We start from the raw sequence: 121,896 nt of genomic DNA, 5'->3' as shown, positions 1-121,896 counted from the left end.
GCGGGCACACAGCGCCGAGTGGGCGCGGCCACGCGGTTAGTGGGCGTGTCCTCCCGTCCCCCCGCCGCGGACGGGGCCGCGCTGCTGTCGGCAGCCGGATCGCGATCGCGGTGTTGCGGCCGCTCTCATTGGCGCGCCGGGACAAAGTGTCCGTAGCGGCGTGGAGCGGAGCGGAGTTGGGCGCCGCGGGGCGGCGGGGGGAGGAGGAGGAGGAGGAGAAGACGGGGGGGGCGGCAGCGGCGCGGAAGATGAACCGGAGCTTCAACAAATCTCAGACTCTGCGGTATCTGGAATGCAGCGCGGTGGAAGTGAAGAGTAAGGTGAGCGCGGCCTCGCCGTACGGCCCGGGGTGCTGAGGGCGGGTACTCGAGGGCTCCGTTCCCGGCGGTGCGGGCGGGCGCGAGGGGCCCCGTGCCCGTGGCCGCCGCTCGATCTTTTGTTTCGCCGCCGGCCGCTCTCTCGGCGGGGCAGCGCGGGGAGCTGCACGGGCTCCTCGGCTCCTCAGTGCCACTGAAATAAATGATGCGGGGTTACTGATGTCCGTCCTGCTCCCACAGCCGGGCTTGAGCTGCTCCCGGGTTGGGATGCGGCCCCTGCGCTCATGGCGAGTTGTGGTCCTGTTCTGTGAGTGCTGAGTGGTGCTCGAAACACATAAGCTCCGGTCTGGAGTACTGGCTGTTGGTAAGAATGGATGTGTGCACTCTTCCTTCAACTTAACGTATCCATTGCCTTAATAACAGCTTTAAAAGAGTCCTATAATAAAGGCTCGGAGCCTTGTTTACAGCTGCAGCGGTCCATAGGGTCCTGCACCCTGCCCTGTGTAGGTGCAGGGCGTTAGGGGGCTGTGAGCACACACTGTGTGGGCAGTGAGAAGGAGCTACTTGGTGCTCACTCCTGCTGTGCATAGAGCCCATGGGGTCCCTCTTACAGCACTGTCCTGTGGTAGGGATAGAGCCAGCAAGAAGCTCTGGTCGGTGCTGCTACATGAGGGGCTGTGCAGGACTAGACTCCAACTGCTGTTGGGAGCACCTACGTACTTACTTGCCTCTGTTTTGCAAGCACGAGGCCTGCCCCAGCCTGCCAGAAAACCAGAAAGTTGAGTCTGCGTACTGTTGGTTGGTGCCTGTCGGGCCTTGGCTGGGTGCTGCTGGGCACCATGTTGCAGCCACCAGCTGGGGGGCTTCATAGGGCTGGGGTGGGCTTTGTGGTGGAGGGGCCCAGTGGAAGCACTGCCTTGGAGCGGGGCATTCCTTTCCTTGTGGGTTGAGTCAGACCTGGAGGAGCTGTGGGGAGTCGTACAGGCTGCAAGCTTGACTTTTAAAATTCTATTTATTTATTTATTTAGCCTATGGTGTGATAGCCAGGTGATTTCCTGCCTACACCCAGCTAAGTGTGTAATGCGTTAGGCCGCCATGTGGAAATGGCTTCCGCTGTGCATCAGGCCAGCTTTTTTTCTCTGGGCAGATGGAAGGTGCTTTAGAAGTCTCCTGGTCACTGAGTTGCAGTAGGTCCCGAAGGGGAGGAGGGAATATGAGCCCTGTGCATGTGTCTGCTCTCAAACATGGCAGTAACTGTAATTGCAATTGCAGAGTCTTGTGCTTTAGGGAGCCGTCTTCCTTCAGGCCTGTCCTGCCCCCATCTCCGCCCCTGAAGCCGGCCTTATAATCAAAGCACTTGCAAGCTTATTGCTGGGTGGGAGAGGAAGGAGAAACCTGCTTAGAAATTGGCACATGTCAAAGGAAAATAATAATTGAATTGTAATTATGTCTTCTCCCTTTTCTCTTCTCGAGTGTTTCTCAACAGTGTAAATTAGAAGCTCAGTTGTTATCTAGGTGTTGTCCCTGTCGCTCAAAATAAATGTTTCAGCCTTTTTAGACAGGATCTGAAGCCACTTTATCTTGCAGGCCTGAAAGAGCCGTGTATTCTCCTATGTCTCATACTTGCCCAGTCTGGTGACAAGTGGTGTGGCTGCTCCCTTTGAAGAAATCACCTCTAATCTCTAAAAAAAGGTTTCCAGATGACTCTTTCTCTCCCATTTACCAAGATTTCCAGAGCAAACAACGCGTGGGGATTCTTGTTTTATTAAGAATCCTTCCTGTTGGCACTAGATCACAAACCTATTCTTCTAGTCTTCGTTTTTCTCTAGCTTTACTGAGAGGTTGAAGGCCCCTCTCTTTGTGAATGTAAACCTATAGAAGAACCAGGACTTATAAAATAGGAATTCCTGCATTAATACTGAGACTTCCTCTTTAATTACAGCTCTGTGTAGTCCATCTTCTTTCACCCTCCTCCAATTGAAAAATTGCTTTATTTTCTCTAAGTTGTATATACTGATAAGAATTCTTTTTCAGGTTTTAAAACACACTCTTAGATGCCAGAAAAGAAATAATCCTTTACAAAAGCCATCTTGTTTAGCTGCTGTTGAGAACTCTGATCAGTAGTTGAGGACTATGGAAGTACAGCTGCCTGACTCAGGTGCTGGTTTGGATGCTTGGTGCTAGTCCTTGACACTGCTGCCATGTTAATAGTGTCGTGTTTTCTTGTACTACAAACTGATAGACAAATGAACAACGTGACTAACATCCTCCTACTGTAAACAAGCCCGTTAAGATAAACATACTAGTTAACCATAACTGTATTTCCTTTGCTCTCTTCTCCCACCTAATTTCTGCTTTGTTCCAGTGAATGTTGGTGTTCAGCCGAAAACCCTGTATGTTTAAAAAGGTTTGTGTTTTTAAGTAGTACTTTAGTTTCTTCCAAGTTAGGTTCGTATTTATCGTACCTAGAATGCAATGAAAACAAGTGCTGCGAAAAATCCTATGACCAGGTGTTTGAACTGCTGGTTTTGAGCTTCGAAACGTTGAAGAGAACTGTCCTGCTGCCTTGTGTTATGGTATTTCCCATACTCTCCTGTGCTTCAATCCACCTCCAGGTTCTCACCCCTGCTTTTGTGGTCACTTTTATCCTAGGGACTTAGGAATTCCTGATCTGCTTGAAATTCCATCCAACAAGTCTGTCTTATGGAGTCGCCTTCTAGATTTCAGTCTCGCCACACTGAAACTGTCCTAAAGGCCACAGAACAACGGACCTTTAATTTGCTGGGATTGCTCTTTAATGTTGAAAAGCTGTTTACAGCCAGAGTCAGAAAGGAATGTCTCCTGTTGGAGGCTAATATACCTCGTGGAGGCTCTGTCTGGCAGCCTGCAGGACCAGCCACCTCTAAGGAGCTCTTTGGGGCTGCAATTAATAGTGCTTTCCTCAGTAGTGCCTTATCATGCCTTTGTGTGCGCTTAAAGTGAAACACTCTACTAAAGATTGATTGCTTGCCCCTAATTACATTTACAATGCAGCCAGAAGTTAAGGATGAAATGTACCTTCTGAGACATTCCCTCCCTGGAAGTGAAGGCAAGGTCTCCCAGCAGCATTTAGTGCCGTTCCCATTGGAAATTCCTGCAGTTAATTGAGGCAGGGATGTCTGGGGCAGGGTGTGGTGTACCAGCCCCAGGCCATCCAGCCTGGGGCCATCCTACTGCTTCCCTGTCAGGTCTGGTAAGGTGTGCCTGTGTGTCAGGTTGCTTCTCTGCTGCTGCTGGTGGCTGTGGAGAGCTCTGGCAAAAACTAAAAGGGTCTTAAATGCGTTTGCTACCAGCCAGAGCCCTTACTGGTTACGTTACTTAGAAAATGGTGGGAAAGTAGTTTGCTCTGGCTGGAGACCTGCACTAGTGCATGGGCTGCCTGTCTGCCTGCAGGCTTGTGTGCTGCTGGCTGTGTGTAATACCGGGTCTCCTGACTCAGTGCTGCTTTGTCCTGTGGATGGCAAGGGGCCAGCTGCTCCTTTTCTCCTTGTGTTGATGGTGGCATGCCATGGATGTGTGATTCCCGTGCTGTATTAGTGCTAAGGCTTGGCAGTGCGTATTGTGCAGTGCTCTTGAAAACACAAGACCAGTTTGCTCCACATCCTTTGCAAGCAAGATTCCTGAAACTAGGAGACTGGAATTGATTCCCTTCTGAAGGGGGAGAACAGCCATGTAAGGCAAATATTTCTTTCTTTTAAGGTGTTTGTTGTGAACAGCCGCTGCATGAAGTAGGGACAGCACTGTGGGATTGAAGATATTTATCATGAGCTGAAGCAGAGAGGGTGGTTATGCTGGTGACCCTAATTGAGAAAGCCACTGGAGCAGAGGGGGGGACGGGTGATAAAGAGTGTGACTTCAAAGGAACAGGCTGGGAAAAAATATCTTCTGTTGTATGGTGATGTGGAAAATGGTACTTCAAAAAGCCACTGAAAAGCACAGACCAGTAGTCAAGCAAGAGTCTAACTGTGCAGATGTGTGAGTGGTGTTTGTGGGTTTCAGATACTGGCCCGAAAAGATCTGAAGGTAGCTAACATCTATCTGTGGCTCCTCCATGAAGGGTGGTACAGAAGATACAGGTGCTAGGGGGAAGCTGTGTAAGGTTCTTGTGTTCAGTGATGAAGAATTTAGGTGAGGAATGGAAAAGAGTGAGCACAGTGTGGCTCAATTTGAGGCATATGGCAGAAGGCAAGATGAGAACTTGTTGCAGAGAGCATCTGCTTGGTTGGTGGCATCTTGCTGCTAGAGATGGCTGTGGTGAGATGGAGAGCAGTGCCAGAGAGTGTTGAGTGAGTCGGGGAAGACATGGCTGTAGGAGAACTGGGAAGACATAAGGATGACAGTGGAGCTCAAGGCTCAGTTGAAGCCACCCGGTACAAAACCATTTACTTTTTGTCTTCCCTCCTTCTCACTGATAAAGCAGCCCTGGTCAGGTCATCTTCATTTTGAAAATCTCATGGGTAAGCAGAAATTACAGCGTATGCATAGATGGGAGTGTTTGTTTTTCTTTCTGTCCCTGATACTTCATGGGAGATGTAGGTGGTTAGTGTAATTCATGTTTATTGCTAAATGTCACTCTCTGATGTTCTCTTATTACAATAGCTTAAACTCAAAGCTAGCAATAAGCCAGAGGGATGGGACCTCATAAGCATAGCACTTTCTCTTATAACCCCATAACGTTTTTGAAACTTACCTATTCTACAATAAATGAGAAGGTCACTTAGGCTTGCAGAAAACTCCTGTTTTGTTTCACAAAATAGCAGCCCTCTGAGGAAACAGGCCTCAAAATCCTGCTCCTTTCTGCCCTCACAGCTGCACCCCACCCTTCTTAAGAGCAGTTTTTAAAGAAGAACTTGATTGCTATTGCTGAGCCTGTGTAAATGTTGGTCATCTGGCTGTGAATTTCTTCTTTACCGTAACTTTCATCAGAACGCCTTTTTTTCCCCTATTCTTGTAATTATTTTTCTTGGCCTCTGTTTTTGTTCAAGGCTCCTGCATACTGCATGGCATTTATTTTGGATGCTTTTGGTCATCTAGTTGCAGATAGCAAGTACAGTGGCTGGCAGATACTTGGGAAGAACTTGGGCCAGAGTGTATTCTTTGTCAAGCTAAATTTACAATTCTTTCTAGGTTTTTCTTATCCCTTCCCCCCCCTCCCCGACATAATTAGCTCTGTTAGACTAAATTCATTTAAGTTCCCTTGGGCTCCCCTGCCCTCTGACTCTTGCAGTGGTAGATGCTGTATTTGCATTAGATAAAAAGGTCAGAATCATTTACTTCATTATAGAAAACTAATCTGCTTGTTAAAACTGTTAGTTTGTCAAACAGTGTAATACAGTATTGTTCTGGCAGAGACTGCGCTAGCAAACACAAGTCCTTGTGTGTCTTTCATTGGAGTGATAGACTAAAGATGAACTTTGTTTGTCGCTTAGAAAAGCAGATACCCATCGTGACAGTCTTTGAAAAGCCCTCGCCCTCAGAATCTGAAGTTTCTGGAGGATACGCTGTGGGTGTTATCTTGAAATCCTGGCTGAATACAATGCAGAGCGCCCGGTCTCCAAGCTGTGCGGTACTGCAAAACCTATTATTACTGTGATACTCTCTATCAGCCTCATTAGGGATGATGAATGAGCGGTCAGTGCTGAAGCATTTTTTCCCTCTTCTGAAAGGGCCCGCTGACAATGGTTGCTGCCTGTGCATGTGCCCGGGGTATATTAATCAGCTAAGCTACAACTGCAGCAGCGCTAGCCTATAAACAGCAAAACATCATCTGCGTTTCCGCTTAAATCCCTTTTGAAGGGACTTCCTTCCCCTCTGCAGAGTTGCCTTCCAGCTCCCTTGCCTTGAAGGGCTGCTTCGTGCAGAGATGTGAAATCTCATACGCTGGTTTATTGCTGTCATTATCCTACGTGAGGGAAGTTGACTCTTGGCTCTCTCAAGGCTGAACGAGTTGATTTGGCTATGCAGTGTTAGTATCAGCCCTCAGTGCTCCAGGACTGCAGTAGGATCCCCATGCTGTGCTGATACCTTATGTTGCCTTCCACGGATACTTCATGCACCTCAAAACATGTCTCCTGCAGGGCCTAGGCCAGGAAGCCTAGTCTCCTCGCTGATGGCCACCACTCCTGTAGCAGCCTAAGCTCAGCCTGGGGTTGTAATTGCTGTCCTTGCTTCTTTTCTCCTTTCCCATGTCACTTTTCCACTGAACACGCTGTCCTAGCACTGGGCACATCAGGACCCACAGGTTCACCAGGACAGGCATCAGGGTGTTTGTAGGGTGGGGTAAGTGAGCACCATGCCTGCTTGTGGGGCTCAGCAAGTGGGCCTGCTCAGTAACTGGATATTTACTGGGACTGGTACCCAAGGGAAGTTGCTTTGGCTAAAGGGGTGCTGTGTTCAGGTGTGCTGAGGAGCACAGTTCTAAACAGGACCTATAAATGATCTCATTGCTGCCTCTTGAGCTTACTCTGTAAGTGCTGAACTTGTCAGCTAAATGTGAGTTCATTTCTTTTGTACCTAAAGGAAAACTTTTAGATACCGTTCAAATGAAGATGTTGACTTTCATATCGACATATTTTAAGCATAAAGAGTAAGCTGTCACTTGGATATTTCTTCATAGAGGAGCAGGGGGTGGAGGACAAAGAGAGACTGTTTTTCTTCCATTGGAACCAGCTGTGGTTTGTTTGGCTTTTGTGCATTATGATGGACACCCTGAATTGAAATCCAAACTGGAACTAGCAGTTAATATTACAAACAAGCAGCTTAATTTGACTAAACGAGTTTTCAGATGATCACAACTAGTCTTTGATGCTGAAGAGTGGGATTTTCATAACTGCGGAAGTAATTTGAGAACATGCTCACACCCAAAAGCTAGCGGGGCTGTTTTGTATTTCTCCCCCCCCCCTCGAATAAATATGGTTCTGGTGATGATTCATGCTTTTGTTAGCCTCAGCAAAAGACTGGCTTGCATGTATAAGTTGGTTTAACGACTGAGGGCCTCTGCTTTGAGAAAGAACTTACAAAAAGCTCTCAATTTTCTTTGATCTTTTTTTTTTTTTTTTTTGGCTGTTTTTATTCCTTTTGTCTGTGGTCTCTTGCCTGGCATTGACTGGCTTCACAAATGAGAACTTCCATGAGATCCCAGTCACAGCCTTAGTCCTGGATTTACACTAACATGTTTTCAGGAATGAGCGTGATGAAGAGGTTCAGTTGATAAACAGTAGTATTAAACGATCTGTTAGGGAAAGAAACATACCAGACAGCTGACTTATTGGTTTAGCTAGATGCCTGATTTTTCACGCCATTCATTTCCAAGACTGGAGGATCTGATAGTTTCCTCCTGTTGTTAATAGCATACTTGCTTTCTGATATCAGAAGTAAGGCTATTTCAAGTCATTTCTACAATCACTTTTTGACTTAAAAGAACTTCATGCATTTAAAACACAGTAAACTGTTTTGTGCCAAACCATCTCTCCTGCATTTTAAATTATTTTAAGTCAATTGTAAAGCTTCAAAACTAGAAACTGATGGAGTGACAGAAAAATGAAACCTGTAGAAACTCACTTGAAGGACTCTGCTAATTCTATATGGATGCCAGGAAGTATTGGGAGCATGTGGAGTCAGTGTAATTTCCTAATAGCAGGCTGTGTGCTTGCATACTGCACTAAGAAGTATTGTGGTTGGGATCCCAGTGGTATCGACGGAAAGCATGTAAAGAATTTTTATTAATGTTGTTTGAATAGTTGAGGGACTTCATTTGAAAGCAGTAGAGTGAGCACTTCTGCTTCAGAGAAGCGTGGTTCTATGGATGTTTGAGATCATGATGATAATGATGGCTCTACAGAGTGGAATCTTGCTAATGTAATGAAAACTTGGTATGTATTTTCAGGTATTAAGGTGGCATGTGAAAGCATACCTATTGTCAAGCAGGGTGGTGTTTGGTAGCTGTGGCTATATACTAATAGGAGGGATTAATAGTGTGTTTGTAGACCTGAAAGCACTGATATATAGGAGAGGTGATAAGACACTGTGTTTAAGTGTCAAGCTAAAACATTGTGCTTTGGTGGTGTTTGAAAGTAGATATTCTTTGTTTTCTCTTGCAGTTTGGGGCAGAGTTCAGAAGGTTCTCCCTGGACCGCTACAAGCCAGGAAAGTTTGAAGACTTCTATAAACTAATTCTTCATATTCATCACATAGCCAACCTGGAAGTGATGATTGGATATGCTGATGTGCATGGAGACCTTCTCCCTATTAATAATGATGACAACTTTTTCAAGGCTGTTTCAAGTGCTCATCCGCTGCTCAGGGTTTTTATACAAAGACAAGGTAAGATGCGATTCTCATTTCAGTGCTGGGCTAAGATGGCCTTCATTTAAAGGCTAGGGTGATGTAAGAGGAGCTTAGGATCTCCTCTTGGGGTCACAAGCTGTTCTTTCAGGTGCTTTGTTCTGATGTACAGAAATAGTTTGGTGTTGGGGAGAGTAGAGGTATGGCATCTGGGTGTCACTCCAAGGCCCTTCTTTTCCAAGGGGGACGTGCCTCATGCTGCCTGTGCTCTGTTATCACTGGAGCATGCCAACAGTGCTGCCCTGCCTGATTGTGGACAGGGGATTGTAGTGTTGTACTACTGCAACGCATTTAGAAATCCTGGTCTAGTGGTTACTGACCCTGCCCGTGGCAGGGGGTTTGAAAATAGACGATCATTCTGGTCCTTTTCAACCCAGACCATTCAGTGATTCATCATGATAGTAACATCATGCTCAAGTATTTAAGCCTGGGTAGTGTATAAATTCAAAGATATTTAGTTATTGGGTTGGGGGGAGGGGGGGGAAGTTATGTTGCAAATGAAGTCTTGTTTGACTCTGATCTGCAGGCAGACAGCTGATCTCCCTTCTGAACTTGTGTAAATTACTGTTGTTTTGGCTTTTTTTCCCCTTATTTTTAAATCAAGCAAGCGTTGGGCAAAATGACTTCAGGTTTTAGTGGCTCTGTGTTATTCTTGTAAAGCTTTTATTGGATATAACTGAAACTATTCCCTAAATTCCCCCCAAAGGCTGTGTTTGATAGTTGCTTCAGACAAGGTGTCTTCCCACAGAACTCATTAAATCCCACAGGAACCTGATGCCATGTTCACACTGCCTCCACAGTGTTTTCAGACACACTGATTTCTAGCACAGGGTCAGGAATTAAACTCATGTCACTATCAGAGTCAGAAATGGGACTTCATCTGTGACTTGGAACACTCTTCTTGGCGCTGGACTCTCCGCTGCTTGGGTTTTGTACTGACTAGGATTTGGCAAGAGGCTCCAGCCTGTTCACTGATAGGAGCTGATTTAGTGTGTGATTTAATTTGGTGTCTTCAGATACAGAGATCTCTGTGTCCCTCCCCATTCAGAGCGTGTTATCTGCCTCCTTTTTAGATCTAAACCTAGACAAGTTTTGTTTGTTTATGTGTCTGTTGTATGAGTGGGAATGTCTATGCGAGAGGACTTGACTTGCTGTCTCTCTCATACAGGAAATGCCAAGTTAGATGACAAACCCTCTGATATCTCCTTCCTGCAATGCTTGTTAGGGCTTGAATGTTCATGGTGGGTCAGGTCATAAGAAATTGCTTGCATGACTTTGTCATGCCTGCTTCAGTTCAAGTTTATTCATGTGTCTCTGGATCAATCCCGTTCAAAATGAGGCTGTTCTCACTTTATGCAGACAGCTGGAAGTTGAGTATCCTTAGCTGTGCTGAGAGAGGAGTTGAAGCAGGACTGCTGATCACACAAGGAGGCTAATGAAAGAAAACTTAGCTGGGTGTGGGAAAGGTGCTCTCTCCTGTTATTCAGTAGGAGATAATATACAATTGGTGAAGGTTTTTGACTTCTTAGTGGAAAAATGCAGCATTTCCTTTTTTTTAAGCTTTTTAAAAACTTATTATTCAGTGGAAAGAATTACACGGACTCAAAAAGGAAGCTTATATAAGAGGAAAGACAAATCAGTGCCTCTCTGCATGCGGCAATGCTTGAAAGCTTTCCCAATGAGCATTCTCCTGCGCTCCCTCTAAAGCCAAAATGAATTCTGGTCTGTCCCTTTGATTAATGGCACCTTTTAATATGGGACTCCTGTGGTTAACGCTTGAGACGCATACTTATCCAAGGTGGTTTGGAAGCATCCACTTTTCCTTTTATGGGAAACAACCTTGAGAAATTGTTCCCTTCAGAAATAACAGGGATTCCTGAAATCTTGTTTCTCTTCCTCCTTTTCTCCATCAGACCTCCCGCCTCCTGCTTTCCCTGAAGCATTGCTGGCCCTTCTGCTGGAGAGCTGTGCTGGGGAACAATGTGCTTAGGCACCTTTCCCAGAGAGCAGGAAACCATTGTGCCATCCAGGGGAATGTGGTGTGTCTGCAGTGCTTCGGCTCACACCCTAAACTCTGGCTGCGGAGGTGGGAAATTAAGTTGACAAGGATGCCAGTAAAATATGAAGCCAGTTCTCTTCTGTGACTTTGATGGAGTCTGCAGAGCACAGACTCTTATACTGCTGGGTCACAGATCGCTGTCTGTTGGTGGGAGAAATCCCAGGAGGTGGCTGCCAAAGGCTGTTCCTGTAGTGTTATGGAGTAGAGGGACTTGGGGGAAATGGTTTTAAGTTGAAAGAGGGAAGATTTAGGTTGAATGTTAGGGGGAAGTTCTTCACTAAGAGAGTGGTTAGGCCCTGGAACAGGCTGCCCAGGGAGGTTGTGGGTGCCCCGTCCTTGGAGGTGTTCAAGACCAGGTTGGACGGGGCCCTGTGCAACCTGATCTAGTATATGTGTATGTTTGGTGGCCCTGCCAGGCAGGGGGGTTGGAACTACATGATCCTTGAGGTCCCTTCCAACCCGGGTCATTCTGTGATTCTGTGGGGGGCAGAAGCATGTAGGCATGGAATGAGTGAATAGTTGAGCTTCAAGTCTTTCTGTAGTAGAGTGGACTGTTTATCAACTGCTTGATCAGTCATTCTGTCTATTTTCCCAGATTATAGCTGGGTTATCCCTTCTCTTGTCAAGTCAATTAAATCATGTTAAATGAGTTTTAACTGTTTGTTAGCAGAGTGACAAAGCAGATGGCTTAGTCTTTGCATAAAAAACAAGCAACAATTTCCTAGCTCTTTTTGATTGCCTTGTTTATATTTTCTTCTGAATCTGAGCTTTGTCTTGCACTCCTTTAATTCAAAAACGCTTTCCCAGCTTGTCCCCAGAGACAAGCCACATAGATGGATTCTCACATGTCAGATCGATGCCTAGGTGTGAGATAGGCATTTTATTCTGTGTCCTCTGTGTCTCCAGAGACCCAAAGTTTTCAGGATCATAGCAGCTGTTCCCTCTTCCAGGCAGAGGATGTCAGTGCTTGTTAGCCGGCCTTTTTACTAAGAACTGGATTGCAATTCCCAGTGTGCCTGCAACAATTACTCTGGATGCTTTTGGGGGTCTTCAAGCCACAAGGACATCTGTTGGTTAGATCTGAGTGAGCTCAGCTCAGAGTGATCCATCTGCTGAAAATGCGTTGCTCTTCCCTCCAAATTACAGTGCAGATAAAAATCCTAATTAGACAACCAGACTATAAAAAGAAAAGCCAGTTTTTCTATGACTTGCTTTCCCAGGCTACGGTATGGGCTGTGTCCTCAGCTGCTGTCAACTGATATGGCTCTTGACTTCGTTAGCACAATAGCAATTTATATCATCAGCTGATGCTTCCAGCCCAAGAATTTATTTACTCGGCTGTGACTGATATCAGACATACCCAGAACTCCATGGAAGATGCCTGTTGTTGGAGGAAAGGATGGATATACCAAAGGCTCTAGAACAATGCAAGGAATTATGGATGTGTTTGACTTTAATCCACAATAACTGAACTTAAGTACTTGAGCCAAAACGTGTGTGAATGAAGAGCTTATCTGAAGATATGGTTGTTCATCATTTTGTCAAGACCTGATTTGGTCTGTGTCTGTCATAAACTACAGCTCTGGAGAGGTGCAGTCTTCTGAATGCTTCATAAGCTGCAAGTTCAAACAGAAACAACTGAAACAACTGAAAGGGATTGGTATTACATAGTGTGAATGCATTGCGTTTCTCCTTGTATGATTAAATGGAATGACAATACTGTCAGTTCTTGTTTGTAATGCCTGTCTCCCAGAGTCAGCGTGTGTGCAAACTAGGCTGTTCTCAAGGTCTTTAAATAGAATGGAATAATCAGGAATATAGTGTCTCTCATTATAAACCTGCTTTGAGACAGCTCCTTGAGTGGGACATAAGGATATTAGTGAAGGTCTGTGAGATAAGAGATTCCAGGATTTGCCCGTTTTTGTTTGGATATATCAAATATGGTGTGCTTAACCTAATAAGGTTAGAAATTGCTGAGAAGTATTGCAGGATGAAGATGCTGATCGCCCTGCACGTACTCTGCAACGTTATTTTTTCCCCAAGCAGAAGAGGTAGGTGCCAGTGTGGTGCTAATGAACAACAGGCTTAGTGTATGGAGTGATATTTGATACTAATTCTGGTTGAGCATGCTGTTGTAATTCCAGGCTGGCTTCTGGGAGAAGTGAGGGAGACTGATGATGACCAGACTTTCACTTCCTACTAGTCTATAGGATTGCATGGGCAGTAACATAAGAACTACTGCAATTAAAGTAGCAAAGCAGGTGAGAGGGCTGTAAGCAGCTTGTCCTCAGCTTGATCCCAGACTGAGGTCACATTAACTATTGTTTGTTGGGAATGTTTTGGTTTGTCCCCATCACTGATTGAGGTGCACCCTGATGATGGTTTGAGGTTTTAGACCTCTGCTTTCTTTGCCTGAGTTTATGTAAGCATCACTGTTGTTCTGAGTTGGTAGTACAGGCATAGAAGTATCTCTCTTGGCAGAGCAGTTCTCAAAGAATACCTGACGAAGTTGGAGTTTGGAGAGGAAAGAAAACAAAACCCAAGCTTGTTTAAATGTTGAGGCAGTCTTGAGATGTGTGGAGTGTCAGCAGGAACTGAAAATGTAGCTGTTGTATGAGTACAGCTGCTGATTGTATGAATCAGCAAGTGTACTGCTACAGCTCTTAAGCAACTTCCGTAAAAACAACAGCAAACTAATGAATGTTGGGGATCTTCATCAAGCCTAAGGCACGCTACAGATAAAATGTACAGTCTTTCTATTAATTGAGTTATTGAAACTTCCTAAAAGTTTGAATGGTTTTCTACAGATGGAAGGCAGCTGAAGTTTTGACCTGTCAGATGCTGGATCGGCATGTCTGTATGTTATACCGAATATTGGACTCCCTACAGGCACACAAAAGAAACAGAAAAAGCCTTAAGAAGCCAAAGAACTTTCTAACAGAGCAACTAACCCTAAGACACTCTATAAAGCTAACCAGAACAGGGCATAACATAATAGTTAATGCCACAAACAAACTGCAGCTGTTAATTGAGGTGGCCTGAAGCAAGAGAAGGCTGATGTCTTGTAGTACCTTTGTTTTGTATTTTGCAGACATCAAACCTGATAGTGTGCAAAAAGCTATTAAGTATCATCTTCAGAAAGTCACAGTGCAGTGCCTGTCCTTCTGCACTTGTATTTTAATAGTCTGCTATGGTAACAGTAAACCAGTACATTGAACACCACAACTTGATTTTCCTCTAAGTGTGGCCAGAGCTGCAGTCTACCATCAGTTTTCACTTAAAACTTAATCCAAAATCAGCAGTGAGAAAATTGCGTTTACCAGGCAGGCTTTTGGACCTGGTGTTGAAAATAGCTTGTTTTAACCAATTTGGAAGATGCTGTTTTTCCTGAGCAGCAGTGACCAATGTGGCTGAACTGCATTGCTGTGCAGCGCAGAGTCTCTTCTTGATGTGCAGATGTAGTTCATAACTCCACAGTTTATTTACCTGCTGAAGTTCTGCTTTTCTTAAAGAACCGACATCTGTGTTTAGCTTTCTTCTTTCATAAAATCATAGCAATCACAGTTTTAAAATGAAAAATGCACTAATGGGAATCATGCCCGGGTCTGACTGAAAAACTGATGGTGTGTTGTTTTATTGTCTTTCATACTCTAAGCAGATAATCCTCAGGAATGGTGATCGGCTGTCTAACCACATGTGTTAAACGTGAGAACTGGCTTTGAGGCAGCAACTAAAGCCTATTTTCAGCTATCTATAATCTTCAGCGCTCTGCTGAGACTTCTAGAGGGAGCGTTTAAGAGTTGAAGCCTCAAGCAGATTTTGGTTCTTCAGTAACCTTCCTGTTTATTTTACAATGCAGGCGCTGACTTTATCATCTCAGAATGTTGTGCTTTGGAAAAAGAGCGATACGATTTTACAGCTCTCAATAAAGGCATCTGGTATGTTAAATAATAAAGCAGGTAGCAGTGCGTGTTGAGGCCATGAGGCATTAGTGCAGGCAGGGCAGGACCGTGGCAGTTTTACACTGACTTATGTTGCTGTGAAACATGAACTTCATAGGAGGAAGCACTAGTTTGCTTTCAGCCTTTGGGAATGGACAGCACTGTTGTATTGAAAAAGGAGGAAAAGCATCTTGCCTGAGCTTTTGACAAAATTAGGGGATGGTGGCAGATCATGCTAATATAATAGGAATTGCTGCTAGGCTTCAATTAAATCCTTTCATGATTTTCTTTAGAAACATCTCTCTGTTTGAGCTGGAGGGGTCTTTGAATTCTTGTCAAGCCAAGTGATCTTTGTCCCATTCAAGTTCTTTGATATCTGAAGATAAGTTAAAATGCAGCTGTTTGTTCCAGCGAAGTCTGGCAACAAATTACTGTAGCTTCTTTGCTCCACCTTTCATGTGCAAATGATGAGACTGGGTAACCTTTCAACTACTTTATTAAGCATCCTTGAAAACATTGTTTTATCTAGCTCATCAGACATAAACACCAAACAGCCTTGGATTTTGTTGTTGGCATGGTTAATGATACCTGCTGGCTGAGCAGAGCCAGCAAGATTTCTTTTCTCCTTGAAAACTTCACATTTAGAATATGAAGATTCTTTTTTTTTCCCCATCTCCAGTTAATTAAATTGCAGCTCAAATAGCTGGTAAGCAAGAATTTTAGGTGTTAGGAAAGTGCCTAGAAATTGTATTGCTTACAAATTGGGTTTCTGGAGTAAATCTGAAACTTGTTTAAACAACACTGAGTGCTGTATAAATATTAGTGGCTGTAGTGTATGCTAGGGATGGAGACAAAGCCTTGTGAAAACACTGCTGCTCTATAATTGGCTGAATAGACTTATGGTGCTTTTGTGTTAAAGCTATGTAGGATTTGCTTTTGGCTTCAAAATACAGAAACTTTTGAAGAAAATTATTAATAATTGAAGTTTAACTGATTAAATTTTTAAACTGAAGTTTAATTGCTACAGGTAATGCTTCTTAAATTGCACCTAGCTGGCACCAGCGCCACAGATTCAGCTGAATTGAGGCTAAAGGAGCATCATGCAGCCTTCAGTGGGAACCCCTCTTCAGCTCCTTGCTTGGCTTTCACTGATGACCCATATGTGACAGTGTAAACAACTGTTAATGCCAAATCGTGTCCACGATAAGACAGCCTCTGTTGAGAATTATTCCTTGTTTTCTTCCATGTTTTGACCACTGTAACAGGTGGCCCAACCTTATTAAAACTGGAGAGGAAGGTTTGTCAGATGATCCACTGGTGCTGAGGTCTGTGTGAGGGAATTTTCCACTATTTATATTTCCTTACCTTAACAGTCAAAACACGAGATTCAGTTTCCTGTGCATGGCTCAGGTTTTTTCCTGTTCTGCAGAGCTGTCATTTCCTCTCTTGATGGAAAGAAGTACAATGTGCAGATAATGAAATGCACCTGATGATCTCTTCTTGACACGTGTTCTGGATTTTACCTCAAGAGACCTTGCAAGCTCAAAGAGGCTTTCATGTGGTGAGGGAGGATAGATACCCAGTACAAATGCACGCATGAACTCAGTGTTCAGGCCTTCGGGAGCTGCCTTTCTGCTGATTCTCTTAAGTACTCTAAAGGGCTTATGACAAGTTAATGGGTGCACTCTTGCACTGAAAGCAAGTGAGCGATGCTTGATGCTTCTGTTAGCTGGAGTAGGCGCTGAAAAAGTAGCTCAAATGACTGAAGATGTAACTCAAAAAGCCATAACACAGACAATATTTGTTTTTAAAAGTGAAAGCTCCTCTTTTGACTTATGCTTGCATTGTTGGGATTGCACACTCTGGATTTAAATGTGAGCATCAGCTTTAATACTGCATAAGCACTCATGATGTTTTCCAGTTCTGAGGGTGAAAGTGGTTTGGGGGCAGCTGAAAGCCTCTTTCTTGATCCTGCTTCTAATGATGATCTGCTCAAGTCTTGTTTTTTCCTCCGTGCTATGTTTAGAGTAACGAAGAACCCTCTGGGAATATTAAGGAAACTATTAACCTAGAAAACTTCACTGTTGTTCTTGCTCTTCTGTCCCCAGAGATACACTGACACTAAGTAACTTCTAGAAACTTTGCTTGTAGAATGTTCACACCACTCATCTCCTTCCTTCTCCCCCCTTCATTTTCCCACGTTTTTCTGTCTTACTGATTTCTCCCCTCTGTGGTTTTTTATTTCTTTCAGCTTTCTGCTCCTTGTGATAGGTTTTGAGTTATTATGCAAGGCGGGAGTTTGGGTGAAAGCATGCAGCTGCTGGTGCCTACTTGATTGCAAGTGTTGGAAGGAAGCTTAGGGAGCATTCAGTAGAGGTGGAGTAGCAGTGACAGAGCAGGTAAGGAAATAATTAACGAGGAAAAAATGCTTGCAATTAATAGAATCACAGAGTCATTAGGGTTGGAAAGGACCACTAAGGTCATATACCTCACCGATGGTAATTGGTTTGTTTGCTTTGTTAGTCAAGTTTTAAGTGAGCTGGTGTGAGTAAAGGGATGAAAACATAATGTTTTAAACCAGAAATCTCTTAAGGTTTCAGAAGGAGTTCTTCCCCAAACTGTGAGAGTCTGAATGGACGCTTCATAATAGATCCCACAGGTGAGTTCGCAGAAGTGTGTCTTTGTCACTAGGAACAAAGGAAAAGCTGAGTTCTCAAAGCTGTTTCTTCATCTGTTGGGTTGTTTCATGTGGGAGTTACTTTTCCATGTGGATAACCACGTCTCCTTTCATCAGGCCGCTGTACCTGAAAGGTTGTGTCCTAAGGGTTCCCCCTAGATAACAACTGAAGCACAAACAGCACTGATGATCTGCTTGTGAGCTTTATGTTTGTGAAGGCATTTGAGCTAATTCTGATCTTGGTTTTTGCTAGGTCTGGTTGACACCTCTGCTTGGGTAAATAGGCCAAGCCCATAGCTGTGTCAGACTTTATTTTAGTTGAAGGTGCCTTTGTGGCCTCTTCGAGGTGTCTGACCCTGTACTGGGCCATGGCAAAAAACCCTTAAATGCACAAAAAACCCCACATCCACCCTCTTGTGCTTTCCTACTGTGCCATAGCATGCTTCTTATGCACACTTGTTTTTCACTTTATGGGGGATGTACAGTGTTATGAAGAAATGTGATAGCGGGTGCTTAATACAGATTCTGTTTCAGAGGCTATAGCCATGGATTGCTGTACGGTGGGTGATCTGTTGTACCTGAGCTGTTGAGCACTCAGAGGTGAGGGAGCTGCTGTTGGGGTGGTGTTTAAGCTCATCTCAGGCATAGCATGTCCAGAGGGGTCAGAGAGGAGGCTGGGAGCTCTGGGAGAAGCTGCTGGCTGGATATCCTTTGTGGCTTTCCATCTGCTGCTGAGGGCAGACTGGTTTGGCAGCACCTCAAAACCCACCTCCCCTCATTGAATTGTTCCCAGAAGCATCTGGCTACGGAAGCCAGCTCATGGGTTGCAGATCACAGGAAACAGCTTGCCGCAACAAAAGTGTCTTCCTTTGCTCGGATGACCCTCAGTAATGGTACACCTGCATTGTCTCTGGAAACTGTGATAATGTTGGCAAGCAAGAGAGGGGATGTTGCTGGTGTGTGCAAAGCCCTGTCTTACATCAGGCTTCCATGAGCATCAAACCCCAGGCAATACGGAGAGGTGGTGTTTGAGCATCTCTGCAGCTAACTTGCAAGTCCTGCCTCTGGATGACTGGAGTAAAGCTGGATGTTTCCCCAAGTGTGTGGGTTGTTTCTTTGTTGTTGCTGCTTTTATTTTTTTTTCATTGCTATACCTCACTTGGTGAGTGGTGCCTGTGTCCCACACCCTTCCTCTCACCAGTTGCATCCTGAGTTCCCAGAGCCACGTTGCCTCACAAGGAAGTGCTACAGCATGCTGTGGGTACCTTTCTGCCCTGATGAGTGTCTTACGATGTGTGGGTAGCATGCTTGAGTCCTGTTGGTCTGGTTTATGGGTGTGTGTGCTTATCTTGGAAGATCGGAGTCCCTAGCTCCATCTGTCTTGGGAGATGTTATTGCCTCTTTCAGCCTTTCCATCAGTTCCATGCTAATGAGAGAGGTGAAAGAGCCGTGAAGACGGTGCTTCTATATCTGCAGCAGCTGAGAGGAAATGTTTCCTTGCTAGCATAAACCTGGTTAGCTAACTTGTGCACCAGCAGGCACTGTATGGAACCCTTCTGTGGTGGCTTTCTTGTAAGTGATATGTATGGATTAGTTCCAGCAAACCAGATCACCCTTGCATACAGGCCTCTTGACACTTTAAGGGCTGTCTGTGTTGACAGTGCATGCTGCTGGAAAGCTGCTTGTACACAGAAATAACAAAGGGGAAGTGACATCCCAGCTGAGGAAGGACTCACTGCTGCGAGAATTGCTGTCAGAGGTATTTCTGGGGGTGCAGTGATCCCAAGGTCCATACAGACAGCTTCCTGCACTCTCAAATCTGCATGGTGCACAGTGGCTATGTAATAGTCTCACATCTCTTTTGTGTAGTGAGGCTGTGTCAGCTCATGCAGACATAAGTGGCTCATGCAGCTGACTATATTCATGTGTTGTGCTCGGTGGTTGCAAAGTCTGTTGGTCAGATTTTGCTTCCTGCCTTCTCATGGGGACATGGCACCTGGCTGACAGCATATATGACGCTTCAGGACTTTTTATCTATGTCAATAGTATGAAGAATACTGGCACTTGGAAGGAGCAGAATGGCTGTGTGTGGTATCTACCTACACATGCAGTGTTTATCTGAGTCTGGGCATCAACTCTTCACATGCTTGGATATCAGTAAACTGACTTAGGAAACTCAGGGACATGCTGCATGTCTAGCTTTATTATCTTAGCAGAAGATGTGTGTCAGGATACTACAGGAGTTGTCCACATTTAAAACAGTCTAAGAAAAGCTACTTTGAACAACGTCATGGTTTAGTTGAAGAAAGGAGCTGAGTTCTGGGGGTGTTGGCTTATGTCCCTTCATTATCTCTGTGAAGCAGGTGAGATAGCAGCTCTTTAAGCAACAACTCTGGTCTTAAGCAAGCATTTCACAACAGTTACTTGACTCATGAGCAGGTGGGAATAGCAGCCTAGATCCATTTTACTTGTGTGGAAAAGGCTTCCTAGGTGAGACCTTACGAAGGCTTAACACAGTTCACTGGATCGCCATTAGTCTGTATTTTCTCTGGTGGCTGAGATGTAGTGGGGTGGTAAATTGGTTAAGCTCGGGGTTTGGGGTTCTCTCCTAAACTGCCCTGCGTGGTTCTGTGGTCCTTCTTCAGAAAGAGGATAAAGAAACCTTATATTGGAGTGATGCCACCGTGTCTGCTGGATCATGACCATGAAAACTGCTAAAGGGGGGGGATCTGTGCTAAATAACAAGTGTTGTATGCCAATGGTTATTTTGGGTGGTTTCAATTACAATCCTCCTTTCTTTGACAACCGCACTGGTGTTTGTGTAAATGGATGCTGAGTTGAGACAGCAAAGCCACCGAGTACCTGAGCCAAATCTGAAGAATAGCGGAGACACGTTTGCAGCAATGAGCCTGTTCTCTGCTCTTCCAGCCCGTGACCCTGAGAGCCACTTCCTTGTGTAAACATGGATGTAAGCAGTCAGGATATTTTTGTTTAGGAGCAATATCAGGAGGGTTAGCTGGGAAGAGGCAGCGCAGAAGATGGAGCAGTGGTTAGGCTTTTGAGCCTTTGTCTCAGTGGGAAAGTATGAATGCATTTAATAGTGTGTTTGACTGGCTGGGACCCAGCCCTGACCGCAGCGCCTGCTGATGCTGCAGGGATTGCTTTGGCTTTTAGCGTATGGATGAAGGAAAAGCATTTTTAGGAGTTTATTAGTAGGCTTAGAAGAGCAACTCTTTTTCTGTCCTTCACTCTTATCCTTTTTTTTCCTCCTGTCCTCTTTCAGCAAGACTCAGTGTTTAAGACATCTTATGAATGAATGGCAGAAAGTCTTCGACTTCTGTTTTGATGGGAAGCCAGGAGTGACTAACATTCCTTAATCTGATTTTATTGCACATTCTTGTCCTGGATATGTTTTCTCTTTCGCCCAATCAAAAGAAGAAAACAATCCCTGGTGCAAGTGGCTTCTAAGCTCTGTCTTCCTGTAGCTCCACATGTGGCTCTCTGTATCCACTTGGGAACTGACTTTGTGCATTGTTTTGTTTTTATGCAAAAGCTCTGTTTCCAGATTGTGACTTGAATAAAAGCAGGAGGGAGTTCAGATGCTGAAGTCAGTGATGCCAGCTGTGGCAGACAGCAGATAATGGCTGTTCTGCTTTGTACATCCATTAGCATTCTAGAAATACCTGGCTTGGCTGTTTCCTGATTAGGGAATCTTTAGGCGAATGCTTGGTTTGCTGTGTTGTTGTTTTTTTTCTTTGCTTTTTTTTCCCCCCCACAAAGTATTCAGAACTTCTCAAGAAAAAAAATGCGGAATGCCTTTCTGTGTCTATAACTGTGACATCCTTTCATTGGCACGTGTTACTGACCCCTGTTTGCTGGGGACCTCTCTGCATGCCGTTAGAACATTTGGCACAGATCCCCATCTGCACCCCCATTCAGTCCCATTTCTGCCTCTTCCTTTAACTGACAGACATAGGAGATGGCTTTGACCGCAGTTGAGAGCATTGAAAATTGTTCCAAGGAGACGGCAGCCTTACGAAATGTGATCAAAGCCTGCGGGTGTCACTGAAATACGAGCGTTGTTCTTGATGCTTGTTTGTAGCTTGTTAAGTAAGTCTTGCGTGAATGTACAGTTTCATTTCATAGGCAGATGGCTTGTAGGTAAAATAACTTCTCCGTGTGCTCTTCTAAAGTGAAACGCTGCTTCCTTCCTTCCCCCCCACCCCCTAAAGAAAAGTTTAAAGTCTTCAGCTATTAGTAGTGCTCAATCCCACCAAAGACAACATGCATCCTGTTTGTTTAATAAATAATCAGCTAGCTTTGAGTTTGTTTCTTAATTTTTGCTTCATTTAGTCTGAGTGCTTGAGGGTGCATGGATGGGAGCATGGCCTCAGGAATGGAGACTTTCAAGGAAACATTCAAGGAGTTAGGTTAGGCCCTGGAACAGGCTGCCCAGGGAGGTTGTGGATGCCCCGTCCTTGGAGGTGTTCAAGACCAGGTTGGACAGGGCCCTGGGCAACCTGATCTAGTAAATGTGTATGTTTGGTGGCCCTGCCAGGCAGGGGGGTTGGAACTACATGATCCTTGAGGTCCCTTCCAACCCGGGTCATTCTGTGATTCTGTGTGAGTAGCGGATGGAAGTAGCAGGGGATATTTCCTTCAGCTGGGCTCTGGGAGACAGCACTGTGGCACATGTTGCTTGCAGCTTCAAAGAACAAAGCAGTGATTCCCAAAAAAGCATGCTATAGTTAGCTGTAGCTAGCAGTTAGGTAAACTTCAGCTACTTTATTTAGCTTTGGAAACGCTGGCCACTTCTATTTGCAAAGACCTTGTTTCTAAAGCCTGTGGTTGGCTGCTGAGGTGCTCTTGCACGTCTTCTCGTTTTCCTAGTTACTGAGGAAAATCCTTGACCTGAAAACACGAGTGGAGTATCTGCAGGCTTAGCTACACAGATACTGGTCCAGGCAATTGCCTTTTGGCTCCCTCTGTGTCTCTTGGCAGGATATGAACCACTTTTGCTCCAGAAGCCACATAGTTGGGTTAGCGCAGTGCCAAGCTTGGATTCCTGTGCCTCGTGTCTGGAGCAGGGGTGGGTGCGTCTGCAATGGATGGGGCAGCAGTGCCCTTGGCATCGGTGCTCCAGGAGTAAATCAACAGAGCTGTGTGTGTAAATATATATTCTTGATTTTTCTTTTCCCACGCTGTGCCCTTTTTAGGAGGAGGGAGTGGAAGTGGGTATATACATGTGGCTAGCATCAGATGTTCACTACACTGTAAGCAAATACTCCTCTGCACTACACCTGGAGTTCTCTAGCATATGTTCTGGGAACGGTTCTTCGTTGGTACTAGTACAGGTATCCTTGGACTATAAGGGGTTGTAAGGTGACAGCTAGCAAACACATGCCCTCCAGGGTCAGGTTTTCCTTTAAAACTTCACACGGAGTCTACCACCAAACCTTACAGGAAGGAAGAAAATAGTGGTTTCCAAAGGCTAACCTCAGGCCTCCAGTGGTGAGTCATGACTGGGGACTAGAAAGAAGGATGGCCTTGCTAGAAATTTGGTGCCTCTATGGGAAGAGGAAGGCTGAAGGAGGATTCTGCTTGAGGGCAGGGAAGCCAGCTCTCCTAGAAGCCTTGTTAGTATTGTTTTCTTAGCTTGATTTCAGTCCATGTATGCATGTAGCTTCTTGAACCACCTCGTGACTGTGACATGGGTAGTTCAGAAGAGCATCAGTGATTGGGTTGATGGAGGGGAGAAGATGAAATGCCTACTGTGTTGAGACAAAAGATAACAAACCTTTGAAAAGTAAAAGTTGGGGTGTTTTTTTGGGGGGGGGGATTTCATTTTTGAGAGAGAGAGAGGGAGCTTTTCTACTAATAACCCAGCTTTCTGCAACAGAGTAGTTCTCTGCCTGGCCAAGTCTTTCAAATCATTGTTACACTAAGTCTCATAAGGCTGAATTACAGCATGCATGCTAATAAGAATTTATTGTTTTTGTGCCCTTGAAATGAACAAAAACACTCCCACTCGGTATTTTCAATCTGGAGGAAAGCACACAGTTCTCCTTGTGCATTGCTCTCCCCTCTGCCAGCCACTCTTCTGTGCTATGAGGAGTGCTGCAGATCTGCTCGTGCTGTCATTTGTGCAGCCTGTTTCCCCTTGCTGCCAAGCGTAGCCTGTGCCTGTCTTCATGCTTGCAAAGGTGGGTCTTAAGAAAACTGGGGAGGGCATGCACTTGGGAGGGAAGAGGTGTATGGTCCTGTATTAAGCTGAGGCAGCAGCTGGAAGAGTTGGGAGTGTTTTGATTAATCCTCCCAGCTCTTAGAGGCATATAAAAGGGAGAGGAGGAGGAGGAGGAATTTACATTCCCTGCCAAAGCTTCCCACAAGTTGCAATCCCTTTTTAAAAGGGAGTTTACCATAAAGGGCCAAATTGTTCTTTGAGACCCAGCAAAGCATCCAGCTTTTCTTGTCCTGTGTCCCCATGGTCAGGTGGAAGCTGGCAGAAAGCTCTACTTTCTGGGGGAAGCTCCATGTTTTGGGAGCATGGTGGCTGAGCAGCCTTATGCCTTCATGTTTGACTGGGAAGCCGCCTCAGCTGAACCCCTGGTGCCAGCAGCCTCACAGCAGTTCCTGCTTCCCGGCCACCTACTCCTTCTCTCCAGGCTATCCCTATGGTGATGGCCTTCTCCATGCAGGGCCTTCCTCTAGAAGTGCCACTCTGCTACCCAGAGGCTCGAGTCCTGGGAGTTGGACTCGATGATCTCTAAGGTCCCTTCCAACCCGCACGAGACTATTACTATTACTCTTCACTGCTCGCAGGCTGAGCCTCTGCATACTCCATTTAACAAACAGGGAGGCCACTTAAAAAGCATCTCTAGAAGCCAGTGTTCAAGTCAGGAGTCTTGTCCAATGTTGTCAGTGATAGAGAACAGCTTAAAAAAATAATAAAAAAAAGATTTTTCCACGTAACAAATGATTGGCAAATTGGAAAATGCAAGGAAATTTGTGCAGTGCTATTGCATTTCAATTATGATGTTCCAGATGCAGTTCCCATTGCCATCCCTGTAACTATTTGCAGCCTCAGCATTGAAAATGCTTGGATTTATTTATTTAGTTTTAATTGGAAGAGAGGAGAGCATATTCCTACTTCCCCTTCTACCCACTCTTGTTTGAAATTCCATGAGGTGGGAGAGGAGGGTGCATTTTTGACCTTATTAAATAATCAATATTTAAAAGCTACCCACAATTATGGGTACAGCATCCTAAATGGCTTGCATTTCACACATGTTTATCATACATATTGTGTGCTTTCCCTTCTTGGCCAGCTTGGGAAGCAATTCAATTAACCAGTCACTAATTGTCTGTGTCCGTGTGGTTTGGGATGCACAGACATTCCTGACACAGCAGAGAGCAATACATTAAAAGCTTGCTCGTCATCTTGTCTGGCAGCTCCAAGGTGGATGGATGTGACCGTGTTCCTTCAACCCTTGGCAGTGTTGGTGGCATGGTGCAGTCTCCCCCAGGGCTTTTTGCTGCTGAATTCTTAATTTCCTTTATTTTCCTCTTCGTGGGGATCGTGCTGCTTGGAGAGGTTGTTGGCCACTCTCTGCTTTGTTCAGGTCTTGTGGAGTAGCTGAGTTTGGAGGAAAGCATCTGTGGTGGCTGGACTGGTTTGTGCACTGATGATGGCTTAATCTTCTGACTGTGTGATGTGTCTGAGACTAGGTCTGTTGGAGACACACCTGAGTAACTTTGGTTGTGGAGATTATTAAAGAAAAATGTTCCCCCTCTAGTTATAATAAAACTTCTGTCATCCATTTCCTGAGTCCCAGCATAAAGGTAATTTGACTGAACTATCATGTTACACTTCTTTTGATTTTCATTTCTCCCTTGCTGCTTGACCAGCACTTTGTGCCAGTGTTGCTGGATCAGGTTAAGTTCAGAAGACCTCATTTTGCTGCCCCTATTTCAGGGAAGGAAACAGGGTGCTGTTCCATCCTAGAAGAGGAAATCCTCTTTGGGTCGAAGCATAAAAATTTTATTCCATTAAATGAGCAACTTTATAGCATGAAAGGGCTCTGGTGCCTTGAACCTGCTCGGTTTCTGACTCTGAGTTGTCTGGCCTACGTAATATTAACTTCTTAAAATGCTCCCTGCTAGACATTGGAAGCTGCAGTTCCCCTCATTGGTCTTTGGCTCTAAATCAGTGATGATAAGGCTTAAGGAATTTGCAGCAGGCTCAACTTCACTAAGCAGGGGAGACTTCGCCAACATATTATGAATCTCTGTGTTTAGAATTAATTTAATCAGAAATTCAGGTTGCTTTGCATTACAACCTTGTAGCCATCTGCATTGGGTTGTACCTAATTTTATAGCATATGATTCTAAACTCCTACTTTTAAAGAAGCACTTCCTGGTTGTTGCCTACATCTTCAAGCCTGTGGGATCTGGCGTCAGACCTTGTTTGTGTTCACTTATGGGGATGGAAAGGAAAGGTGTGCAGCTCATCCTGCTTAACAGCATCCCTTTCTGCTTCTGAGCCAGAGGTTTTTGCATGTGGCCTTGGGTGCAAAATCGTGTTGCAGCAGGTTGGATGGAAGGATTAGAGAGAGCCAACTGTTAGCATGAAGGCTGCTTACTGTCTGTGACGTGGTGTGAAATCAATTGGATAAGTACAGCTCTCGTGTCTTACCAGGAACTTTTTTTTCCCCTTAACTATTTTAATCACTGTGGGAAATCCAGAATCAAACTTGTCTTTTTAAATTATTTTCTCAAAACTGAGGCTAAAATCTTGGGGTTTCTTGGTTTTCTTTCTTGGTGGGGATATCCATGGGATAGGTGAAGATGCAGCCTTGACAGATGCAGTGAGTGGGCTTCTCCCCTGTTGTGTCTTGACTGGAGCTATTAAAGGACTTTTAAGATCCCTCTTTGGATGGCATTTCAGTTTGTCTGGGTCCTTTTAGACTACACATCTAATATTGAGTTTTTCAGGGTAACTCGTTCCTAAGTTGTGTACGCTCCATAAGCAAAGTATTTTTACATCCTGAATATGAATAAAATGAGCTCAAATGGGCTGATGCCAAGGTGTGACTGTGGTAGAGGCAGTGACTAAGGTGGAAAAGGAATGGGTCATTAGTGTGTGGGCTGTCTTTAAAAGAGCATATTGTTTTGAAAAGTTCTTGCATTGTGCACACAGTGGTGTGTTTGTCTTGGTTGGCAGTTACCACTGATTTTGTTCTGAGATAAGTGACCACTAGCTGAGCTGTCAGGTAAATAACTCCATGGCTGCGCAGCCCAGGCTGAGCACCTAGCAGAGAACCACCACCACAAACCCGTGGCTGAATGTTTCGTAACTTCTGTGTTTCAAAACTGCCATAGAACAATCACAGTGGGGTTTTTCCTTTCCAAAATGTCAAGACAATAGACAGCTTCTTCTAAAGAAGAAAGAAATGGAGGAGGAAGGCACTAATTGCCCTTTAAAAACAAAATCCCTATCTTGCTGGGCTGCTTCTGGTCTAAACTTGAAACGTTAGATGAATCTTTGAAGCAGCGCAAGAATCTCCACATGGTTTTCCTCTCTCCACCCAGCACGTGCCTGGGTTTCCCACTCACTAAAGGGACCAAACCTGGCTCAGGGATGAGCTAAAAACCTTGTTTGTTGCTGACAGGAGCGGTGAGATGGATTCCAAAGTGGGGAGTCAAGGGGAGCAGAGCAGCTCACTAACCTGCCTTCTCCACCTCCAAAGCAAATAAGGCTTGGATTTTTATTTGGCCACGACCAAGTTTTGTTTAGCTTTTTAATGAAAACATAAGCTTTATTGACTTTTTAATGGGGTCTACGAAGGCCCTTCCTGTTACATTCTGTTATTGCGTCCTTCTCCCAGCCTATCAGAAAATTCTTGCAAGTGGAGTTTAATAATGAATTCTTGGTTTTGTAGCAATGGGGAGGAGGTCAGGCTCTAGTAAACGAGATCCCTCAAGTAATCTATCACCAGTGTTCATCTCTGTTTCAATTGGCTGTACAATGGCTCTTGCCCCACAGCAAAGGGGGCAGCTGCTTTGCCCGCTGGCAGGAGTTGACCAGTTCATCCTGGCCTTCCTAACAAGGAGAGCAACTTTCACTTATCTTACAAGTATGAGGAGGAGAAAAATCTTTGTTTTTCTTATTTCTGGTTGCACTGAATGTGCCTTTGCAGCCTGAACAGGTTTGGGTACCTGAAGTGACTGGAATCCTGACCCTGCTGTAGGACTTGGTTACATCCTGGATGCTCCTTTGAGCAGCTGTTTGCTGGGACCTTGCTTGCTTGCGGGTCTGACTTAGAGCAGCAGATATTTCCACTGCTTTCCCTCTGACATTAATGCTACTTGAGTTTGCAGGCTTTGGCTACCACCTTGCAGCGTTACATGGATCTCCTCAACATGTTCAGTCAAGCTGTGACTTCCATAGGTGTGTGTACAGCTATGTAGTGGTCTTCAGAAGCAATTGTAGTTTCTTTGTTGGCAAGAAGCAAGCTGACTGTGGCAACTTTCACTGGGAGACAGACTTATATGGGAAAGCTGACTTCTTCCCCCTTCCCCATGGAGTAAGGGGCTTCCTGAGAGCCTCCAGAGAACCATCCCCTCTGACCTGCATGTATGTGTAGCTGTGTGTCACATTCCACTTGTGCCTGGAGTGGCAGCAGGTCCTTTATTGCTGGGGATCTACAGGAAAGTGTTTGGATGGAAGCTGTTACTGACTTCTGAAAACTGAGGGTTGCATGAGCCCTACTCCTTTACCAGGTGTTGTTTGTACAGTATTTTCACCTCGGCTGTGGGAGGGTTGACTGGGTGAGGGGTGGTAATGCTGACCTTGGTGTACTTGGAACTGCTTAAACAGTGTGTTGGAGTCTTTCGTGCCTGGGTATGGTATGCCAGGGAATATCGGGAAAGCCAAAGGGAGGGAACAGATGATAAGGCCTGGCTGTTTTTGTTTACTCCCTTCTCCCTCCTCCATCTCCAGGAAAGGTTGTAAGCAGACACAGTAAAGGACTTCATTACCTTCCATTAAGTCCTGCGAAAGTGAAAGATGAAGTTGTAAATATAACTGAGACTTCTTCTGCGTTGTTATTCTTTATCTATTTGCCATTGCCTCTGTTCATTCACTTTCAAGCTCCAACTTGCCAAGATGCACATGCCCATTCTTATTCTTCTTGTAAACTCCTGTCTGAAATAATGGGATGGCACCTCCAAAATGCATCCTCTTGCAGGCAGATGCATTGAGAACCCCAAAAATAGAAGCTGGGAAAGCTCATAAGATGGCAGAGGCCTGGCTGAACCAGTCCGAAGATTTGGCTCCTGTTGAGAGAGCTGTGTAACGTTGAGTTGTATGGATGGGTGAAACTGTGGAAAGGAAAGGAAGAAGCTGAAGACTTGTTTTTGGCATGAGAATGAATGAATGTGAATTGACCAGAATTGGTAGTAGGGAAATGGTGTTTTGGTGAGGGCAGAGCAGTTTGGGCCAGAAATAAAAGCTGGATTGCGTACTCATGGAGTAACGTGGCTGCAGGAGGTGGGTCAGTCTGGTGGTGCTGACTCAGGAAACGCCTGTTGGGAATCCTAAGTCATCACCATATTTGTTGCGTGACAACATTTGAGAAATTGAGAGACTTCTGTAGTGAGTGCTTGTAGCCCTTGGCTACAAGGATGGTGGGGGAGGAGTGAAATGGCTGGTTTATGCTGATCAGCCAGCTGGTAATAAAGCGTACCTTCAATTTTTCAAATGATACGAAAGAATTTTTAAGTGGGTTGAAGCCAGACTTGAACGGGCATGTTTTGAGGCTGAGCGTTGGGTACACTTGTGCTACAATACCTTATAGTGGAGGTAGGGTGGAAGATCTTCTGTCTTAACTACCTAAACAAGCTTAGGCTAGAGTACATTTTTGTAAGATGTTTTTTTTTTGTGTTTTTTTCAGGATCAAGTCTGTAACCTAGTGTTAGAAGGCTTGCTTTCGTTCTTAGGAAATAAGTCAATCTCTTACTCTGGACTGTTACAGTTGCTGATAAAGGAAATCTAAATGTGCATGGTAAAACAATGTGGTAGTTCAGCGTATCTGTAAGCTTCTGATTCTTGGTCTCCTGTCCACAGAAGGATGGCACTGTCAATTTTACAATTTGGGCTGGGTTGTGGGACTTGTAAATCTACTGGAGGCTCAGTGTGTCCCAAACATAGAGTTAGCACTCTTGGCTCTGCTGTCTTCTATGCGTATCAGTCCTTCCTGAATCAGAGCCTGTTCAAATCATCCTTTTGATTCTTGTCTTTTAGATCTTTTTCTTCAGGGGCTCAGTAGTGTGCGTGAGCAATTGATAAGTCAAATGTCTCCAGTTGCAGAACTGCTTCTACCTCCTCTGCTCTGGAGACTGCAGTGTGGTTTTGGGCTAGCCCTGTTCATGTTCAGACACCTCTGAACGTGTCTGTCAGGTGTGCTGTCATTCCTCTCCCTCCCTCCTGTTTTGCTTGGTAACTGCATGAGATCATCTTTTACCAGCACCACCCCCCTTATGCCTCCTCCCAACTGCGTAGACTTATGAAGTTTTTTTTTTTTGCTCAGTGGTTTCATTTCTTGCTGCCTTTGAAAGACCTCTGCTGAGTGCAGCACTGATGCTGAGCCAGTCTTCTGTCTCTGTGGAGTCTATGGATTATATATATTATATTATATTATTTATCTCTATATGTTTATGAACCCCTGAGGTACTGTACCTAAAGGTAAAAAGGAAGATAGCTTGAAGAGTTTGGGCCTTTCTGGTTACCTCAACTCATCATCTGGGAGCAGAGATACTTAAGTGTTACTTGGAAGTAAATACCTCTAATGTTTAAGAAGCTGATGGTGGGAGTAGGAATCCTTAAGTCTGGTGAGGTACATGACATTGTGGAGTCTCACCATAGTCATTGGGCTCAAATCGCAGTCTAATGCAATTCTTCTATGAATCCAAGTGCTGTAGTTGAAATCTGGATTAATCTAAGTCCTGCAAATTGCTGAATTAATTAGACAAACTGGTAACATCAGAAGAGATCAGGCCCTGATACTGAAGGCTTGACCACAAATGTCATCATTCACTGTTATGACAAAAAATTGATAAATCTCTGAAATAGAAGATTTATTTTTTTGCAACTTGACAATGCATCAAACTTACCTTTTAAACTATGAAACTCAAGGAGCGGCTCTGCTGGCTTCAGTGCACTGTGATGTGTGACAGCTGATGTGGCCCTGTAACTCAAGTTGCAGCAAACAGATGCCTTCCAAACTAGGTCTTGTTTTATATTTGAAGTTGAAAACTGAAGCTGATTTTTATTTATTTACTTATGGGAGAAATTAAGATTTTGGTGTCAGATAATAGTCAGAAAATCCTATCCCAACCTATCTTTGGCAGAAGGAAAGATGATACAAATCAAGTAGCAGTTTGTGTCTAGGTAATGTAAATGGTGAACTTGATCTGCTTCCTAGAATCTGCACTAAGAAAAGCACTTCTCAGACTGACAGAGAGAAATCAGACTGACTGAGAAATCTTACTCAAGGCTATTTAGAGAGGTTCTCTCAGTTTTCAGCAATGCTTTCAACTCCTTCCTCACTGGAAAAGTGAATTTCAGCTTCCCTCAATGCAGGTCACAGTGCACCTCTACTGCATTATGATCTGCTGTTCTTGTTTTCTTCTTTCCCAGGCCAACTTTATAGGACCATGCAGACTTCAACTCTTCTAGTGCTTCTTTTTAATACACATAGCCATCAGACTAGCTTTGTCAGTTTTTCCCCTCTTTTTCCTGTGCATCTTGATTCTTTTTCCCCTTTGTACTACTCTGACTCAGTGTCCGTGATGGTCTTTGGTTTTGTGTGTACAGTACACACTGGGCAGCCTTCTATGTATCTGCTGTGAAGTCCATAATCTTTGAGTAGAGATCTATGAGTTTGACATCTAAGAGCAAGCTGTTCTTGCATCTGGTTTTCTGGAAGACTTTTGTTTAAGTAGCCACAGGTTTAGTGGGATCAGCAGATGCTTTTTGCTCCCTCCACAGGAGCACTTAACACTGCTTTCATCTGCTGGCACGTCACCATGACTCTGCTGGCCTCTGTCAGTGATGCTGACCAGGACAGTGCTTTAAGCTCCTGTCAGAACCTCCTAGGACAAACAAGGCTGTTCTTTATCTGTTCTCATTCCAAATATCATGCTGTCAGATGCAAACCTTTTCTTTCTTCAGGCAGAAACGTGACTAGGTTGTCCAAGTGAACTGGGTACTGTCCCCTCTCTAGGTCCCTCTGCTCATATTGAGGTAACTGGCTTTCATATCTCTGCAGATGGGGCTCGCAGTGTCTCTAGTTAGAGCAGAGCCTGTGCAGTAATGATCTGCATGGATACTTGAGGTTACATCTGTGAGTGCTAAATCCACAGGGCTGCTTCTCTTTCACCCTAAGCTAGAAGGCTGTGAGCAGTCATATATTTAGCAGATGTCCTGAAGCAAGTTGCTGTTCAGCAGCAGTAGAAGCAGAGCACATCATGCAGTCAACAGTTTTACTGTTAAAGCATTTTTTTCAGTGCAGTGGTGTTCATATGGCTTACCAGCCCTCTGATGTTAGCCATGTGGCCTGGCTTCAAGTCTCTGCAGAGCTTTTCATTGTCTGTGCCATCACGTGTGTGTATGTAGAAGTATGTTTATTTTCCTAGAAGGAGCTTGATGAGAGCAAAGATTCTTCACTGTCCTTTTGATCCTGTGCTCCTCTGGGATTGCAGAAGAAGTTTAAAAGGTTTATTCTAAAGCCAGGGCAGACGGGCAGGGTTTTTGTTAATGATCCTTCAAGTGTTTCTTCTTGGCTCCCTTATCTCCAAAGCAGAAGTTGTGACTTTATTTCCTGTCTGCTTCCCTCAATAGGTGCTTCAGATGTAGTGCCCATATTGTCAGATGATAACATCCACGAGATTGTTGATTACTGTAAAGGTATACAAAATACTAATAGTTGATATAGAGCAATCCCGTGTTTGACCTTATTCAGCAAGGCCTCATTTGACTTGAACAGAACCTTTTCCAAAGTTACATCTGCATAACTGGGCTCTCAAGCAAAAGGCTCAGACTGTTGAACTATGGTGCTTTAAAATGGTGTTAGTAATTTTGAGACAGAACTGGCTGGGTTTGGCCTTGAAACTTCTTGTTTAGCACAGAGAACAGAAAAAGAATTGCCTGATAGTGTGTTTGATATCCCACAGTTAAAGGTGAAGATGGAAGTAGTTTTGTTAATATTGGTCTGTGGAGCTGCTGGTAGCCTTACCATTATTTTGTTAACCTGATGAATCCCAAACTTGTAAACTACCACAGAGTAAGGCACAAAGCCATAGTCATTGACCTGCAGGAACAAGCAATGATTTCCAGTTGCTCAGAGGCTCTCAGAGAGGATTTTAGTTGGCCACAAAAGCCACTAGCTGTGCTGGGGAAAGATAAAGCAGTGGGTTTAAATTGCTATAACAGTCCTGAGATCAAGCTAGGGTCGTGCAGTGGCACAGTAGTGTCAGGGACTGACTTTAGCCACAAAGACTATCTGGAAGAATTGGTAAGAAGTCTACCCAAATTCAAGCTTCAGTACACCAGGTAACTGGATGTATGAAGCTGCCAGGTTTTTTGCATGTTCAAAAGGCATTTGAAAGCCAAATTTGTAGTGCATAGCATGGAGATGCATGACTGAATTTCTCATGGATAGAACCTGTCCTTCAACAAAGCTACCAACAGTCTGGATGCGGTCCTTGTAATTCATGTCTCTTTTGCCGCCCTTCCTTTGAACTTAAGAATATCAGTAGCTTTCTACTGCTGTGTTTTAAGTGTGTTTTCACTTGTGCTTTTCTACCCATGAGAAGGGTTGGAACACCTCCCTTGCAAGGGGGGGAGAGCTGGGACTCTTCAACCTGGAGAAGGTTCTGGGGATACTTGCAAGCGGACTTTCGGTTTCTAAAGGGGGGCTGTAGGAAAGAAGCGGACAGACTCCTTAGCAGGGGCTGTTGTGATAGAACAAGAGGAAATGGTTTCAAACTAAAAGAGGGGAGATTTAGATGGGACATAAGGAATAAGTTTTTAACGAGAAGAGTGGTAAGGTGCTGGTGTAGGTTTCCCAGAGAGGTGGTGGATCCCCGTCTCTGTAGATATCCAAGACAAGGCTGGATCAGGCACCAAGCATGAATAAGATGGATAGCTGGCTAAGTATCTGGTTCCGCAGCTGGTTCAGCCATCCATAGTCCTGTCTTTTATTGGTGTTTTCTTTTTTTTTCCTCAACCTTTGTGTGTTGTGTGGAGCCAGCTTCTAAAGTGCTGCTTGTATTGGTATTATCAGCAATAATAGAATGCTGTAGGCTAATAAGCAAACTTTTATTGGACAAGTTAGTCTCTTGTCAGGACAATGGGCTGCGGTTCAGTTGGCAAAGATCAGGTAAGGTCCATGAGGAGCTGCGTTGTTAAATGGTTCAGACTGAGCCTGTTGGGTGGGTTTGTCAAAGCTTTGTTATCTGGATGAAATGGCAGCTGATGAGCAAACAGAATTAAAATCTGGTGGGTGGGGGTGTGTGTGTGTGTGTTTGTTGCAGCTCTCTAATGAGCCAATTACTGTTCTGAAAGCTTTACAGTCCTTGCATGTGAGAGGTGTGGTGGCAGTGTGAGTAGATGCGATGGTCTCTCTTGCTCAGTATCAGAACCTGCATAGCAGTTGGAACCCCAGCATGACATTTATGAGTGCAGTAGCATACATGTTTCTGTATGGGTGTCCACTGAGAGGACTGGACCACATCTTCCTTCTAGTCTCAATTCCTACCCTATACAAATGTTGAGCAACATCTTCCTGCCTGCCCCATTCTTCTCCCATTAGTTGCTACTCAGCTTCTGCAGTGGTTCTTAATGAACAAACTTCAGGTTGGTCTTCTAGATAAATGCGTGTTAGTGACTCAAAAGTTGGTGTGGTGTTTCAGGTGTTAGTTTTTAATTGGAAGTTCCCTCCCAGGTAAGTTGTCAGGTCTCAAAGTAAACAGGAATTCATCCATTTTCTCCACCCTGCTGACAGCATGACTTCCTCTGATGGAAATTACCTGAAGCGTGCAATCCAGCATGTTTCTGTTTTCTTGTTTTGTTTTGTTTTCCACATCAGAGATGTTGACAGGATCTGACATAGCCTGTACATTTTAGAGCTGGAGTCTCATGAGCAGAATGTGACAGCACATGGGATGCAACAACAGTCCTCTGGAGATGTGAAGATTGGAAAAAATAACAGATGTTGGAGGAAGGAAGAAGGCTGATACAGGCCTTTTCTTTTACATTATCAGTAGCGTTTCCTACTGCAGCAGTTGATTAAATCATAGAATCCTTAGAATTGGAAGAGACCATTAAAGACCATCTACTCCAGCTCCGTGCAATGAACAGGGACACCTACAGCCACATCAGGTTACCCAGGGCCTGATACAGCCTTGCCATGGATGTCTAATAATTGTGGTTGGTGAAGTGTATGGTGACAACTGGAATATCTGCATGGGCAAATGATACAATCTACAATAAGTGGAAATGCCAGTAGGGATGATATCCGTGTGCTGCCCTGTGCACTAACACCTTAAAAATGAGAACTTCAAATGACGCTTAAGATAACTGTTGGGATGGGAGCAAACACATAATGATGTCTTCTTTCCAAAGATGTATTTTCTATCTGCTAAGAAAAAATGACTTTTTCAGTGACTGACAATGCAGATACCTGGTGTTTTATTAACATTAAATGAGGTTCTTGCAAGGCTTTCATTTTGTATTTTGGGGTTTTGCAGTGTTACAAATATAAGCTGTTGTTATTTCTGCCATTTAACCATCATCATTTGATAGGACACAGACTGTGTGCTGTGAAGGAGAAGGATAAAACATGAGGATAGGAGCGTCTTAGTGAAAATGTTCTACTTTATTTTAATGGATACCTGAGACATCTATAAAATCCAGGGGAGAAAGGGAAGATTATGTGCTGATGGTTATCTTCTTCCATTTGAGGCCCTAAGGAAAGCATCCCAGAAACTTTGAATAATAGAATCCAAAAGGTTTGAAAGGATACTTACGTAGTTTTAAAGCTGTCTGCAGGCAGACTACTTAAGATGGGGAGAAAGAGACAAGCTGTTCCTCCTGCTTTCTGAATGAATGTAGTAGAAAGGGTTTGCGTCCTCGTTTTTTGCAAGGCACTTGCTTGAAAGACGTGCAGTTGTTGCATGTGATCCTTGCTTATACAAACGTCCAGCTTTCATCCTTTTTGAAGTATTTTTGGTAATGAAGGTAGTTTGCATAACTCTGGAAAGTATAGATTGACTGGGAATAATAGATCTGTTAGAAGCAGGGGGAGAGGGAAAGCAGCTTAAGGACCTTGCTCAATTAATACACTCGTTCTCAAGTGGCTGGTGTTCTCGGTATTATTCCCAGTGCTTCTTAGCCAGCCTTTTGTCTGACATTTGTCCTATCTCTGCTGTTTCCTAAGTCTGATTCTGCGCTGCTTCCATTAGTGTCTGCTTCAAGGGTGGAGTTAATGCACTCTATTAGCCATTCTGGAAAGTAAACTTCTAGCTCAAAATGTGAGTAAGGCATATTAGGGTTTTCCTTTGAAGTGGACTAAGGAAGGCTTCTTTAAGTGTGCTGTATTCTCTTAGCACTTCTCATCAAACGGGCAGCAAATAAGCCAATTGCTAGAGGTTATGCATTAAAGGGATATGTTGAAAGTCCTTTGCTCTCTGTTCTTAGCTTTAGCTAGTGAGGAGTTGTCATCTGGCACAGCATTAAACATCTCGCCTGTCACATAAGCAGTTCTCTTTTATTATTCACCATTCCATTTATCAGTGTCTCCCTCAAAACTTAGTTTGGTTTGGGTTTTGACCAGTACTGAGAAGGAGTTGGGGTGTTCCTCTTGCGTGAGGTTCCTATCCCACACGTGCCCCATACCACCACACCTTGCTCCTGTTTGTGAAGGATCTCTCAGGCCAACTCTTCCCCACTTCCCTCCTGATGCACAGAGTCCAAGGTGGCAGCCACCTCACCTTGTCCCTGAACACTTACCTGTTGTCTGAGTCTCCTTCTGCAGAGACCTTGCAGGGTTGAGGCGTGGACAATAATATTCTCATTACTGTGTGTGATCCTAACATCTTGTGTTCTTCTTCAGCTGTTGGGGGAGGCTTTTGAAGATGTCTTCAGGTATATTAACTTGTAAATGGTTTCTGAATTGGAGGCTTTATGACTTCTGAATTGGGGATTTGCTGTTGGCCATACTTAACTAGAAGTACCAAGACACAAACTTGTTTCAGCTGGTAAATATAGCTGCTGCCTCACCAGTTGGTGACATTATTTCCTTCTGGATATTCCCTGTTGCCTTGCAAACCGCTGCCAAAGTATATAGAGTGACTCACTTCTTGTAGTGCTTCCAGGATGGAAGCTCTTTAAATCTGAGCTTGGAGATGACAATAGGGATGTTTTTGCCTTCTTGCTCAGTTTGGCATTTGTCTGTGTTGAGGTGATCCCAAAGGTGACACATCCATCTTTTGTAACACTCTAGGTAGCAGCTAGAATCATTTCTTCAGGGCTCTCTCGTGGTGAGGGAACTTCCATTGGAGGGTTCAGCAGTTTTGGGGAGGACTTTGTAGCGCTCCCACAGAAAGCTCCCATTGTGAAGAAGCTCAGGCTGACGCTGCACGACGCAACCAGTCTCCTACGCAGCGTTCTCCCACAGCCTTCCAAGCCAGCTATGCCGTGCTTGCGCCCTGCGAGGCAGCGGTGAGAGTGCTGGGAGCTGTTGACTGACATTATTACATAGTTCGGCATCTCCTCCTCTCTTCCTGTGGGCTGCGTAGCACAAGAGCAGGACTTTTTAATTAAGGCGGTGATCTGAAGCTCACTAAAGAGCAGAGCTCAGCTAAAACTGCTTCCTCAGTTGTTTGGGCAAGCAGCTGATGTGAAATCTGGCATGTTTACTTTATGTCGGCCTTTGACTGATCTGACATGAGAGGTATAAAAACAAATAGCACAGTGGTGCTTACCTAGGAGAAATGTATGCTACAAGCCAGACCCCTACTTTTGTGGACTGGCTTTTTGATATCCATAATGCCTGGCTGCTCCTCAGTGCCTCATCACTCTTTGAGTGCATTTTGGTTTACTCTGAAGATCAGGATTTTCTAGATTTCTTTCTTGCCCAGACAAGCAGGTGATTCATAGCCACAGCCTTATAGCCTTATTCTGTTTCCCCATTCTCAAACTTCCAGCATTGTATTTGTGTATTAAAAGATGGAGACTAAAGGATCAGGATTATTCCTTTCAGCTTAAGCTATCATTCGATTTGCTGTGGCCAAGAGCCTGACTCCTGTAAAACGATACGGACAAAGCCAGATGAGTTCCCTTGAGTAGTTTGTGTGTTGATCTGGATGTTAAAATACATCCTCCTAGAATGAAAAACTGGAGCAGTGCAGATGATAAGCATGATCTGGATGGGTAAAGGTAAAAGAAGCCCAGTTACCTCTTTCCTACTTCTGCCCCCCTCACTCTCCTCCTGTTGCTTGTGCAGCACCCTGTGCAAACATGGTGTTATCTGCTGAGCCAAGGGGTAGGTGTCATTAACTTTGAAACCTGTTAAGCCTGTCTCCTAGTGCTCTATCTGCTCTGAATGGGAGGAACCGCTCAGATGGTTTTGGTTTGTGCAGGAGGTGTCTGAGAGTCTTGTACAAAACAGGACATGGGGAAATGGTTTTAAGTTAAAAGAGGGAAGATTTAGGTTGGATGTTAGGGGGAAGTTCTTCACTAGGAGAGTGGTTAGGCCCTGGAACAGGCTGCCCAGGGAGGTTGTGGATGCCCCGTCCTTGGAGGTGTTCAAGGCCAGGTTGGACGGGGCCCTGGGCAACCTGATCTAGTAAATGTGTGTGTTTGGTGGCCCTGCCAGGCAGGGGGGTTGGAACTACATGATCCTTGAGGTCCCTTCCAACCCGGGTCATTCTGTGTGATTCTGTGAAAATGCAATGGTTCAGCATTACACATTTCTGGCTGTCGTTTTTCCAACGTTTGTTGGGCTGAAAATTTGCCCAGTGCAAATACTGGTTCCTAGTGGTGATCAACACAGTGCAGCCACAAAACATTGCAGTGCTGGTGGGCTTTCAAATAAGCTGCTTCATTTAGCCAGCATGCTAATAAATGCATGTGGAATACAGCACAACTTAGTGCTGAGTGTTCGTATTTCTTCTCCGCTGCCTACCCTGGAGCCTCTTAGCAAAAACATACATTGATAGCATTAACCTGTGAGCCAGTGTTTTTGTTGTATGTAACCCTTTGTCTTCATGTAACTATTTACCTCCACTTTCTATGTCCCTGGAACTGTTTCTTCCTGAAGATGGGATGCATCATCAAATAAAAATTGCCTTGGTCACCATTTGGCTCCTGCTGTGGGAATTTATTATGGATTTAGTAATAACTGCCTGATCTTACTATTAAAGGGTTTGCCAATTCCTGATGCTGTCTAGCAATATAAGAGAATGAGGCAAGGAAACACTTGAAAAGGAACACTAGGCTCTTGTCTAAAGAAAGCGAAGGGGTTGTAGTCACTTTTGTTCTGATCAGGGGGTGAGGATGTGAGCTGTCCTTCTGTGGTTGTATCCCAGAAGGAGGCTGAAGGCAGAGGAAGTTGTGGGGATTAGAGGTGAGAAGTGGTGAGCTGAAGTTAATAGGAGCAGTTCGGTGTCTCTTGGCAAGGACGCAGCTCGTATTGAAGCCTGTCCGAATCAGTTTGTTGCATTGGAGAATACTTCTGTTGAAAGCATTCTTGGAAGCAAGCTATGCACTGTAATGAAAATAAGATCTAACATACTGCATCTGTTCTTTCCTGCCTTTGAACGGTACAAATCCCTCCTCCTTCCTTAGAGCTGCTGGGCTTTGCGTAACCTCTGATGTTGTTCTCCAGGTTTTTAGCTTAACCAGTGGAATGAGAGCAGAGTCTCTTGTGATCAGCACATCTTTATTTTTAGCCCTTCAGGATCCACCGATTAGAAGTGCTCCTTGTGATTTGACTTCTCGTGCAGGAAGCCTTTACTATAGGGTGACTCTTCTGGAATTTACAGCGCCCTAAATCACTTTGTGTGTGCTGAAGAGCTGCGTGTCTGGTCTGGCCGCAGCTCAGTTTGTTTCTGGCATGGGAAAAGCCAGCATAGCCTGTGGCCTTCACCTGAAGGAGGGATCAGGCTGTGAATGCCGTATCCTCTTTTAGGTACATGACTGGCACCCCCACCCTAATGATATAATTTAGCAAGCAAGCATGGCAATGACTCAATGTTATCTCCTGTGTAACAGGAAAACTGAGGTTGTGAAGGGAATTCCCAGCGTCAGGAATAACGGATGCTATACCAAGAATGGCGCTGGCAATCTCTGCTCTGTTTGTAGCAACGGGATGATAGCGCTGCCAGCACAGAGTGGTGTTGGTGCTTCCACGCAAAGGCAGATCGTGAGAAACTTGCTGCTGCTGGCATGGCTGCACTCCCATTCAGAAAACTTGCTTGGCTAGAAGCAGGAGCTCTGTGCTGCAGTGTGTGGTATGGCATTGCTGATGGAATGCGAGGAATAACCTGTGCTCCCTGGGAGGTGTATCGATGCTAGCAGCTGCCAGCACTGATGTTTGTTAAGGAGACAGAGTACTCGCAGGAGGCCCAGGGCTTGGTTTGGTAACTAGACAAAATGCTTTTTTACATCTGAACCGGTAAATGTCAACTTCGTTTGCCGTGTTTCATGTTGTGTTCTGATATCATGGAGCCTGATCTAATCCTTTAATTTCTGAACAATCGCTTCCTGTCTGCCACTCCCTTGTTTGTGTCATGTGCTCATAGGGAGAAACCCTGTTTTAAGGAAAAAAGTGAGGCAGCCACTAGTTTACCACACCTAAATAATGATGGGGCGTCTCAAAAACTCCTTAAAGGGAGAAGCCAAATTTGTACTACTTAGAAAACATCTGTGTACTTGTGTCGTTTTTTATTCTACTTGCTTCAGTGTTACCAAACAGCACTTGATATTCTAAATGAAAAGCTTCTAAGTTGGGATAGTGGTGGCCTGAGGGCCATACCCCTCAAGCACACCAGTGCTGCTAATACCTGCTGACGCTGGGGCAATTGAGCAACACTCTGTTCTACCTTGCTTTGCAAGAGCCCTCTCTGGTGTGAATCTGCCCGAGCTGCAGCCTTTAGTTAGTTTGCCTACACAGTTGGGCTATGTTTCTCCTCCATGTTAAAAACCAGACTACAAAACATGTTTACAGCTCTTTGCTTCATACCAGCAGTACTTCGAGGTGCCCCAGAGGCAAGGCCGGGAGGGCATTGCCTTGGAGGCCCAAGCTGGGCAGGCAGGGAGCACGCAGCCTGTTGACTGACCTGCAGGGTGTTCAGAGGTCGTGACTCGACAGGCAAGTGCTGTAATAAATGTCTTGTGCCACACTTGTTTTCAAACCTTTTTAATTCCACGATAAGAGGCAGAATCTGGATTGTGTTTACGATCTGCCGACTTGGAGGCAGGAACCAGCAGAGTGCTTTGTAAAGCAACGTACGTGCTTTTTCTGCCTCCCCTCCAGTACTGAGTGTATGTGGTATTAACGCATCCTGACAGTTAAGCTATAAAAACATGATGGTGTCCTTTTGCTTCTTTTTTAGGGAGAGTCCTAGAAGAACTTAAACTGAAAACTTACCCTTCTCTGATAAAATGAGGTAGTGACTTTTTAGGCTCATTCAGGACAATGAGTGTAGAAGAGAGGGCCATTTTTTTCCTTCAAGTCTTAAATCTTCATGAAGTATCAGTTTCTCTCCACAGTTTGGATAGTGATTTGTTTTTTATTTCCAGTTATTTTTTATGGGAATTCAGAAGTATAAGAAGAAGGTGCTTCCTAGCATGCCTGTCTGTACTAGCTTGGGATGAATAAGGTGTTAGTCAGCAAAAGAATGCATGAGAAAGACACTGTTTTCTATACTGCAGTAATTCTTCTTGATAGTACCCTTGTATTTCACAGATCTGATGCTTGCAACAGTTGAATGACCACACTGCTGTGGTTGTGAGCTGTTTCAGTCTTTTAAAAGGGGCTTGTTCTGGCAATATTGTGGGGTTTTGTCTTTTTTGTCTACTTCATCTTAGGTAGGCAAGAGTCATAGTGGGAAGGAGATGAAACCCACTGAACTTAGTAGCTGAGCCACAGCCACCAGGAAGGTCTGTAGATACACTGCCTCCAAAGGTGATGTCCCCAGATCCAAACAGGAAAACAAGTTAAATGTGCTGCAGAAACTTGATTAGCTGTTACCTGCATACAGGAATAATAGACCATGCTGTCTGTTTTGCCTGGAGCCATGGAAAGAGTATGACTCTGGAATGAATAGAGCACTATGGCAGGTGGCAGAAAGCAGCGGGAGGGAGAGCCTAAGAGCACGCTACATCTGGTTTCCCTTGGGCAAGCTGCAGGATGACACTGGTCCCGTCTGCCCAGTGTCTCTCCTCTGCTGCCTGTTCAGCAGAGCCCAGAGGTGGTCTTCACTGATGGTGAAGCTATTCCTGAAATTAGGACAAGGTTGTGTTTATTAGGGTCTGTGTCTTCAGTGTGGTACTCTGACCAGGTTCAGTATTGCAGCTCCTCATTGGACCTACAGACTGCCTTTATGCTCCCTACCATGGTGCCTTTCCAAGCTTCATTTGGTAGAAGTTACTTTAGCTTGGCCTCTTCATGTTTGCTTGGTTGTATTTTGCTTTGCGTTGGCTGTAGGCATTTTATTATGGAAATAAAATATATTTCCTTTGCCAATGTATGGGGTGCAGGTAGTCAACAACAACAACGGCCTGATCTTCTAATGGAACGGAAGAGGTCCCAAGTCTTCGTTGCAGGTCAGAAAATGAGCTAAATAAAAATGATTAAGCCAAAACTCAAAACCTGCGGCTTTCAATTGCTGCAATATTGTATCCTTGGCATAATGTGGTTTGTGCAAGGAAGCAAGGGGAGAAGGGTCATTGTGCATGAAAATTAAATAGGAAGAGGACCTTGATAATCTTTTTCCTTTAAATGAAGATTGTCATTGCAGTGTTGCCCTAGGGAGAGAAAAAACCCAAACAAAATCCATTCTGGTAGAGATAAATGTGTTATCTAGGGAAAACGTACCTCAGATACAATGACAGCGGACTTGGCAAAACAACTGAAGAGCCTCCCAAACAAGCAAGAGGCCACAACTTCACTATAAAACACGGAATTTGAGAGCTGCTTTTTGGCCAGCTAAGGGGAGCTGTGTGAGGTGAGGATCGCTTTGGGCCTGGATGCTTGCTTTTATTTGGTAGCATCCTCTTCCTCCTGAAGCCTTGTGTATCACAGGACAAACTTGCAGGTCAAGCAAGAGCTACTGCTTCTTTGGAGCAGCACAGCTATTCCAACATAAAAAAGGGAGGAGGGAAGAGGTTCAGCAAGGGAACAGTGGCCTCTGATGACAAGTAGAGAGAAGTGCAGGAGGCTGCTTATTAAATTCCAGAGTGACTGTCCCCATCCTTGATGCAAGTAGCCTTGAAATATATCTGTTATGCATGTCTGCCACTGCAAAGAGAAGCCTGGACCTAATGCAATTATACTTTGGCTTGCTGTAACATGTGAGGCTAAGGAACAAAATAATGTTCACTGTCTTGAAAGAGAGCAGAATATTTTGAGTTGATAAACGTGTCGAGAGTAGAGACATGCATTTGTATTCCTTTGATTTTAATCCTAATCAGATAATGAGTGCTTACTAGATAGGGAGGTGTCTAAGTGGGAATTTACCTTTTTAATATTGAATCACTGTAGGAGGTTGCCTCTCAAAGAACAGCATGTTTAATAGGGTTTGGGTTAGAGTAGGGTGGTGTTCTCAGATTTTATTTCTCACTTACTTGGTGAAATTTGTTTACAAAAATGTCACTGTGTTTACAGCTTATAAAAAGTGGGGAAAAAATCGTTTTGGAAACAAATGAATTGAGATTTAATATAGTGGAAAATAACCTGCTCTCATGTTAGTTTGAACTTGTCCTGTTTGGTCTTGGTGCTTCCAAAGCCCCACTGAATGTCATACCTAAGCTATAATGTTTAGCTAGTCTTCCAAAGGCTGATGAGGTTGTATCACAAGCAACTGATGTGGCAATGTGATGGAAGAAAGGAGTTAAGCTTGTCTGTGTCTGCGCACCTGAGTGTTACTTGACCTTCTCATGGAGCTCAACCTTCTGTGTTTGTGTTGGATCGGTATTCTGGACGTTGCTGGCAGCAGATAGATGATTTTAATATTCCTGTAATGTGGAATGCTACGTTAGCATTTAGATAGCCTTATTTTTTCCCCATTAAATGCTCCTTGATGAGTGATATTGGTACAGGACACCTGCCTCCCTGAGCCATAGTTCATTTCATATCTGTTTCCTCTTTAAATCCCTTTGCATGTGGTCAGTGTGCAGGTCACTAGTGAGAGACTGCCAGCTTATTTGTTGTCTGATTGCTTTCACAAACATGGCAGACTTTGGTCTTTCTGAGAAAATAGATACCGAATACAACTCATATAAAGAACAGACAGCGTCTATAGCAGGGATATGGAAAGGTAGAAGGGTTAACTATGACATGTTCCCTTGAAATAGTTTTATGACTGCTGCAAATTTGAATGTTCGGTAATAGAGATCTGTTGGATTGAGGGGTTACCCTTCACTATTAATGACTCATTGGCCTGCTTCCCAAGCTGCCTGAAGTGCTGCTCTCCGTAGTGGAAGTAATTTTGTCTTTGAAGTACTTTCCAGAGCTGTCAACTAATGTTCCACAGTTCCCAGAGGAAATAATAAGCCATGAGTGTATGTACACTGAAAAAACTGAGTCTGAAGTGAACTGTTCCTATAGGAGCCTGGCAGTCTGCTTCTCTGTGGAATTCAGCTTGTTTATACAATCTTATCTGGCTAAGCTTTGGTATTTCATCTGGCAGGCAGCTCCTATGAAAAGCAGCTGTCCAAGCAGTGGGAGTGGTGCTCCTGGTGGCTTTTTCAGAAGGTCTATAATTTCTTCCTTCATGTAAATTAAAGAAATACAATACTCTTTTGGCTACAACCAGATGCACTAAGCAATTTTCTTACCCTTATAAATAGCTCTGTAAGTATGCTGTGTTGTGATGTACTCTGTGACTTCGGAATAGGATTCATGATGGCAACCAGGAAGGTATGATATATTCAGTAAGTCGTGGGTTGACGACAGAATTGTTGAAGGAGTAAATACCTCAAAGGTGTGGGCATCTGTAATTTTGTAGATGTGTTTTGAAAGCAATTCTTGTAGTAAAATATCCATACTTGAAGGCAAAAACCTAAAATATCCATACTTGAAAGCAAAAATCTCCTTTATTGGTTTTACTACTGCTGGACAAGTGGAGGTAGTTCCACCAATTGAAGCGAGAAAACACTGGCATAAAGAAAATTTACCACAAGGGTATTTCTATATGAAGAGAGCTGTAGCACACATACTCCCTAGCAGAAAGGTTCCAATGGACAAGTAGGTAGTGACAACTATTTCAAAGAAAGGAGGTGGAGGAAAATAAATAAATAAATAAAAATGACACAAACATTACCAGGAAGGATGCAGCCATCCAAGTACTTAATGTTTTACGTAAGTCACTGCCGGATAGCATAAATGTTCTGGAAAGTGTAGTTTCTGTGAAGGATTGGTGCAGTAACATTCAATGCCTACAGAAAACTTTAATGGAGGTTTTCAGGGGGCTGTCCTTACATGTAGGGCAGAACTGGAGAGCTGGTGGTTCCTTTCCCAGCTGTGGTGGATTTTTTTCTTTCTGTAGAAAAATGTGAACAAGATAATTTGCTTCCTATTGAAGATAATGGGCCCGAGTAAAATTGAGATCTAAGCCTTCCAGAGTTCAGTGGTTATGCACGATTATCCGGTTCACAGCATATCTGTGTCTGAAACTGCACTGTATTTTGTACAGGAGAATGTTCAGTGTGGTCTGTCACGTTGTAAAGAATGGAGGCCGTACTCGGCACCTAAAAGTTAATTCTCCTTCTGTCATCTGTGCATCACATTTCACTCTGACCACATTTAAGACATAGAAAAACATGACACCTTGTAAAATACAAGACATTAAGTATTGCTTGGATGTGCCACTTGATGGCACTTGTCCTGCCAGTATGCATACAGATTTATGTAGACTTCATTCTGCAAAAGGAGGACTTGATATTGCAGCAGGAGAGACGTGAAATACAAGCTCTGTCTGGTTTATATACTGCGTACTTGTCTTCCTTGGGATCAGGATCCAGGCACAGTCAGTTTTGTTAGCTAAGACTACATTCTTGTTTGGAATCCTGCATGGTGAAGAAATTCAAAACCTAGTAACTGACCTTCTTTCAAAGTGTGTTGTTGTAAATTATGCAATGATAGATAGTTTTCTTTCTGGTCTGACACACACCACCTGAACGGTTCATAACTGGAAAGGGGTAACAGGCCACTGTTTGACCACCCTGTAGCTGCTAAAAGGTGGTGATGTTGGCTGACTTCTCCCAGTTCTGGTGAGGAAGGAAATTTTACTTGAGGTTGACTTTCTGCTGCCCCAGCAACAACTGATGTTAAACCTTCCATATGGATCATTGACTTTATTCCTGCTGCCAAAGTAGAAGCTTGGAGTAGCGTGGGAAGCTGTTTTGTTCTAGCAGGTCGTCTTGAATACCAGCAATGCAATAATCCCCATATTGTCAGGGAATTTGTATTTCATACTTGTATTTCTTCTAGAAAATAGTTAATTGTGTGGTGTTCTTTTTTTTCCTTAAAAACTCTCCAAATGAAATCCCTTTCTCCAGCCTGCAAGAGGTTTTAACAGTTTTACCTATTAAAGTTGGGTCGTTCTCAGATGCGATCCCATTGAGGATCAGAATCAAAAACTGATGCCTGATACTGTCATAAAAACAAACCCAGTCAACAGGGCACTGACTTCATTTTTTTAACCGTTTCCAGCCCTGAAATACTTGCATTTTAAAAATGGTCAATAATCCAACACAGCGTATCCTGTGTAGCTTGTCATCTCCCCTTCTGCCTGGTTCATGTTTGGAGGAAAATGCATTTTTGTGGCAAACTGGGCTCTTTCTTATTAGTGGAGGTGGTTGTTTGGAAGTTGCTCAGAGGTCAGGAATGCTGGCAGCCATCTAAGGAGACAGATTAGTGTGCTCAGCACAGGCAAGGAGGTCATAAAAGCAAAGTAAGGACTTTTTTTTGTTATTACCTTCTTTGTTCAGCCAAAAGAAGCTACTTCAGACGTGTCCCACCTGTACGTGTCAGATGGGCCATTGTGCTTCTCTGCTTTACCTGTGATGTTAATACTCAATTGGGACAAGCTTGAATGTTGTAAGAATTATGTCTAGGTTGTTCTCGCTATTTTAAGGGGAAGAAAACTCTTGACAGGAAATCATCTGATCTGGTAAAATGCTTGCAAGCCAGTCTTATTCAGTCTTAGTAATCATATACAGAGAGGCAGAGAAAAGCTACCTGGGTGCTGTCAGCAGAGAGAGGGATGACTGGGGCATGTGTTTCATTTTACCTGCAGTGCAGTGAACTGCAGTGACCAGACTGATCTTCTGAGTCTTAATGACATGCAGCTTTTGGTTTGAGTTTAGATATCCACTGGTACAAAAGACAGTCTCAAGCACAAACTTGTATGTAATTTTAACTTTGCCATCTTAAAATGAAAGTCTGGCTTAAAGTTTGCCTTGGTTTTCTAGGTGCTGCGCTATGTTTCAAGAGAGAAGGGGATTCAGATTTAGAACTGAAGTTCTAAATAGTTTTCATAGCTTTTATGCAGGAACTTGTCAGTGGATTGTGAGAGTGGGTAGGGCACAGTGTTGGAGGTTGTAGTGTTGAATTGAAAGAAATCTTATGTGGGCCCTTACTTCTTAAGAAGAAAGAGGCTTGTTGCTAGCCTTCAAAATCAATCATCCATACAGCTTAATCAGAGCTCCACCTCTAGCTGAATGCAGATGGCTATCCTGTTGGTGGGGGAGTAGGACTAATGCCTGGCTTTGGGTGGCTCTTCCATTTGAAAGAATTGGTACTCTGAATGCCCACAGAGATGAGGACTTGTCCTCCTCATGCAGTCATTGTCTGGGCAAGGAGTGCACTTCTGAGAAGCTGAGAGCTTTTCCTGTCTCGCTGATCCTAAGGACTCCCAGTACGTTGTGCTTTTACTGGTATGTGAACTCTTTATGGGACCACAGCTGGGCATATGCAGTTGGCAGAGCTCTGAACAACCTTAGAGCAGATGCGAGTGGTGAGCTTGATGCTGAGGACTGCAAACTCATCCAATAAGCCTTTCATTCAGAATGACCTTCTATAGACCTTGAGATGTCTTCAGTGTTGATACAGCCAATGCAGATAAGTCACAGGAGTATGCAGGGATGGTCCTTCTGCAGTCTTTAAATTATGTTTCCAGCCCAAAGGACTACTGTAGGATCAGAGAATGATTTAGGCCAAAGGAACCTTGGGTGACTGGCTAATCTAACACCCCGCTCAAAGCAGGCTGGGTTATCGGGTTGCAGTCTAGCACTTGTATTGTTCTTTTAGAATTGTGTAACCTCATGCCACTTAGATCAGTCAGTGATATGCCTTGAAAGCTGACTTGAAAATGAGACTTTGCAAGAAATAAAAACATGATTAAAAGCTTGTTTTCCTAGCATGCTTTTTTCAACCTTTATTGGCTAGGGATATTATTTTGCTTTCTCAAGCGTTGTTATGCAGGGTTAACTTACAAGAGCAAAAGCATCACCACACTTCTGTAAACTAATTGTCCTTCTGTATTCTACTGCTCGTCTTCAACAATAAACTGAAAGTCTGTTGGTTTTTATCTGAATAGTGTTAGCGTGTTTAAACCCCTGGTGAAATGCTTTTCCAGCTACGATGTGCTTCATGTTTAAAATATGCACAGTATTTTTAATGTGAACTGCAATGGCACATTTTTTTTTACACTAGATAATTACGCTAGATAAAAACAAAGGTTAGGGTAAGCAGGAGAATTCGATTTCTTCCATATTATTAGGAGTACAGCTTCATCGAACCAGAGTTAGGAGAAAACACTCCCTGCAGTTCGAATAATTTTGTGTTTGGTAACAGTGGTGCGTTTTATCTTTCAGATGAAGTGGACTACAGTAATTTTGGGACCAACACGCTGTCAAGGAAGAAGAAGGCTCTGGTGACGCTCCGCAATGACAACCTCCGCCGGCGTCCTCACATTAATATTAGCATGCCTCACGACTTTAGGCCTGTGTCTTCCATAATCGATGTGGACATTCTTCCTGAAACGCACAGGAGAGTGAGGCTGTATCGACACGGGTGTGAGAAACCTTTAGGATTTTACATACGCGATGGCACCAGCGTAAGGGTTACTCCTCACGGACTGGAAAAAGTACCTGGTATCTTCATCTCTCGTATGGTTCCCGGAGGCTTAGCGGAGAGCACGGGCTTGTTGGCTGTAAATGATGAAGTCTTGGAAGTTAACGGCATTGAAGTAGCAGGAAAAAGCCTTGATCAAGTTACAGACATGATGATTGCAAACAGCCGTAACCTTATTATCACGGTCAAGCCAGCGAACCAGAGGAACAATATTATTCGGAGCAGTAGGATGTCTGGCAGCTCTGGCCAGTCTACAGACAGCACCGCTAGTCACCACAGCTTGCCTACATCCCACGTACTGCAGAACTTCCACCCTGATGAAATGGAGAGTGACGAAGAGGCTGACATTGTCATCGAGGGCGGTCTGGAGCCACAACACATTCCCAAACTGCACAGCCTTACTTCCAGTAGCCTCTCTCGAATCAATGGCAGCAGCCTTAGCCACAGACTTCAAAGGGACCTGGTGCTCAACAACAACTCTGGCCGAGAAAGCAACGGCAGCATCCACAAATTACTCAGTTCCTTAAAAACTGATCCCCGACACAGCCTGGTTATTCCCCGGGGAGGAATTGAGGAGGATGGGACGGTCATTACACTTTAGTAGCAATTCCTCCAACTCTTTTCAGTCTTAAGTGCCAATGGGGTCAACTGACTCTTAGAACTTGTTATGCACAAAACAGAGCTGATACTCTCATAGACCTCACAGGTGCAGAACGTTGTTGCTGTCTAGGAAACGTGGCATCTGGAGTTAGGCAGAAAACTTGTCACGCACTGCAGAATTGTCCAGGAGAATGCCAGAGTGTAAAAGCTGGTTTATATCTCAGTCCTAAAGTGAGAAGGCAAATTAGTTGTAGTTTGTATAAATCTAAGGAGTTTTACAAGTTACCACTGGCAGCGCTACATGCTTGGGTTTGAATGCATGGGTGGATGTATTTATACACGCATGTATATGAATTAGGTTTTAATAGTAATAACAGATGTCTATTTGAAGTGGAATCTGTTTTTCCTCTAATACAAGTTTTAAAAGAGCTCTTCTCGATAGCATTACATACAGACCTTCCGCTGATTTGTTTATACCACATATGCAGTGTTATGTCTAAACCAGACAAGCCCTGTAAAAGTGGTTTCCTGCCCTGGTGGTAACAATGGTAGGGAGATGCTGCAAATACATTTCCCAAATGAAAAAAATATATGTGTTTTTTTAAAGCGTAGGGAGGGGAGGTTAGAGGATGATGTTATTGCTTTGAGATCAGCACCACCTGCTGGACAGAGGCAGGTCTGCCCACGACACGGATTTATGCTGTACGGGAGAACAAAATCCTAACAACGAGAGCTTAAAGCTGTTCATTATGTGTAAAACGTCTTACTTTTGATATTTATTAGATAATACCTCTTTTCCAAATTTTCTCATCATCTCTGCTTTTTCAGTATCGAGGTTCATGTGAATTCTAGGGATACATTACGTGCGAGAAGGCGAAAAGAAATGGAAGAGTGGCTAGGACTGTCTCCTTCCCCACCAAGATAGGCTCTTGCTGTATGTTTAGGGCAGCCTAAATCCTCAAGGTCCTTCCTTACAAAAGTTTGGCCAATTTCTGTACAAAGGAGGGATGCTGACTGTCAAACCTTAGAATAGTTCTATTGTTTTTGAACTCTTCTGGTAATTATAAAGCTTTATGTCTACACTTCTAGAAACTTAAAGTATGCTGGATGTTGGCGATGGCCAGACAACCCTACTGGATGCTAGTTAAGGGGTAACCAGTGACTGCTGGGTCGGTAATTGTTCACTTCAGAAATGCCATGAATTGATGGAAGTGGTCAAATCTAAAGTATTTTGTTACATCTCAATCAGCGTAAGGAGCAAAATATGTTTTGCAATGTATTTTTCTACTTTTAGCTTGTCATTCTCTTTTTGTTTTTAACTTTGTAGTACATTAAAGGTGTTTTGTTTTTTTTATATGGTGGAATAGACATTTCTTAAATATTGTATGAATATGGAAATTCAGAAGTCTTGGTTTGGAAACAAAAGAAAATACTACATTCCATTTTGGAATCTGTAATGACTGGACAGAGGATACGTGGACTAATTAATTATTGCTAATTTAGAATGCCTGTGGAACAACCGGTCTTCTGCTCATTGTAAAGTATGTTTGGGACATTGAACTTAGTATGTTTCTTTTAGGTTTGCTTTAAAAGTTTATTTTAAAACATCTCTTTAATTGAACCTCTTCTAGGTGTCACAGCAGTTATAGAGCTATACTTGTTTTTTCCCAGCACGGTAAGAATAGCACATTGATCCTATGTCTTAAATACATGTTTGTACTTTACCAAAGGTTTTCATTAAAAATAATAATAATAAAAATCTGATTATATTGGTGCAGTAAAAAACCGAATGGCTGGATATGCTTCAGTCAGTCAGACCATCTTATCAGGAGGGTTTTGTTACGCCTTCTTTGAATAAGCTGTTTTGCCTGGCTGAAGGCTACTCATTTTGCCTTATCTAACTGATGGAATTGTGACCTGTCTGCAATAAAACGTGCACTAAGCTTGCTTCTTCGCTATATCCTTTCCCTTATCCTGAAGGACAGGAGTGCGGTACTGAGGTAGGAGTGTCACACTTGATGAAAGAAGGCGTATCTTTTGGGTATCTTTCTGACAACTCTTCAGTGACATAACCAGTTCAGGGCTGCCTCTTGCAGAACCAGCATTCCTTCCCACATCTTCCCATCCTTGCCCTTTATAAACGGGTACTGTTAGGCCTGTGTGGAGCTGACACTACCGGGGCCCGCCCCCGATGGCCGCGGGGCGGGGCGTGAGGCCCGGCCCCATCCATCCATCCACCCATCGCAGCGGCACGGCGCCTGCGCTGCCTCCATTGCTCACATGATGGAGGCGCCGCCTGACAGGGGGCCGGGCGGCGGTATGGCGGCTGCGGGGCCCGAAGAGGGGGGTGAGCGCTCCGCTGGGGACAGCGGGAACGTCTCTCAGAGCCACAGCAACGCATCGGGGCTGGGGGGGCAGGAGGATGACGAGGGGGACGCGCTGGATGCGTCGCTCAGCGCCACCGCCGCCGCCTATAGCACGTACCTGCTGGTGGAGCGTAGCGCCTACAGCGAGCAGGTGAGCGGCGCGGGCAGGCGAAGTGCCCCTGCGTTGTGCACAACCATCTGCGCTTGGAGGTTGTGAATCCTGAAAGCATTTAAACGCGTTTTGCAGGTGGAAAGCTTAGAGAAGAGCCTGGAAGAGCTGCTGACGAGAGTGGATGAGTTTGTGGGGATGCTGGACATGGTACGTGGGTAGCACCGAGCATTATCCAACTTACTGCTTTTAACCTTGGGGGTTGGGTTTGTTTGTGTTTCTTTTTCCCGAGTATTTTTAATCCCTTTGTTGTAATCCGCTTAATGAAAGCACAGTTGTAGTTTCACAAGTGAAATCCAGTATTTAACACTTTGCTCCACTCATCAGTTTCCGTATTATCTCTTCAATACGCCCTCTATAGATTCGAAGCGATTCATCCCAAGTTATCAACGAGAGCATACCTGAAATTTACACCAAAGCCACAGAGATGAGGCAGGTATACAGGAGGATCGACAAGCTGGAGGTACGTGATTGGCATCCTCTGCCTATGTTCCCGTTCTCAAAAGGTCCCCCCTGTGTCGGTCATAATATAATGGGGATTGAAACTATGTGATCTTTGTGGTCCTTTTCAACCCAGGCCACTCTATGATGCTATGAAATCTAAATGAGTTTCTTGAAAAGTAGATAGGAAGGTTCAGACTGATTGTTTCATTAGACGTGACCTGTTTTTGCAGTCTTGAGTATCTCATGAGTGATTTGTGGCGATAAATTGGACTTGCGGATGGAAGGGAAATAGAGCATGACTGGTTTTCTACTTTTTGTTTTACTAATGATACTTTTTTTCACTGCTCTTGTGTAATACAAATCCTCTTTTAATGTATTAGTGAAAAACTTGCCTTGCTTTGTTCTTCTTTCTCTTCTCCTCCCGTAGGCTTTTGTGAAGATGGTTGCAAACCACGTGGCAGGAATGGAAGAACGGGTTGTAAAGGCAGAAACAGACCTTGGAGCTTTTCCAAGCACCTTCAAGAAAATCTTGCACACGATCAGCATACCATCCTTCCGTAACGTAAGTATGCTTCAGCTCTCCTGAGTCTGGCTTAGTTTCTCTGCTTATCAGTGGTCGCCTGGAATAATGAATAGTAAGTTTGTTACACATAGAAATGAATTTCAACATCTGCCTCGTCTGTTTTATTGATTCATTTGCAGAGTTCTCAGTCTTAATCCAAAAATGACCAAAAAAACCTCACAAGTTCTGACAAGGTTTTGAGTTATGCTCCGGAGTAAGTTTGAGTATACGTAGAAGGGAACGTGAAGGGCCCAATAAGAACGTATAATGAGCGAGCCTGTATTGAAGCATCCATGATCTCTGACAGTATGAAAAGCAGATAGAAAGACCCTATTATGAACACCTTAAACTTCTTGTCACTGTCTGTTATAATGTACCGTATACCATGTTTAAGTGCATCTCTCTGCACCTTGTCAGCACCCAGTCTTTCCTTTATCCTTTCCTATATTCATCCCATATTGGCTCAAGTCTCTATCTCAGTGAGAATGTTGAAACAAAGTTGGTTTGTTCAGAGGCAGAGGGAGATGTGACTGCTGAAGTATTATTTGTTACATATTGTAGCTATGTGTGGCAGCAAAAAAAAAAACACCATAGAGCTAAGAAGAACATTGTCTTGGTAAGACTTGGTTCAGGAAAGCTGCTCTTATGCTGCTAGTCGTTAACTTCCAGCTCCCTTGTTTTCTTCAGTGTTTAAGATCATTAATAATCACACTCATGAATGAATGAAAATGCATGTAGAGATTTCTCCCTGTGCCTTAAAACTCACGCTATATTTCAACCCTTTTGAAAAGAATGTTGTACCAATGTCATGGTTTTCAATGTAGCTCTTGGTACACCTTTTCCTGGAAAAAACTAAAGTCAGGTCCCCTTACTCTCTTCCCATCTAAGTGTGTCTGTTTCTTTACACGAAGGGTATGTTTTGTATTTCATAAGCTGAGTATCTGTAATCTCACATTCAGATTTTGCCCCAAGTTCATCCCTTGTGAATACCAGGCAATGTAAAGTACGGTACTGTAAGACTTCTAATGTCACTAAGGATGTAGACGCTCTCAAAAGGTGACGTAAGGATGGCAAAACAGAGTTCATTTCAGGGAAATCGGTGGCACTGTGAAATTAAATGCATTTTAAATATAGGCCATATGTTGAAAATGTAGCCTGGCTCTGTGTTGCAATGCAGCATTATTTACATCACAGAATCACAGAATCATAGGGTTGGAAGGGACCTCTAGAAATCATCAAGTCCAACCACCCTGCCAAAGCAGGTTCCCTACACCACGTCGCACAGGTAGGCGTCCAGGCGGGTCTTGAATATCTCCAGATTTACATACAAGAAGGCTGACAGAATGGTTAGTAGTGGTCCTTGCTGTGGTCTGCTTGAGCTGTTTGTTATAGCTAAACAACCCAGAATTACAGTAATTACGTGATGTATAGAGAATATTTAAAATGAATGTGTACACTTTTCCTGAAAAGCAGCATAACAGCTCTTTCCCGGTTCACTACTGTATTATTTTAACAGTAGTTCGTAGTATGTATATTCTAATACATGCTTGATGAAGAAGCTCAGCAGGAGCAGTGAACCTGAAAGAAACATATGCTAGGTTTGTTTCTGTAAAGAGGGCTGTTTTAACTAAATAAGTGAGAATACAGGCTAAGGTTAACTCGATGGAAGCAGCTGAGGAGAAGTCAGAAAGCTGGATAAGGAAAGGTAAAGGTTTGTGGAGCAAAAGGAAGGAGGTTAGCATAACTTGACCATTTCCCATTTGGCTCCTGCAAAGGCTGGTGTGTTTCACGCTTTTCAAGACTGAGTTTGTTTAGGTGTTAAAAGGGCAAAAGTCAAAGTAACATGAAGAATGAGTCAGATCCATCTGAGCTGCAATTTAAAGTTCACCCGAGTGAGGGAATATGGCTTGAAAACTCCTTTTGTTTTCTGTTTTAGTTCTGTAGGTTTTCTTTTGAAACTTGAATTTTTTATGTAAGCAAAAACTCAACTTTTATCTGGTTTGCAGAAATCGTCTTCCTCACGACAGCAGACTGCCTATGAGCCTCCTGTCCTCTTCAAGACTGAAGACTATTTTCCATGTCCTAATGAAGCACCTTATTGACAGTTTTGGTTTTGGAGTTGGTGTGAATCAGCCAGAACAGGACAAGCCAAGTAAACAAAAGAAATGACAGCCTCAAAATAGCTGCATTTCTAAGTATTATTAATGGCATATTGCCGTTAAGATTGCCACTGTCTTCCTACAGGCAGCGTTTTCAGGTTCTCTTTTTGGGTGTGTTATTTGAAAAGTCTTCCAAAAACACAGTGTATATTTTCAGTTTATAATGAGGAAGGAACTTTAAAAACTTCCTGCATTAGGGTTTGGGGCTTGTTTTTGTTGTTGTTCTTTTTGTGTTTTTTTTTTTTTAAAGAGAAATAATAGGAAACATACTTTTATACTGCATCTCTTTTAACACTTAAATCAGGGCTGCTGTGCCACGAGGCTGTTACTTTTGTTTGTTCTTTTTTTATTTAAACATACTGGAGTGAAAGAAAAGCTCTATGCATAAAATCATGGTAAGCTTTGGAACTTGATCCCTGCAGCCCGTGTGGAGAATTACACCACCTCAGGATGTGCAGGTGGCCAGAGGAGGACTAGGAAGATTGGTGAGGAGTCGAGGACGTGACTTGGCTTGGGCAGTGTAGTCCAAGCTCATGATGTGAACATCCTGCCCTTCCTGATGGCCATCAGGTCATTGTGACCAGAGCTTCTGATTATTGCAACGTGTTATCATGTGATGTATAACCAGGTGGGCATGGTGTATATTTAATCTGCTGTCAGAAAGAAAAGGGATGTAAGTTGAGGTAGAGCCATCTTTGGGCTGAGCCTGTATTGAATGCTTCACCTGACTGAATGCTATTCCTTCTCACACTTCTGTGCAGTGACTGAGACTGTCTTTGCTGCCTGGAATGTGAATAAATTATCAATAAACGATTGGCTTATATAACACCTGAAGTATTGCGTTTCACCTCACAGTATTGAACTGCTTGGTTACTTCTGAGAACCTTTTTGCCTACAGCTTCCTGTAATATCTAGCACTTGTTATTCCTCTTGAAATTCAATTTTACTGCTATTTTATTGCTGTAAGAACTCACTGCAAATAGACAGAATTCAGAGGAATAAGTCATACATCAGGGAAACTACAATATGCTTATTGGTTTTGTGTTGCAAGCAAAGAGAAAGGTAAGTAATTGTAGAGTGAGGGTTGTATGTTAATAGATACAGCTTTCAAAACCATACAGCCTTGTCTCCCAGCAGCAGCTGAGACCAGATTCTGAGTCTGAACATCTGAGATGCTGTTTCCTAAAAATTGTGAAGCTTGTGAAGTCCAAATCATTAGGCTCCAAAAGTAGTTTTAATGCAAGACTATTACCTGAAATTAAACAGAGGGAGTCTAAAACATGCAATCCCGTATCACAGGCATTTAACTCTTTGAAGAGGAGCCCCCCTACTTCTGTTCCCACGCCCTCCTTGCTTTTGACAGGACCTATGTATTAAACTGTTCAGATATTCCGCAGTAGCAACAGTTGCATTTTCAAGAAGTGCTGTATGTTTGAGCATACGCCTAGATAATGAAGGCTAATCAGTCCTTCTGAGTGAAATCTAATGAAAAGGCATGCCTGTGTATGTTGTGTAACCATGTAAGGATACAGCCAGATATACAAATGGACTTAAAACAAGTTGATCTTGACCACAGTTTAGAAAGTTTATGGAGCTTTCATAATACTAACTGGAACCACATGTTCACTCTGCTAAAGTGAGCTGCTAAGTGCTACCTTGGCTGTCTCCTTGTTCCCACTGAGTCTCACCAAGCAGGAATAGCATAAAAAAAACACCAACCCAGGATTATATTTGCATAATGCAAAAGACATGTTTATATATAATAAAAGCTGTATTTACATGAGAGGTAGGATGGACTGAATCTTAGATCTCCTTGTTTTCCATAGCTCTTGGAGAAAAACATGAATTGTCTTAGCTAAATACATACTTACCTGATAAGCTATGCCTAAAATAGGCAGATATGCTGCTACTTGCAATTGTTTACCTTTGGACCTATGCATCCAAATGCTAGGCTACTTGAAGGTGCCATAAAACCTAGGGAAGTTGTAGGAGGATACGCATTACTGACATGAAAAGAAGCAGGTTTGATGATTTATTCAACCAAATGATATAAACTACATTTTAAGGTTTGAGGATTTGTTAGGTTGCACTGATGTTATCTGAACTGGGCAGTTCATTACTTCTACTGATAAGAACCTTTAGTCTTAAGTAGTTTAAGCACTAAGAAGTGGGTAGCAAGCTTAACTTGGATTCTGTCACTTACAGGAACTGTTCCCAAAGACTTCGATCTTGAGATTTAGAGAGCAATCACGTGTGAAAACACTTATCAGAATTAGAGGGACAATCCAGATAACTACATCTGTGGAGCAAAGAAAAAAGTGCATTCAGCTACCAAGGATTTCTCATGTTCCCTGACAGAAACTCTGGAAAACCAAAATTCCTGCTGGGTTTGGCAGTGGATGAAGATAATGTTACCATAGCTGGTGATCTCTTCAGCAGGCAGCTGAACATCAGGTATGAGAAGCCTCCAGCTGCTGGCATCCACAGGCTTACAGAAATGCAAAGAGGAATGAGAAGTTGGGTGACTGGTAGGCTGTGCTGCAGCAGCCGAGTGCAAGCGATGTCAGCGCTGCTGCTGATTCAGCCTGAAGCCAGTGGGTGGTAGTACAGCCTAGGGGTGGTGGCACAGCCTCCAGCCCCCGCCCAGCTGGGAGGTTTGGGGCGTTTTCTTCTTGTTTGTAGATAGCCACTCACAAACTTACTGCTAGTAGGTATGATAATTTTGCAGCAAGAAACTGTAAGTAATATTCAAATTAAGCATTACGATCAGTATATTAAAATGAGTAAATAACAAGCATAGGAGAAGGAAGGAGGGTGCTGCTTTATGGGGCAGTGTTGTCCCACTTCGCAAAAGAGGAGGAGGAAAGAAAGATGTTTCCACTGGTTTATTATCTGCTGTTCAGGAGGTGGAGGTTTCTCGGGAATAGCTGGATGCCTACAGGGTTTAAAAATAAGTTTATTGCCATCTGTTTCTTAAAGGTGAAATGGTCAGGATTTTCTTTGCACGCAAGAGAACTGGAAAGCAAACTTTTCAAAGAGAAAAGCTGAAGCTTGAATCCCTGCAATACTACAACTGTAAAACAGCGTGCAGTTGCAGCAGTGGGCGCCTGAAATCCTCTGAATGTGAGTCAGTATGAAAGAGAGGGAGCGGTAGGTGGAGGGAAAGTACAGCTTGTGTTGGGTTTTCCTTCTGGAGTCATTAGTTTGGCTTCTCATGGTCTTAGTTGGATTGCTGTAGTCAAGGGAAGGAGAGCGCAAAGCAGGGAATGTGGTGAGAAAATGGGCTGCGGTGTGGATGCCCTGTAGTGGGGGAACAGTGCAGCTGCAAACTCATTAGAGCTTTGCTGAATGAATGGGGCAACCTTAGGAGAAGGTGACAGATTTGGCAGCAGATGGAGGCCGAGGAAAGTAGGACTAGATGGTGGTGCAGTCTGGCACTTGTTGCCTTCCACCATGGAACTTTTACTGGGCATGAAATGGATTGGGTATGGATCAAATTTAGCCAGAGAGCCACTCCAGAGCTTTATCCAGCCTGCAACAACTGCTGTTGGGTGTTTCTTCCGCATACCAGCCTCAAGCCAGGCTTAGTTCAAGGTGAAACTCACTGAAGCGTGTAGCACGAGCATCAGGTTTCTCACTGCAAATCTGTCCCTGCTGTGCTTAACCTCTTGCTGGTGCAGCCATAGCCCCACATGGGTGATGGGCACTGTTATGGAGAAGGACTGAACCGAAGTTGCATGGTGAGTGAAGATTTGGTGGTGCTAGAACATACATTTGAGGAACTGAATGGGTCATTAATAAGGAAATGAAATTCCTGCAAGGAAGCTGAAGAGCCTGATGTAAAGGAAAGCTACTGGGGAGGAGGTGGTGGAGGAGTGACAGCAGGGAACAGATGAAAGACCTTCAGCATGAGCTCAGACATCAGTATATGGTGGAAGCAGAGGCAGCTGACGTGGGCGGTGTATGGGATGCTGCTTGATCTTGCAGGGAAAGGCTGACAAGGGACTGGAGCATTTCAGGAGAAAATGAGGGAGCTGGGGCTGTTCAGATGGGACAACAGAAGAATCAGAGGTAACTTATTGTATATAAATACCTGAAAAGAGGGGAGTGAAGGAGAGGGAGTGAAGCACTGTTCAGCAATGTTTGCTGGTAGGACAAGAGACAGTGGGCACAAAAAAAGTATATATCTGAACATCAGAAAACACATTTTTTTCATTGAGAATGATCAGACACTGACAAAGAGGTTGTGGAGTCTCCTGTCTGTGGAGACAACAGGTCACCGGATCACACCTTGGCTGAAGTTGACAGGTCCAGCAGGTCTCAGCCCAGCTCCTGCAGGGTCAGCCAGAGCAGAGTGCCCAGGCCCATGGCCAGGCAGCATAAGGTCTCCAAGGAGGAGAATCCACAGCCTCTGAGCAGTCTGTGCCAGTGCTTGGACATCCTCACAGGGAAGATGTGCTTCCTGCCATGGTCTTGGGCATCCTGCTCCACCTCTCCCTGCTTGAAGGTGATAACTTCTGGTAATACTCCTAGTTTTCAACTACTTTCAGTTCAGGGATTTCCTAAACTAAATGTGATTTCTGTGTATTCAGTAATTTTCAGTGACTTTCTTATCCACGTTTGTTTCCATTCTCTGAGACCTTCGTAGGCTTTGGGCATCATGGTTGAACTTCCAGCCAAAGCACCTTCTCTATTGCATTCCATACATATCTATATCAACTTAACACTTGTTTCAATATCATCCTGCCCTGTAGTGGAGGACACAGTCAACAGACAGTACCCATCTACATTCTTGATCTCATCGATGTCTGTAACTTTTCATTATCTCTTCCCTTAGCTAAAGAAGCCTATTTTGCTGGTGTTGTGTATGGAGCTCTCATGGCCTTTGTTGCCCTTCTCTGATCTTTTTTTCACTTCTGCTCTATCATTTTAGAGATGAGGAAATACTGTATGTGCTTTCTTGTCTGCTTCTGAACATTTAAACTGAGATTTTCAGGACCCATCATAATTGTGTGATCTCATTCACAAGCAATTGACTATATTCGTTATGGGAGGCCAAGCCATCTGATTCCTACGTGTATTTGTGCTCACCTGGGCTGTCACTAGACTTTCCTCATCGCAAACACAGAGCATCTATCCTAAAAATGCGTTCAGTTTAATGCAGCTCAGAGCACAGTGATGAAGCACAAAGCCCATAAAGCAACCTTCAGGCACTGTGACCTCAGCTTTGGAGGAGGAAGTTAGAACACTTTGTAGCACTGACAAGAAACCCTCTTCCTTCTGAGTTCCTCAGAACATTTTGTGTGCCAAAAGCTCTTCCGGGGTACCATCTCCACCCCCTCTTCACTTTAACCCCTTTTTATCTCCCTCCCCAAGGATGAGCTGTGCCCTTGGACAGCAGGAGGACTCTATGTCTTTCTGCATGGCAGTTTGCAGTGGAAGGACCCTCAGCATCCCCCGAGGTGGGAAGTGACACTTCTTACAGAGGTTGTGCCATGTCATTCTTTTGAATGGCTGAAGTGGGCATTTCACTGCCTTGATCTGACTGGATTTGTACTTGTGTTGGGAGGGTGCTGGGCCTCTAAAGAAAGCAGTGCCTGTGCTACACTCTCTTTTGCACAACAGTATTTCCACATTTTTTCTCCAAGTTTCCCTAACGGTGGCTTTTATTTAATCATTGTCTTTATTTCCAAAGGCTTGACTGCATTCTTAGCGTACAGGCTTGCTCCAAATTGCCATCTAATAAGGTCAGCAATACTTTTTAGTCTGTAAAAGATCTGTAAGATTAGATACCAGGAAAAAGTTCTTCACCAGCAGCTTGGCTGGGCAACGTAACTGGCTCCACAAGGAAGTGGTCATGGCATCAGTCCTGCTGGAATTCACAAAGTGTGCAGACAACGCTCTTGAACATAAGGTCTGCTTTTTGGATACTGCCATATGGAGCCAGGAGTTGGACTTGGTGGTCCTTGTGGGTCCCTTCCAACTCAGGATATTCTATGAGAATCACATGCAGGCACTTCTGCCAACTTTTGAAGACCTTTATTCAGTTGTGTCAACAACAGTTAAGGTGATAAGGGGCTGTTGCTTCTACTAGCTGAATGTTATTAAGATATAAAACATGAATGGAATAAAATATAACAGTCAACTATGAGGAAATGAAAATTTTAAATACCAGCAACGTCCAGCTATGCAAAACTGAATTCAGTTGTATTGTTTGTCAAGGCTGTGGAGTGGTATAGGATAGTTACTGAGTGTTGATGTAAATTCTAGAGGTAGGACTACCCAGCATTTCAGATGTAGGAGAGCTGTTTTAGAGGCTAGCGTTCACATAGGCCCACAGTTTGCTAACTCCTACAAATAAAACAGCTGCTATCATCTCATTGCAGAATACACTGTCAGTACCACATCCAGCTCTCCACGCTGCGTAGCCAGTGACTGCCAGCTCTCATGGTAGAGGAAGTGAATGAGTTTCTCCTCTTTACCTTCTCTGACCTCTTTATCGTGCCTAGGCTTGCTACCAGCTAAGGGAAGTGTCATGCAGTTGTGAGGCTGTTTGATCTCACACCCTGTGGTTTCCTCCTCCACCTGGTGATCACTTAACTCTGCTCCTCTTCTTAGTGATCAGATCAGCTATCAGATAATGCTATGAACTCAGCATGTGCTGCAGCGTTGCCAGTGAAGCAATCTCAAAGTAGTACATTGGTGCACGGATGTTGTCCTCCTTACCTGCTCCTGCTATTTGTTTGGGGTTTCTTTTAGAAGTAAATCAATTTTATTCCTTTTCTTTTTCTCTTGTTGTGGAACTCAGCCTCCAGAGGTTGGCTGTGGATAGTTAAAACTTGCCCTTCCCATCCCTTGTCCCCTGCTTTGGTCCTCTTAAAATGAGAGGCAGTGGCCTCAAGTTGTGCCAGAGGAGATTCAGGTTGGATATTGGGAAAACTTTCTTCTCATACAGAGCAGTGATGCAGTGGCACAGGCTGCTCAGGGAGGTGGTGGGGTCACCATCCCTGGAGGTGTTCAGGAGCTGTGCTGATGTGGCACTGAGGGATGTGGTCAGTGGGCATGAGGGGGATGGATTTAGAGGTTGGGCCAGATGGTCTTAGTGGTCTTTTCCAACCTGAATCATTCTGTTCTACAGTTCTAATGTCTCCTGGCACACTAGTAGATGAGGGAGCTTCAGTGGTTGCTGCATATGCATCCCACAGGGAGAGCTGTGTGCATGCCAAGGGAGGGGCTGAGCCAATGGACTTGGCACAAAACCACCTACAACCTTTGATCCTCGAAGAGTATCATAAAAAAGAATGGAAAATATTAAGCCCAGATGATTTTTTGTGATGAAGAAAAAAAGGGAGTAGAAGGTAACTGAGTAATTTGGAGATCTCCATATTATTTGGAGAGGTGTGACACTTCTGAAGTTAAAAACTTCAAAGTGTCGTGTCCATGCCCAGCAGCTGAAGTACTGGTTAATTTCTGTCATGTTAGCATGGTATATTCAGATATAACATGAAGTCAGCCTAACCACCCTTCAGAGACTGAAGTAAGGTATACACGCAGAAGTAAACCATCAGCACAGATCCTGTTGAACCCGAAGGATCCTATACTGCATGTTACTAATACCTCCTGCAGGTTATTTTAACCATGGAGAAAGTCCTTTTTGTACTCATGAAATGCGGTTCAACTATCTTACTACTTGCCTGCTTTAACTGTACATACAGCAATTCAGTAAAACTTTAACACATACGCAGCTGTATGAATTAACCCTATGGGTTATCCCTGCTGTGCATAGCAGCATAGCTATTTGTCAGCAGAATTGTTTTTTCACAGCATACTCTTATCAGGAAGTAGTTGCAATTACTGAACTAAATCGGTATGTAAAAACATGCGGTGGTTTTCAGCTGCTTGGTTACTGTGGAGGCTACGGAGCTCCTGACCCCAAACAGAATCTTTTTAAGACAAAAAAAAAAGCAGTGCCCCTATTCCTTATAAGGCATGGGCAGGCTTCCCTGAGCACTAAGAAAGGGGCGGTAACGGGTTATTTCAGCGGAGTTTCTCCAGCAGCAGTCACAGCAGAGTGAAGAAGTTGCACTGAAATTACAAAGCCCTTCGTCTGAGTGGAGGGACTGAGGCAAGAGAGCTGGCATCGGGTGACACTGAAAACAAGAAATAAGAATCAGAACCCGATCATGGGGAAATCAGGTGAGCAAATGCGTTCATGCAGTTGGCTGTGTATCTTTGCAATGGTACCGCTCGGTTTTGCGCTCCAAAAGCGTTACTGAAGCCTCAGTGGCTTTGCTATGAGCAGGCTGCTTTCATTTGTGCGTGTTGCTGGCTGGGAGGAGCATTCTCTCTGACACAGTGAAAATGAGTCTGTTTGATTAAAAAAGCCAGAAAAAAAAGAAGCGCCCCCCCCCCCCAAGCCTGCTCACAGTAGTGGTAGTTGTATTTTCCTGTATGGTTTTCATTTGGTAGGTGATAACAGTTGCGTTCTGCTGCATGAAAGAGTTTGATGGCATTCAGAGAAAGGATCGTTTTAAATCTAGTAGCTTTAAAATTACGCTGTCTGGCAAAGCTTCTTTACGCTGCAAATCATCAACAAGCTGCTCGGAGAGGGAAGGTTTTTTACTGCCCCTGCTTTTAGAAGGATTTAGATTCAAGATCTGGTTACAGTTTAACCAAGTGCTGTCTGGCTGAGCTCATAAGTTTTTCCTCAGCTGTGCAGATTTTTGTCAAGCTCCTTGTTCCTGTGGCTGCAGGATGCCTTGCTGGGCGCTGTTCATTTCCTGTGTGCTTGGGTTTGATCTTCTGAGTAGAAGAAAACCCCACTGAAGCTGCCTGGAAGTTGAAGACCTAAAGAGGATTGATCGCCTTGGGATCAGTCCATCTTTGTCCCATTAGTGCCTGCAGACAAAAATGTGCCTGGAGTCTGACAATCCACGCTCATCTTTTGAAACTGCAGTGAAACCAGACAACTTGTTCTTGTGGTTGAGTTTTTTCTGTAACTAATCAGAGCCTGGTAGCATAGTATCTGTCTGTCCTATCCATCAGTAGCACATACAGGACACGCTCAGCGCAATCCGGTCTTTTGTTCACTTAAAAACATTGAAAACTCAAGGCCAACACTTGAATGGGCCTCAGCATGGAAGTCTGCTTCCTTTTTTTTCCCCTTTTTTAAGATCAGCATCCCAGTTGAGGCCTGAGCCCTCTGAGGATGTGGTTGAAGGCTTACTCTGTACACACGGTATGTGGCAGCAGGCTGATACCCAGCCCAGGTTTAGCACCACCTAGCTGCCAGTGTGTGGGCTTGGCCCATTTCCCGGAAGCTGCGTACTTTCAGATAAGTTAGGATTTAGTAAATGATCTTACAACCATTTAAATAACTGTAATCGCTTGGAAGTAGACAGTTCAGCAGTTCCTTGCTAACAGCGTAAGAACTATGAATGCCAGATGAGCCTTGCATCCGTGTGTTACGTCGGCAAAGTGAACTGGGCAAAAGCAGCAGAGCTTTCAATGTGCCACTCCCAACCCCAAACTGATATAAATCTCTTGTTTTAATACACGTACAACCTCTGTTTGCAGATTGCTGATGCAGTCATAAGGCAATTACTGTCCTTAGCTGTTGTTTCCTGCACGTTTGTTAAAGCACATCGGTTCTTTGTTCCAAAATTAGGAGCAATGGCAGGCCAGAAATTCCTTTCATGAAGGTTTGAGTATTGCTGTGCATTAAGCTGAGATTCTGTCCTAACAATCAATTCATTGACTAAGTCCCATCTGCCCTTGCTACCAAACTGAAGTCTTTAAATTCCAGTCTGAGATTGATGCTTGCCTTCGCATGGGTGAGAGCAGCTATGCTGAAAAGCACAGCTTTGTGTTTTGTGTGAGATATTTCCCACTCTTGAGGACACATAGCACGCACAGGAGATGCACAGAGATTTGTCTCTACTGTATAGTAGAAATGTAATGGGTAGGGATCTGCCCAACCTCTCGGTGACACCCAGAGCACACGCTCCTTTCCTGGATCAGAAGAATGAAGGAAGAGATTGCCTGAAGGCGTACATGTTGGCTTGGTTAGCTTGGAAAAGAGGCTCCGGGGCTACCTCATTGTGCCCTTCCAGTACTTGAAGGGAGCATATAGAAAGGAGGAGGAATGGCTGTTCACAAGGGGGGATAGTGATAGGACAAAGGGGTATGGTTCTAAATTAAGACAGGGGAGATTTAGGTTAGATATCAGGAGGAAGTTTTTTCACTCAGAGGGTGGCGACGCCCTGGAACAGGTTTCCCAAGGAGGCTGTGGATGCCCCATCCCTGGAGGCATTCAAGGCCAGGCTGGATGTGGCTCTGGGCAGCCTGGTCTGGTGGGCTGGCAACCCTGCACATAGCAGGGGGGTTGAAACTAGATGATCTTTGTGGTCCTTTTCAACCCAGACCATTCAGTGAGTCATGTAGGAATACTGTAATTCATGTAATCTGGGCACTCTCTTAGAAGAAATGTCTTCAAAGCTGTTTATTTCACTCTTCAGTGAATTTATCTTGAGGTATAAGTATCCCCTTGGAAAACCAGCTGTTTAAAATCTCAGTTCTTCGTAGGCATTTTGATTGGAGCTCCCTAATAATGTATTGTTTCTAGCTGTTGGATTATACTTAAAGCTGTACTCTTTGCAAGTATTATCACTAAAGACTTAACACTGGTTTTGCTTCACTTAGTAGAACTGAGCGCAGTAAGACATTGGTACCTCTGACAGCTTTTTTCCTTGGATGCTTCAGGCTGCTAAAACCAAATGCATGCTGAAACTCCCCCATAAACACAGAGAAACGCCTCCCCTGGCTGTAGCTGCTGCAAACACTGCAGCCAAATGTGGTGACCCCCTGTATCCTCCCACTAGCCTTCTCTTTTTGTACAGCACGCGGATTAGCAGGTGGTGCAGTCTCCTCTTCCCGGAGAGCCCAAAGCAAAAAAAAACCAAAAACCATCAGGGAGTATTTCAGCAGGAAATGAGCTGATGGTGAGCTGGCTGCTCTTTGTTGCTGTGTTGCTAGGGCTGCCGTCACCACATGGCTCTGACCCCATGCAGCTGTGCACAGGGGCCGGGGTCCCGGAGCAGCATCATCGCAGAGGGGATATCCACGGCAGCAGTTGCCAGAGGCTGGGAAGGTGTCAGAGAAAGGAAAGCATCATTTCTTCCACTCTCCCTCAAACTCTTTGTGTTGGGGAAGGGACCTTGCCCTCCTTGCTTACTAAAAACTAAGCAGAGGAGGTGGGGAAGGAATAATTTGCTCTTTGACATCTGGATGGTGAGTGCAGAATGCTCTCAGACAGAGAAGAATGAGCTCAGTAAATACTGAGAATCTTTTTACAGTGCTTGCTTTCCTTATTTTCTTCCTTCCCACCATCCCTGCCCCCTGCAAATGTGGGTGGAACTCTGAAGTAGTGGCCGGGAGTTACCCACTGCTGCCTGTTGAGTCAGTGCAAAAATAAATAAGGGCCAAGAAAGAGCTTTAACAAAGAGAAAGGGGATAGGAACGAAACTCAGTGCTGTTTTCCTTACTGCTTTTAATCTCCCTGAGAACTACACGCTGCTTTTAACTCTGAAGGTGCATCCTTGGTGCCTGGTATAAAGGACTATAGTGCTTTCTTCAAAATGAGCTGCATCTCCAGCTGATGAGAGGTGAGAGCTTGTACTGCAGCATCTCAGGAGGAAGCAGCTGTAGCAGCTCTTAACAGAAGTGCAGGTATACAAGAAAAATGACCTGTCTGCTTTCTGAGAAGTGCGATACAAGCTGCCAAACTGACAGCGCATTTTGCGTTGTCTGGTTTTACAGTACCTACGGGATAGAGGAAATGAATGAATGTAAGCTGCTAGTAACCAGGCATGCGTGTTTGGTAACAATGGGGCACATGCAGAACTTAATAGAAGTTACTTGCCCTTTCTTTCTATACCAGAACTGAATCTGAGGAGGGATAGGAAAAGATTCAATTGCAAACCCTTCATTTCTCCAGCCTTTGTGTGTGAATGATGCTGATGACTCAGTTCAAGTTCAGTAAATGAGAAATAATGGAAAAGCCTCCAGAAATACATCAGGCTTTGGCATACAATATTTGATGCCTAATCTTTACTTGTCTGTTGAATAAAATCATGCTTTGGGTAGGGGGGAGTGGAGGAGAATGCAGAAGCCGTCATCCTTTGTAACAGTGGTTGCTCCTGTTTGTTAGATTAGAAGCCTTAGCTGCAAGGCAGACCAGTACCAGAACAGCATGAAGTGGCTCACAAAGAATGAGACGCAATGTGATGGTCTGTACTAACCAAGCTACCTACCAGTATATATTGCTTTCTGTCAGTATAATTGGTACATTTGGTAGTTTCTGTCTTGTTTGGATTTGGATTTGCCTTTGTTGCTGCACTATGTAAAGGAATGGAAAGTATGAGTAAAATAAGTTACTTGACTGTAACTACGGTGTTGTTCGTTGCATATCTCCACAGGCCAGAAGAATATTTCAGATAGCTATTTTAGTAAAGGCCACTCTGTTCTCCAAAAGATTAGCTGAAGTTTATCTACATTATGTTTTTACAGGCAGATGTGAGCAAGTTCTGCCCAGTCTTTGACGGTCTGAACAGAAACTATCTCTGAGTCACTGTGTGGCCTTGCTGAGGAGGAGGAAGCAAGGACAAGGCTGTAGCTAATAATACTTCTCTAGAACTGGATCATGTACTGTAGGTTTGAGCCTGTAAGAAATGGCAAAGTCTTGGAGAAAGACAATATAGGCCTATTTAAGACCACTGCAAACATTAATATCTTTCTGTGCTGACCGACCTGAAGTTAGCAGGGTGAAACTTGGTTTTGTACAGAAATCACGTGGACCTTGCATGCTCTCAGCTGTAAGTATGCTTGTAACATAGCTACAGGGAATGATGACATTAGCTGTCCTTCTGAAGGTTTGCAATGCCACTGGAGTAGCAGCAGGATTTGGAAATCATCCTTCTAAGTTTGAATGTGTAGGCTGTTCCTGCACATCATAGAACTGGAGATACCCAGCACTTATGGAGTTGGAAGGGACCCACGAAGATCATGGAGTCCAATCCCTGGCTCTACACAGGAGAGCAAGAACTTTGAGGGTAACTTCTGATTAGCTTTTCTTTATTTTTTACTTTAGAGCTTATATATCAGAAGGTTCTGCTGTTTTTCTGAGCTGTGCAGTTTCCAGGTTAGCAGGTGTTCCTTTTTAATCAGGGGAGTCAATTGCCTAACAGTTTATAAAAGGCCTTAAGTGAGGAAGTAATCAACACTGTCTATTATGGCAAGAATAGAATTTGCAATCAAACAGTGACATGAGTAATGTCATTGAAACATTACTACACCAGTGGTTCTATATACTCAGGCACTATGCTTCAAATTGGAAATGGGGGGGAATAACGTGCTAGATCACATGGAGCAGGTAATGGGAGGTTATTAAGCTGCCAGTTTCCTGTAGAGGAAACTTGGGTAATAAAATGAGTAGGGAGTGTGTCCGTCTGATTCAATTAACTCGAACATCATACTGTTGTCCTGAAGCTCATCCCAGTGGTAGTGAGTGTAGGAAAAGTTATGCCTTAACTGAAGAGTATCAGAGAATCATCTTCTTCCTGAAGAGAGATCTCCTGGACTGAAGGGAAAATTATTCTGTTTCTGTTTAAAACAAGAAAGTTCCAGGAAATTTCTCCCATTCAAGCTTGTTTCTAACTCCATACCCCAATTCCTTTAACACTTTTAAGCAATACTTTCTGCTAACTAAGCAGGAAAATTCAGGTTGGAAAGGAAGTAGTCTAGCAACAGCTATGATGAGCGCTGGGAGTTTGGCACTGAAGGAGATCAGGTTTTGTGCTTGGAAGTGATGCGTGAACTGGAATGCCTAATCCATGCTTCCAAATGACGTTTCTAGAAATCAAATTAAGGGCCAGTCTTTGAAGAAACTATTATCCCATATGAGGAGCAGTAAGGAGCAGTTAAGTACGTGGAATAAGAAAAATGAAGTAATCGATCTTTGTGGCATTGCAGAGGCCACCCAGCACAAGATCACTGTGGAATGTTTATGTCCTCAAACCAAAACTCAGAGTCAAAATGTAACAGAGGTGTACCTGCCTTCATTTAAGCTTTCTCTGTAAGCCAAGTATCTTCAGTCTTAGGTGAGAACGTGGTCATTTTTTGGCATTTATTTCTTGCCAAGTTGGTGGGTTCTTTGAAACATACTTAGCATCTGTATTCAGAAATGTGATTCTAGCTGTTACATGAGTACATCTCTTCTTATTTATTTCGGACAGTGTATGCACAGAGTGGAAAGGTGAGGTCTGTGTCATTGTTTGAAGATGAATTGAGGCAGTCATAACGGTATATTTCTGTGTAGGATTCTATGTGAGGTCCAGTTCTTGTTACATCATCTTGCAAGGTTCTGCTGGTGACTGCAAAGGTGTTTGGATAACTCACTTCAGTTGCAATGGCCAGTGTAAGAGAAGAAGAGAGTAGGAGAAAATCTGATAGGAGAAGTCAGCCTACATGTCTCTGCTTACTTTTCCATGCTCACACAAGCTGAATAAAACTGAAGAAGTCTGAAGAAATCTACAACCACATCATGGCTTGTAAAGTCATTGTTGCCTGCTATCATATCTTAAGACAATGTTCCAGAAGAATCCACAGCAGAGGTAAATATTTGAATAATGAGAAACAGGCAACTGTAGATAATAACACTAATTGTTTCATTTATTAAACTGTGTGATGATTCATGTCCAAAACCAACTTCCCTGCAGTAGGAAATAATTCTTTTCTAGAAGCTTAAGCAGCCTATGCAAAAGGAAAAATATACATCTCCAATGCTATTTGGGAAGCTGTTCTCATTTGAGTGGGAGCCTGAGAACTCCCATTAACTCTCACTTTTAATATCTGGCTTCTTGGAATATGGAACATTGATTAAAATGGAAAAACTTAACAGGTATTCCAAAACAAATCTGAAATATCTTTGGCAGTTGGGCGTCCCTCTTGCTTCAGAGTGCAGAGGAGAACAAGTGGAGAGAGGGTGGTGTTTAGCACATGAGCTTGAGTCACTGTAGAGAAGTGGTTCTGTAGCAGGCACCTTGGGAAAGGAAGGGAAAGGAGAAGGATGGGAGGGGTCTCTAAGCGCAATAGAGAGGTGTCTCCATGGCTAGAAGAAGTCATGTCCACGTCTTGTTGGTCTTTGTAATTCAAGTTCTTACTACAGAGCTGGGTTGTGCTTCATGTCTGTTAGTGGATGGATTGACAAGGCCTACATTTCAGTCAAGTTCAAGCTTTTGTTTCCTAGAGTTTTACTTTGTTATTGTAAGAACAAATTATTTAAACTGCAACTTTCACGTTTGCAGATCAGATTTGTATATGTCCTTTATAATGCTGAGCTGATGAGAAATTAAGTCTAGGTGACAGCAGCCAAAAACTCCTGTGCAGAACAATGTAGCCTGGAGTATGTGATGCAATTTCTAAAGCTGTGCATTTCAATTTTTTTGATTAGAAAACTGTCTTAAAATGTCTCTGCTGGAATCTTGGACCCCTACATCAGCAAAGTTGAAGTCAATTGGTTTGCCTTCCTCTGTAACCTGTGACAAGCGCCTTAGAAATAGGCCATGACTTAAAACGCCACGCAGTAGATGAGAGTTTTAAGATCCTGGCTCAATGGAATCAATTAATGACAATAAGGAGGATGAAAATGTTTTGTTTGCAAAGAGTGAGTGGGTGCTTAAACACTGAAGTAGAGATGCCTGGTTTCTTTAATGGTGTGCAACATGTGGCACAAAGTTGAAGAAAAACCTAAGAGTGCAAATGTGACGGGCAGATCCCATTTCAACAGGATTTCTATTGGTGAATTCACAGCTGTCTTAGGACAATTTATATAGAATAATAATAATACTAATAATAGTAATAAATCTAGCTCAAAAGCATGTTGTTGGAGAATATATTTGGTACGTATCCACAAAAATGCTTTGATGGAAGTGAATTGGAATTGAACTAACTCAACTCCATATTCTATTCAAAGTTATAAAGCACTGAATGAAACAATAATGGCTTTTTATGCACATTTGGACATAGAGATGATTTTAGGTCACTATATTCTCTTAAGGCTGTTGTTAGAAACAGTGAAAACTCTGACAACAGCTAAAAGCACAAGTGTGGGTTGGGTAATTACCTTCGAAAAAAGTTGCAAGAACATTATATGCAAACTGACAGCTATACTGTGGGAGAATGCATCATTACAAACAGCAGAAGAGTGTATGTGCTAATAAAGGAGGAGATGAGTGATTATAGTTGTTAAAATCAAGCAATGAGAGGAACTTGAGAAATCTAAGATTAATAACAGGAAAAACTTTCTGGTCATGAGATGTACTTGGGCTTTGAAAGAATCTTAAATGGAAAATGATGGGAGTATTTCTAATTAGAATATTTAGAAATATAGAATAGAATATAGAATCATAATGCTGGTGTATGTCCGAAATTATGTCACGAATTGCATTAAGAAATGTAAATATGTGTTGCCATAATGGAGTAAATACTAAAATATTTCTTGGCCTATCCAGGAGCTTCTGTAGTACAGAGAAAGTGAAATCTGTCTTTCTGTTTTAAAGATGCTATCCATGCTTCTCTAACTGTCCCAATACACTATTTCAGGTTTCAGATTTCTTTCAAAGCAGGAAATTCCATTAGGTAACCAATTGCAGGGAATATTTGGGTGTTTTGTTGTTGTTGTCCTTTCTCCTCCCTTTGAAGCTTCATCAAGGCAAAGAGAGAACATTGAAGAGGACCCAATTCTCACTTACTCCAACTTCTTTGCAGTGGGCATGTGGAATATAGAAATCTTGAAATGCAAATCAGTCAAACTAACCTTAAATCACCTCCTTATTGAGAAAGGGAATGAGGTTCACTTTTCTCTTCAGTCTTTAGTGAGATTGTACCATCCCAGTAGAAGTGTCTCTTTGAGTTCCCGGACAAGAGGCGTTAATAATTCTTATTATCCTACTTGTAAGTAGTGAGAGTGGTGTACTCCTGTTTTCCAGTCTTCTCCAGCATCTTAGTTTGCAGGGTATGTTTTTCTGTCTTCACTGATGTCTGTATTTGACAGACTTTTCCAATCTTTTTGATGTGATTTCAGCTTCCAAACAATTTGCTGAAGAGGTCTTGAAAGCACACAATGACTACAGGAAGAAACACGGAGTCCCCCCATTAAAACTCTGCAAGAAGTTAAACAGAGGAGCCCAACAGTGAGTTCACTCCTTTCTTTTCTCTGATGAGATTTCTGTCATTTTTATTGGCTAGATTTGACTGTGCACACTGCAAAAATACTTTCCTTTTAACATTCTGGTATTCAGTGAAGACTTTCTGGATGGAAAGTGAAGGACTCTACTCTTTTTGTCTCTCTGCCCAACTCCTCCCTTCTTTATCCATCAAATAGCACCACCTAATCATACGTGCATTTCTCTGGTCACAGTAGTGTAAATCTTTCTTGCATTTTCTTTGAGACATGGGCTGCATCTGCCTACTCTCATATATCTCCTTTACAGAAGTTAATTGCCTAAAGCATGCTTTGCTCTCATCTCCATGAGATGATGTATTGTCAGCTGCATGAGAACATCTGCTGCTGCTGAAATAGGGCAGAAAATAACTTTTTCATGGTAGGAAGTGATGACTGATCTTCCTACTGCCTGATTTAAGTCTTTTGTACAGTAACTTCAGACCGTTATTGCTTTTCCTCTTTGCTGCATGCATGACAACCAGATTGTTTCCTTTCTATTTGTAATGACCTTTTTCAAAGTAGTTTTCACAAAGTCACAGAATCATAGAATTACCCAGGTTGGAAAAGACCTCGAAGATCATCAAGTCCAACCACAACCTAACCATAGTAGCCTAACCATAGTACCCTAACTCTAACAAAATCTCTAAAAAACTCTGCTAAATCATATCCCTGAGCACCACATCCAAACAGCTCTTAAACACATCCAGGGATGGTGATTCAACCACCTCCCTGGTGGAGCCTATTCCAGTGCTTAACTACCCTTTCTGTAAAGAAGTGTTTCCTAACATTCAACCTCAACTCACCTTGGTGCAACTTGAGGCCATTTCCCCTCATCCTGTCACTTGTCACCAGTGAGAAGAGACCTGCCCCGCTCTCAGTGTAAGCACCTTTCAGATACTGGAAGAGGGCGATAAGGTCTCCCCTCAGCCTCCTTTTCCCCAGAATGATTGAGGTTGGAAGGTACCTCTAGAAGTCATTTAGTCTTTCATTTATTTTCAGGCAATAAAAAGAAAATACTTGAAGGGAAAAAAATGGTAACTAAACTCTTCCAAAAATAAATGTCTTCCCATAATAGCTAAATGGTGGCCAGTTTGATCCCAGCAAACCTGAGATCTCACCACCTATTACACTTTCTACCGTAACCATGCAGGGTTCTCCATGCCAACTGGCTCAGAACCAGAGAGGTTGTGGTGTTTCCAAAACCCAATTTGTTCTCAGCATCATGCTGCACTCTGCCATGGAGACTGTTGAGTTCTTTCAGCCTAGAACAGAGATCTCTGTGAGGTGTTGTGCCCTACAGCACACCATGTACATGGCATGTAGATGTGCCCTCTGGCAGCAGTCCACATTAATTTTGTCTGTCTTTCCACTTCTTTTTTGAGACACCATGATAACTAGAGAAAGTATTTCTGTGATGCCAGTGACACATCTGCATACCTATGCAATCTTGGTTTTTCTTCCTGTTCTTCAAAGGTTTGGGGTTTTTCTGCGTTATCTGATGCCTCACAGTGAGAAGGAGATTTCATTGACTTGTCAGTTGCACTTCTTTTCTCTTCCAGCTTTTACAGTTGGGTAGAACAAATCCATTTGTGTGAATAGTTGAGATTATTCTGTCAAATAGACATTGCTCCACATTTATCTCTAAGTGCTCTACTGCCCTTCCTGAGTATATTTAGGTCCTTCTGGAATTCCTCGCAATCCTCTCTGTTCTCAGCTGACTTTCTTCACTGTGATGAACAGTAGATGGAAGCCTTTGGTAACTTAACTTCTAAGTATTAAAGGTGTGTTTAGAAAATGGTGTAATTCTTCGGTAGCAAGAACCAGAAATGTTTTGTTCTGAATAGCAGACTTGAAATTTGAGAAGTCTTATTTTTGTCAGGGTAGAGGATGCATAATCTAAAATTCCAGAGCTTCAAAGACCTTCACTGTTTCTTTCCAGTATATCTGGTATCTTTGTTGAAATCATCTGTTATATCTTTACCTACTTAGCTCTTCTTCTCTGTCTGTGTTGAAAATGATGTGCTTTCTACTATTTTCAGTCCCAAGAACTGAGACAGGCTAACTGAATTGACTATTGGATCCCTTCTTTAGCATGAGTGAGTCACCCTCAGCAGGTGTCTGTTTATATCTGACTGTAATGAAACACAGGGTGATGATCTCAAATACAAATCTCATGTTTTCAGCTGCTTGAGCAGGAGGGAATTAATCAGCCTTTGTCACAAATCCTTGTCAACTTTGTCCCAGTCTTACCTCTTGCTTGGAATGTGCAACTACTTGAAGAGAAGCAGTACAAGACTATGGTGATAGAGGACATGAAGAAGAATCAAAAGATCCTTGAAAGAGGGAAGATTTAGATTAGATGTCAGGGGAAGTTCTTTACTAGGAGAGTGGTTAGGTCCTGGAACAGGCTGCCCAGTGAGGTTGTGGATGCCCCGTCCTTGGAGGTGTTCAAGACCAGGTTGGATGGGGCCCTGGGCAACCTGATCTAGTAAATGTGTATGTTTGGTGGCCCTGCTAGGCAGGGGTGTTCATAATCCTTGAGGTCCCTTCCAATCCAGGTCATTCTGTGATTCGGTGATCCTCTAGTTCAGGATCTAGCAGACTCACAACTGGCAAGCTTTCATTATTTCTGATCCCCTGGAGGCAGCTCAGTGTGGTATTTTTGTTTGATTTCTTTCATTAGAGGAATAGGGCAAAAGGAAAGCAGGACCCAATGACTGAAGTACTAGCTTGGGTCAGAACATTCAGCTAGGCAATCTCATGTCTGACAGATGCCAGTAATCCAAGCATTGGGAAGAAGCAGCAGAACAAGACATACATAGTGATCCTTGCTCTGTTAATCTTCTCCTGGGAAATTCAAAATTATCTAGGAAATTATGGTTTTCCTAAGTATTAGGTTGTATCTTCATTTTCTTTTCTTCTTCTTCTTTTTTTTTTTTTTTTTTGTTATAGTTGTCTAATAATGTCTGAATACACACTCTGTGAGTTTCTCTAGCTCTTTTCAGATCCCCATGTGCTTTGGCATCTGCCTCATTGGTGATAAGTTTCGTAGCACACTGTAGAACAATTGTTTTGTCTTACATGACTTCTAAATCTACCTGATGATTTCTGGTGCCATGAGAAATGACAAATGGTCTTTTGAATTTGAATGTCTCTGTATTGAAGCCTTTCCAATGTTGACAAAAGAGAATAATCCTTTTACACATGAAGTTATTTTTAATCCCATTGTAATAAGACAATTGAAATACCTCCCACACTCTCATGTGTTAACTCCTATAGAAACAATGCTTCTTATCCCTGTGCTGGCATACACATTTGTTGCTTCAAATTCTCCCAGTGATCTCTCTCTTTTCACTCTGACTAAATCCCATCTTCAGTCTATTTTTCTGTTTCATGGAGAAGCTAATGCTGCAGAGTTTTTGGAACTGTTCTCTGCTTATCAGTTAGAGCTGGTTTAAGTACACTTTTTGATTTTTAATAGCGAAACACTAGCAAAACATTGACGAGGCCCCAGTGCTACTGCAAATATATGCTGGAAATCTCCATCTAGTGTTACAGTGAGTCATTGGCCATTCTCTGTTTGAAAGGGGCTTGGATTCTTCCCTCTTTCCCATATGTACACCTGATTTATGAATTGTCTGCATGCTGATTTTTGAAGCTGCATTATCTCTTGTGCTGGTTACTCCAGTGAGGGGGCCTGGATTTGTCATGAGTTTACATTTGTAGCAATGCTTACAAATGCTTCAATTTCCCCATTAAAAGTTGCAGCTAAGGGTGGTCTGTGGATTTCCAGATGCTGGTCAGACAGGATGAAGGGAGATCTGCATTCTGTCTTTTAGACCTTTCTCAACCACGGTGCATGCGCTCATGAAAGGCTGTGTAAAATGGTCTCTGGACTTTGCTTTTTCCTGAGTCTTAGATCTATATAGGCTTAAAGCATCCCTGGCATTAGAGATTTTCAACTGAGTAACTTCACTTAAACTGCCATCTTCTAACAGGACAAGGTTTGCCATTTCCCTACTGCCAAACTAAAAGAGGGGAGATTTAGATTGGGTATAAGAAAAAGTTTTTTACAGTGAGGGTGGAAAGGCACTGGCACAGGTTACCCAGAGAGGTGGTGGATGCCCCATCCTTGGGGACATTCAAAGTCAGGCTGGATGGGGCTCTGAGCAATCTGATATAGGTGTCCCTGCTCATTGCAGGGGATCTGGACTAGATGACCTTTAGAGGTCTCTTCTAACTCTAACAATTCCATAATTCTAACTTTCTTTGTTTGCATTCCCTCTTTATCTTCCTTCACCTCTCTATCCACTTTAGCTGTGGTCTGTAACACACTGTGTGCATCCCTTTGCTAGGTATGCGGAAGAACTGGCAGTCTCAAGGGTCCTCAAACACAGCTCTGAGTCTGCTAATGGAAAATGTGGAGAAAACTTGGCCTGGGCATCCTACGATCAACCAGGTAAACTTTCTTCTCTTGCTGTCTCACAGACACCATATAAATAGCCTGTTTCATTTTCTTTGGGCTCAGAGCGTGAGTGAGCTGGATGTCACAACTGGTTGCAAGAGTACTGCCATTGCTTTCACTTCCAAAACGTGGCCTCTGCAGTCTAACCCATGTTCCACGGGCACAGGCTTCTGGTATGCGGACACCTACATATGGTGAGAGCAAGAAGCACAGATATGCACTGAAGGGGTAATACATTGTGGCAGCAGGTTATGTCCCCTTAAAGATAGTATTTGCTGGCTAGGCTGCTCCATATGTCCCAGCTGTGCACCTACTCTGAATTCTATTTCATGGGAAGGAGGCTGTCAATGCCCTGTTCTTCACCTTTATCCTTAGTTTGCCCTAGCCTGAGTATGGGCTGACCACAGGCCAGCTGTGGTGAGGAAGGTGGAAAATTGCATATTGCACAGCAGTTCCTGTTTCGGAAGTCAAAAGGACAGTGGGAATCCAAAGTGACCAAGGCAAGTGTGTTAGTCAATGTCTGATCTCTTCTGCTCTGTCAGCAAACAGAGGCTTTGAGCCATTTTCCCTGCCTTCATTTCTGAAGATAAAAGTTCTCTGCATATTTTCTGATCATAAATGTCGCACATAATTGGCAGCCTACCGTTTGGATACCCAAGGAGCTGAATTTTGGCCATGCTGAGAGCCTGCAGTGAGCACTCAGAGCTATGCTCAGCAGGCTCTTCCCTCCTTCCTCCCCCAGCACGCAGAGTTAATGCCTCCGCCTGCTGAGAGAGCAGGTGGTTTGTATTATAAGTGACCACTTGCTTTCTGCTTTTCCATCCACTCCTGGAATTCCCAGTGCTGTCTAGAGGAGATAGGGGCTCATTTCTATGGACTGTAGGTCCTGTTTTAAGGACCCGGAAATTTTAGTAACTGAGTTTGAGGCTCATGGGTACTGCTGGATTCCTTTGCAAGTGCCAGCTGTAGCCCCTCGTGGGTACTTTTCTGTATTGAAAAAGAAACCCAGGGTGGTCTAATTGGATCTACTAATACTTGGCGTTCTGTCCATTGCAGGAGCCTGAGGTAAGACTTCAGAGCAGCATGGGAACACACAGATGTATGGCAACATTTGCACAGTGCCTATGACTCACTGACTGAGCTTACTTCTTCCTTTCTGTTTGTACCGATGGCCTGTGCTCTTCCCCCGAGGTTAAAGAAACAGCATTCTCATTCAGAAAGCTGGAAAAAACACACATAGATCCTTCCATAAATTATATAATGCAAGGTCTTTTTTGGATCACTCTTGTTTTCTTCTATGCACTGTTTCCATGCATAACTTGCCAGTTTTGAGCAGTTTTTTATTGCTATTTTTTTTATTCATAGGATTGACTGCCTTCCTGAGAAAAATAAGCTACATCTTTTGTTCTGTGCTACATTTCCTATGTGTCAGGATGAGTCAGAGTATCAGAGTAAGAAAACTCCTTGTTCAGAGAAAGCTGTTTTGTCCAGGCTTAGTTTTCATCTCTGTGGAGCTGGTTACTTCTTTTTCTCATACAGTTCCCTCTGGATAGTTAATTTGTAGCCTGCTCAGTGAGGCTGAATTTTGTATTCGGCATCTATTCGAGTGCTTAATAAAGGGAGCCTGTCTTCCTCCCCTGATAAAGCAAAACTCAATAAACCTCCAGCTTAGTGTGTTTTCTCTCTAGAAAAAATGATGCTATTGTTTATTTTGACTCTTATGGAGTTATGTGATAATGTGAAAATATAAACGTCTTGTTTCAGAGATTATTTAAGCTTTAAATTATAAGAGCCTTTTAGTTTTACCCCTCTCCTGGCCCAGGAATCTCTTACATTGTATTCAGGATTTTGGAGTTACACAGCCTAAAGCTGTAGCTGGAAATATATTTATCCCTGTAATCCAAGAAATAGCTGACAGCTGCTTCCTCCCTCCAGTCCTTCAGGATCTGCTCTGTGGCAGACTTCTCTTTGTCTTTGTTCACGTAAGTGAACTGTCATCTGCCACTGCTACAACAGAGACCACAGCCTGCCTGGGCAGCTGCACTGTGTCAGGCTTCTTAGGACGCCTCATGTCATTTCTCGTGTATGGGGAGGCCTGAGGCAAGCACTGAATGATTTCGTTCTGGTTGGGATGAATGCTGTCATGAAGAATGTGTGTGTTGTCCCTGAAAACACTGCAGCTGATGAACTTCGAGGAGTTTGTAAGAGAAATTCACTGCATGTTACTACCCAAATCTGTTATGGGAGGAATTTTGTAGGTTTGGCTACAAAATCTGGTCTAGTGTGCAGAGCAGCACAGGCGCATTCTGCCCCATGCCTGAAAGAGCACACTCTGTCTCACAAATATGATTCCTTGAGGCATCTCTGGCTTTCTATTTCCCTCCAATACCAGATTTTCACAGTACTGATAGAAATCCCCCCATCCCTGGAGGCGCTCAAGGCCAGGTTGGATGGGACCCTGGGCAGCTGAGCTGCTGGGGAGCAGCCCTGCCCATGGCACAGGGTGGGCTATGGGTGGGCTTCCAACCCACACCATTCTGTGGTTCTATCATTCTGTGAGAAAGGACCTTCATGAGAAATGTTGCCCAGTAGATGCCCCTGGGTCCCAGTCTTCCCAGTTGCTGGCAGCTGGATGTACAAACCTATGGACCTACAGTTCTACTTCAGCTGCTGGTAAAGACTTTCTCACGCATGTACAACCAGCTCTCTGGGCTCCCCTTCTCCCTTAGTGCTGATGCAGCCCATGAGAGTGAGATTCAGCCTGATTGGAAGTGAACCAAGCAGGTCATCAATCAGTTGTTGGAAGGAGAAGGGTGGAGCTGAACTATGTTTCCATAGCAAAAAGTGTTGAAACTGTAAATGTGGTTTACAGCAGCGCAAACAGGAAGGATGTATATTAAAAAAATAGTAAAATAGTAACTGGTTCTGCTAATGGAGCACCAGAAAAGGAACTGCAGCACCTCTTGATGGTGTTGGCTTTCTCTTGGACTACTCTTCATGTTATGTCACATTGCAGGGGAGAGTGCAGTGCTCATAGCAGTCAAAGTGCAGTCCTACATTTGTAGAAGTTCATTTACATCGTGTAGTCACTTAAGCGCTTGTATAGACAAAGTGCATATGCTCTATAAGGTCTGACATATCTGCTGAAACACTCTGCGCTTCTGTTCAACAACGATTTGTTTAGCTTTTGTACTATATGGTTTTTGTTTTTCCTTTGACTTACACACAGATTGCTCTTGGCACGTTTTTTAGTCTTTTAGCTTTGCTTCGAGTAGCAAATGAGCAGGTATTGTATTTGCTGTAGAGACTCTAGCCATTATATGAGTCTACTGGGCTTGTTATTTGGCACTGGGCAAGCAGGGAAAGAAAGAACTTGTTGTTAGTCCCAGAACATTTACTTTGGGAATCAAGATGTGTTTACTACGTCTTTATTTAGAAAATATAAATAAACTCACTGAGAGAGCCTCATTCCTAACAAGCAGTGTGCTGTGGATCAGTTCCTAGAACTTCCAGTTCACAAATCTCCCAGAGATGGCAGTTCACTCGGTGTTTTCTTTCCAGTGACAGCTCTGACAGCCAGGCTGCCAGGCTAACAACGCCATCGGTTGAGCAGATTGCACTCATAAGCCTAAAGAGGTTAACAGCTCAGCGTCTGACTTCAGGAACAGCGCAAGCTTGAGACTTTTTGCTGCGAAATAGCAAACCGTGAGTCACCGTGGTTCTGCAGCCAACGGTCCGCCAGGGACCGGCGTTCTTCATGACGGTAGTCTTGACAGCTTTGGCAGCTTGCTCTGGGATCAACTGGCCTTGCGTTATACTTCCTGGAATGCCGAGCAGAAATTTCATTACTGATGTAGCACAGGGAAAAGCCTGCCTCCTTTTCCTCCCCCCTCCCTCTCTGAGACAAGAATTTCCTAAGAAACAGTAATGGAAAAGACGTAATATTTGACTTTTGAGTGCATCTGCAAGTTCTGCTCTGAGCTCCTGCCCTCTGTGCTGTCTGTTCAGTCAGATTCATTGCAGACTGTCAGAATCTGCTCTTGTCTATCAGGTTCCTAAACAGCTCAGCAAAAGCAGATAGGGTTGTTTGTTTGGCACTTGTCGCTGTTAGAGACCTACAGACATGTAGCGCTATGCCACTGGCTGCAGATGTGAACTTTGTATAGCTGTGATCAGTGAACATCCCTGATGAAATGAGCCAGTGCTAGACATGGATTCCTGTATACTACCAGCTCCTGGACATGTGGTACCCTAAGCTAGAGAGCTCAGAGTGGAAATTCACAGTGGCTCAGGTGCAATTTGAAGTATGAAATGCTGATGAGAATGCATAAAACCATAGAATATCAGGAGTATCATTTTACTTTGGTTTGCTGGGAGCTGTGAAGGAGCATCTTCATACTCCTGGATCCACAGGTGGGAGGGCTCACTGTAGAAAAGGCCCCTGTGCTCTGTTGCCAGAAAACCTGGCACGGCTCCCTGAAGTCTTTTCAAACTTGTTGGAAGATGGAGGAGCTGCTGAAAGTGGTGTGTAGAAACCTAATGACAGGAGCACTCATCCAAGATGGGGGACATGCATCTTTAACTACCTTCCAGGCTTACAGTTATAGAAGATTCTGGGAGGACTCAAAGCATGGACTCAATGTGTTAAATTGCCAGGAGGTTAAGGACTGCATGGATCTCTGCTCATGCAAATCCATGTGCTGTGCCACACTGACCTCTTTTGTCTGAGAGCTTTTCTAACTTCAGCCCTGCAAAGTTTTAAGTGCATCTGAGAATTCGCTTGTGGTCCTGTTTACTGAGCTGTGGGTGTCAGAATTCTGCTCCTATTCAGGTCCATCTTACCCAAAAAGCACCTCTCTACAGACATCCTGGTTCTGTATCTGTTCAGTGCATTGCTGCCCTAGATTTCAACCAGCCTGTGCCAATCATGGCCATGTCCCCTGCATCTCTTAAAGAAACTGATGGATTGTGGTTGTATCAGGGAGCTGAGAACTCCAAAAACTGATGGCATGAGATGGTTAATAAAGAACATTAGACTGATTAGTAACTGGACTATGCTCTTGTGCTTGTGTTACCTGTCCTGATGCCACATTTCTTCTGTGTTTCAGGAAAGGACGTTGCTGACAGATGGTACAGTGAAATAAAGAATTACAGCTTTCAAAACCCAGGGTTTTCTTCAGGGACAGGTAAGTTCAGACCGATCTCCTTCTCTTCAAAAATGGAGCTTTTCTTTTAAGAAATTGCCTGCTGTACTTGTTTTGATGTTTTCTTAGGAGAACTATATTAGAATTTCCCCAAACTTTTGTGTTAGAAACTGACAGAATAATCTGTCCAGGAGGGTTGTGGAGTCTCCTTCTCTGGAGATATTCAAGACCCTCCTGGACGCCTACCTGTGTGACATGGTGTAGGGAACCTGCTTTGGCAGGGGGGTTGGACTCAATGATCTCTGGAGGTCCCTTCCAACCCCTACAATTCTGTGAATCTGTGAGAAATGAGGAAGTAGGCAATATTGGTATAGCTTTTCTTTTTGATATATTGGGTTTGTTGTTTTTTTCTGGACCTCCAAAGTTTTTAGAAGGCACCTTATTCTGAAGGCAAATTAATTTGTAAAAAACACTGAATTGAAATGATAGAGGTGTCTCACCAAATACAGTGTGCTGTGGTTTACACATGGTTTACATGCATCTTCTGCCAAGATGTATCACTGCAATTGCAGAGATTACTTCAGCTGTAATTTGGAGATCAGCCACGGGTCATTGACTACATGTTATCAGCCCAGTGCTCCAGTGAACATTGTTCCTTGAATAATAATTGAGCAAGAGATACAACTAAGCCTGTATGGGATGAAGAAAATCCTGCTTTTCTCCCATGGTGCTTGTTTGTGTATAGGGGAAAACAACTGATAACACAACTTAGGGGTGGCCATTAGGAGTAAGTGGAAGCAGCCACAAAAACAAACCAACCAACCAACAAAAAAACAAACGATCTTGAATTGTTGCCCATGAAGGCATAATAGGGAAGGATGAAATGGTAGGACTGCTATTATTACTGTAGTCTTTTTCCATACCTTTAGTGAGCTCTCCTGCTAGAGAAAGAAACAAACAGTCTTGTATGCCTCTTTCTCCCCATCCTCCTCAACATGTTTGAAGGAATAACATAGATTCAGTACCTAAAGCATCTGCATATGTTTCTCTCCCTTTCTTCAGGTCATTTCACAGCAATGGTTTGGAAGAACACAAAGAGAATGGGAGTTGGAAAAGCATCTGCTAGTGATGGTTCTACATTTGTGGTAGCTAGGTACGATCCGGCTGGAAATGTAGTAAATCCAGGCTACTATGAAGAAAATGTCCTTCCTCCAAGAAAATAACCTTTCTTTAGAGGTAGTCTTATTGCTTAGTGACAGATGAACCGAGGTTTGGACTTAACAGTGTTTGAAATGGAGTACAATTCAATGACATTTCCTGTTGGATTCTGCTGCCCACTTCTCATTGCAGAAGAATCAATTACATGTTGCTTGAGTCAACCTGCGCATTAGGTCCCTGTTGTTTCTGAGGAGACTTCAGTGTATCATGAAGTACATGCAGCATTTCTGAGGGGTAAAAGTTTTCTAACTTGTTCTTTTTTTGTAGTAGCTCGCATGAACTCTGTGTCAGCATGTGAGTATGCACATGTTGGATGTCTCTTTCTAAACAAGCAGGTTTGTAGCTCTGTGTACACTGAAGATACTGGCTTGTAACTATATCGCATATTCCAAGTTTTCCAATTGTTTGCTATTAAGTGCAACTTCTTTGCTCTGTCTGTACTTTTTTCTACTGTGAGGTCTCATCCCCACAGCCTGAACATATGCAAAGCCTCCTGTATGAAAGTTACTCATAAAAAATGTGGTATAATCCTGACATACATGCTTTCATTAAAAGGATCTCACGGGACACTAAGACTGCACTGGCAAAGTTGTATCTGTCAAGCGAACTATAACTCATGCATGACCAAAAAGCTACAAGAAATGCTTAAATCTTAGCTTTACATTTTAGGTGCTAATATTTAAAAACTCAACACTATCTTACTGTTTACAGAATATACATTGTCATATAATCAAATCGATTACTTCCCTTCCAGCAAGGTACTACCACTACCATTTCTCTTTGATTTCTAAGTTTCTCTGGGAAATCATTGTGAATTTCATTTCACGATAACTTATTTTGATTTCCTAGAGAATATCTTCTGTAGGCATTAACATTCACAGATCATAATTGAGAGATGTTTACTCTCAGTTCATACCATTCAAAACAGAAATACATCATGTGGTGGAAAGACGCCTCTGAGGACATTTTCTTTTTTCTCTTATAAAATGTGGGTTTGCACTTTGGTCAAGTTCATGTGCTGTGCTTCAATTTGGGATTTTCTTTTCTGTGTAAAGGTTCCTTTTGACTTCTGCTGAGATTTGGCTCATGAAAGGTGCCATTGCAGAAAGACATACTTTTGTTTACACAGTTGTAATAAACTGCGCTCTTACGCCTTGATGTTATGTTACCGTGATGCTGCGTGTTACAATCCTTTTGCTGTAACCAAGACTTTAATACATACAATGAACATCTGAAAATTATATATTTTTGAATATGAGTCACTGAAGTCTTTGCTTTTACCTGAATCTGTGTTGAATAATCTTTAAATTTTATTTCCAAGGCATTAACATAGGACGATATTACTTAAGTAATCAGGTGCAAAAAACAAAACAAAACCAGCAAGTAATCTAGCCCAGATAAGCCAGGAGACCTTCTAAGTAATGATAAATCATAACATAGGCAAGAGATGACCATCACCTCTTATACAAACTTTGAACTAAGCCTTGGGTTCAATGCTGAACAGCCATAAGTCATTCTCTGCTAAACTCCTGCTTTGTGTTTGAATTTCTGCTGCTCCCTCTCTCGGTTGACGTGTTCTTGGTGAAGAACATTCACTTGGCTCCCAGTTAGATGTGTCTGTTTAGTAATTGCAGTTTCGGGGCCTTCCCATCTTCAACTTTGATTTAAGAAACATCAAATAAATCTGGTATTCAGATAGTCTCTTTTTGTAATTACTTGCTGCTGTTGGCCCTACAACTCTGTGAATGGTTGTCGTATATGTTCAACTGAGTGAATGAAGTCGGAGTGTTTCACTGCTGCCACCTGATAATGCTTTTTATGTCAGAACTGCGAAGATCCTGGTGAAGAGAGAACAAAACAAAACCAACCTGGTTGTTACCATTATTTAGAATGGTAGTGGCAATTGAACTTCCAGAGCTTTTTAGAAGGAACATTTTGAGGTGGTGTCTGATCATCTGACATGGAAGGAGTTCAAAGCCACTCAAGTAGGCCCAATACAAACTTTGTACACCCTACAGAGTTTCCATGCAAGTAAGTAGCAATTTAAAAAGAAAACAACCCACTGGGTCTTGTTCTTAATGACCCAAGCTCACAATGTTGATGCCTTCTGCAAACAGTCTGCACAGTAAACCATGGCATAGGTAAAAGGCCAAATGCATAGAGGAAGGTCACGTTGTTTTTGTGGCTTACCCAGAAGCCATAGGATTTGAGGAAATGCACACTGAAACCTTACTTCCAGCCATCTGTGTTGCTCTGTCACCTCCACCACATCTTGGTGAGTTGTGATGACAGAGAAGTGGCAAAGAAAGGTTATCTCCTGTGGTGTAAGTAAGTGCAGAACATGATGTTTGAGCACACACAAGACGACACTTTTGCTCTGGGAATAAAGAGATGGCCTGATCTGATAGCTCCGATATAAGTGAAAAATATCTGGCTTGAGAGGCCTGGAGATGGTTTCTAAGTTCTTTTTACAGAAGGAAAAGGAGGAAGAAGAGTCCTGCCTTGTCTGAGGCTTTATTTCCAATCTGCTGGTTTAAATATTAACAAAGCATGTACTGAAACAGTAGATTTTGGGGGTAAGCAAGCAGTTCAAGAAGAGCAGGCCCTGAGGTGCTGGTAGCAAGAGGGCTCTGGAACAGCACCAGGCCACAGGAGAGGCATTTGGGGGAGGTTTGGGTGGCATATTCTTGTGTGCATCCCACTCTGAAAGGCCTTGCGGGCTGCTGGAAGCAGCGAAGCCTGCCTTGCTCATAGCATGTGTTCCTATAAACTTCTTTGTAACCTGGCTTTGGCTCTGCAAGGATGTAACCATTGTTTAACCATCTAAAAAAGGAGAAGTGATGTCATTTCCTAGCTGAGGAAGCCAAGCTATCAGTGGAGTTTTCAAATCTCCTCCAGAGTAAGAGCTGGAACCACACGTGCCAGTTCTGCTTTGTGAGTGCATTTTTATTGTATTAGAACCATCTGAAGAGTTTTAAGTTCTGAATCATTTAATAGTTTTTCTGTTCAAAACTTGATTTGAATTTTAGGCATTATGCAATTAGTTATTTCATAGTAGCCGTACACATAGGTTGTTCTGTGTTTCGTGGTTGCAACGCATGACAGCGCTATAATCCAGTGCTATATAAAGCTGAGGGAAGGGCCTTGTGGGATGGCACTTGGGGGTTTTTGACCCCAGACAGAGTAGAGAAGGAGCAAAAAGAGATGGCACAAAGGAAGCCACTAGATCTAGGCCACTTCCTTCCCTTTTTGAACCTAGCACCAGAAGCTGCAGAAAGCTGCACTGCTAGGGAGAACATAGGAGAAAGTCGGAGATTTGTGAGTGATTGGACTGGATGATCTTAGAGGTCTTTTGCAAGCTCGGTGATTCTTAGATTCTGTGATATAGAATATCCTGAGCTGGAAGGGAACCATAAAGATCGGCAGGGGGCGGCGTTGCTCTTCGATTCGCAGCTCGCTTCGCTCTCTGATGCGGGTTGAGGAGAGCAGGCAGCGGCACAGCATCTTTCCGGGGCTGGGATGCGAGGGGATGCTATATATGCGGCGCAAGCTTTTCCTCTTTGATGTTGTTTTGTTTTTCAGTCGCATGAATTTGACTGAAAATGTAATTCGGAAGGGATTTAACCGAGCCTGTGCAGCTTTTACTATAGAGTGGGGTAAAGTGGGTTTCTATTCAGTGCTGTCTTTTCTCAATGGTCCCAGAATTGAGACCTGCTGTTCCTCAAATAGAGCAGCTCCGGGGCTGCTGCTTTACCCACAGCTGCACCCAAAGCAAAGGGATGTTCGCTCAAGGAAGCCAAATAATAACAAGAAATAACAAGAAAGTAGGTTTCTGTAGTGTAGTGGTTATCACGTTCGCCTAACACGCGAAAGGTCCCTGGTTCAAAACCAGGCAGAAACATCATCCCCTTTTGATGCCTTGCACTACCTCAGCTCCACTTGACGCTGCCACAAATGCTGGACGCAAACAATGGGACTAGTGGCAGAAGGGAGACCAGGAGACCCATGCAAAAGGCTACAAGGGGCTGCTTTGAGGGCCTTGCCCATGTGTGCTTGGCATCTCATGCTTCTGCTCTCTTACATGGACACAGTGCCATGTAGATGGCCTGCCACATCCTTCTGACTCTACTTTTCTCCACTCCCCAACAAGGAAGCTATTATTTCTCTCCTCTATTTGATAATTAGTGCCATATCACGTCCCCTTGGCTGCTTGCCCACTTCCCTTGGAAAATGCAGAGCTTACATATAAAGCTCAAAGAGTTTTATTCAATTATTTTGGTTTGTCCTCCATCTCCCTTTCTTGGTTGCAAATTGCCAGCGAACAAAGTGCCTTCAGGCTGTAATTTCCTGTTGCATATGTTCTGAAACAGTGTGACGGGTCGTTCTTGATGAGCTTTCCAGGAGCCTGCTGCAAGTGAATTTGTCTCATTATCAGCCAGATATCCCCTTCAGCTTCTTGCTACCTTCTCTCGCAGTCCAGGATTGTTTTATTTCCACTTCCTGGGATTTAAGGTGGGCCATGGCGTCTCAGTCCAGGTATTAAGAGGAACTCTCATGAATGATCACAAGTATCGGGGTCTCCCAGATGCTCTCAGGACAACTGTGGCAATTACATTTGTGGCAGATCAGAGGTGGCCTGAAATCTTATAATTCTTTCCTTCAGCTTTTGGACTTCAAGCCTTGTCCTGTTGCAAAGCACAGCTTAATATTGCTTTGCCTTTATGAAATGAAATACGTTCTAGGACGTGGTCTCTGTTCCTCTCCTCTTTATAATAATAAGAGTAATGAACAGAAGTGAATATATTGTATTTACATATAAAATCTCGCATGCATTTATCAAGGATGTGTCCAAATGCTTTGCAAAAAGAACACCAAAGCAAATGAAGCCAAACAAAACCTTCACCTTTTTCTGTCTTCTCTGTAAACTTCCATATAATTGAATGCAAGAACAAACCAGTGATTGTTTCTATCTAACCATAACTTACATTGCTGTATGCTGTTGTACTCAGTGAAGCACATTATAAATGTTAGCAATTGTTTCTCTGTGCCCATCACAATAGCTGAAGAGTTAAAATTGCTAACAATCTGTCCAACAGCCCAGCCATTTTTCAGCTGCTCACTGGGGGCCATTAATCAACGTAACCAAGATGCTTGAGCAACATTTACTAGCAATTAACCTATGGTTATGGGAATATTTTTCCCTATTAAATTTCTATTCTAGCCTGCACATCAAATGAAAGATGTATCCTAGCATTGCTTTTGCTAATTGAAAAGACTGCGAAACAAAAGTTCTTGGACCTACAATGGACCAGCTTGATAGGAGAAAAGAGGGCACCCAACATACTGAAAACACATTACGCTGAGTCCTTTCTGAGACTGCTGAGTATTAACTGAGCACTTTCTTTCCATTTGTTCTTCCTGAACTAATGTAGATGAGAGAACAGACATCGGAGGTGTGTTGCAGTTGATTAATGTTCATCTTAAAGGACTTCTTATTAAAAGATCCCCTTGTAAAGAAAAGGAAATACATACGTGTTCCCTAATGTTCACACTACTCTACTTTATTCTGACTCTTGGAACACTGAATAATTGTATGAGCTGAATTTTCTCTAGCAAGATGCAGAACTGAAATATTTCTTATGTCAGCAAAGTTACACCTGGAGAAATCTTTACCTCTGATGTTTTCTCCTGCCAGCAAAGTTGATTTGACTAGTCAGTATTTCTATGCTCTCTGTGCGAGTTCTCTACACGTCACGGAAGAAAAGAATCAGGAAAGTTTATAGTCTCTTGGTGTTGAAGATAGGAAGATGTTAACAAATGTGCTGCAGAAGTATCAACAGCGATATTGTTTCTTTTCTTGTGTCCCCAACGTTTCATGTCTGCTGTCGACTTTCCTTCCCTTCAGTAGGAATGCCGTGAATGCTTTCGCACGGTCCGAAATTCAGCACTGCTAATTTTTGCAGCCTTCATCATTCAACTATGTAATTCTAATACACAGGAATGTAAGAGAAGCCTAAATATAGCAATAATCTTGGCCCTCACTTCTGTAAGAGACAATGCCAGTTTCCAACCCACACGCTTGTGGGGGAAGGAGACTTCAGCGTGTGACACAAAAGCAAACAAGAAAGATGTCTCCAAACACACTTAACAAAACCCTCTTGCTTTCTTCTGGAGTATGACTCATGATTTCTAAGTATTTAGCAGAGCCGTAGCTTCATTGCTACCCTGATTCAAATAGTCCTTTTACCTCTGATGAGAGCGGAGAATCAGAGGATTACAGAACCAGAAGCTGGCACTGGGCCTGGATGTAACGCAACCTAATTACAATTAAGAACAGTTGAAAATGTGCTTGGTTAGATTCTGTAGACAATGAAAGACTATTTTCCTAAAAATGCTATCTTGATGATTTGCTCCGCTTACGTTCTTGCCTTTAGGTTTATTAGTTACCCAAACCTTATAAAGCAGAGCTTTCTCCATCCTCGTGAGGCAGGTGTGTATACAAATGGCAGGTACTGATGAAATGTTTACTGAAAAGATTAGCTTGTCAATGAGGCAAAGAATGGATATTGATCCTCCTTCTATGTTTGTCAACCCGTAACCTGTTTAAGAAATGGCCTACAGCAATGAAATCCAATCAAGCACACTCTGCAGCTCCAGTTTTCTTGTAATGTAGGGAGGGGATTCAATCACAATAAAGGAAATGAACCACTTATCATATAAATGAGGATAAGGCAATTAGCAGGTTACAGGTTCCAAGTGAGGGGAGTTCAGACTGCAATACAGGATTACAGGATGGATATTCTGGGCAGCTGAACCTTTCTGCAGTCCTTCTTGTTACACAGCACAATACACTGCAGTGCCACGTTAACAGGGTTAATAGCAACATGTCTGTAGGTGCCCATCCTAGCCACCCCCTGCCTGATGCCTTTGTAAATGAAAGATTCTTAGAGAAGTGGCCAAGACAGGTTTCTAAGGTCCAGGTTTGGTCCTCACATGTTTGAGACAAGTGCTGTAGCTGCCAGGCTGTTCTGAAGCTGATTGTGCTTGCATGCGTGAGGAAGGAAGACTTGTTGACCAGCCCTCAGTTCCTACTCCCTGTATGAGCTGGACCTCCAGTGAAAGCAGCAATCTGTCCTGCCTGGTGTGTGGTTCCAAGTGCTGAAGTTCAAGGAGAGTTTGGACACTGCTCTCAGACATAGGGTCTGATTTTTGTGTGGCGCTGTGTAGAGCCAGGAGCTGGACTCGATAATCGTGGTGGGTTCCTTCCAACTTGGGATATTCTGTTGTTCTGTACAGAAGAAATATATGTGATGGATAGCATAGGGCAGTGATGCAGTGATTTGCCACAGGAATGAGCCCCTTCTTGGCTATACGTAACCACAACTTGGCTTTCCCCAAAGCCACAGTGTATGTTGGGGAGTGGAGAAAAGTGGAGTCAGAAGGATGTGGGAGGCCATCTGCATGGCAGTGTGTCCAGGTAGGAGAGCAGAAGCATGAGAGATGCCAAGCACACATGGGCAAGGCCCTCAAAGCAGCCCCTTGTAGCCTTTTGCATGGGTCTCCTGGTCTCCCTTCTGCCACTAGTCCCATCCTTTGTGTCCAGCATTTGTGTCTGTGTCAGGTGGAGCTGAGGTAGTGCAAGGCATCAAAAGGGGATGATGTTTCTGCCTGGTTTTGAACCAGGGACCTTTCGCGTGTTAGGCGAACGTGATAACCACTACACTACAGAAACCTACTTTGTTATTATTCCTTGCTATTTTTTGGTTTCCCTCAGTGACAAATAGTCTGGTTTTGGGGTGGAGCTGTAATGGAGCTGGGAGTTGGACTCCATGTGGGTCCTTTCCATCTGGGGATGTTCTACGATCCTCCAGAAGCCTTAAGTACAATCGCTTCACACATTGAAATACTTGTGATGGAACTGAACCCTTGGAGCAGTTTTGTCATGGTATTGCTGTGTAGATACTGGTACCAGTTGCACCCAGTCCAGTGCTCCCAGCTGGGTGTGCCTGCTTCTCATTTATGGAAGAGAAGACAACCCTAAAACCAGTTCCTTCTCTTTCTCCGAGACCATGTCCCCCAGAGAGGCTTCCTGTCTGCTTTGTTAATGATTAAGAACTAACTGCAGAAGGGCACGTATCAAGTATGGACATATTATATTGTGTCAGAATTGAGGAGGAAGCCTCGGGCTTGTGTCCCCTGTGCCTCTCTCCAGTATTAATCTTCTCAGTACATGAAACATTTTTCACCAATACATAACCTCACTTATTACTTCCTGCCATTAAGTGCAGCAAATACTCAGACACTCTTCTGGAACATTTCCAAATGAAATCTCAGAGTCATTACATTAACCTTTTCCATTACAGAGCAGAAGGAAATTAGCTACTGGCACACAGAGAAATACATAGAAAGTGGTACAATATTTCACATAATTGTATTTTTGTGCTTTTCATCAATGCAAAGAGTTAAAGAAAAGTGTTAGAAGTCCTGCATGCTTCATTAAAAACTCTCAATTTCTCAATTTTCAGCAAAATAAGCCATCAGCGTTACATTCTATAATTGACACCATTGCTTAGGGAACAAACCTATGAATCTTATTAGAGACAAATTCATTACTTTAAGTCCACCCTTAGGATGCAGAGCTCATAAAAGAAACCTCTGGAGGGTTCAGCTTAGGGGATGAGATGATTTCAGGCTGCAAATCTACAGATTTGCTGTAATTAACCTGAACTAATTATTGCCAGGCGATGGGTCAGACATCCTCGATAAAAGCTCCTGACTGGTTTTATTGTCTGCTGGGTTTACAGCAACAGAGCTTCTTGTTAAACAAAGAAAAAGTACCGAAAGAACAGCCCTATATATTCTTAAAGCAAAATAAATCTTTCCACTGGGAGAGCGCAGCAGAGTCTATTTAAAATGCAGAGTCAATAGGCACAGCTGAACTACATGAATGTTTAATACTTTTTCTAGCTCGCTCGCTACAGGTAACGATCAGTAGCAATGTTCAAAAACAACTCCTGGGTGGGCTAAACATGTCTCCATAGGAAGCGAATGAACTGCTTGCCTGCTTTTGCAAGCATCATAAGAAGGGATCCATTTAAACACATTCATGCACTGTGGATACGCCGTTACAGTCAAAGCACGATGAGCATGCAATGGCTGCTCTCCTATCACCATTCTTCTGTTGCTTACAAGGGACAGAATAGATGCATGGGTGCACCTACAGAAGCTTCCACTGCTTACACCGAAAGAAGGAATAGTCTATCTGCATGAGATAGGCTTGTACCCCTGTAATAAAGATAATCTAAGTTTAACTTTCACGGAGTTGGGAAGCACTGACATCAGTGAAGGTTTCTGTATGTCTTTAAACTTCCAAGTTCTGTTGAAATCAGTGACAAGGACAAACATGAAAACATTATCTATATATCCTTGGATTCTTGAAGACTCACCTGCACAAAGCTGACATCCTTTAGTGTAGGCAATAGTCACACTTGGAGAGGCAGATGCCCTCCAGATGCAGTTTCTGGACAGCATTTTGACCATCCCTGGTTGTTAGTTAAGAAGTGGTTGTATGGAGGGACTGTGTGTTCTACTTACTCTCTGCAGCTTATGTCTGTCTGCTCCTTGTTCAGGAGGTCCTTTTCCTTCAATACAGAGATTCACCACTACTGCTTTTCTCTCATAAACTTGAATCCCTCTTTCCCTTTCATCTCTTCTCTGCATCATACTGTTGCTGTTTGGTTTTGGCAGATTAGCAGAGGGGAGGTCAGTGTGGGTAGTCAGTGAGTTCTGCCATGTGAGTGACTTAAAAGTCATATTTTGAGCTTCTGCAGCTCTCAAGGGGGAAACAAGCAAACAAAGCCCAGTCAGTGTGTACCTGGGCTACCCAGGAACGTCTGGGTTCCTTCTCAGCTCTATGACCCTGGGCAGCATCCTTGGTTTCCTTCTGAGCTCATTTTCTCCCCAACAATCATTCCTGCCTCACAGGGTTACTGTGAATTTAACCTGTTCTCACATCTACTAATCAAAGGGGTTTCGCTGCACTCAAAAGTTCTTGAAACTAAGAAATTTTTTGGCTGGTCCCCAGTCAGTATTTTTCATCTTTTATCAGTAGGTTTGCTATAGATTTTCTCTCTTTGGGGATCTTTACCTTTTTTTCCTTCAAATCAATCAAAATTACTGGGTAAAAATAGCTGAAAATTTGAAGAGTGTCCAACCCCTCCGACCATTCTTGCCTGCAACAGTTTCCCTAAGGAGTCTGCAACACAGCCAGCCCTATGGTACAGCAGATGTGAGTCTTCAGTTCTTCTGTGTGGGAGAAAAGCAGACAGCTTCTCCTTCACACCTGGGTCAGTACAGTGTCCTTGGAGAAGAGGTCTCTTCCTAATGAGCTCAGGGCAGAGCACTGCGAGCAAGCCCCGTGCCAGTTTATGACCGATGTCATCAATAGAAACCAGTAACCTGAGCGAAAAACCCACGCTGTGGTGGGAAAGAGCTGCAGTTTCCATGTGTCACCGCTGTATGCCACTGCAGCCTCATCACTGCGCTGCAGTGCTACCCCCAGGAGCCGGTTAGTAGCATACTGTAATCCCATTACGTTTGGATGTTTTCAGAGCTATTAATCTCCGAGCGAGCCGATCAAAAGTGAATTACCTGAAAATCAGAGCATTAACCTCTTTGTGTGCACACCATTTCTAAACACCGGAGGCGACAGGAGTCAAGTTCATAATATGTGTATGATATATGTGTATGCAACTCACTTCTTAAGAATATCCCGTGTGTAATTTAAAATCCATCAGAAAAGAACCAGTCATAGAACAGTATTTTTGTAACCTACTTATGCTACAGATGAAATAAACATGAAAATATCCTCTAACTCAATGGCAAAAGCCACGTAAGCTAGAGTTTTAGACACAGAACAATATCGGTTTGAACTCCATAAAAGTTCAAGCTGGTCCCAGGCTGGATGGGGCTCTGAGCAACCTCCTCTATACCTGTAGCAGGGGGGTTGGAATTAGATGATCTGAAAGGTCCCTTCCAACCCAAACCATTCTACAATTCTATGGTTCTGTGAAAATAAGGGATTAATCTTGTCTCATGGATGAGCAAAACATTTCCATAGGAGCTACTCTTTTAAAGTAACTACTGGGAAAAATGGAAGTGTGGTCATGAATCCAATAACTTCTCTAGCAGAAGAAAACTTAAGAAATATTATATCTCTAAACTCTGTTATCTTTAAAATCCCAAATCTATAGTAGAACTAAACCAGTTTAGGGATGGGAGTAAAAGGGAAATAACTATCAGATGTGAAACGTCTTAAGATTATTTAACAACATTACCATTCACAGCCACGGAATACATTACTTTTTATTGTAAACTCCACTCCTTAGTGGAGTATAAATCTTAAAAATGTGTCAATACATGGCAAAGTAAATGGTCTCCGGAGAGAAAAAAATGTTTTCAACCATCTATCAAGTCTAAGAAGTTGATAGCAATTAAAATCAGGGCTGTTTATGTATAAGCATAAATTGCAGAGCTAGCCTCAAACTAGCCAGTAAAAGTCTTGGCTGGGTGGAAATTACAATTGGAAAAGACTGCAAAAAGCAACACCTGAATGTTAAGAAATGCTTCTGTAGATGATGCTTTTTGTTTCCATAGGGCCATTATTTTCTATGAAATTTTATGACATCAAGGGAAATCCACTTATTTATTTATTTTTACATATGAAGTCAAGCATTTAAAGAAATAAATAAACCCCAGGTCAAAATATGATACCTGAGATGAAATATCGCCCATAGTAGCTGAGTGATACAGTGGATTATATATTTCCCCAGAAGTGTTATGGAGAGAGATGGGGAACTATGATTTTAATTTTTGTAATCATTAATCATGATTTTTTTTTTCATAAGGGAATGTAATTACTTTTGAATTGCTGTGTTCTTAAATTGAATTATTAATTGTGAGTCTTCACTAGGTGAGACCTTAAGGAAATGGTTCGTGTGGTGGTGAAGAGGAGTTATGCTGGTGGATCCTGCCTCTTCTTTTGCAGGGTCTGTTGTGGTGGAACAAGGGGAGATGGTTTCAAATAAAAGAGGGAAGATTTAGATTGGTTATAAAGGAGATTTTCATAAATAGGGTGATGAGGCACTGAAACAGGATGCCCAGAGAAGCTGTAGATGCCTCGTCTTTGGAGACATTTAAGGTTAGGCTGGACAGGACTCTGAATAAACTGATCTATCTGTAGGTGTCCCTGTTCATTGCAGGGGAGTTGGACCAGGTGACCTTTAAGGGTCTCTTCCAACTGAAATGATTCTATGATTCTATGAAGGAAATCTCAACCTGGGATCCAGATGGGGAGCTGGTATTGAGATTTTGACATTAATGACATTAAAATCCACCATGAGTTGATTGTGACTCCACAAGCAGTGGGTAAATTATGGGTAATTTGCCACTAGCAGTGGGCAAATTAGACAGGAGAAAAATACCCATGTAGGAGTTTCTTCTCATCTTCTGTACTTCTGGAGGCACATAAATCCAGCAGGATTTTCCCCATCTCCTTCAGAACAGCGAAAGACAAGGGAACTTTATCAAGTGCCCCCAGCTCTCAGAAGGAAAAGACACTTGGGGCTTCCTCCAAGTCTCCGTGCTCCTGTTGTGTGCTCTTCCCTGTCTGATTCACAGGGATATGGAATATACTCATTTTCTTCTAAGAGATGAAGTCATAACACAAGTGAGGTGGTGAGATACCATTTCACTGAGGTAACTGATGTGCCCTGGGTCTCTCCCCACCTGGTTTTGAGGAGTCCACAAGGCAGGGGAGCATCATTCCTCAGCTTGCCAAGGACAAGGCTGCTGAAAGGTACCCTGGTAACACAGGAGGTGAAGCGAAGTTGTAGGAAATAGCAGAATTAATCTGGTATTTTTAAACATAGACTTAGTGATGTGGTCTCTCCGCTAAAGATCTGTGAGAATTTCACAAAATAAGACATGAACAAATCAATAGAGAAACAGGATCTGAACCACAATGCAGGCATTTATTGTCTCCTTGTGCATTAAATTACCCAATTAATGTTTCCTGTTGCCTTGGCCTGTTCTAATAAGGCTTGATGTCGCTTATCAGCCCTAATCTTCTAAATGATGAGCAAGAACTGCAGCTGGATTTACAAGAGCCTTTGGGGCACAATACCAAACTCCCAGAGAGCTGAAGATCCATCCCTGGAATGATGCTTATTAGGGGTTCTTATTCATTACCACTTACTTCACGCAGATATTCCCTAATAAGATCAGATCAGCTTTATTTATTAAAGTGCTATTAAAACAGATATGCTGGACAACCAATCTCAGTGCATAAAGCATTGCTCAAAAATTAAGCTTTTTCTTGCATAAAACCGTCATTTCAGATATATTCAGAAATATTCCTTTGAGTCAATTGACTCTGCCTGGTTTGTGGGCTTATTTTTCCCAAAAAGGTGACCTGTAGTTTAGGAACTATTTGAGAGAGAAAAATGTTTCCAGAATTAACTGAGAGTGATTTTTATGGACTGCGTGCATAAGTTCACTAATTAGAATAGCAATGTTGGGAAGGAGTTGCTGGTAATGAGTAACTAACAGGGATAAATGATTTTTAATAGACAGTGGTAGTGGCTTCAGCATGATAAATGCTTTCCTGTTATATGATAAAAAAGAAATAAATCTATTTTACTTAGAGATCCTGCTCCGGCACTATGAGGCCAGTGGAGTGGAGGAATAGATTCATTTAGATAAAATGCTATTAAATTGCCTGTATACTGTCCTGTCAGACAACTATCGACCCCATCCCATGGGAGAAATTGATTTCTGTGCAGAGAGCTATGTTCTTTCTGCAGCATATTGTTTTGCTGCTACTGCTCTGGTAATCACATGCTGTTGCCTCTTTTCCTTTCTCTCCCTTTCTGTCTATTTGTTGTGAAAGATTGATTGAGAGACACGAGGGATTTATATTGCCGTATTTGCTGCTATTGGACCATTTCAATTATTTTTCTGTTAAAAACATGAATATTTCCTTTCTAATAATGCACATGTGAACTTGCTTAAGTGGTCTTGAGTGACGTGTTTGGGAGGAAGCATTTACCTTTGTTCTCCTGTAGGAGCATTGAGGACTGTGGTGCTATCCTAACTCATAATGCCTGAATCATGCAGCTGTTGAAAGGGAACTGATAGGGGATTAAGGATTGTTGTGTAGGTTTGAATCATCTTTCCATGTTTTATGTGTAGACACTGTTTATCACTGATGATAGCCATTTTTAAGAAGACAAAGCATTGGAGGTCAAGAAACGCCAAAGCTGAAGTTGAATTTTGTTTGAAGTCTTATGTCTGTGCAGGAAAATAAGAATCAGCCTAACTGTCATCAAAAAGGTACACATTCAGATGATACCGCATTAGTTTAGAAAATTAGTTTTAAAATATTAGCTTACAGTGGTTTTATGGCAAGAGGGAACTGCCTCTAGGTGTGCCAAGGGAGGTTCAGGTTGGATATTAAGAAAGAGCAGTGAGGCAGTGGCACTGGCTGCCCAGGGAGGTAGGGGAGTCACTCACTGGGGGTATTTAGGAGCCGTGTGGATGTGGCACTGAGGGATGTAGTTGGTGGGAATGGTGGGGTTGGGCTGGTAGTTGGACTAGATGATCTTGGTTGTATTTCCAACCTTAATGATTGTATGATTCTGTGAAAACTGTTTGTCTGATGAGTTATGTGCCTGATCTTTTCTAATTAACTTTCATTCTTATGTTAGTCTCATTATTACACCTCACTTCAGTATCATCAGCGTGAAAGCAGATACTTGAAGATTTGTTTCTGGGGATCTAGATCCTTGCTGCTCACTGACAGCATTTACATGTGAGGGAGTCTCTGACTGGGAATCAGCTGTGATCGGGTTCCTTGCTCCACTTCACACACAAGAGAATGAGAGCCTGCTGTTCACACACAGTTGTAATTTAATAGTCTCAGGTTGCTCTACCAGACCTTGGGATGAAAATATGGGATGGCTTGAGCAGAGCCATGTACCAGCCCAGGCTTGAAGATGTTTCACCACATCAAACTAATGGTTTCATCTTTGTACATTAACACTGCAGCTATGCCAAAAATCCAGAATTTCAATGCTTTTATGTTTGCTCTCTTGTGTTTACATTTGTCTGTGCTTCAGAACACAGTTAACCAAGGAAGAACCTGGCCCTTAATCCCATCCCCAAACTTGTCCCCACTGATCTCATGCAAACATCCACAATTTCAACAGAACTTTTATTTTGGAGAGTGAAAAATGCTTTGTCTTTTGTGTCAGGTACAAGGAGAGAGAAGACGAGAATAAAATGTCAAATGAATCTGTCTGTAAAGGATGAGCAGTTTGCAGGACATGCTCCAGGACCGTTGCTTCTTTCTATTCAGTGCCTTCCTCCTTTGCCACCCATCGCTACAGACAAACACAAAGAAACACAAGAGCAATTTAAAGCAATGCTTCAGTACAGGGTAACATAAGGAATATCTAAACATGGCTTACAAGGGTTCTCAGGACAGAGGAAACCAAAGATTTGTGTTACACTTTGAAATACACTTTTCGAAATGAAAAGCTTCAAATCTTTTTCCAGTTCTCTACCAAGCCTTCCCTGTACCAGGAGGACTCTGACTTACAGATCGATTGGATAGTGGAAGTTGTGCCGCCCTTGGGGACTCCGCCTCCATAAGAGGTGGCCTCACTGGACATCATCTGGGAGGCCCTGGAGCCACCGGAGATCCCACTGCTGGTAAAGCCTGAGGAGTGTGTTGAGCCTTTGGCACCTGGAGGAGTTACAAAAGACATGTTTCAAGACTTCACAGGATACTTACAGGAACTGTAAACTACCATTCTTTTCTTAAAAAAAAAAAAAAAAAAAAAAAAAAAAAAAAAGAAAGAAAAGAAAAGAAAAAGAACAAGGCTGGTAAATGAGTCAGAAGACAATGACTGCTAATTACTTGACCTCTTCCATCAATGCACTGCCTTTTAGATGGCATCCTGGTGAAAGGACGTCTACAGTGTGTTGTGGATGTTGCTGGAATATAAAGAAAATCTACAATTCAGTCACAAAGACTGCTGTGATTAATTTGGTTGTCCAAAACAATCTGTGCAAAGTTTGTCTCTGCTGGAATTGCAGTTTTCTGAGGAGCTGCCTGGGGGACGTGGTTTAGTGGGAAAATATCAGTGGTAGGTGGACAGTTGATAGACTAGATGATATCGGGAAGAGCTTCACAGAGAGTGGTGAGGTGCTGGAACAGGCTGCCCAGAGAGGTTTTGGATGCCCCATCCCTGGAGGTGTTCAAGGCCAGGTTGGATGGAGCCCTGGGTAACATATCCCTTCTTTTCCTGGGAGAAGTGTAAAGCATTACCAATGACATATGCTAGGGACGACCCTTAAAACATTCCTTGAGGATGCTCAAATATTTTGGTGATGAGCTTGCTATAACGTTGTCTGTAAAGTGATACTGAACAATACTCATGCTCTGCTGCATGTGGGGGAGGGCTTCCAGCCTGAATGGAAAGGTTAAGAAGTTGAGTTTGAAGAGCAAGAGATTTCAGGAGCACCTGCGGAAATGAAATCAGGCCCTTTTAGCTCTCAATCAGGCAAAGAACGTGTGGCAAGCTCTCCTGCTGCAGGGAGCCAAAGCTCACACCTGTCTTGGCAATGTTACAGAGCAAGTATTTTTCACAGGGATAAAAGCTCTTCTGGAGTGTGTCCTGTAGGCATGGCTAAAGTTTCCTCTAGTCTTGTAGATTTATCTTCACCAAAACCAATGTTTTTTTTCCTGAAAGCATACAATCAGTGCAGATATTGCAAGAACAAAGTAAGGTGCTGTCATATGTTTACGTTGTCTCTCTTCTAAATATTCCCTACTTGTTGCCACCTCACAGACTGTTGGTAAATGTGTTCCTGATACGTGAGTGTTATGAGTCCAAAAACCCCCCGAAGTAGTGCAGGGTTTGAAGCCTTTACTCAAGGTCAGCCTGTGAACCACTGTGCTGCGGGGTAAATCAGAATCTCATGGGGCTCTCTCCTCTGTGGAGTTATGCATACTCAGAGGGTGCCTGATGAACCAGATCCAGCAGACAGGATGCCCTTTGTGTGCATCCTATGGGACATGGGGTTAAACAAGTGCCAAGCTGCTTCCACTGTCAGATCAGTATTGCTCTGTATATGGAACAGAAAAGTGAGTACCTACAGGGTTAGCTTGCACCTCCTCAACAGCATTCCACTCATAACATGCAGTTTTATATGTGAATCTTCTGTCTTCAGCACAATGTAGGAGAGAAGTGATTATGTGACAAGCTCATTTTCAAGGATATAATTCTGTTTGGCTGTATTCACTAAACAAAACAAAACAAGAACTGCAAAGGCAAAAAAAAGAGTTTCTCTTACCCATTTCTTGCAGAGTAGCAGTAGCCCCTCCAGAAGGTACACCTCCCCCGAAGGCTCTTGCCTCACCAGACATGATGGATGAGGCAAGAGAATCTCTTGCAATCCCGGAGGAAGTGAAACCGGCTTTGTGGACGTTCTGGTCAGACATTTTGCCTGCAGAAGGTGCAGAAAGAAGTTCCCAGCCATCCCCTTTATACCCTATCCAGCTAAAAGCAAGGAAACGAAACTGAAGCTGGAAAGCATCTGGAGCCTGCAGTCACTCAGGAAACGAAACTGACCTTTATGGACATGCTAGATAAAAGACAAACAAAGCTTATCAAAGGCAATTTTAGAAAGGGTATTTCTTCATTTTAAGTGTTAATGTGACTGAAAAAAAAAAAAAAAGATAATAGGCAAAAAGGCAGCAAAGAAGTGCTGATGTAGAAACTGCAAGCTGAGTTTGTTACAGTGCCCAGAGTTCAACAGAGATGCAGTTATTTCCCTCTCCCTCCCCCACCCTTCCATCCCCTGAAAAATTGCTTGCAGAGAGTTGTAAATCAGAATACAATTAACATAGGATGATTGAAATTAATTTCATTATGGAAGGAACTGTTGGAGGACTTTGTGTCATGAGAGCAGACTGACACAGCTGTTTAGTTAGTTCTTCCTTGTGCAAATCCTGTTAAAGCTCCATCTTTACTGAACAGGACGTGGCATATGCTCCTTTCATTGCAGCATTTCTTAGCCAGTAGTTTAGATTAGACAGTTTAAAAATCCACAGGTCTTCCTTAGGTAAAGAGGACTATCCGGTTAAGTCAAAATACCACAGGAAAGGTTTTCACAGGGTAAATAATACAGAAAGAAGATCAAGCATTTTCCCTGTTGTGTAGTGCCTTTATCTTGTACATGTTGAGTTGTGGAACAGAGGACACAAAGTACATGCTTGCCCCATCCCACCTGAGCAATACTGCTTTCTGTATCTTTGATCATCTCTTTTATTCATTTTTATTCTTTAATTCAGATGTGTTTGTCTTATTTAATTCCATTATTGTTGCTTTTATTAACCAGCCTGCTTGCATTATAACTTCTGTCATGATGCATCTTCATCCTCCCAAATCTCTCTTTATCTCATCTCTCATTTATCATTTTGAATTGCTTAATGTAATGGAATAACTAAAGTTACAGCTAAAATGCAAGTAAAATTTAATGTAAGAAAAGGATAATTAAGTTGTAGGCCCACTTCCATTCACAATATAACAAAAATGACTCTTTATAAGTATTGCTGCATATACTTCCTTCAGAACTGCTAAAGTCTTTTCATGTTTGGTTAATACAACTTATTTAATATTCAAAACACTCTAACAAGAAATGATGATAAAATCTGGCAGAGCAATTGGGAATTAAAACTTCATGATGTTGCAGAGAAACACTGCATATGATGAGTTTTTACCAAATTCTAAAACACAGAAATGCATAATGAATACGCATAGAGTTGTTCAGCTAAAACCAATAAAAATTAGATAAAACAAAAGCTTAATTGCGAGTGAAATGCCTCAAGGCAATTCATGATTGATAAAGACATTGTGATCTAGCAGGGAAAGGAAGAATTAGTAGTAGTCTCCTAAAGAAAAGGTGAAGAAATTCAGTGTAATAAGAGGGAAGCTACTAAAGAGATTCAGAGAAAGTCTTTGCTTACAGGTTGGCCACAGTGGTGGTGGATGCTCCACCCCTGGAGATACTCAAAGTCAGGCTGGATTGGGCTCTGAGCAACCTGATCTGTCTGTAGGTGTCCCTGATCATTGCAGGGGAGTTGGACTAGAAGATCTTTAAGGGTCCCTTCCATCTCAAATGATTCTATGATTTTATGATTCTAATTATGCCACAGAACAATCCACAGGTAGATGACTGCAATACCTCGTGTGCGGGTGCAGTGAGTTGGGTGATGAACACATCAGTAGGCATAGATGACACAGTGCTAAAAACAGCTAACCTCTGCCTACCTGCATGTTCATTATGACTGCTTGTACAGAAAGTTATGAAGTTCTGACCTGGAAGGGATTTGGTTTACATGTTTTCAGCTTATTGTGAAAGCTTGGGATATTCTTCTTATACATATAAAATAATAGTAATAATAATAATCATCATAATCATCTTTACTGAGTCCTAGTAAGCTTCTGACACTTCACTTTGCGAATAGTTCAGCTTAGCATAATGTGGTCAATATCTCAGGCCCCCCATTAGGTCTTAAAGGCCCTGAGCAGCCTCACTGGGGCCCTCCACCCTAATCCTATGCCTGTGGGCTCTGTCCCTATCTCAGCAATGCCGTAGATGCACCTGTCTGCACCTCCATCACAGCCATACCTACATGACCCAGGCTCTCAGCTGCAGCCTGTATTCCTTGGGCCTGCCTGGTTATGATGGTGACTGACCCTGATTGCTCTCACCACGTCTGAACCTTATCCATTGACTCATGCTTCTGGCTTGGCATAGATTCTGTCTCATCACCATAATCTCATTTGATAATTTGAGCCTTTGCTTCCTCTGGTTGTCATCTCTGAGCCTGCTCCACTCTCCTTCCATGGGATGGTGGGGCAGGGCTGCAGCTGGTGGTGCTCCTGGCCTTTCTGTCATACATAATTCCCTGACCCTTTGGGAACAGCCAGCCCTTGCTATGCCCTGACAGCATGTGACGTGGCTGACATCACAGCTTTCACTTTAAAGATCTAGTGCCATTGTTGAAATGGGACTGCGAACAAGAACTCAGCCCCCAAGATCACAGCTTCCAGAGTTCTCCCTTCACCATCCATCCAGAAGGACATACTTCTTTTTTACCTGCTTACTTTGTGTAAGATGCTTTCCTTAATCATTTCCTACCTGTTTTACTTCCTTTAACCAGTGTTTTGGGTAACTTTCTAGCTGTTACTCCAGTATATTTGCTGTCCAGCTGAGTTTGTTGTCCCAGAAGCACAAAGTTCTATGGGCTGTCAGCCAGTGATAATATAAAACTGAAAATGATGCAAGGAAAACGAAAACAGCTCCTATCACTGAAACTGACAACCAGTGTCACCAAGGTCTGGGAGGGTATGTGAGTAACTTCCCTTTTTCAGAAGATGAAAATCGGAGGAGAGGAGGTAGGTGGAGTGAGCTGACCTGAGAAGCTTTCAGCAGCACTTCTGAGCCTCATAGAACAGAGAGTCAAAGCCATCCATATCAAGAGTAGGAATACCTCTATTTTCAGCCTCAATTTTATCAGCCTTAGGTACTGAAACGTTTACACATGTCAGCTAACACAGTCTGATATTAAAGTCTCAAAGTTTGAGGTTCAGATGAAACCTTTAAGTGCCAGAAATCAAGTGTGTCATGGTTTAAACAAAAATCTACCTGCATCTGTGACAGGAGGCCGTGGGCCCCACAGGGCTGCTAGGCCGAAAGGAAAAGTTAATTAGGAAAAGAAAACAGTGGCAACGATCTAAGGAGGCACACTTATTTACTAAATACTATATCAAAATACAGGATAACAAATATAATATAATATAATTGAAATTAAGCTAACAAATCAAGCAAAATAGGAGAGAGAACGAGTCCCAAAACCGAGAGGCCTACTGTGAATCTAGGCAAAACGGCTGAAGGCTCCCACACGCTGTCCTATTTTGCTTGATTATTAAACCACGACAATGTGCTATCTGGACCAGGTGCTCATTAAAAGTAACTGGAAGACCAGAAGCTGGCTCGGAAGTACTCTGACAGTTTGAGTCACAGGAATCCTTCCCTTCTTCAGGAAAAGAAGTGTGCAAAGATGAAAATATCAAACAAACCAATACAGTCAAACAGATGTGCACTCAAATCTTCTGTATTTCACCCCAGAGTGAACTGACTTTCTCACATCTCTGGATACAACCTGCTGTGCCACTGCAGCCCCTCTCCCTTGAAGTTCTCACTCGTGTACCACTGAAACACGTTTCCTTCATAGCGAAGCTGGGCAGTTGATGGCAGACATTAATCTCTGCGTAACTTGCTTTCGGTAGTCACCTTTTTCATTCTAATAACATGTTCATTCAAGTCACTTTTTTCATAAACATTTTCCCATAAACCTCCGTTTCAAAAGAGATTATTCAAACAGCTTTTAAACAATTACTCTTTTGAAGGGTCTAATTGAAGGAAATAAACCTGTAGAGAATCTGACTGAACCAAAGATCTTCAGCATCCAAGATTATCTATCTGTCACCCCGTGACCTATTTCCTTCACACTACTTTTTAATTTTTGTAGCAATTATAGTGTATATGGATAATACCTATTAGCATATTTATGGTCATTGCTTCATATTTATTGTCTGCACAACTCATTAATCTTCATCTAGTGTGTGAGGCTGACAGCTCAATCTATTTTGCAATCTCTGGGCAGCAGCCATATCCAAAAAGCTTTTGTTTCCCTGTAAATAAACTGTGTTCGGGACCAGAGGACAATGGTACATCACGCGGTGATTGACACAAGCCATGGCTGCTAATCAAAAGTAGATTTTATTACCAGCTGAGTCAAGTGCATTATGGGGCCATTGTTCTTGTGCTGTCAGGGCAAGAGCATACGTAGTCAGTCACCTTCTCAAGATGGGTTGATTGTTCTCCAAGATTAGACAGAGTTGCCTTATTATCTATCCCAGACAACAAGGCATCTCACCCAAACAGACGCCTTTACAGAAACTGCCTGTACATCAAATTGATTTGAATTGCTAATGCATAATCTGTCCAGCACAGATGTGCAATGAATATTTGGATGTTGTTTTGCATGTCAGTTGAGAAGGCTGAATGATGAGGTGATGATCATTCAGTGATGGGTACTGGACATTTGCCAACAATTGAGTTTGAGCACTTTTCCCTGACAGTAATCAGATCAGCTTCCAAAACGTCTTTTCTTCAATTCACTGACAATTTATGTTAGAAGATAATGCAACTCTCTCACAGTTAACACAGTTGGCAGCAATTTGCATTTTTTTTTTCATATAATTAAATTTCTCATTTCACCCGAGAAGCGATACATACGAGCCATATATAGCTGATACGCATATTCCAAGACACTTCCAAAGTAGTTCCACTTGAATAAGAGACCATCTAGGTAAGTAAATAAGTTTAAATGTTTCACAATACAGGTGACTGTAATTTTATTTGTTACAGAGCTACACTTGACACACACACAACAAAATGGGAACACTATTATCGAGCTGCTATAGGATCACATGATCAGGGTCATGTTGAATCAGGCCAACCATCTTAATGCTCTGATTTAAAAAGATGTGGTCTCTGTCAGGGATGACTTAGTATAAAACAGGAAGAAAAAGAAAATTCCACAAGGCTGATATTGTGACAACGAGGGATTGATGCGAGTTCACACAGTTACACTGAATGACTCCTGTAAATGTGGGAGAGGTTTTGATATAGCCACAATCATAGAGACACAATAATTTAGGTTGGAAGGAACCTCCGGAGGTCATCTGGTCCAACCAGGGACTTACGCTATTACTCAGAACCTGATGTGGTTGAGTTCTGAGCATCTCCAAAGATGAAGATTTCTAACGCACTTGGGCAATTTGTTCCAGTATCTGACCACCCTTAGTTTTGTTTGTTTTTTTCTTGGAAGAAATGTGGTGAAAACAGAAATAAAAGGCAAATAAATTGAATTAAAGGTCAAAGTGCTATTTTAACAGAATTGAGCTCCCACTACTAATCACGTGTAATCATGGTAACTGACTTAGTAAAGCCATAGCAAAATACACTGTCTACAAGCATTAAGTAAGTATATATAAATACAATAAAGTTCTTAATTCACAGGTGCCACATAGCAAAGTGTATGCCCCAGGGCAGGTGCTGAGCAACTGAGTGGCTCAGCTCTGTCAGGACGGCTGCTCCCTCAGCCAGGGAGCCCAGGCCAGCCAATGATCCTGGAGCAGTCCTGGTAGGTCCATTTCCACATGGAGAAGAAAAGGAGGCTGTGATACCTTCCATCTACAGCTCAAGGAAAAGGACATGGTTTGGTGGGGTCTGCTTTGTGGGTTATCAGCTCTCTTCCTCATATCCCTTACATGTGTCCAAGGAGTGCTCTCTGATTATGTGTCTGTGGTCAGTGCTGCAATGTCCACGGCAAAGTCAGTTTTCAGGAATGAAGGGCAAGTCTTGTCTGAAGATGAAAGCTAAGCACAAACAGCTTAAAACATATGGATCTCTTCTTCTTTTTCCTCTCTGAGGCAGGTTTCTGAAGCTGCATATATCATGCTGCTCAGGCATGTTGATAATAAGCACAGTATAAACATTTAATGTACATAAAGAGGTTTCAAATGCTAATACGAGTGAGTATTTATGAAAGCATAAGTGCTGGAAGTGTTTTTATGGCCAATTTGAAAAGCTGTTAATAACAAAGTGGCCAATCTGTTCAGTGGGTAAAGGATCTGAAAACCAGATGGCCTGATTTACTTTCCAGCTCCAGCTGCAAGATGTGTAGGTAAGCTTCAGGCCACACTTACATAGGACTGAGAGTTTTCCTTGGAACTAGAGTAAGAGTGGCTGGCTCGTTTTCCCTCTCCTAGATCACTGCAGCCTGTTTCAATGAGGAGAAATCTCTTGTTTTATGTTTCTTTGTACATTTTTGCATCTGAAAGATAATCGTGTTTGACATCCATCTTTTCTGCTTTGAGAATCGAGGCTATGTGTTTATATGACTTACGCTGGAGACTGCGTACAGTCTGATTGAACCTGGTGAGCTGGCTTACTGTCGTTATTATAAATAACTGCAATCTGGCATCTAGAATATTAGAAAAAGTAAACAGTTATAGCAGTGTGGGTTAGGACACAGTACAGTTGTGCCTTGGAGAGAAGTGAGAAAAGCCTGCAGTGAAAGCCCTGCCTGGGAAGATCACAGAGCATGTCCTCTTAGAATCCACTTCTGATCATGAGAAGGACGAGAAAGCAACCAGGACTCACAGAATCATAGAATCACAGAATAGCAGAATGGTTTGGGCTAGAAAAAAGGTTCACAAAAAGGTTCATCAAAGTAGATCTGAATCCTTGTGGCTAATTCTTAAATGGGAATGAAAGTGCTTCCCTTTTTATAATGCTGAAGCTGCTGGGCAAGACACAGTAGACTTAAATTAAATGTCAGATCATGAGGTACTAACAATAAATAATGGAGAGATTTCTCTTGCCTTCAGTGGCTATGGATAAGCCACTGGACAAACTATTTACTGCAGGGAGGCCGTGCAGTCCTAGGTGGATCATTCTGAACACATCTATGTGTTTTTTCACTTGGATGAAGAGAACAGGCTGATGTGAGCCTGTGACGCTCCCAACTCGGAGCCTCTGTGGACCCAGAGGCCATAAAGTAGTTGGGAAAGGATCCTTCATCAATCATAACAGCATCATTTTCTCCTCAGTAAGGTAACTGCCATCTGCTTCCCTTGCCAGGAAGCCTTCCTTTGCACTGTCCCTACTCAGTGCATACTACATATCTCTCTGCACTGTGTACCTTGGTCTGAGTGCTCAGGAGACTGCTTGCTCTGATGCACAGCTGGTGGGTGGAAAGGGGTTACCCATAAAAGGGAAAGCAGAACAAACAATGGAGGTAGAAGGGAACAGTCCCTTTTCTTTTGCATTGTAGGGAATCTACTGCTAATGGCATCTTGTTCTAGTGTGCCCTCTAGAAACGGGTGAGGATTTTGAGACCAGCAGTGGAATGTTCACTCTGTTGAGCAGATGATTCTACCAAGGTGAGTGTGGGTTTTCTCCCCTTTCCTTTGCCCTGGAAGTAGCAGCAGAGGCTGCTGCTGGTGCTACAGATGAAGCTCACCCATACAGACAGTTCCAAGAAGTCAGGTAACTGGAAGGATGTGAGCGCAGGTTCCCTCCAATGTATCCTTACTATGTGACTGTCAAGGGGAAGAATCTGATGAAAACTGCATTTGTAACTGAGCACCATGACCTAGTGACATCTGAATATATCAATTTCTTACCAATATCTGTCCACTGTGCCCCTGTCTGCTCCCATTGGTCTCTCCCATTAAAACACTGCTCATGAGAGCATTGGAAAAAGGGAACAAGAGCTAATCTGTCCCATTAAGAAAATCATTCCTTGGGCCCCTGTACAAACACAAAGTAGTTGTTTTTCTGAGCTCAAGCATGTGCGTGGACATGCTAGTCCTAAAAGTAGTGGATCCAGTAACTTCAGTTCCCACCACTGAGGGATATCTAGAAAGCGGTCCCACCCCTGTTGGAAGTCTATGGATAACTTCTGTCCGTGAGCTCATCTGCCTCTATCTCTCCCACCTTCCCTTCTGTAGATGTTGTAGTAATCTTTGCAATAGGCAAAGGGAGCCTGGTATGGGGAGAGTGCAAACAGCCTTGTTAAGGGGAAAAGCATTTTTTAATCCCTCCTGTCCTCACTCACCACACTGAGCATAGCGTAATGGTAATTGGAATTGTTGGGGGAGGTGACAGTTTTGTATCTGAACTTAAGTTACTTTGCTCAGCTTGCAGTGCCCTGGAGTATGTATGGTATAGCCTGTCATTCTGCAATCCCCTTAGGTATGGATTATTTTTCCTTTTATGTCTTAATCATTAACTACACAGTTCTATGGTAAACTTTGAGCCAAGAATCACAGTGGTGGAGGAAACACACAGAGTCACTTATGAAAAGGAAATGCTTGCCTTGAAATCCACTGTGGGAGTCTATTGACCAAAAGTAGATGCTGCCTGAGTTTCAGTCATCTGTTTAATGGTCTTTAAGTTTTTTAACTGGCTGAATCTACAGCCTTTATCATTTGTTCTAATCAACTTTCTATTGCCATTGTAAATGGCCTTGCTCTTTGCCAGAGTAAGAGAACATGTTATAAAAGGTCGTAAACAAGGAAGGTGGAACCAAGAAGAGGTCCTGCAGGCAAAAGAAAGGAGGTTTGAATTAAGTTGTCAGAGGAGTCAATCTTCTGCCTGTTTATTGTAGCTAATAATCTAGAGGGGTTTCCATCCAAGCAATAGCAATACTGCAGGGACTGTACTGGTGCCTGGCAACATAATACAGCTTATCTTTAAAGTTGTTTTTTTTCTGTGTTTCTGGACCACTCCTCAACAGGCACAAAGCACTTCCTATGATATTGCCTGCATGTAGAAATTATTACATGGTTGGCAGCCCAGTGACATTCTATCAGGTTCTAGATTAAGATAGATTAAGATAGATTAAGAATATTACTGTATCCAATTGAATTCATAAGATCTTACAGAAACTATCTTCTTAAATCAAAATGTATTTATCCAGTTGGAATCAAGGTGAAGAGACCATGCCCTCCTTCAGTTCGCTAAAATAACTCACGTGCATGCGTATCCATTATATAAATTCTAACTCCCTAACTGCTGTGGCTCCACAGCCTTTGGGCAACCTGTGCTGGAGCTTGAACATCTTCCCAGTACAGAACTGCTGCCTGATATCTGGAATCTTTTGGATCCTTTCTGTTAAGTTCTCAGCTTTGTGTGAGTATAATAGAAGATGGTTTCTTGGATATATATATATATATATATATTAATCTCTAGCAAATCATTCTGTACAGTGCAGAGATGATTGTGTATAAATGTGAGGGGGAAAGATGATGAAATTTAAAATCAGTATGTAACTGTAGCTGATAATTCAGCTGAGGTGCCTCTACACCAGAGAAGAGCATGGGAAATTAGCAGGAATTGGAAACTACGGCGCAATTAGAAAACTATTACATTACTGCTATCGCAGAAATGCAGTAGGATTAATTGCACAACTGGAACACTATGATAAAGGGGCTATGGGCTCTTTTTAGAAGAGAGAGGCAGGGCAGGAAAAGGAGGGTAGTTGCCCTGTCTGTTAAGAAGTGGGTAGTTACCAAAAAACTGTCTCTAATATTAAACGGCCATGATCTGGGTTAAAATTAGAGACTGGACCACTAAAGGACATTTGGTGGTCTATTACAGACCACCTGACAAGGCCTTCTTGCTTCAGCTGAAAGAAGCGTCACACTTGCAGGCTTCCATCTTGATGGGGGATTCCAATCATCTGGATTTCTGCTGGGAAAACAACACAAGCTGCAAGCAATCCAAGAGGCTCCTGGGGTCTGTTCAGGGTCACTTACTTGGTCCAGGTATTACACAAACCAGACAGAGGTATAGTGTTACTGGACCTGGCACTCATAAGTGCAGAGAAGGTCATTAAAGAGGTTAAGGTTGGAGGCCATCTAGGTTCTATACAACAGTAACATTGGTTGTAACAAAAGAGGGATGGCCTGCAAGGAAAGGGAGACGACTCAGCCCCTCTACTATATACCCTTCTGAGGTCCCATCTGGAGCACCGTGTCCAGGTCTGAGGTACCCAGCACAGGGAAGACATGGTTGCAGGTCCAGAGGAAGGCCACGAAGATGGCTGGAGAATCTCTCCTATGAAGAAAGGTTGAGGGAGCTGAAGTTCTTCCTTCTAGTAATGAGAAGGCTTCAGGGTGATCTCGCTGTGGCCTTCCAGTAGTTGACGGGGTATTATAGATAGGAGGGAAAATGAGTTTTTACATGGACAGATGATGGTAGGACAAAGGGAAACGGTTTAAAACGGAAAGAGAGGGGATTTTGATTTCCTTATTAGAAGGAAATTCTTTCCTCAGAGGGCAGTGAGGAGTTGGCACAGCTGCCCAGAGAAGCTGTGGTGCCCCATCCCTGTAGGCACTCAAGGCCAGGTTGGATGGGGCCCTGGGCAGCTGAGCTGGTGGGGGGCAGCCCTGCCCATGGCATGGGGTGGGGATGGGTGGGCTTTGGGGTCCCTTCCAGCCCAAACCATTCTGTGATTATCTTATGTAAGGATTTCAGCATTTATTGACTTATGCTTACTTTCTCCATGTAAAACAACCCCAAATGATTTCTACTTTGATTTTTCCAGTCATTTTATCTGTCTTCTCTTTGAGAGCACAGAAATTGGAGTCATAAAGATATTAGCAGATTTGTCTCAGCGTTCATAAGGTTAACTCGTTGGTCTTCTCATATGACAAACATTACAAAAATCTGGAATGAACTCTGTTAATCTTGTGCTTAAAGTAACTGGCTGGCAATGAAGAAATGCACATCCATAAATCAACAGGCTAACCTCTGATTTATTTATTTTTTGCGTCACATATTCTACCTTCACCATAAACACAGATAAAGGCAACTATAATTAAAATGTCTATTTCCTTCTCTACTCTTTGTGTTGGCGTTCATGCTGTTGAATACCTTCCTTTCATAATCCTATATTTTGTCAGCGTTCTGCAGTTATTATTTCCTTAAAAATACTCCTGTGATATCAACTGTATAATAAACTATAATTCAAAATAAAAAACAGTCAATTCATCCATGAGAGAGAATAAAAAAGCCATAGTAAAAAGGAATGAAGTTTAACAGTATGATAATGTAGCATGAAGTTTTTATAGACTCCATGTAAATGTTCAAATCTATAAATTTTTTATATTGTGTAATATAGTAAAAAGGATAAAAATAGTTAAAAGGAGAATGGAAGGGGGTGAGGAAAGGCAACATTAGCAGGCTAGCTCACTGCTGACATTCTGATTCCTACCTAGAATATGGAATGTGGAAAAAATTATGCATATAAAATAATTTGCTTGTGACTTTTAAAAATATTTTATAAGTATTACAAGTAAACTGAATAAGGAAATTGCAAGTTTCTACTTCCCAGCCCAAACTACTTGTAAATTAAGAATCTTTAAAGGCTAATCTTCTTGCCTCTTAGTTCACACCTAGTATCCATGAATGTACTTCGTATTTTTCTGACCATACTCTGTTGCCTATTTTGGACAGAAGATTAACTCCTTATAACCCTTTTCTCTATGTTGTATCATCCATTCTACAACCTTTGGGTATGAATCCCAAGCCTCCATTATCTAGTAGTCTAATAACTATTTCATTGTACTCATCCACAACTTAATCTATCTTCTGGCACTAGATCATGCTCGGTGTTTGCATTTAAATAACACTTTCAGAAAATGTATGTATTTATTTTGTGGTTTTCTTTTTAAAAAGAGGAGATGTTCTGCCCTTGGAGACATTTGAGGTTGACTGTACAGGGCTCTGAGCAACTGATACAGCTGTAGGTGTCCCCGTACATTGCAGAGGAGTTGCAGATAACCTTTAAGTGCTCCTTCCGACTCAAATGTTTCTGCAGTTCTACATGAGGAAGCTGAAGTGAGATGGTTGTCACTCTCTTTTCTCAGGTGACAAGTGATAAAGTACAAAGGAAAAGCCTTGAGATGTACCGTGGTTTAGATTTGATGTTAGGAAGTATTTCTTCATGGAAACTCTGATCAGGCATTGGAACAGGGTGCTGGGGGAATTAGTGTCATGGTAGAGCCCCTGTCTCTAGCAGCATTCAAGAGATGTGGATGTAGCACTCAGTGATTTGTTTTAGCGGTGGACTCAGTAGTATTAACTGATGGTTGGACTCCATGATTTCTAAAGATCCTTACCAAACTAAATTATTCCATGATGAAGCTGCTTCTGTTGACAGATGATTCACCACTGACAACAACAGAGTACATTTTGCTTGTACAATCAAGATTATAATAGGATTTCCAAAAAGGAAGAAGAGTAAGCATAACACAGAGAGCTGGCTGAGCACTTCCAGAATCGTTCAGGACTGCAAGTTGAGAAACAAGGTTTTCAAGACTCCTTAAGGACTGTTCCACATCTCCACCTACTGACCAGCAGGATTTTGAGGGTAACATGCATCTAAGAGGGAGCCTTAGGGCCCAGCTTCTGCCCACAGTATTCATCCTGAAAAATTACAGAGGCTTAGGAAAACTTCCATCTGTTTTAAGAGGATTCAAGGGGAGAAAGGAGCATAAATGCAGGAATAGGCAATGAAGGTAACACTGATAAATGTTTGGACCAACACCATCCACAGCACCTACTAACCAGCCATGATCTGTAACCATTACAGCAATTCAAGTTTCATATTAAAGACAAGGAAATAATTTCTTCATTGATTTTTTTTGTTTAATTTTACTGTAAGTAAAACATTATACAGAGACTTTGGTTGCAGTCCTAAGCAACAGAAGGAATGGTCTCTCTACAATAGAGATTTTTACTAAACATGGAAATCCTTGAATTTTTATATTACAGGCTACAGAAAATGATACTTTACAGACAGAATTGGACTTCAGTAGCCATGGGAATTAGTTACTCAGTCTACTTTGAGATTCAAAACTCAATTGTATGGATTACATAAAGGCGTGTTATTGTGAATCTAACAAGCCACCAATAAAAATGTGCTTGAATTGAGGTAGATACAAAGATATTCCTTGCCTAAAATCCAGTATTGCCCTTTAAAAAGATAACAAACAAAACCAACCAGTAAAATTACTGTCATGTGATTGCACTGCCTTGAGAGAAAAGCATGTGGGAACTGTTCCCCAAGCTGAATTATTCAGAATAACTAACAGAAGCAACTAAAATAGGTAAAATAAAACCTTCTGCCTGTTCCAAGAGTGCTTTCTGTAATATAGAATTTAAGGAAACATTTAACTAACACATGAAAATCCAAACCTTCTAACAAGACTGGCAGCACACAAAGCATAACAAGGAAGTTCCCAGGTCCTGGGTCCTTCATCATAGTCACACTGAACACTGGCCCCACATGGAAGTCACAGACACAAAGCCTTAAAAGGTTATAAAAAAATACAATTTTATTGCGTTAGTTTGCATATGTATTGATACAGTTGTTCTGAAAATGCTTCTGAGGAGAATTTCTCCATAAACCTGACTCTCCCAGCTGCTCCCATTGAGTCCTTCAAGAGAGGATCTCTCACGATTTTTTCCATGGCCTCAGAGAATTGAGTTGGCAGAGGATCACACAAAAATCCCGTAACGTTATTCAAGATTGATTCCAAAGGCCCACCCGAATTAACTGCTATAACTGGACATCTCATATACATTGCCTCCAGGGGAACAATGCCAAAGTGTTCGTTACTTGGTGTGTACAGCACACACACACAGTTATTAAGAAGAGAGACTTTCTGTTCATCTGTAAATGACCTCAAGAAAGTGACGTGGTCGCTAACATTAAGCTTAGTTGCAATTCTCCTTAGTTCTTCGTAATGCTCCACGTTTTCCAGAACTCTTTTATCGTAGCCACCTGCCATAACCAAGTGAACTTCACTCCACTGCTGAGAATCAAGTCTCCCTCGAAGCTCATGCAAAGCTTCAAGAGCCAATGCAAGGTTCTTTTTTCTCTCATATCTATTGATAGACAGAAACAAGAACTTGGTCTTTTTGGGAATCAAGTCAGTTATATCCACAGGAACCACCGTCTCAAAGCTATCGGTGTTGAGTGATGGATAAAGGACATCTGGGTTTATGTGAGACAAGGATTTAAAGGTCTCCTTGAACACACCGGCAGTGAATTTGCTGTTCACAACGATACAGTCTGCCATGCCAGTGGTGTACTCTTCCAGCCAGTCCAGCGGCTTCCTATAGAGGCGCTTCAAGAAAGATTCTCTCTTGGTCAGGAGCTGATCAGGAAAGTGACAGTAAAACAGAACCTTCTTCCGTCTTCTGGCCAGCCTGAGGATTGGAATGCAAGCAGACACCTAGCACAAACCAAGAGAAAGGACAAGACGTGTATTATTCATCAGCAACACTGCTGCAAAGGTTGTAAAATCCCTGCAAAGGGGATTTTGGAGCCCCCCAACATGGCGGCCGCCCGCACCTGGTCGCAGATGAAGGCGTCGGCGCTCTGCCCGCTGAGCAGCAGGACGTACAGGGCCACGAAGGCCATGCGCAGCGCGGCGCACACCGCGTGTCCACGGCCACACAGGCTGCGGGGCAGCCAGTCCCCGGCGCAATGCACCGCCAGCCGCCGCGTCTCGGCGAAGCAGCGCTGGGGATCGTAGTGTGCCGTCCACACCTGCACACGGCAGCCCCGGGCCTGCAGCGCCAGCGCCGCGTCCACCACCAGCCGCTCGGCGCCGCCCAGCCCCAGGTCCGGGTGCAGGAACAGCACGGACGGGCCGGTTCCCTCCTCTTCCTCCTCCCGCTCCGCCATGGCGCCCAGCCGGCTCTATAGGGCCACGTCAGCCTGTCCTACAGGGCCGCCCCTCCGCCTCCCATATCGGGCTGCCCGCACGCTGCCGGGCGGCACGTCCCGTTGTCTTCTCATAGCAGACAACTAACTCTGGCCATCTGCGGGGGAGAAGACTCCGTGTGAAGATGTCTCGTTAGGAAAGAGACCCGGCAGAGCGCGGAGAGGAGGGAAAGGAGATAGACGCTGCGTCAGGCACCGCCAAGGGCCAGCCCGAGGAGCTGAGTGGGCAGGGCGTCCATAGCGGGACGTGGCTGTGAGGAGCGTTGTGTGCCGGCTGAGCGACCGACTGCAGCCAGCGCCGCCGTCATGGTGAGGGTCTATGCTCCATGGTGCTGCTCCCTGCCCTGCGCTTCTTCCCCTCCCTTTCCTCCTTACAGCCGTTTCTCCCTAACCCCTCTTCTCTCCTCCCCCCGCAGCCCGGGCCGAGCCCCAGCTCCACCAACGTCGGCACGTCCGGCCGCTCTCCCAGCAAGGCCGTGGCTCCCCGCGCCGCAGGCTCTACCGTCCGGCAGAGGTAGGTGTTAGGGCAGCCCTCGTTTAATGTGGGCATCGTGCCCGCAGCACGTTACGCTTCTCAGGTTGATATGGTTGTCTCATTTCTTCTATTTGTTGTGTGCTCTGTGTTGGAAGTTGACAGAGCTAACGGGTTGTTTTGCTTTGTTGTCTTACCCCTAAAGGAAGAATGCCAGCTGTGGGACGAGGAGTGCAGGCCGTGCCACGTCCACAGGCACTGGTGGGATGTGGCGGTTCTACACTGAGGATTCCCCAGGGCTCAAAGTGTAAGTCGGGTGTCTGAATGTGGGGTGATGGATTTCAGCTGTTTAGTTGTTCAGTTTTTGAGCTGAGAGATCAGTGCTGTCGTCTGCAGAGGAAAGTATGGTGAGTTGATGCGTTCAGCAAGAAACCTGATGTTTAATCTTTAGACCTGGAGGGAGGTACAGGCTTTAACAGCTGTGAAATTGGAAAGGTTACCTGTCTCAGTGAATTCAGGCATCAAAAATAGCTGTGTAATTCTGACCTAAGTTGTTTTCTCCTAGTGAAACTTTTGTCTTTCCCTGCTAATCGATGCATTGTGATATTTCACACTATTCTGAAAACATAACACGACAATTTGCTGTGTTTACACAGTCTCGGATGTTCTTTTATTTCGGGAAAGCTTTCCAACTAACTACCTTGTCTATCTCTGTGATATGAGAGGAACATTCTCAGGTTATGATCAGTAATCTGGTGATAGCTTCCCTTCACAGCAAGAGGGGCGCTGTGTTTTTTAGTCCTGGGCCAGTCTAAGTCAGATCAATTTCCCAAACTCAACCTTATGCATGAGTAGCTAAGGCAGAAGGAGTGTTTCAGCTAACAGGCACGTGTATGAAGTCATACCCTCAGGTGTGAGCTAATGCTTTTTGTAGAGTTTACAGCCTCCAGTGTTTTGTTACTGGGCTGAAGTAACTGTACTCCATGGTGCCTTTGGTTATGCTTATGGTTTGGGTTGTATTTTTTTTTCTAGAATCAGTAAATATTTTATTTTGGGGTTCCTTAACTGTCTGAATGAATGATTGGAGAAGGGCTTATGATATTCTGGGTGATTATGAGGGGAGACCTTATTGCCCCTTTCCAGTACCTGAGAGGTTCTTACAGTGAGAGTGGGGCAGGTCTCTTTTCACTGGTGACAAGTGACAGGACGAGGGGAAATGGCCTCAAGTTGTGCCAGGGCAAGTTTAGGTTGGATGTTAGAAAGAACTTCTTTACAGAAAGGGTAGTAGAAGGAAGCAAAGCAGAGACAATGGAAAGCAAATGAGCAATAGTGGTGTTTTAGAGCATGCTTGTTTTGATAGGTGAGGCAAGTGTCTTTGTGTCATGTGGCCTACTAAAAATCAATTAAAAATGGAGAAGAAAATAGCTATTCTTCTGACAGGTAGAACTTTTAAAATCTAACAGTGATGTAAGCTGTCAAAGTAGATTTACCAGCTTCTGCATGTTCCCTTGTGAATCCTTTAGTTGTTGTGTGGTCAGTTTTAGATGGTGCACTGTTCCAGTCTTCAATGCAAGCAGGTCTGTAGGCAGACCTTCCTATTTACTTTTAAACCAGTGGCTCTGAATTCTAAGGTTTTAGAATGATGAAAGTATCTTTTACAGGCTAGCATGGGTAGCTGTATGGCTAGGCTTTTATCTGATTACTTTTGCTTAAAGTAGTATAAATCCAAGCCTGGGTTATCTTCTGGGAGGTGGGGCTGGAAGACTGCTCTTTCTCATCTAATTTCAATTAAGAGCTCTTTATTATTAGGGAAGATTGTTTCATGCTATCTGTGATCAGGATAACTCCACTGTAGATCAAATGTTTTATATTGTGCATAATGATACCTGATGCTTCAAGGTTTTGGCATCTGTTCTCAGCATCAGAAATAACAAACAAGCCAGTTTTGTCTCAGGAAAGTACAAGATATTATAAAATACCATTAAAAGTAATGCTCACAAAGGGAGCTGAGGGAAATCTGAGAAGGAGATAGGATTATATTTGAATGGGCATTTTGTGCTTTGAAATGAAGAGGAAGCCAAACTTCCCTTGCTTGCTATGGCACCCATACCTGTGGTTCCTCTGTCTTGTCTTAAACTTCATTACTTGTACGAAGGAGTAATAGGGCTTACTTACTTAGCTTTGTGTGTGTGCAGTCTATTTTGCATGTTATGTGATTGGTTTATATCCAGTGTGGTTTACCTCTGTGTTCAGGATTCTTCATACTCAGGGCCGCTAAGTGTGATCAGTAATGATTGAGACTTACAGTTCAAAGGCAGAGGACAATTTGTATCTGTTAGACAAATGTTAGTGAACCTTTTCATTGTAATCAAATTTGAGGTTGTTTTTTTCCCTCTGTATTCAAGTCATATTTACCTGCTTCTGAATGGTGAACAGAAGGGTAATTTGTCAAGTGTGAGTGGTTAAGAGAAGTCAAGTGTTTCTCCCAATATAACGTTCTACATCTGACGCATAGTTGGGTGAAGTAAATGGTGCAGAGCAGCTTTGAGAGAACAGTAGGTAGTGTGAGAAAGGGGAAAAGCTAACAAACCTGTTAAACTGGGGTTCACTTGGGGTCATGATTTGATGATGGACTTAACTTTGACACCCTTTACATCTTGAAAAACCAAAACCACAGCAGTCTCCATCTCTACCATTGCCTTTGAATGTAATAAAACCTTTGGGGAAAAAAAGACAACCAATGTGACTGTCACACCAAAATTTGAGTAGCCTCTAGAGGACTCTGTTGGTTCTTTTATCTTACCACATCTCTGCTTGGGCGGCTCAGTAGTAAATACAGATAATCATTTTCTGCAGATTGGTTTCACAGGGATGACTAATAATGAACCGTGAATTACTGCTCGAAGAAGTGGAAGTTATTAATGTGATGCGATTTAGAGTTTTACATTTGTGTGCCCTGGTGGCACAAGTAGTAGTAATGCCGTGTTGCAACACCGGTAGGCCCGGGTTCGAATCCCCCCTGTGGCGCAAGTGGTAGAAGTGCCGCTCTGCTACACAGGAGGCTCAAATCCCGGGGGTTGGACTCAATGATCTCTAAGGTCCCTTCCAACCCACACCAGACTGTGATACTATGATATCCTAATTGTTATGTAACTGTCTCTTAAAACAGAGCGGAAGCAGAAAGGTCTCGTTTCTGTGTATTTTATGGTATTTCTATGGGAATGGAATATGAGTTTTCTCTTACAGTTGCATAAGAACTGACAAGTTTGCTTGGCTGGTAGTGACTGCTTTGTCCAAAGGCCAGACCGTTTTGGGCTTTGTGTTAATGTATTTTTTTTTTTTCCCTTTATTTTTAGTGGGCCTGTTCCAGTTTTGGTCATGAGTCTCCTTTTTATTGCTTCTGTATTTATGCTGCACATCTGGGGTAAATACACTCGTTCATAGACTCAGCTGCCAACTTAACGCATACATCTTGGACCAAAAATATGATGGATCCTGGTTGTTCTTGGAGAGAGACTGGGGAAGCCTCCTGTCACCTATTGAAGTCCTACCAACTCTGTAATACCAGAATAAGCTTCTCAGTTTTCTATGTGGGCAGGTTTTAAAGTCTGTAATGGGTCATTGCATCTGTACGTTTAGAATACAGGTATTGCAATAAAATTTGTATATGGAAATCAAAGTAGTCTTAACGTTTTTTCCTCCCATTCCAACCAATAACTCAAGTACTGTACTTGTGGTTTCTGTGTATCGCTATCTCTGATTAAATGTCATTTGACAGTTGAAACCAGTTCTTTATGTTTCAAATTGCTGTATAACTTCATACCAAAAAAAACCTTTAGTGAATGAGGAAGGCAACAGGATGCATAAACACGTGATGCTAACAGATGTGTTGTTAAAACAAAGTTGAGGCACGTGAACTGTGCTGATCGTGTTCTTCTATTAACTCCAGAAAAACAGATGGTTTTAGCTTTTAATTGTAAGTTCCGCCACTCAATACTGATTATAGTAAAAGTATAAAGTTTGCTTGTTTTTCAGACTGCACTTAAGGAAAGGCATAGGCAGATATTCTGATTTAAAGAGTTACTGCGTGGATGTCAAAGATGTGTTTCTTCTGTAGGCCTAGGCTCTTTTGAAGTTCTTAAGTTGCAAAATGAAGATGATCAGGGGGCGGAGCACCTCCCCTATTAGGACAGGCTGACGGAGTTGGGCTTGTTCAGCCTAGAGAAGAGAAGGTTGCGGGGTGACCTCATTGCAGCCTTTCAATACCTGAAGGGAACTTACTCCCAGGAGGGGAGTAAACTCTTTGAAAGGGCTGACAATAGCAGGACATGGGGAAATGGTTTTAAGTTAAAAGAGGGAAGGTTTAGGTTGGATGTCAGGGGGAAATTCTTCACTAGGAGAGTGGTTAGGTCCTGGAACAGGCTGCCCAGGGAGGTTGTGGATGTCCCATCCTTGGAGGTGTTCAAGACCAGGTTGGACGGGGCCCTGGGCAACCTGATCTAGTAAATGTGTAGTTGTGGTGGCCTGCCAGGCAGGGGGTTGGAACTACATGATGCCTTGAGGTCCCTTCCAACCCGGGTCATTCTGTGATTCTGTGATTCTGTGAAAATGGAATGGGAGGGCTGGGAAAGAAATAAAGGATAACAGAAGTATCAAAGTAGGTAACCTCTGCTTTGCTTAATTATATTATCAATATATGATTGTCTTTTAAACAATTATGGTCCTTAAAGGCTGTTTTGCCACGTCAGTTCTATTTAGAGCCTTCAATGTTTTTGCTTATCTGGTATCTTGGTCTTCAGATAGCTGTGAACTTGGAAGAAGAAAGTGGGTATGGAGCAGGGGGTTGTTGCTGTATAATCCTGGATTTTGTTCAGCCGAGTACAGAAATGCTGACTGCTTCAACAGTGCTGTCCTTAAGTGTTTCTTAGACTGACCTCTTAGACCGACTTGTCTTCACAGAATTGTAGGGGTTGGAAGGGACCTCTAGAGATTATCGAGTTCAACCCCGCTGCCAAAGCAGGCTCCATACACCGTGTTGTCTAGTATGTGTTTACATATGCTGTTAAAGAGTCTAGTGTTTTTAGTTCTGAACAAACAACTTCCCCTCCCCTTCTTGGCATTATATTTTGGATTTGTGAGCCTTATGATGATGCTAAAGAATTGCTACTTTAATTCCTAATAAAATTTATACCTTAGTTGGATGCATTTAGCTGAAATGATAGTGCTGCTCAGTGTTCCTTGTACATCATAAAGATAGATTTCTCTGTATGTTTTCAATTTATGATCACTTCAGTGCTTTGCATGAAAGCGCTAGGTATGTCATGCCTGGATACTTAAAAACATACCATGTGCATGAACTGTAGTGGATTATTACAACCAGTATTTATCAAGAATTTGACTTGATAAGGGCAGATTGCCAAGACCTACCAGAATATTGGTTAATAATGAATATGAAATTCTGTTTAGCCTGGATGATTAAATTATGGCTGTGCTGGTAAATAGCGGCTTATCTGTAATACAGGAAACTAGAGTGTCTTTTAGTAATAAGTGGAAAAAGACGAAAGAATAATTATTTGCAAAGCTTCTTACCAGACAACAAGGAATTAGTAAGACTGTGAATTTGGTCCCTAAGAGTATAGGATTGAAATAGAAATATGACTGAGTTGAGTTTGAAGTCATGAACGTCCTCATAGTCTACTTCAGTGCT

At 43.1% G+C, this 121,896-nt stretch overlaps 6 protein-coding genes and 2 non-coding genes across 11 annotated transcripts; 5 read left to right on the top strand and 3 right to left on the bottom strand.

Annotated features, from left to right (window-relative positions):
- The first annotated feature begins 204 nt into the window (after positions 1 to 204).
- PARD6G (par-6 family cell polarity regulator gamma) lies at positions 205 to 51,347 on the top strand. Its single transcript, XM_015855127.2, has 3 exons — positions 205 to 320; positions 8,456 to 8,678; positions 48,542 to 51,347. Exons 1-3 carry the CDS (start codon positions 249 to 251, stop codon positions 49,399 to 49,401), a joined length of 1,155 nt encoding a protein of 384 aa, XP_015710613.1. The 5' UTR covers positions 205 to 248; the 3' UTR covers positions 49,402 to 51,347.
- Positions 51,348 to 51,665: 318 nt separating this feature from the next.
- On the top strand, positions 51,666 to 55,934 carry BLOC1S4 (biogenesis of lysosomal organelles complex 1 subunit 4). The gene is made up of 5 exons (XM_015855129.2): positions 51,666 to 51,917; positions 52,014 to 52,085; positions 52,297 to 52,398; positions 52,807 to 52,941; positions 54,948 to 55,934. Exons 1-5 carry the CDS (start codon positions 51,681 to 51,683, stop codon positions 55,041 to 55,043), a joined length of 642 nt encoding a protein of 213 aa, XP_015710615.1. The 5' UTR covers positions 51,666 to 51,680; the 3' UTR covers positions 55,044 to 55,934.
- A 1,364-nt stretch (positions 55,935 to 57,298) lies between these two features.
- Positions 57,299 to 84,906, top strand: GLIPR2 (GLI pathogenesis related 2). Of its 4 annotated transcripts, XM_032442608.1 has the most exons (6): positions 57,299 to 57,554; positions 58,080 to 58,223; positions 72,241 to 72,349; positions 76,737 to 76,840; positions 81,955 to 82,032; positions 83,053 to 84,906. In XM_032442608.1, the coding sequence occupies exons 2-6, from the start codon at positions 58,085 to 58,087 to the stop codon at positions 83,211 to 83,213; spliced, it is 591 nt and encodes a 196-aa protein (XP_032298499.1). In that variant the 5' UTR covers positions 57,299 to 57,554; positions 58,080 to 58,084; the 3' UTR covers positions 83,214 to 84,906. The 4 variants fall into 4 exon arrangements, with proteins under 4 accessions (XP_032298499.1, XP_015710617.1, XP_032298500.1 ...); XM_015855131.2 differs by lacking the exons at positions 57,299 to 57,554; positions 58,080 to 58,223 and adding an exon at positions 63,022 to 63,296 and having other exon boundaries at positions 83,053 to 84,466; XM_032442609.1 differs by lacking the exons at positions 57,299 to 57,554; positions 58,080 to 58,223 and adding an exon at positions 68,071 to 68,209.
- A 2,130-nt stretch (positions 84,907 to 87,036) lies between these two features.
- TRNAV-AAC lies at positions 87,037 to 87,109 on the top strand. The gene has a single exon. It is a non-coding gene; the product is annotated as a tRNA-Val (tRNA).
- A 3,758-nt stretch (positions 87,110 to 90,867) lies between these two features.
- On the bottom strand, positions 90,868 to 90,940 carry TRNAV-AAC. Its single transcript has one exon. It is a non-coding gene; the product is annotated as a tRNA-Val (tRNA).
- Positions 90,941 to 98,460: 7,520 nt separating this feature from the next.
- Positions 98,461 to 100,816, bottom strand: LOC107309939 (interferon alpha-inducible protein 6-like). The gene is made up of 3 exons (XM_015855132.1): positions 100,627 to 100,816; positions 98,867 to 99,013; positions 98,461 to 98,648 (listed from the first exon to the last, which is right to left on the bottom strand). The coding sequence occupies exons 1-3, from the start codon at positions 100,772 to 100,774 to the stop codon at positions 98,620 to 98,622; spliced, it is 324 nt and encodes a 107-aa protein (XP_015710618.1). The 5' UTR covers positions 100,775 to 100,816; the 3' UTR covers positions 98,461 to 98,619.
- Positions 100,817 to 114,294: 13,478 nt separating this feature from the next.
- On the bottom strand, positions 114,295 to 115,697 carry ALG2 (ALG2 alpha-1,3/1,6-mannosyltransferase). The gene is made up of 2 exons (XM_015855181.2): positions 115,343 to 115,697; positions 114,295 to 115,223 (listed from the first exon to the last, which is right to left on the bottom strand). Exons 1-2 carry the CDS (start codon positions 115,676 to 115,678, stop codon positions 114,321 to 114,323), a joined length of 1,239 nt encoding a protein of 412 aa, XP_015710667.1. The 5' UTR covers positions 115,679 to 115,697; the 3' UTR covers positions 114,295 to 114,320.
- Positions 115,698 to 115,908: 211 nt separating this feature from the next.
- Positions 115,909 to 119,868, top strand: SEC61B (SEC61 translocon subunit beta). The gene is made up of 4 exons (XM_015855182.1): positions 115,909 to 116,026; positions 116,134 to 116,231; positions 116,395 to 116,496; positions 119,546 to 119,868. Exons 1-4 carry the CDS (start codon positions 116,024 to 116,026, stop codon positions 119,631 to 119,633), a joined length of 291 nt encoding a protein of 96 aa, XP_015710668.1. The 5' UTR covers positions 115,909 to 116,023; the 3' UTR covers positions 119,634 to 119,868.
- Positions 119,869 to 121,896: the final 2,028 nt, after the last annotated feature.

Source organism: Coturnix japonica, chromosome 2 (genome assembly GCF_001577835.2).
Source record: "Coturnix japonica isolate 7356 chromosome 2, Coturnix japonica 2.1, whole genome shotgun sequence".
Classification (NCBI taxonomy): domain Eukaryota; kingdom Metazoa; phylum Chordata; class Aves; order Galliformes; family Phasianidae; genus Coturnix; species Coturnix japonica.
The sequence above is the reverse complement of the archived record's forward strand: the minus strand, read 5'-3'. Positions and strand labels throughout refer to the sequence as shown.

What these genes read in the sequence shown, in the direction of transcription:
- ALG2 (XM_015855181.2), bottom strand. Translation starts at nt 115,678, where the DNA reads ATGGCGGAGCGGGAGGAGGAAGAGGAGGGAACCGGCCCGTCCGTGCTG. An exon ending in ACGCCTTCATCTGCGACCAG is followed by an intron (nt 115,224 to 115,342) that starts GTGCGGGCGGCC and finishes GGTTTGTGCTAG; the next exon opens with GTGTCTGCTTGCATTCCAAT.
- GLIPR2 (XM_032442608.1), top strand. Translation starts at nt 58,085, where the DNA reads ATGGTCAGGATTTTCTTTGCACGCAAGAGAACTGGAAAGCAAACTTTT. An exon ending in GCGCCTGAAATCCTCTGAAT is followed by an intron (nt 58,224 to 72,240) that starts GTGAGTCAGTAT and finishes ATGTGATTTCAG; the next exon opens with CTTCCAAACAATTTGCTGAA. An exon ending in GGCATCCTACGATCAACCAG is followed by an intron (nt 76,841 to 81,954) that starts GTAAACTTTCTT and finishes TCTGTGTTTCAG; the next exon opens with GAAAGGACGTTGCTGACAGA.
- SEC61B (XM_015855182.1), top strand. An exon ending in GGCTCTACCGTCCGGCAGAG is followed by an intron (nt 116,232 to 116,394) that starts GTAGGTGTTAGG and finishes TTACCCCTAAAG; the next exon opens with GAAGAATGCCAGCTGTGGGA. An exon ending in GATTCCCCAGGGCTCAAAGT is followed by an intron (nt 116,497 to 119,545) that starts GTAAGTCGGGTG and finishes CTTTATTTTTAG; the next exon opens with TGGGCCTGTTCCAGTTTTGG.
- BLOC1S4 (XM_015855129.2), top strand. Translation starts at nt 51,681, where the DNA reads ATGATGGAGGCGCCGCCTGACAGGGGGCCGGGCGGCGGTATGGCGGCT. An exon ending in GTAGCGCCTACAGCGAGCAG is followed by an intron (nt 51,918 to 52,013) that starts GTGAGCGGCGCG and finishes CGCGTTTTGCAG; the next exon opens with GTGGAAAGCTTAGAGAAGAG. An exon ending in GGAGGATCGACAAGCTGGAG is followed by an intron (nt 52,399 to 52,806) that starts GTACGTGATTGG and finishes CTCCTCCCGTAG; the next exon opens with GCTTTTGTGAAGATGGTTGC.
- LOC107309939 (XM_015855132.1), bottom strand. Translation starts at nt 100,774, where the DNA reads ATGTCTGACCAGAACGTCCACAAAGCCGGTTTCACTTCCTCCGGGATT. An exon ending in TGCTACTCTGCAAGAAATGG is followed by an intron (nt 99,014 to 100,626) that starts GTAAGAGAAACT and finishes TAACTCCTCCAG; the next exon opens with GTGCCAAAGGCTCAACACAC. An exon ending in TTCCACTATCCAATCGATCT is followed by an intron (nt 98,649 to 98,866) that starts GTAAGTCAGAGT and finishes GTTTGTCTGTAG; the next exon opens with CGATGGGTGGCAAAGGAGGA.
- PARD6G (XM_015855127.2), top strand. Translation starts at nt 249, where the DNA reads ATGAACCGGAGCTTCAACAAATCTCAGACTCTGCGGTATCTGGAATGC. An exon ending in CGGTGGAAGTGAAGAGTAAG is followed by an intron (nt 321 to 8,455) that starts GTGAGCGCGGCC and finishes TTTCTCTTGCAG; the next exon opens with TTTGGGGCAGAGTTCAGAAG. An exon ending in GGTTTTTATACAAAGACAAG is followed by an intron (nt 8,679 to 48,541) that starts GTAAGATGCGAT and finishes TTTATCTTTCAG; the next exon opens with ATGAAGTGGACTACAGTAAT.